Raw genomic sequence first — 122,652 nt, 5'->3', positions numbered from 1 at the left:
TTTTATTGTCATTTTTCTTTTCATATTGCTTTATTGAGTCCGAGAGCATACAGTACCTTATATCTCCATATTTTTTTGCTGCAGCATTTTAAACGAAATTTTTAAGTTATCAAGGTGCTCAGACATAAACCAAGCCACCTCATTTCTCTTACAATCCCTATTCCATAAATTAATTGTATAGTTTAGGTCAGAATAACACTTTAATGGACTTGCAGAGGAGGAAATGCTCGTTGTATTATAAATATATAGTAGTGGACTGTACCACAAAAAAACAAAAAAAACTTCACAAAGAGTTGGATTTGTTCCCCAGCAGCACTTATTCCTAATAATATTTTTTAAATGACCAGAGGATTTACATTACCTCCATGAGAAAAAGGACTTGGTCTGCAAAAATTCTGAAAATTGTTATGGTCGAGCTGTAGTTTGACGTGTATAATTTGTCACTAGATGGCAGCGTTGAGATATTTTTAAACAGCAAGACGGGTACGAACAGGCTTCGAGTTGAGCGACTGTTCCATTTGTTTAGTATTCCTAAAAGTCGTTTACTCTCTTTCCTGACGTACGTAGAAAAGATGTGGGACGCGGAAATATACAGCATACTAAATATTTTATGATAGAATACAGGGTTTCATGATGTCAAATCTAAATTTATCCAGCAAAGGATTAAATACGGTCTGTATTTTTAAGTTAGTTTATTGAATTCAGAAGAGATTTTCAACATTAAAATTGGAATATCTACATTTAGATAAATACATTTATGATAACAACAGACCAAGTATATGTATTGTATTGTATTTATAGTTCATTGTGGTATGTAAAAATTGATTGCCATTATGACTAAATGATCAATTTTGGTTTAAAACTAGTGTTGATATAAAGAGATTTACAGTATAGTATACCGATTAATTATTGTTAAAGAAAAGTTCTGTTTTATTCACATGTAGTCCTGTTTTTAATAGCGCACTCTATCACAATTTTCATTGAAATGTATTTTTTAATGAGATATACAGTACAGTAATAAACCGTGTGAAGGGTTGCGCTGGGTTTTTCCGTGCGGAGGGTCCGTGAAGGCATCATTCTATCACATGGCAGGTGATCGTGGAGGGAGCTCGCGCTCCAGTACAGAACAGCGGCTGGGGACCGCAGTGTGGAGGACCTCCCGTGTGTGAGGGGCCTTAAAGTGTGTGTGAGGGGCGCATGAGTGTGTTTGGGTCTCCGCTGTAATATTTACAAGTTTCTCCAGAAAACTAAATTGAAGGATTTAGTAGGATAAACCCTCAGAGGACTCGCTTTCGTAAGTAACATAACTGCATGAAGCTAATTACAGTTGTGTGACTGGTGAACATTGTGAGTTAGCGTGTTGTGAAACTACCAGTTATTAATCTGGGGATTTCGTAGCAATTTTTTGTGACAGCGAGTAAAAGGATAAAATTTAACTTTGAGTTCAATAGAGGAGTACATGAACCTGGATTTAAGGGACTGTCATTAATGCTGCTCGTCTGTGACTTCTTTAGATAATGGTCTGGTTTTACATTAGACTTTTAAACTGCTTTTAAAGTTCACTGAAGTGATGCGATTGTTCAATGCCATGTATCTACAGTATATACATGGCATATATATGGTTATATATATATATATATATATATATATATATATATATATATATATATATATATATATATATATACATACACACACAAACACTCACCATATATATACACACACCATATATAATATTTATTTATTTATTTATTTATTTATTTATTTATTTATATAAAGTTGTGTTCTAGCTAAGTATTTGCTAATATTGTTTGAGCTACTTACGTAGTATTAGCTGGGTAGCTAGCTAATGAGCTAGCTGTTTACAACGTAAACATTTTTTCTTGTCATATGGCTGTGGTTAATATTTGAACTTACTTGTGTCTTGCTTCTTCGTTGTATTTATCTTTGTGACATTTTACAAATACCATATAACACTGCCACAAGACTCCTTGGAACGGTATGTTTAAGAGCGTGTTTGTGTGAACAGAATTAAAGTAAATTTTACTGAATAATGCTGTAATAATTTTTGTAACCACATGACAGTATCCTGGTGTTGTGTTTCCTCTTCATTTCTCGTCTTCATTTCTTTCTGATGACCAGACAGGTATATTCAGATCATAGTGTGGACTAGAATTATGAATTATGCACTAATACTGAAATATTGCTTTGATAATGCTACAGGGCTGTGGCGGTCAGGTGTGATGTTTAACCCCTATGCTCAACCTATCAAATACATTTTGAATTGCTGTTGTTATTATTGCTGTAACAGTAATGTGATATAGAGTAGAGTATACCAAGGAATATTTAATATTCATTTTTGTTATAAGCTGTGACTTCTTTCTTGTAGCAGCAAATTTGGCCTGTGTGAAAGCAGCATGCTTGATGAAAGACAGCAGGGTACTTTTATGGAGACACTGTTGGTACCTCTCGCCGTGTTCAGTCATGCACTGTCAACTTTGAGCTATTAAATGATGTTTAGTTGCCCTGACACATGCTGTGTAATTGCTGATCATCAATTTCTGACAGCGTGAGTAAAGGAGGAAGGGAGGGAGTAAAAGAGTGGGCGCTGAAATGCTAATAGAATAATATTAAGGCTGATGTGTGGCTCCCCTCTGCTGAAGCATCTGCTGCATCTAACACTGGAAATTGTGTACACATACACACACACGTGCATTCACACACACACATGGGCATAATAGACAGTCAACTTGAGAGGGCTTGAGAGAGCCTTCTGCTAGGACGGTACCTCTTTCTATTGCAAATCTCTTTTAAAAGGGAAAAACAGTTGAAAGGCATCATTGATGCTGCCAACAGTGAATTAATTAAGGTTGCTTTGGTTAGCACTTGGGTGGCATTTGTGCTTTGAGACAACAGAGGAGTTGTGGTAATAAACAAACACCCTAAATCTACAACGTCATGATTATTACAATTTTGGCTGCGTTATTAGCCTACTTTGGAGAGGGTTTCTCTTCTTATGCCTGTGCACACATACAGTATATGCATAATGCTCACACCGGATCAGCAGATGATGGCACTCATCCCTGTGATCAAAGCCGCTTGTGTAAGACTAAGCACGGTGGTTTTCTCTGCAGCCTTATAGGTTCGGATGATTGCTCTGTCATCTTAACCACTGCTCCTAATCACACCACTAGTAAAGCTCACTGGAGGAAATCCACTGTTCCCTGAGGTGCAGAAAAACAGAGAGATGAATAAGAGAAGGAAAGATATAGGCAAAGGAATGGCAAGAAAAGAGGGATGAGAGAGGAAGAGCAAAAAGGGACCAAGGAGACAAAGTCAGACTGTTAATCTATAAGGAATAATCCAGCACTTGCCGAGGGAGAGGAAGAAAAGATAGTGGCAAAGAAAGAAAAAAATGAAATGACTATAGTTTATTAGAGGTTATCTTTGGTTTTCTGTCAAGGGAGGGAACAGGGCAGGAGAGGAAATGAGAAAGGGATAGCAGGGAAGAGAAGAGCACAGATGGCCTTAAGTCATATTCCTGTCCGAGAGAAAGAGAAATTAAAGGGTGGAAAAGAGACATGAATGTAGAGTCAGGGAAGTGGATTAGCATGTATTGTTATTTTTTTCAGACATTTCTCAGCTTACATTACAGCAGCACAGTGTAAATGTGGCAGAGGGATGAATCAAGGGTTTAATACGTGATAAAGGAAATCTTTGAGTGGGTGGAAAGGAAGATAACATGTAAAGAAATGTAAATATTTTGTGCCACTGTGGAATGTCTTGGAACTTCACTACAAAATGTTAATCCCCTTATTGAGTGCTGTAACTGTGCAGTCTGTAATGTCTCTATGTAGGACATCAAGCAAGGTGATTGATTTGGTTTCTAGGAAAACTAGTTTTACTTACAGGGCCATCATCATCTCAGCCCTAAGGAAGCAGTGTTTAACCTATAGAGTGTCTTTGTTTTCTTTCTGTTTTATTTTTAAAAAAACTGCATATTGCGTGTGATATGATAAAACTTTTAAATCTACAGTAGTACTTGAGCAAATTCTTATGTCTTACTCAGGACTGGTTATTCAGTACTTTAATGCTGAGAATTTAATCTTATACCAAATAAGGGTTGCATGATATTAAAAAAACAACACCAACATCACTATTACTATTTCTCTTTTTTCTTTTTTGTTTAACAGAAGTCCAGGTGATGTCATCAGGTAGGGACACTGTGTTTTTCATGGACAGATACAGTTATTCGTAATCTGTCTTTTTTTTGTCTTCTAAACATCCTTCCAACATATTCCACCCGTCCACTATCAGGTTCACATTAGTACTTTCAAAAGTCTTGAACCCACTCTCTGAAGTATTCCAGGAGTGTGTGTCTCTTACTAACTTTAGTTTCAAACTAAAGGGTTCAAATTGATTAAACCCTTTAGTATTGAACTCAAGGGTTTAATATGTAATAAGGGGAAAGCTTTGAATGGGTGGAAAGGAAGATAATATATGTCCATCTATCCATTTTCTAATCACAGCTTTATCCGCTGTAGCGGGTCACAGGGGGCGGGAGCCTATCCCAGCTGGCTTAGGCGTGAGGCTAACTCTGGGCCAGTGCGCCACAGAGCCACACAGAGACAGACAATCATGCATGCTCACACTCGCACACTACAGGCAATTTGGAACGGCCAATTAACGTGAAACGCATGTTTCTGGAGGTGGGAGGAAGCCGGAGAACTCGGAGAGATCCACGCAGAGACAGGGAGAACATGCAAACTCCGCACAGAGTGGGACTCGAATCCAGAACCACTTTGCTGTGCGGCGACAGCGATACCCACTGCGCCAACGTGCCGCCAAGATAACTGGTGGCACGTTGGCGCCACTAAGCCACTGGGGCGGCAGTGGCTCAGTGGTGAGGCAGAGCAGGTCGTCCAATGTTCTGTGATCGGCGGTTCGATTCCCGCTCCCGCCCAAAAAAATTACACCCGGAGGTGAGCTGACAGTGGGAGGTGTCAGCTCACCTCCGGAGCACTGCCAAGGCACCCTTGAGCAAGGCGCCATCCCCCCTCACAAGCTGCTCATTTGGGCGCTCCACAAAGGGGCTGCCCGCCACTCTACCTCCCTTGCATGCCTACAGGCCCCCTTGTGTGTGGTTGTTTGAATTACAGGGGCCTGTATACACTAATATGCATGTGATTGATCAGACTAACAAAAAACTAGAGTGTGCATTCTTAATTTCCCTTCGAGGATTATAACAGTATATAAAATAAAAAGATATGTAATATGTATTTTGTGCCACCATGGAATGTCTTGGAACTTTACAAAACTGTGTTGGATCGGCAATCAAAATTTAATATGAAACAAAGACGTCCTTAAAAAAACTGTCAATACCTAAATTACCAGTATGTGTCATGCCGAATTATAAACTGAATAAACAAGTGACCAGATTGCATTAAAAGTGGTTCCAGCTGGACAAGGCACATTTGATTAACACCAACCCTGTTGAAAAGATCATCACCTAAATAGACCATTTTCAGAGGCATGAATTTGGCTCGTAATTCCCGCCAGTAGCTGGCCATTACAAAATACAAGGAAATTCCAGAAGTGAAGTGTTACAAAGCTTTTGCTGAGGCTCACAGACTCCACAGATCCACACTGAGACTCATTATCTGGAGAAGGGAGAACACTCGGTGCAATAGTTAGCCTTCCCAGTGGGGGCCAGCCTTCCAAACATGATCCAAAGAATAGATCCAAGGAACCTCATTTTAACAACATTCAAGTTTCACAGCTCCACTATTTGAAAAATGTAAAAAATAAAAATTAATCAATGCGGGGAGAGGTGAAAGACCCTGCTGGTCCTGGAGAACAGGGTCAGCAGGGTCTTGGAATTCCTTTACATCGATGTCAGAGGCTCAGTTTTTAAAAGAGTTTGGTTGCAGTCTTTGCAGTTGGGAGATGCTGGAATTGAAAAATCAGAAAATCAGATGGATTTTGAATGAATATTTAAAGTTTCTGTTTATTTATACTTTCACTTCATATAGGAAATATCTATTTTCTGCAACTACTAACCCTAATTTTAACGCCTCACTATTACTTTGTTTCACCACATAAGTTAGTCATTCTTGAAATGCACACATATAGAGATGATCAGACAGTGATGATTTTTGGACAAAATAACTAGTTGCGGTGAATTGAAGAAAACACAACTTTGTTCAGACCAGTTATTAGACTTAATGTCAATCTAAATATTTAACATGGCGTTTGGTTGTCATTCAGCAACTGATAATTTAAAAAAACGTATACAGATTTTTAGACTGATGAATCTGTCTCTGTATACTTTATTCAGCCTCCTGTCATTATAATGTGGTTGAGTGTGTTTTAAGTTTGTTTTGTTTTTTACAATTTGATACGGGGATTTATAATCCCATGAACAAAAGCAGGTGCCTTTAAATCCTCTTGTTAAGGTTTTTAATCTTTATACTGCTAAAAGTCATATGTTTTCTCCAGTCCTGTTTTTACACTTTAACAGAAACCCATAATCTTGTTATTTCTCGATTATTCATTTATTTGTTACATTGAAAGAAGGAAAGTGACAATTTTGTTAATAAATGAGAGGATGATAAAAGCTTGTGTCACTTGATCTTGTATCACCAACGCTCTGCTGTCCTAAAAATTGTCTGTGGGATTGCAACATTTATGGAGAAAAGCAAAACACATACCATGCTAGTGATGTACTGAAACTGCATATAACTGATCATTGTACCAGTTTTTAGTATGAAAATAAAATTTGTCCAGGGCATAAAGACATTCTCTGTTTTGAATAGATTTCAGCACCAAACCCGTGCCTAAAAGTGGGACATGTGAGCGTGACCGTAGTAAGATCAATAGCCTGTATTTCTTCCCACAAACATTATCAAACAACTAGAACAATACTAATTATTTGAATACTTCCTTTGTGAACTTTTTCCCAGTTCCAACCTTCAAGATGTACGTGAGTTGTTTTTGTATTTGCCCCATTTGTGTCGTAGTTTAGGTCAGTTTTGACAATCACCCCTGGAGGCAGATGTCAATATTTGATTTGATTTGGGTGTACTATATTTCTTAATTAATGTGTGGATTGTTCTCTGTTTGGATCTCTCTTTATTTTATACCAGGAATTTTTAGGAAGGAAAGTTCTGGAGAATTAAAAAAAAAAAAGTATCCGTGCATATTGAGTGAGAATTGATATCCAGGAATCCTTTATTAACATATTACCAGTCTTCTTGTAAATCGAGGTACTGTATCTCAACTTCCAATGATCTATTCCCATTGTCCAGAAGAAAGCTTTAATTATTTATTAGTCACTCGTCTTCTTTGCTTAGCTGCAAGCTGTGGATTTCAAAGACAATATTTGACAGTCTCCCACAACAGCATACTCATATACTGTACATAGAAGTCCTGCCTATAGGAATACAGCAGAATCGCTGGTCATCTCTAATGCATGTTATTCCTGTGTCTATCCGTCTGTACTATGGAATAAAAAGAAAATCCTGATGAAATCATATCCTTAAAATGTTAACATTTGGATTTTGTTTACGCTGGACTGAAGACTGTGATGGTGTACCTGTTTCTGACAGGCAGCCAGTGGGGCTGTAACATCATCCTGTAAAGTGATCTGTCTCTGTTCTTGTCTCGTGAACTGGTTGTGACTTTCTGTAACTCTAGTCTTCTCCAGCCATTGAGCTCTCTTTTGACCTCCTCTACATGATGTTGTGGTGCCGAGTGTTTTTTATGCAGATGGGAAGGCTTTGTCTTTACACATGACGTGGGTGGATACTAATGAAGAATATTTGAGCATCAGGTGCACTAACTGTTTGGTTGGGTCTCAGTTGGTTTGCACCAATGGGTTTCCAACACGCTCCGTCATTTATGCTTTTGCATCCAGGTCGCAACATGATTTCCTTAACTGTATGATCTTAATAGTCACCTGCTCATTGATATATTTACCTCAGAATACATGGGTAACAATACGAAACTGGCAACTTACCGTAGCTACAAACTGCCAAACTGGCAACATACCGTACCTACAGACAATACTTTGTCTATATCAAGTACAATAAACTCTTTCCTTCATATTTTAAATCAAGTTTTTACAATCCATGAAAATGTTGGAACATACCAAATTCACAAAAAGAAGGGGGGAGATCAAACTCACAGCTTCAAAAGGAAATCAAATATCACAGCTCATATTATTTCTTCATTCACTTGCAACACAGATCAATAAGTTCCATCTTCAGAGATTCACAGTCTGCCCACTTTATTTAGCCTCCTGTGGAAATGTGGTGACATTTCTGACCAGAAAGGGATTTTGAGGGAAAAGTGGGATCTAATCTCTGAGGCTCAAGATCTGAAAATGATCCCAAAAGTTTCCAATTGATTAGTGTATGAACTCAAGATTATCTCATTATTTCTTAAATTAACGTTTAAAAAGCTTTGTAAGGGTGCTGTTGCCACTGTGTACCATCAGGCAAACGTAGAATTAAAAGTAGATGAGGAGTAGATGAAAGTAGGCAGCTGGTTATATTCAAAGTATTTGTTAAATGATTCAGCTGCCACAAAAATATAACATTGGAGAGGGGAACTTCATTATGATGAAATGTAGGACGATGTGTTGATAGTAGTGCTGTCAGGCGATTACGGAAATTAATGTAATTAATTAAATGATTTGTAATTAATTAATCTAATTAATTGCATTTTAATGCCATACCTGCTAAAGGCCCCCAAATAAAGAATTTGAATTGTAGGACATTACAAAATTGTAGTGCATGACTAATCAATAGAATACACCAAGAAGAAAAGATTTGAAATCCACATTTTTATTGGTTAAGTGTACTTCATAAATGAAATTCAAAAGAATAAAGGCCAAGGACATCAGCAAACCAATTGTGTCAGGTGCATTTCTTAAAAATATAATACGAATATAGTTAAATAAAATAAATAAAATTCAGAATTAAATAAGGCTGAGTCTCAAATAGGCACATAAGTAGACTCTCAATCAAAATTAATACTAAAGCTGACTCAATACAGCAATTCAAAATTAATAGTATAACATGCCTCTAAATAAGGCAACATCAATAGCAAGATGCCAACAGGCATTCCTTTAAAAGGATAAGCTAACATTACAGGAACTGACAACAGACAACTCTGTGTCCTTGACATGTTTTGCATTTAAATGATACGTTAGGCTGGAGCTGCTTCGGTGATATAAAACTTCTCTTTTACAAAAGGTACAAATCACTGCTTTTTTGTTGATAGTCCCATATTTGTTCTTTTTATAAATAAACTTCCGCAGTACACTGGCGTCGTGCCCGGAGTGTCCCCCGCCTCACGCCCTGAGACTGCCAGGATAGGCACTGGCTACCCCGCGACCTGCGTTAGCGGATTAAGCGGGTTGGAAGATGAATGAATGAATGAATGAATAAATAAACTTTCCGCCCAAAGGTGCGAGTGGGCTTGCCTTCGCTGTCCAGTTTTGAGTCCATCTCGGTATTCAGTCACCCTGCTTTTGACTCGTGGCCCAGGTACGAAGTAAGATGCCACTGCAGCCTTGGGTCACTCAATGGGCCAAATTTAAAATGCTTGTGCATTGACTTGTCACTCACGATTAATTGCACTAATTTTTATAGCGCGTTAATTTGCAGCATAATTAATTAATTTGATTAACGCGTTAAACTGACAGCCTTAGTTGATACGAGCTGTTTTGTCTGCTACCACTCATCATTCACTAACACTCGTCGTTTTGTTGCTGTAGCTCATCTTTTCCCATAATGGATGACCAGCACTGTGTTTCTGTCGTGCATACTACAAACTGGTTCATGAGTGCACACACACTTCTGAAAAGCCTAGTCACATGTGTGCTGTTCCTCCAGTGATGCTTTGCTTCGTCGTCTCATCAGCTTCAGCACATGGCAGAATGAGTCCACTATCTAACCGTTCAGTTCATTACACTCAGCAGCTCCCAATTGCTTTTCCCTGTTCCCAGCTAAATGCTGATTGGTTAGTTCCAGTCGTCACATGAGGTTGTGACTGGTTTTAATGTGTATGTATTAAGTGGTGTTGACATGTTGTTTTTACAGCACTGGCTTGTTGACACTGGTGTTTGAGCTCTGCTGGTTTCTGAGCCCCCGGGCCATGTCAAGGCTTCAGAACAATCTGGAAAGAAAAATCTGCTTCGGAAAGACAAAATCTTTCCTGTGCACAGCTGCATTTCCTCTTCCAGGTGTTTCTCAGAACCACTTGTCAGCTTTTTCTATTAATGTTATTATTATATTTTGCAGCAACAGTTTGAAAAGAGAAGAGAAAAAGGACTTAAATGAGACATTTTAAAAGTTAGTATTAGCTTCTCCAGGCAAGGAATTTATGCAGAGTCTGCCCTTTTGTAATCATAGTTCTTGACTTGTAAAAAAAAAAAAAAAAAAAAGCAAACAGCCCCTCACCCCCCAAAAAGTAACCAGAGGAGAGAGAGGACAAGAGTTTGTCTTTGAGAACTCTGACATGACAGCAATGTTCACAATTTTTCCACTTCTACACTTACATTTCGAACCCGGGTATCGCCAATATGTTTTGATCTTATGTTTTGAGAAAGTGGCGCGGATTTCTTGTTACGAGACTCACCTGCGTGATTCTGTCTTATTAAAATCCACCAAACAGCAACACAATGGCTGCTCATTTTACATGCTGCAGTGAGATCAAGGAGTTAGTGAGACCCTCCAGAGCAAGCATAAGCTGTCAGTGGTAAATGTGAAAATTCAGCGATTTTGAGTAAAAATAATGTAAAATTGATGATGCTTTATGGAAAATATCTATATAATACACATCACTGGATAGTATAACCATTTAATGTACTTTTTCCATTTTCCATTTTTGTCTTTTGTTATGGCAGGTGAGGCCATGCTGGGCTTGCGCTAGGACAGGGGTATTTAATTAAAAGTCACGGAGGTCCGGTCATAAAAATTTCCTCTTAGTAAAAAGTCCGAACCCAAGTCCAGTTTGTGTCTTATAGCCGGTCCCTATATCCACATTATCATTTTTTTTTCAATTTGAAATGCAGGATATATTTAAATGAGTGCACAGCTAGCTCTTTTACCTCACCATAAATAAAAGTGGACCCAGGAAAATAAATTTCAAGCCTAATTAAAAAAGTGCAAAAAGAGCTGAATAATCCTTTTTCTCGTAAATTAAAGATGTCCCCGCCCAAAGAATTGAAGGCCTACACTTCAAGTAAAAACACATTATCATCTTCAGAAACCATAAATAAAAACTGGCTATTTCAGGGAAAAAATGCAAACATAACTTTCTTCATGAGAGAAAGGGGTATATAGCCTGCTAGTTATTTACTTTTACACAAGGTTACTTGTGCACAAGGTGTGCACAGAGCTCACCTTGACTGTTTTGGAAAGCTCCCACTGTTTGGCACAGCCCCCCTCTCTTTTCCCACCATGACAAGGTGGTGGAGAAGGAGAGGGTGGTGGTTTTTGTCATCTGTGGTTCAAAGACCACCCGCTTCAGATCTATGTCCCTCTTTGTCAGCATCTTATTGCTACATACATGTCCTCTCCTCTTATGTGTGTTTCACAGTGGTGTTACACCCAGCAAAGCACTCCTTATCTTTGTAAAGGGACCTGACACACACAAAAGGTGGTCATTATCAGTAACATCTGTAGACTCATCAATGGCCACAGATATGCATGATGCTCTCTGAATAGCTGCATCAAGCTGTTGATATTTGTGATTTTCTGGTTGCTGTTGAAGTTGACATCTGGATTTTTAAATTTTTTTTCACACATCTCATCTTTCTGTTTTCCTAAAACTAAAACATTTTTTATGCTGCCCCAAAATCCGCCATGCCTTTCGTGAACTTTCGTTACATACATTTTGCTCTATTATTTTTCCCTCAGCTTGAACTTCAGGGGATAACTTTGTTCAAAAGCTCTGTGCTTTTCATAGTGGCTATTCACGGTACAATTTTTAATTAATGCTACGTGTTCAGACCATATGAGGCACGATGGTTTTGAACCTCCTTACGAAAGAATAAACATAAATTTTGTCCACTCATTGTTAACCAGCGGTTTTCCTCGTTAACCTTCCTTTGTTTGGAGCTATTCTGTCCTCACTGCCTTCCTCTGTGCTCCGCTGTAAACTCACAGTGGTAACGGCAGCTAGCTGTCTCACTTCCAGGTGCGCTGACAGAGCAGGGTAAAGAAACGATCTGATTGGCTGAACTGAGTGGAGCTATTACCGAATGAACTGGAGGAGCAGCACCCGCCGTCTGTAGCTACGACCGTCAGAAAAATTCTCCAAGAAAATCTACTCTCGTGAATTTATCGGAGCGGTCACGGGTCCGAACAGAACCATCACGGTCTGCCATTTGGTGACCCCTGCGCTAGGAGGTAGTATGACTAAGCCACTGTGGCTCACTGTAAAAGAATTGAGTAGCCACATTCTGTGTTCAAGACAGCGGCGCGGCACGCCGATGAGTGTTAGAAATAGCGAGAGGAAAAAGAACGAGAGCGAGAGAAAAAGTTTGTTTTCTTATGTTATTGCTTGGGGATTTTCGCGAGTCCAAAATAGTTATAAGTTTAAGCCTTTTTTTCCTGAAAATAAGAACGCCGCTGTGGCTACACAGGCAAAAAACCTAGAAGCCACTCTGGAACTTACTTTGCCTATGGCGTAGTGGCGATCGGCTAGCACAAGCCCAGCCGTGCCTCACCTGCCTCCCATGACAGATACAGATACAGATTGATTGATTGATTATTACCATGCCTCCGAAAAAGATGCAAAAGTTGGAGAAAAAGCTATCTTGCATAAAAAACAATCAAAAGTTAATGAAGAACAAACACAGATATTACTAACAGATAACACTGAAATTTGTGTGGAGAAGGCTCTGTCAGCTTGGTGCAGTGTCCACAGGAGAATGCTGTATATTAATTAAAGGCAAAGAAAACTATTGAGTGAAAAGCAAAGGTGCAAAATTCTGTATAGTGCACCTTCTTTCTTTGCGGTTAATGCGTTCCCGGAGCCACACGCGATTGAGGAATCCACGGTCTAGATTGCAATCTATTTATCTTATTACTTACGGTAATTTAAATGTTTTCATTTTGATTGAGAGTCTGCTTATGTGCCTATTTAAGACTCAGCCTTATTTAATTTATGAATTTTATTTTATTTAACTGTATTCGTATTGCATCTTTGAGAAATGCATCTGGCCTAGTTGGTTTGCTGATGTGCTTGGCCTTTTTTCTTTTGAATTTCATTTATAAAGCACACTTAACCAATAAAAATGTAGATTTCAAATCTTCTCTACTTGGTGCATTCTATTGATTAGTCATGCACTACAATTTTGTAATGTCCTACAATTCAAATTCTTTATTTGGGGGCCTTTAGCAGGTATGAGATTAAAATGCGATTAATTAGATTAATTAATTGCAAATCCTGTAATTAATTAGATTCATTTTTTTTAACCACCTGACAGCACTAAAAACAACAGGATTCTTTTTTTACAAGCTAAACCCGCGAATTGGTGTACGACAAGGCGAGGACGATTGTTTGAAAGAAAATGAGAATAGAGTGTTTTATAGTAGATTTTGCGTTAAAATTCTAATTGAGCAACAAATGGTGAATGCTGGGAGGGGGTAGGAGTGGTGACAAGACCGATCAGAAGGTAGATGAAAGATATTATCAATACTTTTTTGTAGTCTTAGACTTTTGATCTCTATGACCGGCAGGAATAACCAGCGGTGCATGTAAATGTGTATTCACCTCGCTTGCTATTTTATATGCCTTTTTAAATTGAAATGAAAAATCATATTATCGAATTAAAAAAAACAAAAACTAAACTATGGCATACCAATGGTGTTGTCTAAGTCAAAGTTAAAATGTATTCTCGTCCAAGTAAAACTTACAAGTAAACATTGAGTAATATTTTGTATGACTGTATCTTCACATAGTGAATGCAAGTTTTCAATTGTTGAATCTCACATTTATACCTGCATAAAATAGGATAGAAATATAGATAGTTAAGCTTGAACTATTGACTTTAGTGTATTTTTGTAGGTAAAATGAACAGAAGATTTTGCCCTCAGAATGCACCAGAATGCAGGAAAACAACCCAATTTTCTAAAAAATTTCCTGTGGGGGGGTGTCCCACCCACACACCCCTACTATGAGCAAGGTTTTACACCCCCCAACAATTGAAAACTTGCATTCACTATGTGAAGATACACTCAGACACACTTCAAAATATTACTCAATATTTACTTGTAAGTTTTACTTGGACGAGAAGAGATTTTAACTTTGACTTAGACACTTTGATTTTAATAAATTTGATTCTTGGTACTACTCAATGTTTACTTGTAAGTTTTACTTTGTAGTGGACACTTGGAGAGCTGTCTCACACCAGGCAGGCACAAGGGAGGTGTGACGTCACAGGGTTAAGGGCTGTGATAGAGGAAGTGGGTATTTAAAGGAGCTGTGTTGGTTGTTGTGACACACTTGTGAATAAATATACTGAACTCACCCGTACCCTTGCCTCGTGCCTGTGAACCTCCACATTGGTGACCTCGACATGATGTGAACCCGGCCAAGTGTCAGTTTGGCCGGACTGCTATTGACATCTTGGGACACTGTGTCTCGCCCCTGGGAGCCGTCCCCCTCCCTGCCAAGGTTGAGGCCGTTTCTGCCTTTCCTCAACCCCGGACTGTTAGGGCCCTGCAGGAGTTCCTCGGCATGGTGAACTTTTACAACCGGTTCATTCCCAGGGCGGCTCACCTCATGCGCCCACTGTACGAAGTGCTGAAGGGTCAAAAGGCCAGCGCACCTGTGGACTGGTCGCCGGAGAGGGTGCAGGCTTTTGAGGATGCCAAGGCTGCACTTACCAATGCTGCCCTGCTGGCACACCCATCAGGTGCTGCTCCTGTGGCCCTGACGACAGATGCCTGAGATTCTGCAAGCAGTGGGTGAGAGGCACATGGAAGCCCATAGCCTTCTGCAGCCGGACGCCGAGGGACAGTGAGCGGCGGTACAGTACATTTGACAGGGAGCTGCTGGCTCTTTTCCTGGCTACACGTCACTTCAGGTTCCTGCTGGAGGGCCGCGAGTTCACTGCCTTTGTGGACCACAAGCCTCTCACCTTTGCCATGGCCAAGACTACTGAGCCGTGGTCTGCGAGGCAGCAGCGCCACCTCTCTGCCATTTCGGAATTTACAACTGACATTCGCCATGTGGCAAAGAAGGATAACCTGGTTGCTGACTGCCTCTCCAGAGCACAGGTCACCTCTGTGCATTTGGGGGTGGACTACTCTGCCATGGCCGCTGACCAGCTAACAGATGGGGAGATCCAGGTGTTCCGGTCGGCAGAAACTGGACTTCGCCTAGAGGATGTGGCTTTTCAGGCCTGCAGGGCCATGCTTCTCTGTGACGTTTCCCTAGGGCAGCCCCGCCTTTTGGTCCCTTCCAGCTGGCGCCGCTGGGTTTTTGACTCTGTGCATGCCCTTTCACACCCGGGCGTTAAAGCTTCGGTAAAGCTGGTGTGGGCAAGGTTCGTCTGGCCAGGCCTCCGGAAGGACGTCCGGGGATGGGCTGCTGCCTGCGTGCCCTGTCAGCGTGCCAAGGTGCACAAACACACTAAAGCCCCTCTGGAGCCGTTTCTCATTCCACAGAAACGGTTTGACCATGTCAACGTGGACCTGGTGGGTCCGCTTCCCCCATCTGGGAGTTTTACTCACCTCCTCACCATGGTAGACAGGACCACTGTGTTCCACCGCAACAGTGGAGGTTGCCCGGGTGTTCATTTTTGCCTGGGTGGCCAGGTTTGGTAGACCCTCTGGCCTGACGTCCGACTGGGGGCCGCAGTTTACCTCTGAGCTCTGGACGGCAGTAGCGGGGAGCTTGGGCGTGAAGCTCCATCGCACCACGGCGTACAACCCACAGGCCAATGGGCTGTGCGAGCGTTTTCACCGGTCCCTGAAGGCAGCGCTCCGAGCCGGACTCACAGACGCCAACTGGATTGATTGACTGCCATGGGTCTTGCTCGGCCTGCGTTCCGCTCCAAAGGAGGATCTGCGGTCTTCATCAGCTGAGTTAGTCTACGGCCAGCCGCTGAGGATCCCTGGGGAGTTCCTGCCGGAGGGTTCGGCCCCCGCGCCAGCAGTGGTTCCCTGGCCCGTGCCCACTAGTGCTGACTGCGTTTGTGTCCCTGTGCCTGTTCACCACTGTCTCCCCAGATCATACATCCCGAAGGACCTTCTCGCTACGGAAAACATTTTCTTCCGGCACGATGCTTACCGTTCTCCACTCCAGCCTCCTTACTACGGGCCCTTCAGGGTGATTGAGGCAGGGCCGAAGTCCTTCAAAGTAGAAGTGGGGAGACGTTCAGAACGGGTTTCTGTGGACCGCCTTAAGGCTGCGCATCTACTGTCCGATGAACCGGTCACGGTGGCTCAGCCCCCGCGCCGCGGCTGGCCGCTCCTTGTTTCATCATGTACAACTTCTGCTCTTGTTTCAGGTCTTGCCTCTAAGACAGCCCGCCGGCCAGAGGAGCTGCCCCCGACCCCTGCACGGCCCCTGCCCGCTGTTAGGCGTAACCGTTGGGGCCGAATTATCAGGCCGCCCGTGTGGGGTTGAGACTTTTTCGGGGGTTGGCCTGTTCTGGATGTTCGGGGGGGGGCCTGTGTAGTGGACACTTGGAGAGCTGTCTCACACCAGGCAGGCACAAGGGAGATGTGACGTCACGGGGTTGAGGGGTGTGATAGAGGAAGTGGGTATTTAAAGGAACTGTGTTGGTTGTTGTGACACACTTGTGAATAAATACACTGAACTCACCCGTACCCATGCCTCATTCCTGTGAACCTCTACAACTTGATATTATAGCAAGCCGCCGCCTTGGACACAGAATGTGGCTTTTTGTGGCTTACTCAATTCTTTTACACTGAGCCACTGTGGCTTAGTCATACTACCTCCTAGTGCAAGCCCAGACTGTGCGTGAACTGGGTGTAACTGGAGCCGCTTTTCATTTGTAGATTTATTATACACTTAATCAATTATCTACTAGTTATCTCAAGGTTAAAAATCAACATTTATGATTATCAATGAATGCAGTCAGTTTAAAAAAAGTCAGCTTTTAGCTCTTTGTCAAATATGTGATGCTGAGGTTCAGAACTGCTTTCTAACTTGGCAACGTTTTTGAGAGTTTTTTGTCGATGCTCAAGCGAAACATAAGTAATATTACTCTGGACTTCTTTAGCTTCTCGTATTTTGCCTCCATCAATCTTATCTTATATTGTAACTAAAACAAAGTACACCTATCACCTAGTTCCTTTCAGAATTGCCCGAAAGAACTACTCAGCAGATTGACTGTTGTGAAGTGGCTCATGCTAACGACACCCATTAGGATACAAGGACTCTTGACTGTAAAGTAGTGGTAGGCGAGAGTGTAGCCAAACAGCATAGGATGGTGGTGTGTAGGATGGCTCTGGTGGTGAGGAAGATGAAGAGGGCAAAGGCAGAGCAGAAGACAAAATGGTGGAAGCTGAAAAAGGAAGAGTGTTGCATGACTTTTAGGAAGGAGTTAAGACAGGCTCTGGGTGGTCAGGAGGTGCTTCCAGATGACTGGATAACTACAGCTAATGTGATCAGGGAGACAGGTAGGAGAGTACTTGGTGTGTCATCTGGAAGGAATGTAGATAAGGAGACCTGGTGGTGGAATGAGGAGGTACAGAAGTGTATACAGAGAAAGAGGTTAGCTAACAATAAGTGGGACTGAGGACTGAGGAGAGTAGACAGGAGTACAGGAAGATGCACCGTGAGGTGAAGGTAGAAAACGTCAAACAAGGAGCTTATGAAGACTTGTATGCTAGGTTGGACAGTGAGGAGGGGGAGACTGATCTATACAGGTTGGCAAGACAGGGACAGAGATGGGAAGGACGTGCAGCAGGTTAAGATGATTAAGGATAGGAATGGAAGTGTATTGACAGGTGCCAGTAGTGTGATGGGAAGACGGAAAGAGTACTTTGAAGATTTGATGAATGAGGACAATGAGAGAACAAAGACTAGAAGAGGTGACTTGTGGACCAGGAAGTAGCAAAAATTAGTCAGGATGAAGTGAGGAAGGCATTGAAGAGGATGAAGAGTGGAAAGGCAGTCGGTCCTGATGTTATACCCGTGGAGGTATGGAAGTGTCTAGGAGAGGCTGGGTTTGCGCCGATTGCCACTATGCAATAGGCGAAGTAAATTCCAGAGAGGCTACAAGGTTTTTAACCTGTGTAGCCACAGTGGCGTTCTTATTTTTAGGAAAAAAAGGCTAAAACTTACAACTTTTTTGGACTCGCAAAAATCCCTGAGTGATAACATAAGAAAACAAACTTTTTCTCGCTCTTTTTTCTCTCGCTCTTTCCAATGCTCGTCGGCGCTGCTGTCTTGGACACAAAATGTGGCTTTTTGTGGCTTACTCAATTCTTTTACGTTGAGCCACAGTGGCTTATTCATACTACCTCCTAGCGCAAGCCCAGCTGTTTATAGCACTTTTGTATCTCACGAAAGTCCAAGACTGACGAAACAAAGCGCACTTCCGAATGCTGTCAGCCAATGAAATGCACGTACAGTATCACGTGACTCCCGACCAAAAATCCACCATGAGGTGAAGTCGGGAGCATTGATGCTCGAATGCGCGAGGGCGCACTGTATATCTCCCCACGTATATAGTTGAATAAGCTCACTTGAAAATCTCACGGTGTCACGTTTTAACTCCACCCACTATCGAACAACCAATCACGGCCCATCTGCCAGAAGGAATCACGTGAACAATATGGCTTAAGGCATCGGCCACCGAGGCTTTTTGTTGCAGTTACGCCTCTTGTCCACACGACAACACAGATGCATTGTCATGTGGACGCTGTAACCGAAACTTTTTCTATCTGGTGGGTGTTAGCAGTAGTGTTGGTATATCAAACAAAAATACTGTTCAATCCATCCAAGACAGATGATGCATTGTTGCTGTTTTTATTTTTATTTTTACTTTCTTTGAACATACAGTTGTTTGAACTGAGACTATGGTTTACTTTAAATTCAGAGCTATTTGTTTGTTTGAAACATTGATTGATTCATTCATATATTCATGGCTCACAAACATTTTGACATGAGTGACCAAGATTCAATTGAGGCCGTCAGTACTGTCTGTTTTAATCAATGTACTTAATGAAACAATCATTAACTTTATGATTGTGACAAGTATTGGCTGTTTTCGGTGGTGGCTGTGTTTGTCTTTCAGGCCTGTTCTAGCTGAGGCAGGCTGTGTCTGTATTTATCCCTCATGTTGTCATTGAGTTAAGCTAGTCTGGTACGACTGGGCCATAATTAATACAATTGTGCAACCATGCAGCACATGCATCATATATTCACTGTTTTCTCTTCATTCTTTTACCTGCTTTTTCCTTAATTTTTATAATTTAATTTTATACACTGTTATAATCCCCGAAGGGAAAATAAGATGTACAAATTTGTCAGTATAAAATCTTTGATTTTTAGGAATATTAGAAAACATAAATATTTCTAGAGCAGAAACAGTTGTCTAAGGATATTGAGATTCTGTGGTTTAGGAAAGTAAAATACAGTTCAAAAGCAGAAAGCCAGTGCTGTATGTATTCAGAACTCGAATACAACTCACTGCTACTGCTGCTGCACACTAAACAAGAGGAAACTTTATTTGTCATCATATGAATTGTACAATGACATTAGGAGGCTAGAGTGGAGAGTCAGTCCTGAACTGCTGAGCCCTGAGCACACTGCCATATGGGCCACCATAACCTAATGTTCCTAAGGTGCATGTTTTATTTTATCTTGAGAAAATCCACTCAGACCCAGGGAGAACATGTGAGAAAGGCCATGTTGGGAATGCAGGGATTCCCACCATGGGAGTAATACTATAATATTGTACTACCAGAAAACTTATATAAACTTATATATAACTTATATATAACTTTTATATATATATATACACACACATATACATACACACACACAGTATATATATATATATATATATATATATATATATATATATATATATATATATATATATATATATATATATATATATTTCTAATTGTCTAAAAACAAACTTGTTTTTTTTCCCCATCTGTCCCCAATTTGACTTCTTGTTGGACTTTTTGTGTGTGACAAAGCCGGGAAACTTCTCTGACAAAGAAAGTTTTCTCCAGTTACACACACACACAACACACTTGCATGACACCTAACTTGTAATCATTTGCTATTAAACTGGTGGGGTGAGTGAGGGGGTTGCGTCTCCTCAAACTTGTTCTGTATGTTGTCTGTATTAAAAAAACAAACAAACAAACAATGATTTGGTCTGTCTTAAGTTTTATTGTCAACACTAGCACTAGTGACTTGACTTTGAAGACGACCAAGTGGTGAGACTGAAGACACAATCAGACGAGAGCGAGGGGGTTGGACTTTAAGGCTGAGCTGAAGGACAGAACAAGGAACATCCTCATTCTAAATGTCAGCGGTTCTGTCGCATTGATTCTAATTGATGAAGAATCTGGTGTTTCTTGTTGGCTTGGCTTTGTGCGTGCGCCTACACACACACACACACACACACACACACACACGCACAGAGTTGTATTTACCCTGTGTGACAGGAGGGCCTGGGGGGGTTAGGTCTGGCCCCTAGCTGGTGACAGTAATCCAAACAGGCTAAGCCAAATGAGGAGGAACGGTAAACTCACACACACACACCCTTGTCAGTGTGTGCATATGTGAGTTTCTCTCTTGGGTTTCTGTGTTAATGTTTAACTGTTCATCTCTACTGTGCAGGCTCACACACATTCTTGTATTTCCTGTTCTCACAGGCCGGTGTTGCTGATTGGACCTTTTAAGAGTTTTAATGATGCTGGGATTTCAGATGTTCACGTTTCTCACTCGCAGAACAAAGGCAGCTTTCTGTAGATGTTCCACAAGTCTGTTCGGTTAATAGTCAGTGTGGTGAGACTTCGGGACACTTTGCTCGTGTGTCATTGGTTTGTGAAATGTGTAGAGCGTTCAAGCAGTGAGTTGAAGGCTTTGTGTTTTTTGTGATATTCTTACATAATGGTTGCGGGCCTGCTGCCTCTCTTCCTCCGTGTCACCATACTGTTCCACCCCTCATCTGTCCATCTGCTGTGGACCATCCTCTGTGGACATGCACCTCCAAGCCCACCAATATCACCCCCATCTATCCATGTGCTGTGGACCTTCTCCTCCAAGCCCACCAGTACCACCCCTCATCTATCCATCGGCTGGGGTCCTACTTCCTTTCTTCCTCCGTGCTGCCATACAGTCATCCACACAACTGTGATTGTGCCTTGAATTTACCAATGGGAAACATGTATTGAAGACAACAATCCCAATCGTCTAACTTAAACCATATTGACACTGACTCTATCTGGCCTATCTGCCATTCTCTGACTCTCTTACCCTGTTATTTTTTCCCGCCACTGTCGCTTATGCTTGCTCTGGAGGGTTCAGTTGGGTTTCTCTGTCTGTTAAAGTGCTTTGATATGTCTGTTGCCATGATTAAGCGCTGTAGAAAAAAAACTTGATTGAACTTGATTGATAATTTTGAATACTTTTGAGGAAATTTAATCATATGCATATGTAATGTATGCCCAACCAAATGTCTTGGCCATATTCTCTGTGTATGTGAGCATGCTGCAATATTGTTCCTAACCTTCTCTTCCTGTCGGGCTAGTTAGAAAACAAACTGCAGATGGAACATTTTCTTCTCATAGATCTCATCCCTTAACGCTTCACTGCCTTACTTCCCTAAAATTTCCCTTCGTGTTATAATCTGGAATGCAGTGAAGTATGAAGCCAGCTATATGTTTGAGGAATCTTCCACATTTAAATTCATTCTAACAATTACATCTTAATAAGTAGTGTTATAGTATTGGTCCCATTCAGTTGTAGTTGATGAAGATACAGTAACTGGTGTGTGAGTTTACCTTACAGTTACATTATTTCTAGTAGAATTTGTGTCACGGTCTGTCCTGGACAGCACTCTGAGGACAACCTAGACCTGAGTCACCTCTGGTTCCCCAAACATCCGTCCTTCTGAAAACAAGAACTCCATAAATGACTTTACAGCGTGTAGTATGTTTTCCATCTCGATCCTCACAGAGAACAGTAATAAACAGTGAGCTAGGCCTCTAAAAGGGTTGAGAAAGACTTGTAACTATGTTGAAACATCGAATATTAAATATCAGTTATGAAAGTAAGGTTCATGCTGTCAACATGTTAATTTTGTTGGTGTTCCACTGATGGTTGTGGGTCTAACAATGGATTTATACAAACAGCTCTGAGACCCGGTACTCTTTCTCAAAGCCTGCTGCCATTTTTTGAACGTTTATGAATATTTAAAGGTGGATCAGGCCCTGTTTGTTTGTTTGTTTGTTTTTGTCAGCCTGATGTGTCTGTTGCTAATGTGATTGCAGAGATATTGCTCTTTATCATACTGTGAAGTCTACTACGACCACTCCCACTACTAATTCTACCACTACTACTTTTTTAATAACAGTTAAAACAAAATACAAATATGTATTGGACTGATATTTATCGTGTTGTCCTGTAGTATTAAAAACATGATCAGACTTTTTTTGGCGTAAATTTTGTGTCTTGTGCGTAACAGAGCACCATTCATTTTGGACTGCCTCGTGAGTGCCCCTATACACCAGGAGGTTGTGAAACATTTCTAGTATTGGCGTATCTCTATTTGTCCTTAAAGTCATTCTTCAGACTGGCTTTTGTTTATTCAGACTGCCACTGCAAAGAGTCAGACTTCTTTTCCGGGTTTAATCTAATTATCTTAGCTGTTGGTGCCCTTGGGGCCGTTATCACACTCATGACTACTTTAGACAAGCTCCCCCGCAACAAACCTTAGAAAAATGCAGCAGCACTGGATGCTTTCCAGGTGTTAATGTGTGTATACTGAACCAAATGAAGCCATGCAAACTCTCCTTAAGGCTGCTGTGAAAAGATAAAGGCTATGCTGAGAGTTACATTCATAGGTGGTCATTTGTTTTATACGTCTGCACTTTCTTCAGTGTGGTAAATAATCGTGTGAAATGAAAAGTTTCCCTTTTACTGCAAAATGAAATAATTACAGCTCGCAGCAAGGGTTTCATAAGCTATTATTATCTCCTCACATTCTACAGACATTTCCTCTGCACTAGATCAGCAACAATGCTCTTCCAGTAGTATCATGTATGTGTTTTCTTTTTAATAGCTCCTTCCAATTAATCTTCTTGTGTTGTTATTGTTTGAAATCACATGGAAAAGAGCACAGGACCATGTTGTGATGCAGTGTGTTTGCACTGCCTTGATTCTTCCCCTGTGTTTCATGTGACTGTTGTCAGCCAACGCTATTTCAGATGGGGAGACCACCTCAATGTGTGTTGATGTCTGTTGTTGTGTCAGATTGTGTTTGAGGATAAACCCGCCTTACCTCAGTTTACCTGGACCCATAGTTCCAAGCTGACCTACTCCCTCATTTGCTGCGGACATAACTGATTTAAATCAAGCCAATGACATTTGGGGTTTTTTAAAGGAAAATTTTGACTCAATGTGTGTCTCTGCACATTGCTGTTTGTTAGCCTTGTGATGGTTATTGACTGGAAGTCATGTGTTGTTTTGCTTTTTGGTTCATTAGCCTCACTTGGAGGACAAAGTAGATTACATCAGAAATGCAAGCAGAGTGACCAGGGAATAACACACAGCACAGGCAAGGAGAAATAAGAGAATCAGATAATCTGCAGAGAAAGCAGAAACCAGAGCCTTATTTCCTTGAGAGACCAAGACAGAGTTGAATCAGATGCACTTTAGCAGATCTAAATAGGAAATAAATAGTGGAGCAGTTCAACACGGAGCAGTACAGATGAGTGCAGCGACGGGAGTCTGCATCAACCACGGTTCACAGATCACACTGTTACCCACAGCCATACAGTAGAGGAGATAATCTAACCAGTGTTTGAGCCCCCAGACTAAGCTCACTGACCGTGCTTTATTTTTCCTCTGTTGTGTGTGTCTGTGTTCTGGGCAAGCAGTGATCCAGAGGAGAACGCTTCCCACTTATGGAGAAGTAATCCTAAATAAAAAGCACATTGTAGAGTTTAAAAAAGTTGTGACCACTGTAGAGTCGTAACATTCAGCATTAGACAGATGTGTATTAATGCTATAAGAATAATGTGTTTAACATTCATGTACCTCTGATGTTGATAAGAGAGTTCAGCAGCAGTTAGCATTGTACACCTTCTCAACCACACACATCCTCTGTTCCATTTAAAAAATATATTAATATCACAGCTGAAATTTAAAGTGAATCATATTTGCTTTCATATTGTGAATTTAGAATCACATTTGTTTACTTGTGATATCAGTGTCTGTTTGTATCAAGATGAAGTCTTGAAGGACTCGTTGCTTGGTGCAGCCCCCTCAGCTTGAGTCTCTTTATAGTGTGGCTGGGTCAGAACCCTGGGCTTGCGCTAGCCATTTGCCACTTCGCCATAAGCAAAGTAAATTCCAGAGTGGCTACAAGGTTTTTAGCCTGCCGATCATTAAATATGCACTCGAGTCATGACCTCCTCTCGTCCAATTAAAGAACAAGGATTCTATTTTTACAAGCTAAACCCGCGAATCGGTGTACGACAAGGCAAGGACCCTAACCCTATGGCATAGCCAGCAATGCATGTAAATGTGTATTCACCTCGCTTGCTATAATTGCAAGTAAAACTTACAAGTAAACATTGAGTAATACCAAGAATCATATTTATTGAAATCAAATTGTCTAAGTCAAAGTTAAAATATCTTCTAGTGTAAGTAAAACTTACAAGTGAACATTGAGTAATATTTTGTATGACCGTATCTTCACATAGTGAATGCAAGTTTTCAATTGTTGAATCTCACATTTATACCTGCATAAAGTAAGATAGAAACAAAGATAGTTAAGTTTGAACTGTTGACTTTAGTGTATTTTTGTAGGTAAATTCAACAGGAGATTTTACCCTCAGATTGCACCAGAATGCAGGAAAACAACCCCCCCCTGTGGGGGGGTATCTCCCAAAAAACATACACCACGACAAGTGTGGCTTTACACCCCCCAACAATTGAATACTTGCATTCACTATGTGAAGATACAGTCATACAAAATATTACTCAATGTTTACTTGTAAGTTTTACTTGGTATTATAGCAAGCTGCTGTCTTGGACACAGAATGTGGCTTTTTGTGGCTTACTCAATTTGTTTACACTGAGCAGTGTCTTAGTCATACTAGCTCCTGGTGCAAGCCCAGAGAACCTGTGGATGCAGCAGCATCTTTTAGAGAAGTTGCCGCTCCAGCTGTAGCCAGTCAACAAAATTTTGTTGACACTCATTAAATCACAGCAGAAAAGCCTGAGAAGCTAGCAATGAAGTTGATAGCAGCTTAGCCACTCGGCTGACAAACAGCAAATAGCTTGCTTCCTAATGGGCGCTTGGTTCAAACAGAGACTCGATGTCTAACCCCTCCTCCCTCTCCATTCACCTCCTCCTTTTTTCATTCAAGGATCTCTGTTTGCTGGAGCTGGACTGAAACTGGAGGTGAGGGGAGGCAGGAAGTTGGAGTAAATCAAATAGCACGCTGCTTTATGTTCCTTTCTCACACATAGGATCAGTTCACTGGCAGTATTTCTTGAGTTGGTTATTCATATGCATGTTTACTACGTCATATTTTTAGAAGTTGTGAACCAAAACTCTGGCTGGTGTAATGAACTTTCTCACTTGGAAGTAGTTTTTAGAGTAATAAAGTTTTTTTTTATCGGTCGAAGGGAGTTGTTGTTCTGTAACCGACAGCTTCTTAATGCTGACATGAAACTCTGTGGTTGGACTGCAAGGAGCTAGTTTGAAGGATTTTTGTGGTTTTCTGTGTATATTGTGGGCTCTGCAGAAAGGTGTTGATCCATCATGCATTGTTGTCACTAACCTGCTCCGTCTACATGGAAACATGGGCGACACGCTTGTTTGACAGCTTTGAATGTTGAGCAGCAGGTTGCGTTTCATTAAAATTGATTCACCTCGTGCATATTACATTTTACAACTTTATCATTATTGAAATGCTGTTAATGGCAGCTTAGCTAACTGAGAGCCTGATTTTAAGTTGCATTTTGATGCTTTGGAGAAATGTATGTGAAGCCTGTTCACAAGTCTTCTTGCAACCAAGTTTCCAGCTGTAGCTGTTACAGGCTATGATATGTCCTGTCAGGACCTGATAAAGCTTTATCACTGTTACTTAAGCCAACAGGTTGTGTGAGAGCCAGCTTTGACTGAGGAGTGTGAACTGTCAACACTGTCGAGTGTAGTTTAAGAAACACATATTGTCATGTTCGACAAACTAGTTTGTCGAGAGTGTTTCTCTCTTCCTGGAAAAAGGTGTGTCTGTTTCTGCATATATAGAAAGGAATGGGGAATCTATCTATCTATCTAATCTATCTCTCTAATCTGTCTTCTGTCTGTCTGTCTGTCTGTCTGTCTGTCTGTCTGTCTGTCTGTCTGTCCAGCTATCTATTATATATACAGTATATGTATGTATGTGAAACATACACACACACACACACACACACACACACACACACACACACACACACACACACACACACACACACACACACACACACACACACACACACACACACACACACACACACACACACACACACACACACACACACACACACACACACACACACACACACACACTGTATATATAACTAAATAACTGAAAGCGTGACTCTCTTTTAAAGTTGTCATCATGTAACTATAAAGTGTGAAGTTATTAATTATAATATAATATAATGTATAATATAATGTGAAGCCTTTATATAACAACCATTGTCAGCACATTTGACTCAAGTTATTCAAGCATTTACATCTCCAAGAGCTGCTTCCTGTCTCATTATGCTGCTTATTATAATACAACTGACTGTGATTGGTGGTTAAATGAAAGAAATGATGGAGTACAATGTGAAAGAGTAAATGATTGTCAACTGATAAATACCCTCAAATCACAAATCCTTCCCTGAAGAGGATTTGTTTTAATTTGAAGAAATTAATTTCATTTCATTTTCACTGTCTGTCAGGTTGTTCGGTTCAGGTTCATCAGCAGGATTCCACTAAAATATACTCGATTTCCCAGAAACTCAGTGGGTGTTGGATGAATCGCATTTGGTCTGGATAGATGGATGGATGGATCGAGGATTTTCCTGTCATCTTTTATTTGTGAGAGGCTGTTTTTAACCTGGTTATGAGTCTGATTTTGGATAAGGTTAGTTGCATCAACGGGTACTACTGGACAGTGTTAGTTGAGCATTATTATAGGCCTCTGATTGTTGAAGCTCTGCTTTTTACTGATGGCATCACACACCGTAGTATTTGTCCAGAGGTTTCAGATGTGCAACTGTGGTCATGGTCAAACTATAAAGTAAGGAGGTATGTGTAAAAGCACTCTGAATATTTGACGCTATACAATTATGCTGTTTATAAATAGATATTCTAAAAAACTCAGTTAATAAGACCAGGTATTTTGGGAGCTTTTTGCCTTGATTTGGACATTGCTGCTTAGAGAGGGGCAGGAAATTTTGACTTTTGCACTATAATATTTTTTGTGATACCCATTCCAACCTTTTTTAAGTTATTGTGGTTAAGTGGTCGTCTTGTCTGGATGGAGTGAATGAACAATGATAAAAAGCTGTGCTTTACATTAATTTTAATTCTTCAAACTTTACTGTTAAAGGATGCCTTTAAGGTGACTGAAGGTTGGTCATCTTCTCTGTGGCATATTTCTAACAACAACAAAACAACAACAACAACAACAACAACATGTTTTCCAAGTAGAAGTTGAACACAGCTAAAAAACACTGGTTTCATTTCCTACCTCTGATATATTAAGTAGTATGACATAGAATCAATGCATTTTGTACATTTTTGCACACACAGACACAACACAACACACATATGTGAGCAGGTTTGTTACAGTTTGTCCTGACAGCTCTGTGTTGGAACATATCAGTAATCTCTGTATCAGCACCTTTATATAAACATGATGGAGCACAACGCCATGCCAACCACACACATTCCTTGATTGTACATACTCTTTCATGTGTACAAAATGAAACACACAGCAGTTGTTGTGGTGCTGTTGAACAGTCAGTGTGTCTGAATGGTACAGTCATGCCTTCTCAGCCACCCCTAGACAGTTAACAATCATTTCTCAATCACACACAAACACACACACACACACACACACACACACACACACACACACACACACACACACACACACACACACACACACACACACACACACACACACACACACACACACACACACACACACAAGCATCAGGAGAGCAGACAGTAGCTTTAATTGAAAAATGAGAGAATCGTGATGGCCCTGGAGTCATTATGACAGCATGTTACTGTCCATTGGCTGTTCTCAATACAGATTGTCATTGTCAGCTTCCATGGTGAGCTGTGTCTGTGAACATTAGTGTTAATGTAGATGAACATTAGGTTGCTCTGCAGGGGGTGGGGGCAGGGGGGTATGTGCTCTCAGGGCGTCAATAGATTACATCACTGTCCTTCCCTTTGATTTCTGCGTGTTGAAGTCTGTTTGTCTGTAAGTCAGTATGACAGCGTGACAGAGGGAGAAGAGCCTTGAAGGAGAGATGACAGAGGGGATGAGTAGCAGGCAAAGAAGGGATAACAGGAGGGTGGATGGGTGCGGTTAGAAGCAGGAAACATGGATGGCGGGAGATGGAGGGACAGCCTGAAGCGGAGATGATGGATGAAAAGTCGATCCTGCTTCGGGGAGTTAAGAATGTGTGTGACTATGTGGGTGTAATTGCTGCTGGCTATATGTACCCTTAATCCTGCCTGCAGACATGATGCTGTGTAAAGAGTATATGTTACAAATATGTGCAGTGAAAAATTCATGTGAACACTGACTTTTGCAACAAAAGTGTAGAAATCCAAAAAACATAACAAACACTAATTAAACTTTTTTTATTGAGCATAGACCTGTGGAAATCTTCGATCTTGTCAGACATCTGTTGGCGGCCATTACATCTTATTTTTAAGTAATAATTGAATCATTGATCAATAACTGTATTTACTTATTTTTTTTATTTAGTCAGTTTATTTTTTTGTTGCTAGACATGTTATTACAGCAGACTTCACTTTCATCAGTTTTGGAACATCAACAACATCCCAAAAGAAAAAAAGGGGTGACAGGTAGAAGCCATTGGCTTGTAAAATTCCCTAAAAGGAGGATACAAGAGTGAGGCTTGTATCCTCACTCTGTTGATAGTTTATAGCGATTTTATTACCTGTGAGAAAAACAAGACTAATGGACTTTACTTTAGACCATTATCCACGCCAAAAAATAATATGTTTGCAGTGCAATGCAGAGGTCGTCTTGTCTAAAGTCCTGGTTCTAGAAACTAATGCAAGTATTCTTGTTAGTATCTGTGTTACATTGTCAAAGCTCATACATGTTGCCAAACAGATGAGATATATTATCTGTATTTGATTAGAGATAGTTGGAGCGTTCACGTCTCTGCGCCTGAATTATTGTCTATCCATGCAGGACAGAACTATGCATCTCAAGCTCAGTCTGTGCCTGTTAATATGAATTATGAATTATTCTCATGCCTCACAGATGTTGTCATTTCTCTTTTTGAAGTGATGTTCTTAATGTCCTACAGTGTTCATAAAAAAGATGTACATCCTACAGAAAATTGCTATAAATTCCACTTTCCCCTTTGCTTTTTTCACAGAGCTTCCAAATACTGTCAATCTAATGCTTCCCGCTACCACAATGGAAACAGAGGCCAGTCAAATGCTGGAGGCTGCACTGGAGCAGATGGACGACATCATTGCAGGTAAGAGTTAAGAAGTGAAAATGTCATCTTTGACATGGGAGGACAAGAAGTATTGTTCTCTGTGGTTTTGTCTCAGTTGTCTTTTCTTTTCCAAAAAGTAAAAGTATAAGTTTTCACTGATAAAGTAAAGCATAGTGATAAAACATGATATATCAGCAAAGTGGATTTTAAAATGGTACAGCATGCCCCTTGTGGTCCTGCAGGGCATTCCAGAAAGTCCTTCTCAAGACTGGGAATGAATTATTTTATTTAGAGTTTCATTCATAAGTAAGACAGTGACAATGAGCGTAAGACTAATTTGCTATGGGATCCACGCACTATGCTCTGAAACATGTCAGAGCAGATGGGGGGTCTTTGTCTAATCAGATTAAGGGTCTGAGAAGCTGTGAACGTTTGTACTTCATCTGTGTCACTGCCTCATTCTCTGTTTTAGCTCAGCTAGCTCAGCCTTGTCTATAAAGATTTAAGTCCAGGGGTAAATGTTTAATGTGCATGACCGTGTGTGGGAAACACCATGTCTTATTACTGATGAGAGAGAGGGAGAGAGAGAGAGAGCAAGAAAGAGACAGAGGATGTATGTATGCTCATAAGTTAACAACACAGACATATTTACAACATGCATCTTTTATTTATTGATATGTAGTGAAGGAGGACATGAAGGTAGTTGGTGTGAGAGAAGAGGATGCAGAAGACAGGGTTAGATGGAGGCAATCGATTCGCTGTGGTGACCCCTGAAGGGAAAACCCGAAAGGAAAAGAAGAACTTTTAATTATTGATAATAAAGGCTTAAGGGTCTGTACTTGTGTATCATCTTACTAGTTTGACTAACCACAGCATTCATTACCCATTAACAGAGAGTAACATGCAAAGTAAGGCTTCACCTACTCATCAGGAGGGACAACAGTCGTTCGTATGTGTCCACTGACAGAGATCGAACCACCGACCTCCAATAAGTGGATGATGTTAGTAAAGCTGTCTGTGCTGAGCCACAGACAGCTTTACTAAACTTCGCCACTTCTAATACTACTAGTACTACTACTACTACTACTACTAGTAGTACTACTACTACTGCTATTACTACTACTAGTATTACTGCTACTAGTACTACTATTACTACATCCACTGCAACTACTACTACAGTACTATTACTACTACTAGTGTTACTATTACTAGTACTACTACTACTATTACTACTAGTACTACTACTACTGCTACTACTAGTACTATTACTACTTTTACGACTTCCACTACTACTAGTACTACTGCTACTACCACTACTACTACTACTACTACTGTACATACACATGAAACCTGTTCTCTTTGAAGCTGAATACTTCTGTCCAAAACACACTGACCTCATTTGGTTCTCTGAGTTCGCTATTCCGGCTCTCAGTGACCACAAATAGGAATACATTACAAATCCCATTAGTGATAACATCAGAAATCCACTAACAAGGACATTACAGACTTTTATCAAAATAATTTTTATGTACTGGTCATATTATGTTCCATGATCCACATTTCTTTTCTTTCTTTGCTTTAACCTCCTGTGTGAATGCTAGGGAAAGATCCCTTCAGGTCAATGACTTTGATCATGATTCTGCCTTTGACATTATTCACATAGTATTGAAAGCATGCTTCTCTCTTTTATTGTGAGGACTTCTTCACAATCAACAAAGCTGATGACGGAGGATTTGTTGTCAATATTTCATATTTAAACTGAGGGCTAATTAAACCGGTGACATTTATGATGGAAAAGGAGCCGTTCCCTGTGTGCAGCCTCACTGAGCTGCTCCTTGTTCTGTTTTTCACAAAGAGTAATATAATACTTCAAACTGATCCACTGTCAAGATGTGCCACATCTTAGCTTTTCTTTCACTCTGGTATACACCATTACATATTATGAACAGTTTGTAAACAAATCAAAACACTCCTGAACACATTTGTAAAACATGAAACTATTGCTTATCCAATTGGTATCAGCCGAGGAAAGTTGTGGAATCAGCTACAAAAGAAAACATGCAGTGCATCTGTTGGCAGTTAGGAGCTCAGAGGTTTGAGCACCCTTTCAAAGAGGGTTCAGTTCAGGTGGATGGCGGAAGGACCAGTTGACCACTAGTCCAGTTTAGGATATCATGTCTGTATTATACCTACAGCATTGTATTAGTGTCTCTTCTCAGTCACTCTCATTTTAAATATTCCAATCAGTAATCTGTCTGTCCTAACTATATTAATTGTCTGTATTCCACACACACTCCAGGTTCAAAGGCATCAGCAGTGGAGTATTCTAACAGCATGTACGACCTTGGTTCTCCCATCAGCGCTGGCCCGCTGCATGTAGTTCAGTTAGCTGAAGACCTCAAACTTGCTTTGGAGCTCCAGCCAAACCAGGAGGGGAGAGACGGCCTCAGAGCACAGCTACCTCCAGAAACAGCACAGGTTCTCATAGACTGGCTGCAGACTGGAGCTGTGAGTACAGAATGAGCTATGCTTCACATCAGCTTCTGTCTTAACATGACGGTTTGTCTATTTGTAGTCTTAAGAGGAGGTTTGGTGTAACTGCAGCCACATCAACAGGAAATGTCACTTTTCATTGCCTTCATCATGACAGACTGCATCATCATGTCTCTATGTACTGATTCTGGAAAGCAGTAACATAGAATTTGATTCTAGTTTGTGAAATAAATTATTTCAGCATCATGGTTTGCTTTTGCTTTTCTATCTCTAAGAGGCATCTGAGGGTGAGCATCAATGCAGACTGTAGATTCAGCTTGGTTGATTTTGTTGGCTTTTCAGGGATGAAGAACTATTTCCTTATTCCTGTTAATTTTTGCATTGTGTTGTTGTCTTCTCTAGTTTTTGCAGTTACATTCTTACTCTCAGTAAACCACTAGGCCTTCACACTCTGAATGGCATTTCTTTCACATGCCATGGCTAGATGACAGATTAAAAGGTTTCCCAGTCTAATATGCTGTAGATGTTAAATATTCTTTAATTCAGATGAGTCAATTTGTCCACACCACGGAACTTCTTGGAAGTGTATTTGTATCTGTTGAAAATTACTGTCTAGTCTATGTAGGAACCGTAGCCTTATCAGCACCTGAGCAATGCAGGGAGCAGCAGCTTCCACGTGTGTCAACAGGCTGCACTGTGCTGTAGGACATTTGGCTTCTGGGAGTTCTCAGTGTGTATTCACATAAGTTAGGCATGTAAAACAGATTGAGTTGTTGTCATATATAATGCATAGACAACCAGAAATTAGTATAAGAGCAAGTGTGCATAATAAGGATGGCTAGAAGTGTGCCTGAAGCTGTTCCTGTGTAGATATGATGTAAGAGTTCAACCATGCTACCATGTGTTAGCACGCTAAAATCACAGCTGAGGCTAGTGGCTGTTAGATACAAAGTGATATTTATACAGATAAATGTTCAGCCTGATATCAGCAGTTTTTCTAATACAGCAGTTATTCTGCTCACCTCTGGAGCACTGCCGAGGCACCCTTGAGCAAGGTGCCGTCCTCTTTACAAATTGCTCATTTAAGGCGCACCAAGATGGAGCTGCCTGCCACTCTACCTCCCTTGCATGCCTACAGGCCCCCTTGTGTATGTGTGTGTGTGCTACAGGGGCCTGTACACACTAATATACAGTGTATATATGCATTCGTTTGAATCATTAGCTAGAGTGTGCATTCTTAATTTCCCTTCGGGTATGACAACAGTATATTGAATTAAATTAAAATGTAAAAAAAAATTACATTCTTCATTATTTCACAAGTGTTTTACATCTAAATCCAGATGTAATTTATTTGTTGTTTTTTGACAGCATTGTGTACTGGACCAAATTTTTCTGGACAATTAATCTGAGATCACCACAGTCGCGAGCATTTACCGGTTGTGATGCATGTGTGTGTGTGTGTGTGTGTGTGTGCGTGCGTGCGTGCGTGTGTGTGTGTGTGTAGAAAATATAGTGAATGAATAGAGTGTGTAGTGCAGAAAAATGAAAGAATTGTCAATCTTACAGTTGTTATTGACTACATGATTCAATGAAAAAAGGGACTTCTGTTTACTCTTTCTAAATTCAAACCCTAAACAGATGTCCAGTTGCTTTTCAGACTTGATATTTCTTTGTCATTATTATACAGTAAAGCTCATTTTACATTTGTGGTGAAAGTCTCACTCTCTATTGATATTTTTTAATTCAATTTAATTTTATGCACTGTTATAATCCCTGAAGGAAAATCAAGAATGCACACTAGTTTTTTGGTTAGTAAATCACACGCATGCATATTAGTGTGTACAGGCCCCGGTAATACACACAACCACACACAAGGGGCCTGTAGGCATGGAATGGGAGTTAGAGTGGCGGGCAGCTCCTTCGTGGTGCGCCAGAATGAGCAGCTTGTGAGGGGGGACGGCGCCTTGCTCAAGGGCGCCTCGGCAGTGTTCCAGTGCACCTCCCAGTGTCAGCTCACTTTTGGGTGTTTTTTTTGGGGGCGGGAATACATTGGGAGTGGGAATCGAACCGCCGATCTCTGAACATTGGACTACCTGGTCTACCGCCCGCTCTACCACTGAGCCACTGCCGCCCTCACATTACACAGCCGTGTCAGAAATTGCACCGTTTGCTCAGAGTACATAACTCTGTGAGCAAACAATAAGTTCACTGACACTCAGATCAGGATGCATTGCGTGGTTCTGTTTATGCACAACTTTTGTGAGCACATTTATTGTGAAGAAATGGAATCAAATGTGCCGTATATTTTTTAAGATTTTGGTGCTTTCATATTTTTGCTCCAAATGGTGAGGATGTCTCATGCAGCTCCTCAACTCTCTATTTTAAATTTTAGCCTATAAATAGGTTTATTATTATATTACTGATTTTTAGTTCATACTACATTGATATACGCACACACACACACACACACACACACACGTAAATTTATACATAAATATAGGAAGCAGTCTAAGGAGGCAGTCTTAGGAGGCAGTCTAAGGTGAGAACTGTTTCACTGTTTGTCTTCAATTATTCTCACAAGAGGGCTTCAGTTCAGACTTCTTCCCTATGCAAAATAGTTGGACTGCAGTTCACTCACTGCTGAATCCCATGTTTGTTTGTTTTTTTGTAAAGGTCAAAGGCATTGGGTTTAACTGTGGAGGGAGTGTTAAATTGTTACTGTGGGATCAGAGGCAGATGAGAGGAATTTAGCTACTGAGCATCAGACAGATATTCTCTCCTGCTGGCACCTCTCTGTGAGGATCTTGACAGACAGGAACAGTCTATGTACAATAATATGTGTAAACATTTAATAGAAAGTTTTTAAACACCTCAGTATTTTTTCTGTCTTACATTCCAATCTTAATGAGGTATGTTTTTCACTACAATACACCAGTAGTACAGCTGTAGTACGTCTGTATTACATTGGTGGTACAACTGTAGTACACCTGTAATGCATCTATAGTACACCTGTAGTACATCTGTAGTTCATCTGTGGTACACCTGTGGTTTACCTGTAGTACAACTGTGGTGCAGCTCTGGAACAGTTCGCACAACTATGGTACATCTAGTACACATGTCGTACATAACCTGCGGTATATTCTTAGTATGGTTCCTCTCCAGAACATCTGTAGTACACCTGTGGAACATCTGTAAATAAGAAGTAACATAACTTGCGGGATATAAGCTGTTACATTTTTCACACGCTTTGAACCCTGCGGTTTAGACAACGATGCTGCTAATCTCCAGATGTTTATAGGCTAACGGCCTCCAGGGGGCACTCAAGCAGGAAGCGCAAGTGTGAGACAGACAGGTGGAAGAAATAATATGGCGAGGAAGACGCTACTGTAGTTAAACTGTGTTTTCTAACAGGCATTTTGTACATAAGGCACACACATTTAGATGGAAAACACAAAAAACACACTTGCTGCTTTTAAGTTAAAGACAATCAAGCTGAATGCCCAAGTGAGAAACAGAAGTGCTGCACGTAAGCTGGGCATCAATAAACTGATGACGAGACGTTGGATATGGCATGGGGGTTTTTTCCTGCCCTGGCACTGTTTGGAAAAACGGGATATTTTATTTTTTGTACTTCATCTGTGTCACTTTCTGTGTAAATATGTTATGTTAAAACACTTCAACACCTGTGGCTTAATGTCACAAGTGTTATGGGGTTGTTTTTTTTTCTTTTTAAATTTAATTGGTGAGGCTTATACCCAACTCCTCTGAAATTTTCTGTAATAATAGTCCTGTTAATCCATACTTCCCACACTCACAGTACAGCATATGGTCTCACAAACACATTTAAGACACATGTCAACATTACTCAGAAGAATTTGTAAAGTGCTACAGAAGAAAACCAAAACAGTGAAATAACGTGAGCAGGTTGGTAGAGCAGCGTGGGTGCAGCTATAGAGAGGGCTGAGGCAGAGGTGGGTTCTGTAGTTCTGGCTTTAGGGACTCTCTCCATGCAGTGTCTCATCCAGCAGGGATCAAACACACCATAAGGACTCTGCTATATATCAACAGTCATTTACATTGTCATCTTTGTCATTCCTCTGGCATGGTACCTTTACAGTTTAAGTGTTTTCATAGCTTGTGAATAGGAAAAGGGGAGAGGTTTGGGATGGGTTCCATGTAGTTTTCCTCAGAGACACTAGTTTAACTGGATCATTATCAACTTCCTGCACCGAGCTCCCTCCCTCACACCCTCCGTCTACGCTGAACGGCCGTTGAGCCGTACAAACGGCTCTGTTTACAGAAGCCTAGATGGTTTTACGTGTCTATCCCTCCTCCTTCAATCCTCACTGCATATTGTTTTTCTTCCTTCTTCCCCCTTGTTGCTATTCTACATGTTTGGACACCCTCCCTCTACTTTCTCATGTGAGTCTGTTTGTAAATGAGGCAGTTGGTGTAACAGCCAGGGACTCCAGGCTGAAACAAGAGGACAGGATTGTTCAGGGCTGTTAAGGTAAGTTCAAACTGCTTAAACATGGTGAAAAAAAAGTGTTTCTTAGCTGCTTCAAAACAGCATGGCTGAATCTGCTGAGTCTATTTTACTCTGGATTACATATGCTTTGTTTGTATTCTGCGAGTGACAAATGTTGTGATTAAATAAATGCTAACAAACAGTTGTTGTTCAGTTTTTTTCTTGTAGTTGCTGTTGCAGAGTGTTGTCCTGCAGAGGCTGCTGTTTTCTGCTCAGAAAGCTGAGCAAAGTTTTACAAACTAATGCAGACGCTTTGGGTTGAGGCAGGAAAAGTTGATCTTGGCTTTAGTTCAACATGTGTTTGAGCTTCAACATCAACAATAGATGTCTCACATGTTGCAGTCATTGGTAGCAGCTTTCCTTCTTTCATGACTGTCTTTTCTTTGTTTATGACTTTAATTTTCCTCTCTGCCTTTCACTTATTTTTTTCCCACCATAATGTTCTAATTTCTTTTCTTCAGGTTCTGTATTTTGTACTCCTGCGATTATACTTCTGGTGCAGTATGGTAGAGGGGGGACTTTTCATTGTTTGCTTTGTTTGTTTGTGCTTTGTAGATACCGTCGACTTTCCTTCTTCCAGGTACAGTCAGTTGCATAGACTTAAGAGTCTTTTGTAGCAACATTTTAAGTCATGCTAAGTGTTTGTTACTTGTTTCCCACGTTATGATGAATAATTGTGCTTCTATAAAAACCTGAAGGAGTAAACTGTAGTAAAACTCACAACAGTATGTTTATTTTATGGTACAATTTTATGCCCTGATTTGAGAGTTGACAATTGAAATTGACTTGAAACCATAGAATGGTTAGTTCTGTTATCATTGTGTTTGAGCTCACTCACTGATGGCTCCTTCATGAAGGTTGAAAAGTCTTTGTTTTTTAATATGAACAGTAAACACAGTTTTAAACTTTACACATTTATTCATGGAGGCCATTCTGATCAGAGGGTAATCTTTTGGAGACACAAGACGCCCACAATATTTGTCTCTCTCTGTGGTCCCATTCCCCGGTCCTGACTAAACCATTCATCCTCCCCTTTTCTGTTTGACGTTAACCACACCACAGATTGGTTTAAGTTAACCAAACCACAAGATGGTTTAAGCTGGAGATGCTGCTGTCCTCTGTCACCCTAAAGACCACCAAGTTACCTTATCTGTGTTAAATTCTGAGTTGATTTTAAAATAATCAGATTTTTTTTAAAAACACATACTGATGTCAGTATTGACCAGACTGAGACAATTTTATTATGTCCCATGCCAGTGTTTTCAGAATTTGTAATTCTTATTTCCTTTCATATTATTTATTCTTTTTCTCTAATCTCTGAATATATTTGTGCGGCTCCCAAAGTTTTAAATATAGTGAAAGATGATGGTGACAGATCATAAAAACAGTTAATAAAACTGAAATAATCAGTATTTTTAATGTTATACAGTCCATTTAAAAAAAAAAATCAGTGCCCTTGTTCTTATCGTTTATTCGTAATTCTTCAGTTTTCAAAGGGACCCTTAATTCCAAATCTTCCAAAACTTAGACGTCATGTAACTTTTGAATTCTAACATCAGATGAAGAAAATCCTGGCAGATGATCAAGTCGGCTAACATGTAAGGTTGATTACTCCTCCCATCCTCATCCTGTCCACCATCTTCCACTTCCTCTCCTCCTCTGCTGACCCAGAGGAATGGGATCAGACTCCTGTACCCTGTAATTACTCTGCACCCTGTAGGCTTCTGTACAGGGGGGAAACACACACACGCGCACACACACACACACACACACACACACACACACGCACACACAGACACAGACACACACACACACACACACACACACACACACACACACAAACACACACACACACACACACAAACGCACACGCACACACACACACAAACACACACACACACACACACACACACACACACACACACACCCACACACACAAACACACACACACACACACACACACACACACACACACACACACACACACACACACACACACACACACACACTTGTGCATACACATAGATACATACTTGTAAACAGAGGAAGCCTCACAAGTGTATTATTGGCAAGAAGCGCTGATGCCCTGCGAATCGCTCCTGCTGACCCAGAGACGTTAACTTGTCCTCAGAAGAAGGCCATGTGTGTCTGAGTTGATGATATTTGGGAAAAAATGTCAAAAATCTAGACTTCATTTGGAGTTGCACTTTGGAGCTACCTCAAAATGAGCACTTTTTTGGTCTAATCTGCTTTTCACACTTTTACCTCTTGAGCCAATACACATTTTTACATTTGTTCTTCTTCTTATTTGTCTGCTGTCAAGAGTTTGGCATCTGTCATATTACACAGCTAGAGATGTAATGGATCACATCCTGAACACAGGATTAACAAGCATGTGATCCACAGATTGTTGCATATCAAATCAGCAGCATAATCACATTGTTTTTAAAACTCAGCTAATACTTTTTAAAGTGACTTAAATAATAATAATAATAATAATAATAATAATAATAATAATGTAGAAGTTAGAGAAATGCGGGTTGAGTTAAAATCCATCATTCGTCCTCCATCAAACGTTTTCAGTGGTGTAACTGGGAAATTGAGCATGCTTGTGATTATAGAAATACATCATGTCAATGAGAATTTTATTGCAATGTCAATAACATCTGTAGCCTTTTGGCACTGATACAGATGGCTGATGATCAATAGTAGGCTGTGAGTGTATCTGGCTCTAGTGCATCCCATATTACTGTCTTTAGTCAGCACTTGTCTAGAGTTTCAGCCGAGTGAAAAAGGTACTCTGATTGTTAAACAGCAAAAAGTTCCCAGGTTTGATTCCACCTGAGGCTTTTCCAAAAGTACATCATTTTAAAATATATAAATTTAACTTGAATTGGTCACACTAAATTGTCCATAAGTGTGAGTATGAATGGTTTCGTGTGGCCCTGGGATGAGCTGGTGTCTCCTTCAGCGTGCACACAGGTTACCAGGTTACTGCACAAGATGTAAATAAGTTCCTTGTGGGATTATTAAAGTATTTGTCATCTTTAAATGATCACTGATTCAAAATCTGATGTGATTCAAACCATGAGGATTATCGTCTGTTGCACACATATTGATCAGTAGTTGTTCCATCAATTTTTAAATATAAAAACTTGAAGCTTTAAAAAACTTTTTAAAGTTCCGAAAAACTTCTCTGAAAGAATTTGGATGAAATATAAGAGCTAAGGGCAATACGTGATTTTAAAGAATTTTCCGATCATTCCAAGCCCTAGAAGTCATCTGATACAACTTACAGAGCACACTACATTGTTTATATGCATATGTGCATATGTTCTACACATTTACAATAGATGTATGTTGCGTAGATGTGCTGCACTTAATCTATCCTCGTGGATATGATCATAGGACAACATGTGCATCATAGACTCCGACAGCTCTACAGTTTGTGTTAACACTACACTGTTAGATACAACAAACACAATAGCAAATACTTTTCTTATGCTCAAAGACTTCACAACCTTTATTTCAAAATGCACAGCTCATAATTTAGTGTGTGTTTAAAATCTATTACAGTTTTGAGTTTTAACTTGTCTCTCAGACAAATGACAAAAAAAATACACACAGGAAACTGAGACTTGAGCTAATTGGTTTAAACAAGAAGATAAACCACAGAACAAAAAGATGGGAAGTTAGAGAGACAGAGGAGTAAAGAGACATAGGGAAACAGTGCACCTTCGCTCTGACTTTAAAGTAAGCAAAAGAGAGCATCAGCTTGGAGGAGAGCTCTGACATGGTTTGATGTTGCTTTGTTCAAGTGTCTTGTATTAGATTGTGCTTGTGTGTGTGTGTGTGTGTGTGTGTGTGTGTGTGTGTGTGTGTGTGTGTGTGTGTGTGTGTGTGTGTGTGTGTGTGTGTGTGTGTGTGTGTGTGTGTGTGTGTGTGTGTGTGTGTGTGTGTGTGTGTGTGTGTGTGTGTGTGTGTGTGTGTGTGTGTGTGTGTTTTAGGCCAACACTCAGATACAAACAGATGACAGAGAAAGAAGAAAACCCTCCCACAACCTCCTCCTTTCTCGACTCGGCTAGTTGGCTATCATACAAACCTCAGCAGGGAGAGAGAGCAAAAGAGAATGAGAGGTAAAGAAAGGAACAGAAAAGTGAGAGTGAAATAGGAACAGAGAAAGAAGACCGGAGAAAAAGAAAAAAAATGGAACCAGAATAGGAAAAGGGACGAGATGGTGAGCGACCAGTGAATGGAGACAAAAGGGTGAAAGAAAAAAATTTAGAAACAAGGGAAAAGTAGTGGTACTAAAAAGGAAAGGAAAGAAGGGAAGTACTGAAGGAGGAGGGGGATAAAATAAGGGGGAGTCTTTCCACTTAGAGCACGAAATCGTAAAACGCCCTCCTCCACAGCTGTTCACATTGCAGGCACACACACATTCACACACTTACACTCACGTGCTGCAGCAAACTTGAGAATCCATGTTAACTTTGTAGCTATGTAACATTGAAGGCACACACGCACACACACACACACACACACACACACATACACACACACACATACACACACACACACACACACAGATACACACACACAGTGAGACAGAAAGAGAAGGCAGAGATGGGCAGGAAGCATGGAGGCTCCCATTGACGTCTACAGGCACTTCTCCTGGCTCAAAAAGGTGGGCAACAAAGTTTCATTAGACTTTTCTACGTCTTTTCTCCTCACTTTATATCTTCTCATTTGCCTTAAAGGAATTCCGGTGTTTACTTTCAAAGAGCTGTGTCTGTAGGAAAAGGGGGAGGCTTCTCTGTCTCAGCTAGATAGTCATCGTCATTCCAGCTGAGATGCATTCTTGGTGTTCTGTCCCGACTGTTTTCTGCTGCTATTTCTTCAGCTTTAGAGCTGCACTGTATCTCTTGTTGCTAGAATTAGTATGTTGAGGCTTGCATCACAAGGAATGTGATATCAGTTGAGGAGCATTACCCATCAGGTGACTGTTGACAAAGCAGCATCTGATAATGCTGGATTCAGTCAGAGACAGAAGATTGGCTGTTTAAACACGAACCTTCAGGATTAGTAAGCATGTTGGGCTTGGACTCATATTACATTATTTGCATTGCTAAGTCTGGGTTATTTTTTCTGGTTATAACATTTAACTTAAAGGTCAATAAAATTGTAATGATTTTATATTACGTAATAACCACAAAGTTGACTATCCAAACAATTCAATGCTTTAAAGCAAATTTTGAGAAAGTCAAGCCCCAAATCTGATATTTAATTGAATGTATGTGTTGTTTGCAGTCCCCATATCAATTTGGTACAATCAACTCTTAAATTAATGCAGGGGGTACTTGTCGTCTCTACAGTTGGATTTTTTTTTTTTTTTGGAGGTGGGGGGTTAATGGTAAGACAGAATAACAACATCAATATCTTCCTTGTTTGATCCCAACTTCCTCTTAATTAAAAAATCTGAGTTGGACTCACTTTATAGTTATTAGGTCATTTGGCATGTTATGAACAAGGCTTTCCTAGGCTTTTTTGCGCATTTTAAGAGCAATAATAAATAAAAAATATATAAATACAAAAGTATGAAAAAAATAATAGAAATCAATAAAATACAATATAATTAAACTAAGGTAACTGAAAAGTTAGACAGAAAGACAGACAATGAGTTATATGTGAGTTCATATTAACAGTCTGTTATGTTTCTTTAGTATTTTTGTTTTGTCCAATGAAACCTTTAGATGCACAAAATGATCCTAAATTAAGGCAACTAAATAATAAACTGCCGTTTTTATTACTTTGTTTAGCAGCAGTAATCATGTTTACATCTTTAATACTATCAGGAAGGACATATTTAAATCTGAAATGACAAGCTTCAAGAGAAAATCTCATCAGTGCTCAGGACTAAAATAAAGAACAACAAGTAATTCAGTTTTCTATGAAGGTTGCAGGTTTTTCCCCCAATATAGAAAAATTTGAGTTTGAATGATTTAATCCTAAAAAATAGCCATACTTCAAGTGAAATATAAAGTTAGAGTAAAAGTCATGACAGGATTTGAAGTTACTTCAGTTTCTGTTTTTGTTATGAACTTATTTACTCTCTGCTATTTACTATTTGCTGTGTTTTTCTTTTCTTCATTTATGTATTCATTCATTCATTCATTCATCCAGATACAGGTAGTAGGTTTGTGCTGGAGTCTATCCCAGCTGAGAATGGGTGGAGGCTGGATAAATCACCGTTTTATTGTTTTTTTTTAAAAACTATTTTACATTATACGTTCATCATACTACATATTTACTTACATTTTTTGAAATTTTTTATGTCACTTGTTATTTTATTTTGTGCATTGATAAGGTTTCTATATATGCTTCCTGATAATCATGTACTGCACTACAAACTATATATCTTAACAAAAGCCAGTCGGCTCTGTCTTGCATTCATTTACAGTGGGATCATATATATGTCATCAGGGATCCCGCCCACTCCACTGGCCACAGCTGTTTTCACAAGGTTTAAGAGTCAAACTGAATTTAGACTGTACCACTTTGATTGATGTCATTTCTTTTATCTACAAGCTATGTTGTCTGCTGCAGGAAACTTATTCATTTTGGTGACTTTTATAGCATTTGCACCAGTCACGGAACATTGCTGATTATGGAACCTAACTATTCAATTGGTGAAAACATGCAGATAGAACCAGAAGGGCCTGGTTGTCTTCATCAGCCCTTCGGAGTGGTGTGTCACCACCCTGACATGTCCCTGCCTCTCTGATGGGAACGTCTGTGATTACAGCATAGCTCACATACTTCCTGACATCTCCCACTGGACTGACTGCACCAGTGCTCACAATGCAGCTTTTGTGACATTTATTCTAAACATGGATTCAAGTCTTTTGGTCTCAAACCTTCTTTCTGTCTCTCTCCTCTGACTCCTCGGCTCTGTGTTTAGTTAATGTTGATAGGTTTAAAGTGTCCATATGGTCAGTGTCTGTCTGAACCCACTGACCTCAGCAACAGACGGATCAAGGATTACATGCTGATTTGAGGATTGTCTGTCTATGTATTCTAACACAACCAACAAATCTATTACAAGTTGTATCTGATTTATTCCTTTAAAATTCAACATTGTTTTGGCCTTAAAAAGGACTCCTTTTTTAGGTGAGACTGTTTGTGACCATTGTTCTTTACATGAAATGCAGATGTTTACATTCTCTTGACAACTAGGTCATTGTCATGCTAGCAGGAAGAGCCTTTCATAAATACTGACTTCTAGAAGGGCCACATGTGTTGGCTCCAGAATTTATAGGTCCTATTTTAGACTGTACTTTAACCAACGTGCTTTGGCTGTGGTTTTGACTGTTGTGCCATAACTGCAGAGGTAAATTAATGTATGAAACATTGTATTCTGTAGAAACTCACTAGACAGAACACATACTGTAAGTCTACCATATCCGTACTTGGGCTTGCGATAGCCACTACGCCATAGGCGAAGTAAATTCCAGAGTGGCTACAAGGTTTTTAGCCTGTGTAGCCACAGTGGTGTTCTTATTTTAAGGAAAAAAAAGGCTAGAACTTACAACTTGTTTGGACTCGCGAAAATCCCCAAGCGATAACAGAAGAAAACAAACTTTTTCTCTCGCTAGGCGGCACGCATGCCGACGGAAATAACTGAAGTGACCCGAATGCTTCCGATCATTAAATATGCACTCGGGTCATGACCTCCTCTCGTCCAATAGAAAAAAAAGAATTCTATTTTTACAAGCTAAACCCGCAAGCTGGTGTACTACAAGCCGAGGACGATCGATCGAAAGAAAATGAGAAAAGAGTGTATTTTAGTAGGTTTTGTGTTAGAATTCCAATTGAACAACAAATGGTGAACGCTGAGAGGGGGTAGGAGTGGTGACAGACCATTAAAATGTTAAAATGTCTTCTAGTCTAAGTAAAACTTACAAGTAAACATTGAGTAATATTTTGTATGACTGTATCTTCACATAGTGAATGCAAGTTTTCAATTGTTGAATTTCACATTTATACCTGAATAAAGTAGGATAGAAATAAAGATAGTTGAGCTTGAACTGTTGACTTTAGTGTATTTTTGTAGGTAAACTGAACAGAAGATTTTGCCCTCAGAATGCACCAGAATGCAGGAAAACAACCCCATTTCCTAAAAAATTGCTCGTCGGCACGGCGCCGCTGTCTGGGACACAGAATGTGGCTTTTTGTGGCTTACTCAATTATTTTACACTGAGCCACAGTGGCTTAGTCACACTACGTCCTACTGAAGCCCAGTGTCCGCTTTGCAAATATTAAAGAAAACAATCCAGAATATGCTCCTGTGTCCGGACACACCCCAGAACTTAATGGGTTCTTTCCTGGCGCAGGCTCCATGTTTGTTTGTTTGTTGGAAGTACACCCAGTAGGTTATAGCAATCCTACTAGGAACCAACCACTGGTCACATGACAGAGGTAATCGTTATAAAGTAAGTTTGAAATGATTCATAGTTGTCAGTTTGTTCCAACTTTATTTAAACTTTGTGCTGTATAAATGCTGCCACCGGGGCTTCTGGTTACTTTTACTTCATAGGAGCACCTGATAAACACGATACTGAAGTTATCATTTGATAAAGTTTTGTTTTAGCCTCCACCAACTCCCAGAAGAAATCTACGGGTCTTTAAATGCTCCACTGTGTCCACCAGCTAATATCTCTTTATCTGCTGTTTGGTGCAGAACACGATGTGTGTTGTGGGTTTGTCAGAGCACTCTTACTAAAAACAGCTGTCAGCAGCTGTGAACAGGGTTGAAGTTGGAGGCTATAAAACAAATGAGCTAAAACTGTAGAACTGAGAAACATCAGACTTTGAAGGTTCTCCTCTGGGTGACATTTTCATGATTCCTGAATTGGTGGCAGGTCCTTGAGGCTATAGTAGCGGGTGACCACACAGAGGTGTGCATTGAATTTGTCACATAATGCTGAATTCTAGCTTGAAATTACCCAAAACACAAATAGAACATTTTCGTAATGTCTTTTGGAGTTGAAATGAGAGCTGCACTGCTGATTCTCATCTAGGTCAGACTTGATCAGATCACTTGGTAGTGGCTAGATTTTTTAAAAATAGTTCTGCTGGATTTTCATTCTATCCTATGCAGAATACTTAATTTTACTGTAACATTAATATTTCTGAGCCAGAAAACAGGCAAAAAGCCTCTGCCTAGAGGAAAGATCTTTACAGACTATACCTAACTACATATTAGAAAGCATTTGTAATTCCATGCGGTGTGACACATCTTTTCCTCATACTTGGCCATGTGAGTGTTTTTTTCAGACATGGCTGCTGGCCTATGAGATGCCAATGTTGTGGTTCTGTGAAACTCATTATGCAACCTTGAAAAAAAGTGTTTTTACTGGATTAACGGTAGTTCAGTCCGTCACAAGATCGTGTGTAATGCTCACTAAGCATCAACAGCTTTGTCAGCTCCTCGTGCTTGAGTCAGCAGTTCAGCTCCGATCAGCGCATGAAGGACTGCAGAGTTCAGTATGAAGTGAGCTAAATAAATTACCATGATAAAATACAGGTTTCACCTTTAACACAAGTAAATCATGAGTGCTCTAGCCTATCAGTTACTTTTGATCAGATAAGCTGTGTGTGATCAAGAGGTTTGAATTGATCCCTACAAGCAGTCAGCAGCCCAGATTCAGACAGTGAGGGAGACGATAACCTGACACTGAAGGGATTCGCACCGACTTTATTTAAAGATGTAGAATATTAAATGACTCTCTACCTTAAGTATGCTAAAACGAGTGTTAAAGTAAGGTAAAGTTATTATTTCCAAAAAAAAAAAAAAAAGTTGATAAAAAGCTTCAAGACAGAGAAAGCCAACTTTTGGTTTTATAACATTTCATTTATTCATCTGTCGCTTGAACCTCCTAGAGAAAATCGGGCTATGTGGATAGAAGTTGATGAAGGTGACAAAACGTATAGTAAATAAATGTTTCCCTTGAATTTATAATTGGCGATGGAGGTTGTGAAACAAAATTGTTTCATCTGTTTGATTTCATGCTTCTTACGATGAAGAAATGTTATATCGTACATTAAAGGCACACAAGGTTAAAGTAGTTCTGCTTGACTTTTTATTTCCCGCTGCTTTTGCAATTTTGGAATTTATTATTTGTTGCTCATTTGTAAGTTTAGTTTAACTAGAATTGTTGTTTTCATCCAGGTGAACCTGTGTTCTCCAGCCAACAATGAGACCTACCAGGAACGACTGCTCCGCCTAGAAGGAGACAAGGAGTCTCTGGTGCTACAGGTCAGAACTCTACCAACATCAGAGTATTTGAGATGTTAATAGCTATTGTCGCTTAACTGTAAAGGTTATAGGTTTCTTAAGGTGACCTTTTTTATATAACAGAAGTTTTTGTTTAAAATTCATCCACGTGCATTTTCATTTTGTTTGAACTAGAATTTGTGTATATATTGTACTCTATATTTTTCTTAGGTTGGGTTCATACAGTTTCTGCAAGCACACTGCAGAACGTTTCATGCCGCCACCACCTTTATGGACTACATCTCCCTAGACTAGAAGATTGATTGTACAGAGTTCTGTCTAAGTCATTGTTATAGGAAAAGTGTTCCTTTTCATTTGTTGATGCACCATTTTTATCAGTAGCATCCAACACCTTTTAATACTGCTCCTCAGTTTCCTTATATTTAGGTATTGCTTTCTTTCTCTCATCCACATTAAATAGATTTAAAGTTTCAGAGAATTTATTTTTATTTTTTCCAGCTTACTTGATTTTGTCAGCAGGCCACCATTAATTACGTTCCTGTCATCTTCACCTCCATAGTTTCAAATTCTTCCGTTTGTTTTTGTTCATCTTTTGACAGCTTTTGAAGGTAGTCTGCTTTCTGTACGTCTGCAGTTTAGTTTCAGATCAAAATTAAAAGTTTAGAAGTCTGTACCAAAGCGAAAGCATAATCTAATCACAAAATAATTTAAATGAATGAATTATCTGGTTCTGATCCAGGCAGTTACCAACCCCTCCTGTCAGTTCTTACTGTTATCTTTCAAAATAAAAGCAGAAATATTCTACAAAATAAAAGCACAAACATAAATATCGAGTTTATGTAGACTTTGTCTTTCAAATCTATGAAGTACGCCAGTGATTTGTCTGGAATAATTAATGCCATACTGGATAAAAGCTCACTTTCTACTCTGTAGCCCTAGTTCTTTGATATTTCACGTTTCACAATAAAACATGCGAGGACATTTTCCAAATGTCTGAACATGTATTTACTTTTACAGTGAATATCAACATCAGCACTTGTGGTAAAGCAGAAGATTATATATCTCCTCAACATATGCTCTTAGATCACTTTAATAGCCGGTTCATACATCTGTCATCTTACATTCCTCCCACCTGAATCCACCTCAGGCCTCCTCACCTGCCTGTTTTTGTTTTCTACGCTGCTTAAGGTTGTGAGTTTTTGTTAATTTTCTTGAATTAAAAAAATGTTCTAAAATATTAAACGGCACCATCCACATGCACAACTCTGGATTAGATTAAATAAAATATGTCAGTCCTCACCATACACACTCATACACACACCTACTTGTGTGACATTCCTCGTCAAGCACCCACTGTGATTGGCTGACACAGAGGTGACTGGGGCTTAGTTTCCTTACAGGGGATTTGACTGGGTATTGATAGGTTGTCCCTTTCCAAGTTTCTTACTTTACTTTCTTTTCAACTGCGTGTCATTTTGGTATTATCTTGCTTTCTCACACACAGGCACACACACAAACACACACACACACGCACTCACAGCAGCACATAGTAGTTTACTTCCCTTTGGACTAATAGAGAACTACCGGTAGGTGTGTGTGTGTGTGTGTAGCTCATCGACAGAGCACAGAAGAGGTAAGAGTTTATACCCTCACATGAGAGTTGTTACTTTTCATTGTGTTCTTGTTTTATAACCTAACATCTCTTGTGTTTTGATAGATATAACAGTTATGAGGAGTTAGTCTGATCCATGTTTAAGGTGTAGGTATTTAGATGTAACTCACATTCTCAGTCATTCACTCCCCGGGCTGTTAGTGATTCATTCTACCGTCGTGTCACTTGTTCTAGTTTCCTTTGTAATTTAGAATTTTTGCTCCATGTGAAGCCGAGAGTCTACACGAGACTCTTAATAGCTGTGAGACAGGACGCGGCTGCAACGGTATAAAAATGGAGACCTGAAGTAACAGAAAATCAGCTGCTGTCAGACAGATTTGGCAGAGTTTAGAGTTGAAGGAGAGTTGGAAGGTGTGTGAGCGTGTGATATGTGGCAAGAGGTGAGGGGTTTGTCAGAGATTGTTGTAAATGTGCAACACATTCCTCGGTGCAAAAGTTGTCTGTTGTTTTAGAGTTGAAGCATACCAGAGTGTGTGTGTGTGTGTGTGTGTGTGTGTGTGTGTGTGTGTGTGTGTGTGTGTGTGTTTGTGCACTTTGGAGTGGTGTGGAGTTAGGAAATGTGCTTCCAACAAACTAATCATTGCCACATCATAACTCTGTGTCTGTTTTTTATAGCTGTATGTACAGTATGTGTGTATTTTGTGTGTATAATATGCACTGTGTTGGTTTGCTTTTTTTCTGTTCTACTGGGATTTCTTAATAGTTGTTTAAATGATGTGTCAACTGATATTAACCAGACACTTATAATGCAAAAACAGTCGGAAACAGATTGTGAGTCAGTCGTTGCACACTGAGTGTGTGCAGCATGTGTTACATGGACATACTGTATACCACCACTTCATAACGATAACACAGAAATATAAGAGAACAAACTGTGTTAGGAGACACAGCAGAGATCCCACCAGCCTTCCCATCCATATCCATCCATTAGACTTACTGTAAGGACGTGAATGATCCATGCTGGCATGGCAGTTGTTTAGGGTCAGAAAGTCAGATTTTGTTCAGAAGATTATTTCCTCAGCAACTATCTACAACCAACTTGTTCCAGCATATCTGAAGAAATCCATACTCAGAATATGAAGCTGAAAAGCTTCAGGAATCATCCGTCCCCAACCGTTTTCAATCTGCAAAGGATCAAAACAGGAAAAAAAGAAAAATGTACAAACACTGTCAACAAATAAGACAAGGCAATGGAGAAGACAATTCCAAAAGGACTCCTTTAGATTTTAGATCACACTTGTATTTGCTACAAGAACAATGTTTGTTGTGCATCATTTTCTTCATCTGGTTCATTCAGTAATTAAGAGTCAATGCTCCTCCCCCCTGTCAGGTGAGCGTTTTGACCGACCAGGTGGAGGCACAAGGAGAGAAGATCAGAGACCTAGAAAGTTCTCTGGAGGAGCACCGACAGAAACTTGCCTCCACGGAAGAGATGCTGCAGCAGGTAACACATACTGAAAAACCTCTTTTGAACAATATCTGTGGCCCAAGGCTCTTAACTGTTTGGACTTGGAAAAAAAAAGTTCTCTTTAAAGATTCCTGTTTGGTTGTGTGTGAGAGATGGGATGGGATCCACAAGTCTGCTTTTGACCAATGTTATATTTTGTTACATTTTGGAAGGCATTGTGGCACACTGGCTTCAGTGAGAGGTGTCAGCATTATTTTTTTTCTCTGCCTCCTCTTTAACATGTCATAAGCGTTCCATAAGCTTTGTTTGCTGTGTGTTGCATCATTTTTTGTCCTGTTACTCCCCCTCTTCTGTAGTGTTCCAGCATTGCTAGAGATGATGTTGGCAGCAATAGTTTATGTTTTCTGAGTTGTGATGTCAAGGAAAAGTAGATGTATACACAACATATAAAGATACCATTCAGAGAAAAGTAAATGTCTAAAGCAGCTCAACTTCCAAGTAATTTCTCCTTAAAGAAACAGTCATGTGATAAAATTTGGAATTACATGGGTATCGCAAGACAAAAGGCCACAACATTCAAAGCGATGGAAAAGAAAACCAGATTATTTAAGAATAGACTTAGATTTTCTGTTCTTAAATAAGAGCTGGAGGTTACATTCCATTTCTGTCAGCAGCAGTGTACGATCCAAAGAATGTTTCCTGTTGCCTAGCAGCACCATCAGTTGGTCTGGAATGTCTCTCCGGATTTAAGTTAAACTAGGAAAGTACTGATGTTATTATCCAGATTTTTAATCCTAAATATGAAACACATTTGAAATCATCTGTGTAGTAAAATTCAGGATGTTCAGGACTGGACTTGTAAACACTTTGTGCTACCAGACTGGAGTGACGAAGACCCCAGAAGAGTTTTCACATCCGAATGGAGGCCTGTGGTGGAATGAAGGGCAGTCCTATGTCACAGCACAGTCAAGTACAGTCACTATGAGGTTATAACACTCCTAGTACAAGAAGGATGAGAGGTCAAACATCTTCATCCAAGTTTAAGCAAGTCCCGTTGACTCTTTTTTTACTCGTCTTGACTTTCCTCAAACTGAATGACTGCTGTATATTAATAAATAAAGGTGTGGCAAAGTGTTTCACGTCGGGTGTTTCAGTCTGACTCCCTCTGACTCATTCTGCTCTGTTCCCAAGAGGTTTTCCAATAACAGCATAGATTTTACAGGCCAAAGCTCAACGCTGCTGAATTAGCCATGACAGTCAGATAAAGGAAGTCAGATAAAGGTTACTCTTTAAACTAGCATGAAGTTAACAGAACTCTTTCCTTTAGTTAGACTTTCATTTGAGGATATATCAGTTTGATCACTTGCAAAAAAGAATCTTCCAGAAAGTCAGGATTGGTTCATGCAGCAAATCCAAACCACTGGCGGGACTGGGGACTTTTATTTTTCCACTGTTTCGTATTTTGTATCTGAAGAATAAAGCCATGAATTAAAAGATTGAATGAGACATTTTCAACAGCAGACTCAGTTTCATGTTGTCTGAGACTCAAATGATAAAATTCAGATATTGTATTCCTTTTGATCACCGCCACTGAAGTCTGTACTGAATAACCATAAATTGTAATGCAAAATGCAATAGCTAAAATTCTAATAACGTTAGCATAAATTCAAATTCAAAAAACTTTATTTGTCCCCAAGGGGCAATTGAAGGCACATGAAGCAGGAATGGTGTAAGGCCTTGTAACATCCTCTTAAAGCTGTTAGCATAGCTGCAGACTCTGTGTTGTTCTCAGGATCTGAAGGAACTGTGGTTTGATTGTCTTTTTATTATTAGCAGATCAACACCTCTCCTGTGCTTCCGGTCAATCAGGTCCCTGCTTTGCTTGCTGCCATTATTAAGCAGAGCAAACACTGAATGCTTTCAAGTTGTTCCAGTTTTTTGACTTGACGTCATTAATGTGGTAAACTCGTGCTCTGCCAGGCTCTGTGCACCACAGAATAAACCCTCTGTTCACTCTGCAACAGAGTCTTTGTCCTCTTTGTAAAGACTGATAAAAAGGCCACAACTCCAAATCCCCGACTACGCCTGTGATGTCCAGTTGTCACTATTTATATTCCACTAATTTAATGCTGAATGTCTTGAATAAGAACATGTTTGGAGGAAAGCACCGTATGATTGAGAGTCGAGAAAGTAAGGTCTCTGTTTTCCTGTCCTCTGTGCAGCTCTTTGAAGGATATCACATTGGTCACATTTCTGTCTGTAGACATCCACCTGTCACCGCACCGAATCTTATAGGATTTATTGGATTTAGCTGCTCTACAGCTGTGGCCCCAGTTTGTGATGGTGTGTTAGTGGTAATGGCTTCTGGTCAAACAGCTAATGTGATATGAGGTGTTTGCAGAGTGAAATGAAGGCAGAGTGTGGAGAGAGATAACAGTTGTCAGGTGTCTGACGTCTGCTGTGTGGCATTGTGTTGTCTTTTTTCAGTTCTATGTCATCACTCAGTCTTGCTCCACTTAAAACTCCATCATATATAATTAGAAAGAAGGTTTGAGGGATTTCAAAGGTGACAGCATGTCTGCAGTTGGATGGCTTCTATCTGTGTCACTTTCTTCATAAAAAAGTATTATGATGCTGCAGGATTGGGCTTGGTTTGGAAACCACAACTATTCTAACAACAAGCAGTCCTTAGTCAGCACACACAAACACATACATTCACAAAGAGTGTTACCATGCTAGAGGGGATCCACCTCCACAGTCATAATGCATCCACATGTCCTGCTATGTTTCTATTGAGACACAGAAATAACTTTATTAGGACACTTCTGATTTGTGTGGACTGGGTGTGTAGCCTTGTTGCTACAACATTTAAACACACACACACACACACACACACACACACACACACACACACACACACACACACACACACACACACACACACACACACACACACACACACACACACACACACACACACACACACACACACAGAAAGCTCCAGGCAAGCATCTTTATCTTTTTCATTCACTGAATTTCTTCAGTGTAACGCCGTAGTCATTCCCTCAGATGTAGATTACCTGTATGAAGAATTTAGAAATGTTTCTTGAAGACTATTAAATATGATGAGTACGCTTTATGTGATTTAGAAACAATAATGGAAAATTAATCACCAATACAATTATGGTTAGGTGAATACAATCTATTTAGGATATGTTATCATTTACTGGCAAAAGTAAAGATTTGGAAAGTGGTAAATGTTATTCAGTACAGCAATTGAATGGTCACGATCACACAAATGAAAAAAAACCTTAGGAATAAAAACTGAATGAAGTGGAATACAGTGCACCCTTTTTACTCGTTACTTACTAATACCTACTGAAAATCTGTGATGAGGGGAAGTCACACATTTTGATGCACAAATGCGCGAGGGATTACTGTATAGTCATCAATATGTCCATCTGTCCATTTCTAAAAAAAAATTTCTACAAGTTTGTTTTTTTAACATGATATGTTGTCATGTTAGTTTCCCCTGGAAAGATGATTTTCAAGGTGACTGAACATTATTCATCTTCTCCATAGTATATATCCGACACAATACAACTAGTTGAGACTCATCAAATGTATAGAGGCTATACTGTGAATCATACAATAACAAGTTATTGTACAATTTTTTTCTGAGACTCAGGCAATCTGTAACTTTCAAATGTAAAAATGATGCAGCCTCTTTAAAGAGGCCTCTAAAGGCTGAGAGGAAGGATGATTATTTGTCTCATAACTAAAGCGAATTAATTTCAAACAGCTATGCCACTGACCACTGACACACATTTGTGATTAATTACTTTTAAGACTAAAGCTTATCCTGCTCTAAGTGGCACTGGTGTCAGGTTGCAGTCAGCTGCTATCTAAGCAGCTAGTGTGTATAGATACTAGTTTAGATGTCTTTGAGGGAGGGTAACGTGGTTCCATGTCCTCATGTCTTCAGTACTCGTCCTTACCAGCTGCTTTCCTCGTGTCCACTTTGCACAGGGTGGATCTGACCTGATGTTTGTGCAGGTAAATGGTGTTGTCCATTCCTGGTAGAGCAGGATCAATGTTAGCCTCACTGCTGCAGGAGCCGACATGGGTAAAGAACTGGGTCAGGGTGTCCGGATGAGAGCTGTCTGTGTGGTCCATTGTGGAATTGTGTTTGTAATGAGTATTTTTATCCCCTGCCACACGCCTGCGATGATCACATTCTCAGCACAGAAAGTTACATATGAGAGTACAGCTGATGAGTGATCTTCCAGGTCTGTCCCCTCAGAAAATACAAACAATCATGGTTTCCTCATGAAGAATTGCAATATAATTGTATGATTCTCTGACTTTCCATCAGTTGACAAGAACTATGCTGAATCTAGTTAATGAATATAAAGCTGTTCTGCTCATCTCTTTCCTATGAGTCTCACTGGTTCAGAGGTAATATTTGCTTGCATTAATGATCAAATTACAGCATCACTTGGCTGCCTGCATGGCTAGAGACTTTTATATGACTTTATGTAAACTGTGGTCTAGCATGCAGTCTTAGAAAAAACATGAAAGAGTTATCTCACAGCTATCATGTTTTCCTGTCACAGACGGAAAAACAATGAAATTCATAGCAAAAAAGCTCAGTTCTATTGTGTCCGAGCAATAGTGACACTTCTTTTAGTCTTTTAATGTATCATCATCTGTGACTTTCCTACTGTGACATGTTGAATTACATAACATGCAACTAGCTCATACTCATTAGTTGCATTCAAAATACAATTCAAAATGTATTTCTATTAAATTCAGGAAGCATTAAAATAAAAACACCTCTATTGTAGCTCAGTTTGGAAGTTACCTCCACATCAGAGAGATGTTCAAAGTGAATGAAAGAAAGCGCATCCCTTCGTAACATTATTTTATTAATTAAGATGAGATAACCTTTATCAATTACATGTTATCTTAGAGGGATTCATGTATTTCGATTACCTTTTTGTAGGGCTGTCAGTTTAACGTGTTAATTAGATTAATTAATTACACTGCAAATTAACACGCTATAAAAATTTACGCAATTAATCACGAGTGGCAAATCATTGCCCAAGCATTTTAAATTTGGCCCATTGAGGGACCCGTAGGCTGCAGTGACACGTCACTTCATACCTGAGCCACTAGTCAAAAGCAGGGTTACTGACAACAGAGAAGGAAGCAACACAGGAGAGCGAGGCAAGCCCACTCAGACCAGTGAAAACTGCCAATCTGCGCTGTAGACGCCCCCAGACCAGCTGTGGCTACACACGTAGCTTACCATCACCAAGTATTAATGAGGAGTGAATGAATAATGGATCCGATGTAAAGCGTCTTTGAGAAAGCGCTATGTAAATCTAATCCATATTATTATTATTATTATTATTGTTGTTGTTGTTGTTGTTGTTGTTGTTGTTGTTGTTATTATCATCATCATTATTATTATTATTATTATTTGTACCTTTTGTAAAAGAGAATTTTCATATCACTGAAGCAGATCCAGCCTAACGTATCATTTAAATGCAAAACATGTCAAGGACACAGAGTTGAACGTTAGCTTACCCTTTTAAAGGAAAAGCCTGTTGGCATCTTGCTATTGATGTTGCCTTATTTAGAGGCATGTTATACTATTCATTTTGAATTGCTGTATTCAGTCAGCTTTAGTATTCATTTTGATTGAGAGTCTGCTTATGTGCCTATTTGAGACTCAGCCTTATTTTATTTCTGAATTTTACTATTTTGTTTAGCTGTATTTACATTGTATTTTTGAGAAATACACCTGGCCTAATTGGTTTGCTGATGTGCTTGGCCTTTTCTCTTTTGAATTTCATTTATAAAGCACACTTAACCAATAAAAATGTGGATTTCAAATCTTCTCTTCTTGGTGCATTCTATTGATTAGTCATGCATCACAATTTTGTAATGTCCTAGAATTCAAATTCTTTATTTGGGGGCCTTTAGCAGGTATGAGATTAAAAATTAATTAGATTAATTAATTACAAATCCTGTAATTAATTAGATAAATTTTTTAATCGCCTGACAGCACTACTTTTTTGTAAAACTTGAAATGAAATAAACTTTTTTAATCCCCAGTAGATGCCCCATAACACACATCCCTTCTCACTCTCTCTCTCGCTAGCTCTCTTTCACACACACACACACACACACACACACACACACACACACACACACACACACACACACACACACACACACACACACACACACACACACACACACACACAAACACAAACACACACAAACACACAAAACACACACACACACACACACACACACACACACACACACACACATACACCAGGGGCCTATAGGCGTGCAAGTGATGGGGAGGTAGAGCGGTGGGTAGCTCCCTCCTGGTGCCCCCAATGAGCAACTTGTAGGGGACAGTGCCTTGCTCAAGGGTGCCTCGGCAGTGCTTGGGAGGTGAACTGGCACCTCCAACTGCCAGTTCACACTCCAAAATCTGGGCTCGCACTAGCCGATCGCCACTACGCCATAGGCGTAGTAAATTCCAGAGTGGCTACAAGGTTTTTAGCCTGTGTATCCACAGTGACGTTCTTATTTTTAGGAAAAAAAAGGCTAAAACTTACAAGTTTTTTGGACTCGCGAAAATCCCCGAGCGATAACATAAGAAAACAAACTTATTCTCTCACTCTTTCCAACGCTCGGCGGCGCGGCGCGCTGCGCCACTGTCTTGGAGAGAATGTGGCTTTTTGTGGCTTACTCAATTCTTTTACACTGAGCCACAGTGGCTTAGTCATACTACCTCCCAGTGCAAGCCCAGAAAATATTTTCACCCGACACAGGTCTTGAATCGACCACTCTCTGGTCTCCAGACTTGGTGGACATAACTGCTGCTGCCCCTCTTAGAAATAAGTCAAGGCAGTCGTATATGTAGAGCCAAATCACAGCAAAAGTTGCCTCAAGATTAAATGTTATCTCAAATTTAGACTCTCTGATCTGCAGAAACCTAGCGATTCCCCATGAGCAAGAAAACCCGCCTTTACCTGGCAGAAACCTTGAGCAGATCTCAATACGTATGTCTGTCCTGTAACAGACAAAACTCCACTGACTACCTTTGTGTCATTTGTTTTAGTTGAAGAATTAGAACAGGCTAGACGGAAGAAAGTAAATTTACTGTAACACTGTAAGGAGTTTGGAGGTTAAACAACAATAACAATTTCAGGAGACGTCTAGAGAAGAGGAAGTGGGTCTGAAAGTAGTTTAAATGAGGAAATGAAAGCATCAAAAACTGATTTAGCAGAAAGCTGTTTTATATGAGTCAGTCAAACACACTTCTTTATGTTTCCTTTGGTCTCTCTCTCTTTTAGACACACTTATGCTCCTCTGGCCTATACCAGAGAAGCTTAGCTATATTAATAGAGTCCTTAGCTTGCCTGTGTGTGTCAGTGTGTATATTTAGCTGTGTAGGGTCTGGGCCCCCACTCTCTCCTGCTCTGTCAGTGTGGGAACAACATTGAACTGAGTGGAGCAGCATGCTAACTTCTCATGGACGTGATCCTCAATATCTGTATGTGTGTTTGATATATAGTTTTGGTTTGTATAAACAGCTCGCGTGTGAGAATCTGTCCTACAATACAGTCTGTGTGTGTGTGTACAGGAGCTGATGAGCAGGACCTCACTGGAGACTCAGAAGTTAGATCTGGTGGACGAGGTCTCGTACCTCAAACTGAAGCTTGTCAGCATGGAGGAGACACACACCAACACAAAACCACCAGATCCTGCAGATGCAGAGCAGAACAAAGCTGAGGTAAGGAATGCTATAAAAAAGATTAAAAACTTACATCAACTGTAAAATGTTTAAAATAATTGAGTGAGAAAAGAAGAATTTGTCATTCATCGGTGGTGACTCCAACTTTAACCTGTTTATAATATTGTCACGATAAAATATTGGATATGCTCAGAGAAAAGACTAAATCACACAGAAGCATTGATCGATGGTGATGCTTGTCTGTTAGTGTGTCCAGATAGAAATATCTTAAGTTTGATTGAGGATTTCATGATCCACTCAGGATCATGCCCCCAGAGCTATTGTAGCTCTCTGTTCATTTTTACATGAGAGATTGTCTGTTATATGCTAAATGTAAATAAGTTGTTTTTCCTCTCCTGCTGCATGTATCTCCTAGTTATTTGTCTTGTTAAAACATGCTTTGGTTTGATTCATGTGTTCAGGGAAAAGTGCGGCATTAGTGCTAAAACTATTTAGTCTGCGCCTGTACCTCATTTGGTTTTAACCCTTTATACTGACATACTTTACCCTTAGAGAATTACTGGAGGACAGGAAAAACCTTTTCTATTGTAGCATTTTTCAAAATGTTTCAAAGTTGTGTATAAAATCAAATTACCAATAGCAGTCACCTGTCTGATAAAGGTTACTCCAATAAAATTAATTAACTAAAGAATGAAAAACTGCTGCAATAAGACTCACTCTGTTCATATATAAATGAGGCACATTCAGAGCAAGACACTTCTACTTATGCCTCCTGTTTAGCGGAAGGAAAATATTAATATTCCTTATGTGAATAGCTCATGTTACCCTTAGACATGCTCGATGCATGTCAGTCGTTTGTCTATTTTCAATGTTATCATTGTCTCTGAGCCAAAGTAAGTCATAGCAACCAGAAGTTTCTGTGACCACAGTAATCCACCCAACCACCTACCAAAATAAATGTTTTCCCAGCTAGGAAACCATCCCATCAGGGATTTTGCTACACGAAATGTCTGCAAGTAGTCAGCTTTTAAGTTGCTGTAAGCCTTGTCTTGCTACACAATGAACCTGTTTTAGTTCTATGCTCAGCATTGTTGTTCTAGCTAACATCTTCTGCTCAGTTGTCACTGTTTGGACAAATGCATCACTTGTTTTTGTGGCAGGGAATAACATTTCCCCCAAGAAGCAGTTACAATACCCTGAAGTTCTAACAACTGAGAAGTCATTTGTCGACGTAAGCATGCTTTTACTTGATAGGCAGAGCTTAGTGCCCATTAATGAGTTCAGTCCATAAAATTCACCAACCACCTTAGCAAAATACGTATTTGTAATCTTACTGTGTTGGCTGATAAATCCCACTAGTCAGGCATGTGATTGGTGGAATGTGAGCTTGGTATGAACTGGGTCTGTCTTATAAGCCTCACAGTTGTCAGTAAGTCATTACAGAGGTGACGGCTCATCCACACAGGGAATGGACTGTGTGGAAATGTAATTTGGTGTATTAACTGAATAGATCAATAGAATGAAAATCATCAATACTTTCTGAATACTATCATTATGGAAACTAGAAACAAAAACAGAACTAAGAAACCCAAAGAAATCTAGATTAACCATTTGTTGAGATTTTCAAGTTAATTTATTTTTTTCGTGGGACCATAGTGTAGTCACGTCCTCTTTATTTAAGTATCTTTACATGGATGCAACAGGTTTGAGAACCCACTGACATGTCATTCTCCTGTTGTGTTGTGAGAGAAGTTTTCCAGATTTCCAGTATCTGGTTCATCTGTGTCCTGGGACACAAAATTTAAGTTTGATGAGGTGGTAATGGTTTTATTTATAGTCTGCAGGATTATAAAAAAAATAATGTGACAAGTAAGAAAAATCAAATTGTGGAGCAGACACGCATAGTTGTCTTTACTTTCTATAATGTGATTAAGCGCTGTATAAATAAATGTTGATTGATTGATTGATTGATTGATTGATTGATTGTGAATTTGGGTATGTGACCTGGACAATTCTTTACCTTAACGTGTGTAAAGTCTTAAATTATAACACTGGCTGTCTGTTAGTCATTAACATTTAATGCTGCAGATACACATGTAAGATTTGCAATTAAGGTGTGACTTAAAAACAGTTCCCCAGTCAAATGATCAAAAAGTAGGGTAGCCAATAGATCTTAGAGAAAATCAATACAGTAGGTTTTGTAAATCCTGTGGACTTCTCCTTGTAAGAGGTATTGTCTTACAAGATAAACATTGTTAAGTGGTCAGGTCAGGTCATCCTCAGACACTCGCAATGAAAACACCATAGAACAACGGCATTTTTTTCTTACTACCTGCTCTTTTTGTTTATTTCATCAGAAACCAATGACGCTGCCCTCGTTGGTACATCCCTCAGTAGTTTCTGCTTCAGTTGGAAAAGATTGTTGTCACAGATATCAAGCACAAATAATGAGATGTGTGCACATATCCACTTAAACATCCCAGCCACCTGAGTCCAGATGAGCAGTATTTGCCTGTCCTGAAGGTTTTCTTTGATTGAAGTTGTTCATTGTGGCACCCATCACTGTCCACTGACAGTACAAGGTACTGCGAACGCTGTGTTTATTTGTGTTTGTATACACGTCAATGTATTTGTTAAGCTGTCGGAAGACATCCTGCCGCCAGGGTTGCAGTTTGATTGAACAAACAGGCTACAGCATATCTGGCATGCAGAGGCCCATATTCTGCACACATGAATGGATGGAGTGTGATAAACAACATTAGAAGTATACAGAGTCGGAGAGGCTGGGAGGATCGGGCTTGATGTATAAGAAGGAGCATCCAGGTCCTGCAGGACGTGGTGTTTCTGACTCCTGGTAGCAGTTTTCCCTCAGTTGCTTTCGCACGACCAGAAGCAACATTTTTGGTCTGGTGTTCATTTACAGAACTATTAATTGTTGTACTTCTCATGTCTTATTCTGACAGTAATCGATTAATCTAAGGACTTTGTAGCCTGGGCATGTCTCCCAACAGGAGCTATAGGACAGTCAGGTCTAGTTTGAAATCAGAACTGGTCACGTGATTTGGTTACCTGTAAAGATTCACTGTTAAGAAATGAAGTCATTCCGTTTGATATTTTTCTTAGAGCAATGGTGTGTGTGCACACTTCTGTCATGGTGAGACTTTAACGGGCTTTGAATTGCCACATGCCGACCTCAATGACAGTAGCGGTTAGTTCAACAAAGAAACAGCTGAACTCATTCTTGAGCTGTTTCAGGGATCACAAGGCTGCTTCTCTGAGCAAACGACTCAGTAAGTTGTCACCATCAGTCGTGCTTCTGCGGTGTCTAACACAGCGGTTCAGACTGACAAGTTTATGTGCAGTTAATGTAGTAGCGAGATCTTACACACAAATTCACCTAAATCCAACGTATCCGATTTGCAGGGATGTTTGTTTTGTTTTTATCAACTGGCATCGTCTACATTTTTGTCAGTAAAGTGATTGAGGGCGGCGGTGTTTGTGGTGAGCAACAGCTGCGAGGCTCCGGTCAGCTGGCAGGAAGAATGACAAGCATCCCTTTCTGAGCATTCCTGAGGACAGACCACTTTCACCTCAGGAAACCACACCAACCACACACAACGTTATTGCTGTCTGATGAACACTTTGCTTTACCTTAACAACAGCTGTCGAGGAACAAGATCTGCAATTATAAAGGGTTTTGATGCATTTTTTTTATTTGTCTGGCTAAGAAAAAGATTTACAAGCTCCAAGTTGGAAATTATCTGGCCGTAGACATGCTATCCTTCGTGTATACAATGATCTCTTACTATCTTTCTCATAAAGATAAATGTAGATAAATAAATGTAAACACAGAACGTGAACAACCGATTGTACAATAATGTCTTAAATTACAAAACTTCAATATACTGTACACAGACTTATATTTGTGTGATTGGCCAACAAATCAACTGATTATGCAATTAAATGCCACAGTAACATGTAGCACAGCCAAAGTGTGAGGTAAAGTTTTTATGTATTTTATGAAATGTTAAGACAGTAAATGTCTTTACAATCATTGTATGTATGAATAGAACAATACAGTGGTGTATCTCTGAATTAACGGCCCTATTGCTGATCCATCTTCCCCACAGTGACCATGATCCAAGGCCACGGTCCAGGCACATTTCAGTCAGGCACACCAGCAGTAACTACAGCCAAAGACAGCTCTAACAAAAATGATACTGCCTCAGTTTGTATAACAGTATAATTTTGGAAAGTTGTTTTACTGTTGTTACGTTTGTACTCAGGGCACTTGCTCGTAACGTCAGTGTTTTGAGTTGTGATTCATCCTTGTTTCTGATTTTTAATGTTTTTTCCCTTTAATCCTCCAAGCGCTCTCGTCTTTAAATTCAGGAAGTTTTCCTTACAAATCCTGATTAGGTCTACAGATAAACTCGTGTCTTACTCTTCTTCCATCTCACTTTAATTCCTTCATCTTTCTCCTCTCCTTGATCTCAACAATTCATCTTGTCCATTGTCCTTAATTTTCCTCCCCTGCTCCTTCCCTCCCAGTGTGTGGTAAATCTCATCAGTGAGCTCCAGGAGCAGATGTGCAGGTTTCATGAGGAGATCAGCACTCGTATCCAGGAAAAACGGGCCCTAGAGGAGAAGGAGGCACAGCAGGGGCAGCTCAGTGGCATCCAAGTTGAGGGCCACAGCCCTCAGGTCGGGTCAGCCTGCTCAGACCTGAGCCTGTCTGGCTCTGATGCCCAGATGCGCAAAGGAGGACAGACTGTACACGTAGGGAGACTTGATGGATGAACTCATCCTCTCTTCCTTCCCCATCATTTCTTCTGTTCTCCTCCTCTCCCTTTTTAACCAGTCCACACACCACCCGGTACCCGGAAACTTCCACAGAATCAAACTAACAAGCTCTTGTAGTGTGTCTGTGTGTGCAGTGCAGGATGATGGGGTCATGCTGTACAATGTTTTTTTTTACAAATATAGAAAATTTTTCAAATACTTCCATACATTTTAGGGGTTATTGAGGTTGTTGAATCAGTAACAATAAGGCTAAAGAAAGAACCCTTGAATAAGTCATACGATCGACTTATATGACACACAGTAGGGGCACATTAACTCAGACATATGTTTCATTACCAATTCCTCATGTATGTGAAGTATTGGAAAAATATCTTTTAAGCCAATCAGAATCTTCTGATTCTTCCCACATTCTTTCAGATTGAGTCATGGAAACGGTGTTTTTAGTGGTTTGATGTGGTTTGCTTGCATGCCACTGGTACCTCCCTCTACTAACAAAGTTTTGATCTGTCGGTTTCCTTCTACACTGACCAGGTGAATGGGTCATGCAACCGTTCCGTAACTGTAGGAAGTGTTAACAAGGTTTTCTTAGCACGGCAGCAACGTGTGGCTGGCAGATGTACAGCCTAGATGGCTTTCGGTTTTGTTTTGGGTCCTCAGGTTCATCCTTTTTCTGCTTGTTTGTAACTGCACGCCGTGGTGTCTGTTTCAGGAGGGTCAGGTTTCCTTTATTAACCACTCAACCATCCAGCCCTAAAGACCTTTATAACTGCACTGAATGTAATCCTGATGTTTGAAAGCCCTTCCATTTAATTACTGGCATGTGTATGCTTCAGTAATGTTTCTTACGTTCAGCTGGGATTTGGGTCATTTTCAGAACTTTAGAATAACTCACAAGCATGACTTTACTGCTAGATAGATCTGTATCTGTCAAACCCATGGGAATAAAAAGATGTTTTGATTTGTTTCTCTGCTGTTCTATAGGATTTGTTGCAAGAAGTGAAGCAGCTGAAGAAAAAAGTGGAGGAGCTGGAGGGTGAGAAGGGCCAGTATGAGAGGAAACTCAGAGGCACAAAGGTACGAAGCTTAGACCTGAACCAGTCACTCATACATATATGTCCTGTGTGTGTTTGAGACATATCAGTGTTACTTTATATCAGTGTTACATGGTCCAGTGGTCTGGATGAGGAAATAAGTTGGTAATGTGTACCTCATTGTAAAACTCTAGAAAATATGGATACAGCAACATCAGTGCAGACAAGAATTTGTCCCATGCAGGAATGATGGTGGTGGTGGTGGGGGGGTTCTACTTCTGCACTCCTGCATTCTGCGATGTGAAGCAGTAGACTGACAGTTACCAAACCTTTTCACACTACACTTAATAGTGGTTTTAATCTCTCAGCAAGACTGAAAAAAGTTATTTCTTAAACATGAATGCCGTAGTAATTCATGTTGCAGTCATGTTTCTGTGTGTGATGGAAATCTGATTTGTGCCTTAATGATGAGGAATAGACACATTTCTGCCATAAAGGAGACCTCTACCGTTAAATTTGAATCCACTATAATTAAAAGAGAAAACACTATAATTAAAAGACAAACCACTATAATTAAAAGAGAAACCACTATAATTAAAAGAGAAACCACTACAATTAAAAGAGAGACCTCTACCGTTAAAAGAACCTGTAGTATTAAAAGAAAAATCACTAACATTTAAAGACAGACTTCACCTTCATCACAGTTTCATTCTTTGTAAGTCATTGAAAGTCTTTAGATAGATAGAGAAACAAACAGACAGACAGACAGACAGAGACAGACAGACAGACCGACCGACCGATCAATTGATTACTTTATTAATCCCTTAAGAAATTGCAGATATCCACTGCCCAGACATACATAATAAATAAGTACTTGATAAACAGGAGAAAAAATAAACACTAACATAGGACAGGACATACCACCAGACATACACTACACTAATTGAACATACACGACACTACAGGACATACAGTATACTACACTAACAGACATATACAACACTAACAGGATATAAACTAAACTATCAAGTCATTTGTGGACTGCATTTTTTCCAACACACCAGCGTGGAGGTCGTGTTACAGAGCAACTTGGTGGAAGCCTCATAATTTGGTTTTCTGTCAAATCAAACTAAATGAATGCTTTTGAGCATGTTGTGGTTTCACCACATGACTTTACCACATGACCACATGACTTCCTTAGATTAAAAAACTTTATCCTAACATTTCTAACTATTGTTTGTCTTTGATTCATTTTAAGGTTTTCAAATTGCCGTTGCTTGCTTTGTGCTTACAGTGCTTCCTTCTTCCTCTCCCTCCTTCACTCTTTATACATATCTTCTCTTCTCTTTTAACCCCTTCATGTGGCTCGTCCTTCTTCACTATCCTTCCTCATCTCTGAATCCCCCCATCATTACCCTCCTCCTTTGTCCCTGCTCTCCAGCTCTCCATCTCTTATTCTCTTCATGTGTGTTACCAGTCGCTCATGACCCAGCTGTCCAGCCTCAAGCTGACTGTGGAGCACACACAGCTGGAGAAGCAGCACTGGGAGGAGCGCTGGCGCAGCGCACAGGTGCCTCCTCTTCCTCCTTCTCTTCCTCCTCTTCTGCCTCTTGTACCTTGCTGCTTATCTGTGTTTCTTGCTGCTTTCTGTGTTTTTTTTCCTACATAGTTGTACACTGTGCCGTAGCTAGCACTGTTTGCCTCTGTCCCGTTATTTTTCTTTGTTATTAACTGTTGCTTTTAACTTAAACCTAATTTCTTTATTCTTTCCCATGAGCACCTGTTGTCAGTCACTTGTTTTGGCTGGGTTTTTTTAAAAATAAATCACAAGTGTTCATGTAGGAAGGACTGTGAGCTGATGAAGAAACTGATAAAGGATATTACAGTATGAGAGTGCATTTTTTAATATTAGTCAAGTTTATTATTGCAACCTTAAAACCATCACCTATGTGTAACAGACCTCAGCAACATTTTTGGAGTAAAATAACTAAGAAGGTGCAGGAACTGTATTAAACCTATTGCCCTATACTGTAGGTTTCTTTGACTTAATGTCCTTTATTTTCATACAGCTGCACGAGGTGTGAAGTTTTCATTCCTAACATATCACCACTCTGTCTGCATGATTGTTCCAACATATCTTCTCCGTAGCTCTGGTTCCTCAGCAGCTCTATTAGGTGTTATTTTATTTCAACCTTTGAGAAGGCTTTAACTCACAGTTAAGTAAAAAAGTACCCCTCCAATCAACATTTCAGTCACAAGAGACTTCATTCTGGGTGGGTTGAGGGGTGGACTCCAGGTCACAAAGTGCTAAAAAGGAGGAGAATTAGGGGAGGAGGTTCCCAATGATTTTTCACTGAGATGACAGCCAACAGAAACAGAAAGTGGGCAGGTCTGAAGTTTGTCAGCAACAATGAAAGTGATTGGTTGATTAAACTGTGACAAAATGTGTGGAGATACATTGAAGAAGTAATCACTGACAGTTGGGTCAGAAAGAACAAAGTAAGAGTGAATGAATTGGATTTTAGGAGAAAGGAGATGTAGGAGTGATGTTGATGTTGGTGTGCATCTTGGTGCAAGTGTGAGAAAGCCTATGTATTAGCCATCAGTCATCAGTAGTACAGTAGAGTAGAGTAGAGTAGAGTAGAGTATAACTTTATTTATCCCTTAAGGAGGTTCCGTCAGGGAAATTAATTTCACTGTTGCACTACACACAGCACAGTAAGTACACAAAACACAGAAAAAGTACACAGAAAGCAACAGCACATAGAAAGTAGTACAACATCAAATAGAAAGATTAATAAATAACCCATCAAGAATATACAAATAGAAAGGGTATAGAAAAAAAAAAAACAGGCCTAGTTAAGTATGGGTATAGTGAAATGTCTAGTGTCTGCATTGTTTTTTCTGTATTGTTTGTGTCATCCCTCGGCTCTAAAAGCCACATTATCATGGAAAGGTTCAAAAATTTCATCAGTTATTTCAGAACAGGAAAATTGTAATATAGACCCTTTATATGTGAACAAAATTAACTGGAACATTTTTAGTTTTAGTTCGCTAATTAATGCGTACAGCTAAGGAAAACAAAAATTGAATAATATTTGAATCAAATTTATTTAAGTTTAAGCTAATCACTAGTTATATAAGGTAGATACTCTGAATCTTTCAGTAAACATTTGTAATCATAGAGAGGGGCTGGCTTTTCACAGAGTGTTGAATCAGATGGTGTTTATGGAACATGAAGGGCAGACATGCAGAAGAAAAGGTGCACAAGTAACTGGGATAACCCTAAACCTTGAGAAGATTGCAAAGCCAATTCATGAAGTTGGAGGAGCTTCATAAGGAGTGGAGTGAAGCTGGAGCCACCAAACACAGACGTGTCCAGCAGACAGACTACAAGTGTCTCATTCCTGGTGTCAGATCACTCCTGAACCAGAGGCAACATCAGAAGAGTCTAACTAAGAAGAAACCAAAATGATCAAGATTAAAACTAAATATAAATATTTATTTGTAATAAATATAAAGTATACTGCATTTTCACAGTTTTAAGTATGAAAAAAAGTTCTATGAGTTTTCATTAATTATTGGAGAAGCACCCATGTAAACTCATGATGGACCATGATGCATCTCTGGGGTGACGCTTCCAGTGATTCATTTTTAACATGCCGTCTTTTTTTGGCCAGTGTTTTGTATGTCAGTTGCTGTCATGGCAAAGGTGTCTTCTTTCATTAGCTCGCCTAACGCTGATGTAGCGTCATGAATTCAGTTGTGTGTCGGTGAGGAGAGAACTGGGGTGGAACCAATAGAATGGTAAACACATACTGAACTTCGCTTGCTTTGTGTGGGCGTTGACCAAAGTAGAGGTGCGTGGGGTTGTCTGGCTCTGTAGGATCAGGTATTTTGTCAATCCCTAGCCGTTATATTTGAGGGGTGTTAGACTTAATCAGCTCACAGTACTGTCAGTTCTCATTCTTGGAGAGATCAGACAACAATTCACACATCATCATATGTGACTGTGACAGCTCTCACATTAAAACAAAATATGTTATTCAAGTGTTTCATCAGCCAGTAGATAAAATACTGTATTTAATAAAGTACTGTAAATCTAGTTGTGTAAAAACTCTCTAAAACTCCTGATATCCACTGACCTGGAAGACTGACACAGCTCACAGACATGCTCTCTGCTTTCCTCCACAGGCAGAAATCTCTGACCTACAGCAGCTACTGGCCTCCAAAGATGCTGAGATCGAATGCCTGCAGACCCAGCTGTTGGCCAGGGGGGGCACAGCCAATGACAATGCAGAGAGAGGTACACACAACAGACAGGCTGACCAATCACTGTAAATGCACGTGTCTGAGTGGATGTATCTGTCAACTCAGATTACTGTAACATCTAATCAACATGTCCTTCTCTCTTCTGCTGTGTACTTGACCTGTTTTGACTCTCTGCTGCCCTCTGCTGTAGAGGAGGTGTATGTCAAGCATCTGATTAACAAATGTAAGCATGGTGTGCTTTTATGGTGGGTCTATTTTTCATTCAAACCCCCCTGCCTCACACAGCTGTTGACACCAGGATTTTTCTTTTTTTTCCCATGCTTTATGTGATGTGAACATAGAATCAGTCACTTTTATTGTGTAGTCATCTGCTGTTTGGTGGCAAAATATTTGGCTTGAGACTCTGCCACAACTCTGCTTTGTGTTGATCATCGTAAACATTGAAGCTGCCCTAACAAATGTGCAGAAAGTGTAAGTCCTTTCAAAACATCCAGCTGGTACTGCTACATTTAACACTCATTTGGAGTTTATCACACAGTTTAAACTATGGCCACTTGAAGACAAACTGTCATGTGTAAAATCAAATTGAAGATAAAACCAGTACATTTTCTAAAATGACTAATAATGGTCATAAACGTTTGACTTCTTACCCTTTATTTTGTTCATCTGTGTTCTCCTTTGTCTTGCTGTAGCTCCCCGGAGCATACTGGTACTAGCTTCCCATTAGATCATAAATCCTGTCACTCTACCACTACTTAGTCACATGAATGTTAAAAAACATTAAATGAAAGGTTTGGATTGCTGGAAATAAGAAGCTTTTTTAAAAAAAAAATCTTTATGATTGTTTTTGTGACTATAGCTCTTTTAACTTGTTGCTGCCTTTACTTGAAATGGAATAGGGACATATTAACAACCTTCAAACAAACATCTGCATGATCAGATTCAACTACAGCCCCTGTATCAATACACTCTCCTGACGATCAATATGTTGATTTGTCTCTGGCCTTGGTATCAGCATGTATAAACCTCTATACATTATAGAGAGTTGATTTGCCTGTAATAATCCAAATATTTTAAAGGGTTCATCCAGCAATTCTTGCCTGAACTTCTTTTTGAGGTTAGGTCACTCACACGAGAGCAGAAACATATAACGGTGGATACAGATGAAGCCAAGATATCCAAACTTTTAGTCCTTAGTGTGGCTTAAGCAACAAGGATTCTTGTTATTCCCATGATTGGCAATTTATAGGCTGTATAGTTTTAGCAAACTGATGTGAATGTTGTTGGAGCCGCCCTTTCGAGATCTGTGTCTGTATTTGAAAGGATAGAGTCAGCCCCAAGTAGATATGTGTTTTGAGTGACTGTATTGTGTTTCCTCATGTTATCAATGCAGTTGTAGGAACCTACAATTATTTTGTTGGTATTAATTATACCGTGATGCACATCAGCACTTCTCCCAGGTGATGGTGTCAGTGTGTGTTTGTTTTGCTCATTTATTCATACTAGCATGGCTGTCATGTCTGTTGACAACATCACATAAAATGCTCACTCCACCTTAGATTTTGTAAACATGGGGGTCCAAAATAACATTTTAATGCCTGGTTTGTTTTTGTTAGACCAGGAATACCAGAGACTGAAAGTGGGGATGGAGTCTTTGTTAGCTTCAAACGATGAGAAGGTAAGCCTGTTGGAGCTCACGCTGCTTCGTGGTTAATTATCCTCAATGTCCACTTTGTTTTGATGAATGACAAAAGGCCCTAGAATTTCATTTTCACATCGCTATATGACTTTTTACTTGCTTATGACAGGACCGGCGAATAGAGGAGCTGACCGTCCTCCTGGGCCAGTACAGAAAGATGAAGGATGTCATGGCACTCACACAAGGTAAGAGCAGCAAAGTGTGCCAATTTAGCCTTCAATGTTATATATTACATTACACTAGTACACAACATCGGAGTCTTCCTTCTTTTGTGAAAATATTTAAACAATGAACGCAATCATCATGTCTGGTCAATAGAAAACAGTGCAGTCAGTTCAAAACTGTCAAAGTCATCACAGAAAGACCTCCAGATAACCTTGAACAGCCTTGGTTTTGTTATTGCTAGATTTCATCGAGGTTATGAACAGAATGCGTTGACTAAGAATGAGATTTCACACATGGAATCATGCAAGAGAAAGCCAAGGGTAGAGGGTGTTTATCTGCTGTAACAAACCTGATAAAGATGAAACTGAATCAGGACCATCGAAGGATCAGTTAAGAAATAGTAAAGAAGAAGCAATCATTTTCCTCCTTCGGTGTTATCCACATATCCAATTTTTCCCTATAAATTTTAGGATCTCTACACCATGCCCTTGTACCGGACTTTTCTACAAACCCCAACCTCGTTTTTTTTCTGGCTTGTTTTTTATATCTGTAATAGGTGTCTTTTTACCAACAGGGAGCAGTGAAGAAGAGCTAAGCAGCAGTTTAAGACTCCGAGCCATCACACACAAAGCACACTCTGATTTCCTCAGGTCAGAGGTAAGATGACAGTTTGCGAAATGTAATTTGAAGAAGTTAGGATTCACCCCAGAGGCAAACTTCCCTCAAAAGTCGACACTGATATTGTCCATTATTCTCAAAGTGGTGTTGTGTCTCTGCACAGATTTCTTCCAGGGGGTCTTCTCCACTTATGTTATCCTCATCTCCTTACCAGAGGGAACTGGACATAAGGTAAAAACACTTTATTCGTATTACAAATAGACGTTTCTTAATCTCCTGTTCATCTTAACTGATGTGTGACATTTGTTTTAGTACCCAGAACTCGATGGACACCTCGCTGGTGTTTGCTGGGGAAACAGGTGTCTTTAATGGGTCCTGGTAAGTGGTTCTCTCTGTTTCTATAATTTCTATTGGAACAAAAGAGAAACATCTCTTCTCTAACTTTATTCCAGGCATCAGCGCAGGTTGATGTCCAGCAGTCTTGAAGAGCTGCAGAGTGGATCCTTACAAAAGGTTTGGTGTTGCGTATCAGACCAGCTGTTTCCTGCTGCAGGTTGATCTTAGTAATGCTAACATCTCCTCAAACTAATCTTTGTACTAGATCTGCTAGACCTGATTAACACACCTCTAAATCCCTTCTTTATAAATAAGCTTTAATACTCTTATAATCTGAATGTGTGATGCTAACCTGCTAACACTGGCTTTGTGTGTCTGCGTGTTCTCTCCTGTGTGTCTCGGCTAAAGACTGTTGAGATCCAGCCAGTTGAAACTGAATCAGACGTAGGGGCAGAGGTACTGATCTGATGCACGACCTCACACAGCATAAACACACTATGTGCACGTATGCTGGATGTGTATGGGAGAACAGGGATAGTTGAAAAGATAAGCACATTCTTGCATGTTTAGATCTTGACATACAGGGTTTTTTGTTTTGTTTCTTAATTTGGTCAGCTGACCACGGGTTACTGTAATTTTCCAGTCAGAATCATGTGTTAATAAAGTTGTATAGTGAATGTACCTGTGTTCTCAGTGTGACAAACAACACTCACAGCCGAATGTTCCCTCTGAGTAAAAACATTCCCTACATGACCACACTCACTCACACACACACACACATATCTACATAAGATTATGAGCATGATGATTCACAGATGTTCATGCTCATAATCACACACACGCACACACAGACACACACACACACACAGACACACAAACACACACTCACACACACACACACACACACACACACACACACACACACACACACACACACACACACACACACACACACACACACACACACACACACACACACACACACACACACACCAAAGGGCCAAGACCCACCTGAAGTAGCTGTCAGTATTGCTCCACATCATGGCTGCCTCCCAGCTGTTCCTTTCTGCTGGCCTTTCTCCTCTTATTCCCTGAATGCCTGTTGGATGCTGCATCAGCAGACATTCATCCTCCAAAGGACACGCAAAGGGCCAGTCGGATTATGACTCCTTTATCTTATGAAAGATGTTAAGGCCAGCATGTATAGAGATATACTGTAGTATAAGCACAGCTGCAATATAGATCAAAACACGTAGAAATATAATCACCTGGTTTCAGGGTACTTAAGTGCTGATTTTCAGAGGATAAGAGCCAGATAGATAAATGTTACTGAGTCATCTGTTATGCTTTCATCACAAAACGTGGTCATTTTTTTAAACATATCAGAACGGGCTACAGATCTAACACAGCTATGATTTATGTTCTACAGAATCCACCCATGGAGCTGAGCAAGTACCAGACTCTGCCAGGGAAGCTGAAGAAGAAGAAAGATATTAAAGCCGAGGTGAACGGCGATGCAGAAGGAGACGGAGAGTATTTATCTCCTGTCCACAGCCACAACCATGGCTACAGCCTCAGTGAGCATCTTCAGCACTAATCAACCATAAACGTTCACGTTCCTCTGCAGTTATATCTTTAAAAGTAAAGCGTTGACAGTAGAGAACACTGCGCCTCAGGGAGGAAAGTTAGCAACAACAAATAAAGCTCAGACCACTCAACAAGAGTCAAGGCTTTGTGTCAGACTTTCATTCTGCTGACGTGATGGTACACAAACTACAGGACTGGTCTCAGATCAGCTGCACTTAGCACAAAATGATTCCACTTACAAGAATATAAGATAAGTTTGAATTGTTACAGTTTTTTCAGAATATAGTCTCCAGTGTTCTGCATTCTTCCTCAAACATACAGTACGCAAAAGATGATAAAGGAAAAACTCTGAATGGACATATATGAACCACAAGGGTTATGAGTGTAGAACTAAATGAACTTTAATCTAAAAGGATATCAATAACATTAGAAATAAAGTGCACCAAAAATATGTAAAAAGTAACAAGGAATAAATATAGCTTAGTCAGAGGCGTACTTTGCTGGATTGGAATTTAAATTGTTTATTCCTCGGGTTGATGGCTGTATATAGGTTTAAAGCAGGTCACCTACTGTCGGTCACAGTGTTCTCTATCAGCTGTCACATATGCTTTGTCATCTCATACATTAGTCAGTGACAGTTTTGTCTAGCAGGGCCTGGATGACACAGCTTGTTACATCAGCGTTAAATGTGTCCTGCTTTTGAAAGCGGAGCTCACAACTCCACTCTCAAACGTTCATCTTCGCTCCCAGGTTACTGTTTGAGTTTTATTTACCAATTGCAATAAAGATGCTATTGCTCTATGCAGATGATGACATCTCTCTCAACATCACACACACAAAGTCATAGAAGTTTAAGATGAGACAGTCATGCTACTAGATGAAGCCTGTAGCTCTAAAGCTGCGTAATCTCTACCTGCTGAATAACTCTCTGTTGACTAACTGGCCTCCAACTTCTCCCTCGTCTGCTCTTTCCTGTCCTCCTTTCCGCTTTGCTGTCTGCTCTTGTCTCTGCTTGCGTTTGGGCTGCAGTCCGCTGCAGGAGTGCCAGTGCTCCAGCTTTAGGTACTGTATGCTCACACATTACTCAGATTTCAACACTGGGAATACACTTCTAGTAGAAATAAGTCATCACTGTTGTTGCACTGACTGTGAAGTCAAGCAAAAGAGTCTTCCGACAAACAAGATCCACACATCTATAGAAAAACGAGCCATGGTTCAGTGGAGAGGAGAGTCAGAGCTGCTTCATCTACCGAGGATGAAGCAGCTCTGAAGGATTATTAGGACTCCCTCATGACTCAGAGAGCTGCTGAAGATAATGCCTCCTCTCTCGCATCAGCATTCACTGAAACACACACACTTAAAGCTAATAGGCATGGAAGTGACAGCGGTTCATCTGTGGGCCTCCACGGGGCCAGATTAAAACAGGAGGGTAATCAGAGAGGCTGTGGGAGGACGAGGAGCGCGAGCTCAAGGATTTGTGCGCTCCAGCTATCTTAGACATGTAAAGTCAACAAACAAAGATGCAACCTGACGTCCTCCATTTGCTCTCACCGCCTCACCCAACTCGCTCTCAGTCTGGTTGAAGCAGAATATCACTGCAGAGTGAACGAGTAAATGAATGGAATCGACTGCTAGCACACCAAAACACGTCTACTTGAATGAGGCGGCAGCAAAAGCAACACGTAATTGAACAAAATGGAGAGGAGGAAGAACAGCAGTAAAAGACGAATAGAGGAGGAAAGAGGGCGTGGGGTGACCTCATTACGATTCAGATCATGTTGGACCACTGACAGCCTCCACCCTGGTCCTCATAGCTACGCAAACACAACTTTCCTGTACACAAGAATACTCCATCTTGACTTCTTGTACACTTTCTATGTATGTGAGATTTATGTTGGAGACAGCAGGGGTGTGACTAACGCTGGCTTCTGCTCTCTGTCTGCTTCACTAACCTCTGGCTCAGGATCTCCTGGGAAACATGACCTCTATGATGTCGGTGGGTACTGCATCTATGCCCACGAGCAAGTGGCTTAGGCTAAACACACACTGTAGATATTATTATGTGTTGTTTCTAATGGTTTACTTGCTGACCTTCTGAAACCAGACTTGTAGATGAGAACTCATTGGAAAACAGTAACTCAGTTCTGGAGTGCATAATTTTATTCATTCAAAATGAACGTTTCTCTACAAGTTAACCTGAATGATGTCACCGTTTGAAGGAACATCCTGGTACACTGATCTTTACCCGTGGTCTGGTATGCCATAACACTATGATCACAACAAGACAAGCAGCCTGATGGCCTTCTTTGTTCTTTAGGGGGACCAGAGAAGCTGGAGGGCCTTCTGGCGGATCAGTCCCCCCTGTCCTCTGGAGTGGACTCTGGACAACGGTCTCCAGTCTCTCCAGAAAACAGGAAGACTCAGAGAGGCATCAAGAAACTGTGGGGGAAGTAAGTCCTGTAGCGGTGTACCCACACGTAAAGAGGTTCACGTCCCAGCTACGACTGAATAGTTATTTTTTTGTTCAACTGTTAATCACATTAGAGTTCACTTAACCTTCACATCCTCATGGATGCTATTTGAAACTCAAAGGATCCGCAGTACATTTTGGGAACATGCAGTAATGTTTACTGACCCATCAGAGATGCAGTCATTTCTCACACACGTCTGCTCTACGGCTTTTCTTTCTTCTGGTCACACACTCAACGGTGCTTTGGTTTGTCTCCAGGATTCGTCGTAGCCAGTCAGGAAGTCCCGGCCAGGGTCTGGACCCTGAGCTGGGCGAGTTCAAGAGGGGGGGCTTCAGAGCAACAGCCGGACCACGACTGGCCCGATCAGGGAACACACGGTACAAAAGCACCCTGTAAGCTCTAACCTTAACGTGTGAAACGTGTTTCCCTGGTTGATGAGAATCTTCTGCATCTTCTTCCCCATCCCAGAGACCTGAAGGTGCCTTTTTCTAAGTGGAACACAGAGCAGGTGTATGATTGGCTGGAGGAAATCGGGCTCGGTCAGTACGGCATCCTCGCTCGCCACTGGGTCAGCAGCGGTCAGACTCTCCTGTCAGCCACTTCCCAGGACCTGGAGAGGGTAAACACACACACACACACACACACACACACACACACACACACACACACACACACACACACACACACACACACACACACACACACTACCCCCTCCATGCTGAAGGTTTGGCAGAATGATGCTTCTGAGATATCCGTCAGGCTCAGCTGACAAAATAATCTTCCGTCCAGCCTGTCAGAGATATCTCAGTTCCACCTGTCTGATCGTTGCCGCCGTCCGCCTGTCTTTCCGGCGCTTAGAGACGCCCGTCTCTGCTTTTCAAACCTGCTCATTAGTTTCGCTCTCAGCAATGTCACATGGTCCACAGGTGACCCTGTGATGTCATCTGTGAGATTTAAGTTACTGTCACAACATGAAATGAGCAATTTCTCCTGCAGGAGCTGGCCGTGAAGAATCCACTCCACAGGAAGAAGCTGCAGCTGGCCATCAAGGCGATGAGCAGCAAGCAGCCGGAGATGTCTGCAGAGCTGGATTACATCTGGGTCACTCGTACGTACCGGAATGAATCACTCGCTGAATCATTTCTGAGGTTTCCTCATAAGAACCGTGATGTTTTATGTTCTAAAGGTTGGCTCGATGACATCGGCCTCCCCCAGTACAAAGACCAATTCAATGACGGAAGAGTGGATGGGCAGATGCTGCAGTACCTCACTGTGGTGTGTTTTACATTTAAATCAGAGCTTTGTCTATTTTATTGAATCAGTTGAAGGAATTTAAATCAATTAATTCATTTCTTATTAAAAAGTCCCTAAAACCTGCATTCGTTGCTCACTCCTTCTGTATGCTGTTCGAGTTGCATCCATCTCTCCGTCTGCTCTCAATCCTAGAATGACTTGTTATTCCTTAAAGTGACCAGCCAGCTGCATCACCTCAGCATCAAGTGCGCCATTCATGTCCTCCACGTCAACAAGTTCCACCCCAACTGCCTGAAACGGCGGCCCAGCAACGAGGTAGGAGGGTTTGTTTTACAAGATTTTCAAAAGGAAGAAATTAAGCTTTAGAAATCCTTCTCATTCTTTATGCGTGTTTTAGAGTCAGTTCACTCCCAGCGAGGTGGTCCAGTGGTCCAACCACAGAGTGATGGAGTGGCTGAGGTCGGTGGATCTGGCAGAGTATGCACCAAACCTGAGGGGCAGCGGCGTTCACGGAGGCCTCGTAGTGAGTATCCACAAGTAGTCACGCTGCTCGCTGGCCAGAAACTCTTCAGGGAACGCCTCACCTGTGTCACTCCTCTGGTAGATCCTGGAGCCTCGGTTTAACTCGGACACGCTGGCCATGCTGCTGAACATCCCCCCACAAAAAACGCTGCTCCGACGCCACTTGACCACCAACTTCAACAGCCTGGTGGGAGCACAAGCTCAGCAGGAGAAGAAGGAGTACACAGAAGCAGCAGGCTACTCCCCGCTCAGTATCACATCTAAAGTCAAGGTAAGGTATACACAGAGGCAACAATGCTGCGTTAAGAGGACCCACACACACACACACACACACACAGCCTGTGCACATTAATCTGAGGTGGAGCGTCAGCTCAGTTTAAGCTGTGGTCCTTCGCCGTCCTTAAGCCTGTGAGAGCAGAGCAGACCCGACGCCGCTCTGCTCCTCCTCACGCCTCTAAGACCCGGCCATCAGCTGCAGCTCTGAGTCTCTGGTGAATAGAACCATAATCCACCACAGCGCTCTCACCGGCGACCCATTCATGACCTCACATCCAATGTTACTTCCATGATCGTTGAGTATTTATGTGGTTATTTTTGTGGACAATTATAAGTGCAGACTGTAGTAAAGGCTGACTTCATAAAGGATATCACTGTCCATTCTCATATCAGTGTCATTAGTCAGCAAAAGCAAGCTCAGGACATTTGTATGATCTGCGCTCTTGTTGCCCCCTGAATCCCCCCCTGATGGTTGTTCATCTCCTCTCGTCGCAGCCAAAGAAGTTGGGCTTCTCTAACTTGACTCACCTCAGGAGGAAACGGCCGGACGAGTCCACGGACTACGTTTGCCCCGTCGAGTCGTCCTCGCCCCAGTCGGGACAGTCCACAGCCAACGGGGTGCAGGTTCGACCCTACGCGGGCTTCAGAGGCTTGAGCCCCATCCTGGACCGAGAGTCCGACCGTCCCAGGGACCAGGTGGGGCTCGACGACGGCAGGGCGGACCCGTCGGCGTGACAGCTGTGACAACGACACGGCAGCGTTTAGCCGTCCCACTCCTCATCTGCCAATCAGCTGTCACTGCGCCCGCTCCACTTCCTCTGCTTGTGGCTCATAATACCTCAGCCCCCTCCCAACACCCCCCCCCTCTAAACCTGACCCTGTGCCTTATGAGTGGAGAGATTCAGGCACGCCCAGGTAGACCCGCCGTCATGGAGGGTTTACTGATGCCGTGAATCTACACACCCAGAGTATTGATTTTATTTCCAGTCAGATGCCTAACTAACCTGACCTCAGTTTCACACCCGTGCCATGGTCTAACTCTTCACCAGAGAACGCAGCGTCTCTCTGGATTCCACTTCCTGTCACATCACTTCCTGTTGTCACTCAGTATATATGGACATCTGTTGTTACACAGTATTAAGCCATTAGATGATTTGATGTGTGTGTGAGTGAGTCATTCCGTCATTCCCAGTTCTGATTTTCCAGTTCAATACAGTTTTGTCACATGGTTGAGATGAACTTGTGCAATATTTGCATAACATTATAGAGGGTTTTTATTTAATATTTATGTAATTGCAGAGGAAAGGGTGAAATGGCACATTTAGTTGGAACCTGAGGTGGTGATTTTGTACTGTTATTTTCATATTTTCTGTAATGATATTTTTATAGTAAAGAAAATCCTGCTCTGCAAAAGGAAGCGTACATGTGGTCATGTAAATGTAAAAATATGATCAAATCATTTAATAAATAAAATCCTGTGTGTACAACAATGATTCTTTCTTTCTGAACAGAAGTAGACATAAAGCGCTCCGCCCTGCATTTCCTATTCTTCATGTCTTATTTTAATTGATGAATGATTGATTATATCAATACTAATCCCTAAGATCAGGACAAATATCTTCATCATGATGATGATGACGATGCTTTGGTGGAGAAACACTCAACAGCATGTCCGAGTTATCTGCATCTACCCCTAACCTTTCATCATCATCCTCATCTTCACCACCATAGTGGCTGTCATAACTGTTTATGACACCAACATCCCCCCATCGGTGGACCATTACCATGGTAACCTCGCTCAGGTTCATGTTGTGGTTTGACTCTGCCTTTAGCAGCATTTTACTAAATACTGAACATTGAAGCCAAAGAAACTGAATGCACGTACAGTAATCGTGACTTGTCAGGGCTCATGGGTGCATCTATGTGTGTGTGTGCATGTGTGTGTGTGTGTGTTGCAGATGGCGATCACAGAGGGTACCATGTTACAAATAGAAGCTGTGTCTGAAAGCATCAACAACCTCACAGTAAGCACCAACACACACACAAGCTGCTCTTAATGACTCGTGCAGCTGATTGTCTCACCAGCCAGCAGCTCCTCATCGGCTGCAGCAGAAGTCTGAGTCACTCTGATGTAAAGTCGATCCACGGGACAAACGTCATTAATCACCAGAGGGTTGTGTGATCATTAGGAGGGAGCTCACTGACTTCTGGAGTGAAGTCTGTCTAATGTTGCTTTCTTATTTGCTGTCGTCAGGCGGATTCCAGTTTTGGTTCTTTTGCTCCCGTCCTGTTTGCTGAAGCAAACAGGTATCGGTATCTGAACTCTGATGAATTTGGATAAGATACATGTATGTAAATCCATGTCACATGATCCACCTGAATCCACGCCTCCAGTGAACGAGGAAACACCATTATTTCCATGTGAAAGTGAATGCAGGGGAAAGGTGACTTTTTAATATAAATATAGGTGATGTGTAATCTGACCTATCAGAGTAAATACAGTCTATTTAACCTGCCATTAGGTATCTCAGGTACAATCCCATTTTTTACACTTCCCACTAGACAACCTAAGTTGCACAGCATGTAAATTATCATGTTCTGATATATATCTTTTTATTTTATTTTATATACTATTCTGATCCCCGAAGGGAAATTAAAAGCACACTCTAGTTAGTGAAACACCTCAATCGCATGCATGCATGTTAGTGCATACAGGACCCAGTAGCACACACACACACACACACACACACAAAGAGGGGGCCTGTAGGTATGCAGGGAAGGTAGTGGCGGGCCCCATATGAGCAACTTGTAAAGGGGGACGGCGCCTTGCTTGAGGGTGCCTCTGCAGTGCTCCAGAGGTGAGCTGACACCTCTTACCTCTGGGTGGTTTTTTTGGGGCAGGCGTGGGAATCGAACCGCCGATCTTAGGAACATTGAACGACCCGCTCTACCGCCTGCTTTAACACTGAGCCACTGCCTTCCCAATGATTAGTTACAAATGATCATGCTCATGTTCGTAAGCATGATACTTGTAGATTACTTTTACAATATCCTATTATACCTACAAGTAGGCTTGCTAGTTTCAGAGCGTTATGACCTCTGGTTTCACCATTAACTCCAGTTACAGCTAATTAAAGGTGTTACTAGTCAAATGCAAAACATTATGGGAAATGCCCTCAAGGCTTCTTGTCAAGAATTCCTTGTTACGTGTTTACTGTTGCGTACATTTGCAAGTAAAGGTTTTAGTTGTTTGAACGCAGCCCTGACCGATGACCTAACCGATTAACCTCATGATGATGATGGTTGTTGGTATTTTGGGCTGTAGATTGATGGACTTTAGCTACTAATTACATCTCTTCACATCTTTATTTTTTGGACCTCAGAATGGAGAGAAGTACAGATAAATATGGATGTGCACATCAGTTTTTATAAAGTTATAAAACATGGTTATTGTCTGAAGGTGTGAGTGTGTGCTTGAGTGGTTGTTCGTCTTTCGTGTGGATTTGCGATGCATTGGTGGCACATCCAAATGGTCCCCCCACCTCTCGCCCATAAGTCCACTGGGACAGGCTCCAGCAACCCCAGCAAAGCAAAAGGAGTAGTGGAAAATGAACGGATGAACGAGTGAATGAGATTCTTATCCTAAAGCCAAAATTTTGTTACGTTTGATTTTTAACGAGGTATCTTTAGTGTAATGTTCCCAATCTTCATATATTTTCATGTAGAGAGAGGCTAAATGTGTCATGTTAGCACAGGTTCAAACACTGACTCCCATCCTCTGTAACCCATTAACACTCCCATGATGCTTTGCTTCCAGCATCTGCTCAGCCAAGATGAGCTATGGAAGGAGCTGAGGCGGCCTCACACAGCGCTGGTCTGAAGGACAACAACCAGATACTGATGGTTCAATACTGCTATCCATCAGCCACAGACACCTGCACTGAACCTCAGACCACGGACTAATATATCTACCAGCAAACAATACGTCTGTAGTACTGCAGCACCCACAGTCACTCTGAACAGAGTGGGCAAGGGACACCGGTGTAACCTCCACCAGAGCTGAACTGGTTCTTCTCATCCATTTGAACATTAGTTACTATGCAGTATATCCTCCACTGACCAAACTGACCACTGTGTCCTGTGTGTGTGTGTGTGTGTGTGTGTGTGTGTGTGTGTGTGTGTGTGTGTGTGTGTGTGTGTGTGTGTGTGTGTGTGTGTGTGTGTGTGTGTGTGTGTGTGTGTGTGTTTGTGTGTTGGTCTGTCTATGGGCAGAACAGACCCACATTAGGCATCCCTTGTGTGTAGTAGTGCAGAATCTTGATGCAACACGGTCCACCAAAGGTAAATGATGTGCAATCAGAACGACCAGCATCCATAAGGGGAAGACGTGATGAGTGATGGCACACATGGTGTTGATTCAGAGAGCTGGGCCCAAGGAAGAACCTTAAACTCACCTGTAGGTTAGACGTGACCACTATAGAGACACCAGATGGGTATTCTATGATCAAATGTTGTTGCAGCACTCTGTAAAAGCTGAAGGCTCCCGCTAATGACCAACTAGGATGATCAGAAGAGAGATGTTTCTTTGGGACGTGCAAATTGACTGAGTTCAGCCTCATGCGGTGATAAAACAGGACAGAGTCCAGTTAAGATGCTCAGATGAAAATAGTCTCCACATGAGACCCAGATGTTCAAAGGCTTTGGTGGGTCTGCTTCCAGAAAAGGTTCAGTTGTGTAAACATACTCACATTGTCAAACAATGGCCCAAATTCAGCTGGTATCCATCAAATAACTACAGATGTTCTCAAATCAATAGACAGAATTCTGATCCTGAGTCTGATTTTTTTTTTGCATCAATGTGCTGCAAATCTGATATATTTTACAGTTTTATCAGATTTTAATCACATTAGTGTGTGCCCCTAGATTGGATGCAGCTCCAACTGTTGGTCATGTGATATAATTGAGACCAGTCACATGAGAATGTAATGTGTATGCATGAGCTGAATGATTAGAACGACAACAGAATCATTGTTTGACATCATCCATGCCAAACTATCACACATATGTTCACTATTAGTTTCCATGAGGGGCTTGAATACCATAATTTGTCTCACAAATGTGTTTTCTTGTTGATTGTGTCACAGTCGAGTTTTGCAGTGTGGGCATGCCTGCTGCTTCAGAGACACATTACACATTAGAGCTAATGACAGATCACTGTAATTATGCAAGAAAACCACAAGTGAACATATGACTTGTAATGTGAACACATACTAAAAACAATTACCAACCTGTAACAGCAAAAAGTCTATTACATGAGTATGAGTTAAAACAGAGAAGCATGTTGTGTTGCTAACCTGTTCATGAGCATAAATCCATCTCCCCCATCTGTTCCACCCTTCCAGCTTTGAGTGTGAAAGTCTTATGTGTGCCAGTATTATGTAATCTGCACTTGTCTTGAACAGTGAAACTTGCTCTGAATGAGTCGGCAGTGGATGTGGATGATATTACTGATAATTAAAATTGTGTGTGTGTTTCCTAAGTTTTGGGTTTTTTTCAAAATCATTTTGGACGAATAAAATACAAACTTAAACACCGGTGTATCTTTGCTTTGAGGGTTTACAAAAAGGAATCATTTATAAAACTAAAACAACATAATTTATTAAACTAACCTTGAGATCACTAACCCTAACCCTAAGCCCTGTCCGTAAACCCTAACCATAACTGTAATCCGAGATCATAACCCTAACCCTAAACCTTAACCTTAATTATAATCGTAAATTAACCGTAACCCTAATTCTAACCTAACCCTAATGATAACCCTTAACCCTAACCCTAACCTCTAACTCAAACCCTAAACCCTAACCCTAACCAAAACCCCTAAACCTAACCCTAAGCCTTAACCCTAACCCCTTACGCTAAACCCTAACCCTAAACCCTAAACCTAACTGTAATCCGAAATCATAACCCTAACCCTAATCCTAATCATACACTTAACCATAACCCCTAACTCAAACCCTAACCCTAAACCCTAACCACAACCCCTAAACCTAACCATAAGATCTAACTCTAGCCCCTTACGCTAAACCCTAACCCTAAATTAACCCTAAACGTAAATCCTAACTCTAAAACCTAACCCTAATCCCTAAACCCTAACTCCTAACCCTAACCCCTAATCCCTAAACCCTAACTCCTAACCCTAACCCTAAAACCTAACCTTAACCCCTAATCCCTAAACCCTAACTCCTAACCCTAACCCTAAAACCTAACTCTAACCCCTAATCCCTAAACCCTAACTCCTATCTCTAACCCTAAAACCTAACCCTAACCCCTAACCCTACCATATCCTTAACCCTAATCCTAACCCTACCCTAACCCTAAACCTAATCCTAACTCCTAACTCTACCCCTAACCCTAACCCTAACCCTAAACCTAAACCTAACCCCTGACCCTACCCTAACCCTATCCCCCCTAACCCTAATCCCAACCATAAACCTGTCAGAAATCCATTCATTCCCTACACTAACCCTCCTCTCCAGAAGGAGACGCTGAACATTTTAATCTGCAGCACCAGTCTCAGTGGGACTACGCCCACTTCCTGGGACACCTCCTATAAAGGGGCGGCCCAAATTGACACTCACTTTTTTGTCCTTGGTTCCAAACAAATGCCATATCATGTGTCTGTTGAAACCACATCAATGTAACTAATGAAAGCTGCAATGTGCTGATGTGATGATTTAGTTGCTTCAAGAGTTTATTTGTTTGTTTATTCTGATATGACCTTAGTTGATATGAAATTTAGAATCTTTGATACTTGATGATATTGTTGATGTTGATATTGATGATATTACTTAATGCTATTTTCCTCTCTTGTCTAGAACCATTGCAAACTTAATTTTGGAACTCAACTTTGAATAATAAACATTTGTTGATTTAATTGACGTTTCCTGTTGGTGTGTGGCTCCAGTAGAACTCCATTGTATCCAACACAATGGTCCTTCAAGTCGGATATCAGCCATGAGCCCGGGGCCAGACCTACAAGAAATACACCCTGACCGCTTAGGGTATCCAGCACCCACTAAATCCCATGGCTCACGTAGCTCCCAGAGGAAGGGGACTCATTACTCCAAGTCAGCCCCTAGCCAGCTTACAGGCTATGTGGTTAGTAAGCACAGCAGCAGGTTGAGTGGAAGTTATACCTGTAGGCTGAGCGACACCGGGCACTGCATCCTTGATGAAAAGGTAAAGCAAGATGAGTTGGAGGAGCTTAGGAAATAAAGGCAGGAGGAAGACGAACTAGATGAGAAATGTGCATTCATAGATAGGAAGGCTAGAGATGCTCAGAGAACGCAGGAAGAAGCACACAGGGAGAGGGAGAGACTCATTAGACAGAGAAACCTAGACAGACATATTCGTATCAAGGAAAGGGAGTTAGAGACAGCAAAGCTCATTACTAGTTTCACCATCCAGAATACCCCTGAAGTCTTGGGAGATCACCTGGTTGGAACTGCTCGTATCCCCTCACCATCTAATGGAGATGTAGCCAGCTCTTTCTTTTACAATCTCCCTCCATCCAGGATAGGCACTCCTGCCCCTCAAAGGATGCGCATGTCTCAGCCATCTCCACTCTCCATGCTTCAACCTCAACTCCCCAGGCCCCAGGCACCTCAATCTCCAACCTCTCATTCAGTGCAACTCTCCATGTCTAATTCAGTTAAATTCTCCATCCCTCAAGCATCACCTCCAACCTCTCATTCAGTTCAACTCCCCATGTCTCAGTCAATATGGCCAAGTTCAGAGCCCCTCTTCAGTTCCCTCTTTTGCCTTTGAACCCTGCTACATCGGTCACTTGGTCCATTCCCCAAGTATCTGCCCAAGCCACCTTTCCTAGCCACCATGTATCATCCCAGATATTGCCCTCATCCCTTCCTAGCCATTCTAGTCATTTATCCACACTCCCAGTACCAGCTATGTCAACCCAGCAGCTGCTAGTTTACTCACAGGCTCCACCAGTTCAGACCCCCAACATCACAGATCTGGTTATAGCCTCAGCCTATGGCCAAGGCCTTCACTTCCCATATTCAGGAGTGGATGGGAAAGTGATTTTGCCCTCCTGAAGATGGCCCTAGATAATCTCCTTGACAATCCCCCCCATCTCACTGAGGAATATAAGTATCAGATCCTCTTGGAGCATGTTCTACCCCCAGGAGCTCACAAACTGGCAGCATCCAGCATGCATGATTCAAGACCGTACTCCACTGCCCTCCTAGCACTTCAAGAGAGATTTGCTCAACCCAGACTACTGGTACAGAGTGAGTTGGGGGCAATACTGAACTCCCCAGTCATACGCATAGGTGATGTAGAGGCTTTTGATAATTTCTCCCTATCTGTCCATTCTCTAGTGGGTATGTTGCTGTCCCTAGAGGTCTCCAATGGGTCAGAGATAAAATGTGGCTCTCATGTTGATAGACTCCTCAGCAAGCTCCCTGTGCAGTATAGAGACTCATTTGTGGAGTACTGTATCATCCGTGGCATTCTGACTGGACAGGCGAACCAAACCTACTCCATTCATGACCTTTCCACTTGACTCCAGTCAAAGTCAAGAGCCAAACGTATCTCCAAGCGAGCTGTTGAACTCCACAAAACAGAGAGGCCACGTCCTGTCAAGGAACACCAGCCCACCAAACAGGGCTCCATGGTCTACCTGTCAACTGTGCCTCAGCCCGATTCCACACCGAGACCTCCCTCTAAAGGACAGGTAAATGCTAACCTGCCTAAGCCTTACTGCCCCTACTGTAATGTTAGAGACCATTTACTAGGTGCATGTGTAGAGTTCAAGAAACTCCCTATGAGTGACATTTTGAAATGGACCAAAGAGAAGGATAGGTGTAACCGGTGTGGGAGAATGCACAAGGCAGACAAATGCACATTGAAGAAGCCCTGTAATATGTGCAAGGAGCTCCACTTAACTGTGCTCCATGATGCTAATACTAAAAAGACAACCACATATATGGTAGCCTCCTCTTCATCAGAGCTCCTGTACATAGATCAACCTAACTGCTCCCACAAGATCATGCTCAAAGTTGTTAATGTGCATCTTCAAAATGGGGGAAGGACTCTTGCAACCCATGCAATCCTGGATGATGGTGCAGACAGATCTATTGTGCTCCCTGAGGCTGTCCAGCGCTTGTGCCTCAACATCCAGCCTGAAACCATCTCCCTACTCACAGTGAGACAGGATGTAGTGCAACTGGATGGATCATCCGTGTCATTTGGCATTTCCCCGATCAACCAGCTAGACAAAATGCATGACATCAGTGAAGCATTCACTGCTGAGAACCTCGGACTGTTTGAACACACATACCCTCTCAAACAGCTACAAGATCAGTACCCCAATCTCAGAGGTATCCCACTAGCACGTATTGATCATGTATGCCCTCTTGTCCTTATTGGTTCAGACTATGCCCATCTCATTACACCCCTAGAGCCAGTGATTATGGGGCCCCTTGGTGGTCCAGTAGCCATACAGACCAGATTAGGGTGGACTCTCCAAGGGCCAGCTAGCTTAGTCCAAGCCCGGCAAATGTCTATAACTTACACCCTGACCTGCTTTAAGAGTGAGCTGTTTAAGAATGTAGAGAGACTATGGCAGATTGACACCTTGCCCCACATCAATTTGGTCACACCAAATGTGCTGCTCATGGAGCAGCTGGATGCTTCCCTTCCTCTGGCCATCTACTGTGAAAGTGACCTCTTCAGCAGACATAGATGGCGTCACAGCCAGATCTTGGCTGATCAGTTCTGGGCAGCCTTCCTTCGCCACTATCTCCCCAACCTTCAAACCGGGCAAAAATGGGGAACTGACCAGGAAAACCTGGACACCGGTCAGGTGGTGATGGTCATTGATCCACGATATCCCCGAGCATCCTGGCCTGTTGGAAGAATAACCAAAACTCACCCTGGGAAGGATGGGAATGTTCGCAGTGCCACAGTGACAATCAAAGGCCACGAATACCGACGCCCGGTCTCCAGGTTAATCCATCTCTCTGAAATGGACCCCTAACTGACACGTATTTGCTGCACAAATCCGGGGGCGGCTGTGTCAGAAATCCATTCATTCCCTGCACTAACCCTCCTCTCCAGGAGGAGAAGCTGAACATTTTAATCTGCAGCACCAGTCTCAGTGGGACTACGCCCACTTCCTGGGACACCTCCTATAAAGGGGCGGCCCAGATTGACACTCATTTTTTTGTCCTTGGTTCCAAACAAATGCCATGCTGTGTGTCTGTTGAAACCACATCAATGTAAGTAATGAAATCTGCAATGTGCTGATGTGATGATTTAGTTGCTTCAAGAGTTTATTTGTTTGTTTATTCTGATATGACCTTAATTGACATGAAATTTAGAATCGTTGATACTTGATGATATTGTTGATGTTGATATTGATGATATTACTTAATGCTAATTTCTGTTCTTGTCTAGAACCATGGCACACTTAACTTTGGAACTCAACTTCAAATAATAAACATTTGTTTATTAAATTGACAACATTTCCTGGTGGTGTGTGGCTCCTATAGAACTCCATTGTATACAACAAAACCTAACCCCCAAAACCTAAGCCTAAGCCCTAGACTTGACCTAAACCATAACCTAACACTATCCCCTAACCCTAACTCAAACCCTAACCTAACCCTAACCCTAACTCTAACTCTAACCCTACATCCTATCTCTAAACCCTAACCCTAACTATAATCCTTACCCTAACCCCTAACCCTATCCCCTATAACACTAACCCTAATCCCAACCATAAACCTAACCCTAACCCTCTAACCCTAACCCTAACCCCTAACCCTAACCCTAAGCCAAACCCTAACCCTAACCCTCACCCTCACCATAACCTAACCCTAACCCTAACTTTAAAATCCATTTACCTCACTTTGCCCAGTTTTTCTCATTTTCCCTAACTTTTCTTTTCCCTTCCCTAATTATGATTGATTCTAACTGATTTTAATTCCTGTTTTAATTCACGGTATTTTAAGGTGACCCCACTCCCAGGCCCCATGTGTCAGTGCACTTCGTAGTTCTTTAAAGTAACTATTTATCTTACTGTACCTAACCCTAACCCCAAATCCTAATCTCTAACCCTAACCCTCTTACCTTAACCCTAACCCTAACCATAAACCTCTAACCCAGATCCAAACCCTAACCCTAAACCCTAACCCTAACCCCTAACCCAAACCCTAAGCCAAAGCCAAACCCTAACCCTAATCCTCACTCTAACCTAACCCTAACCGTAACCGTAGCCCTTAACCCTAACCCTAACCCTAACTGTAACCCTAAATCCTAAGACTAACCTCAACCTTAACCCTAACCCAAACCTAACCCTAACCCAATCCCTAACCCTAACCCTAAACCTAACCCTCTAACCTTACCCTTAACCCTAATCCTAAACTTAACCTTAAGCCTAACCCTAACCCTCTAATCATAACACTAACCCTAACCCTTACCCCCAACCCTTAACCCTAACCCCAACTCTAACCCTAACCCTAACCCTCCTAACCTAACCCTAACCCCAAACCCTAACCCTAACCTCAACCTAAAGCATAACCCTAACCCCAACCCTCTAACCATAACACTAACCCAAACCCTAACCTTAACCCCTAACCCTAACTCTAACCCTAAATCCTAACCCTAACCTTAACCCTAACCCAAACCTAACCCTAAACCAAACCCTAACCCTAACCCCTTACCCTAACCCTCCAACCTTAACCCTAACCTTAACCTTAAGCCTAACCCTAACCCTCTAACCATAACCATAACCCTAACAGTAAACCCTAACCCTGACCCTAACCCCTAACCCTAACCCTAACCCCAACCCTAAACCCTAACCCTAACCCTTAAAGTGACTGCACTTTGTAGTTCTCTCAAGGAATTACGTATCTTATTGTACCTAACCCTAACCTAACCTAACCTAACCTAACCCTAACCCTAACCTTAACCTTAAGCCTAACCCTAACCCTAAACCTCTAACCACAACACTATCACTAACCCTTACCCCTAACCCCAACCCTCTAACCATAATACTAACCCTAACCCCTAACCCTAACCCTAACTCTAACCCTCACTCTAACCTAACCATAACACTTACCCTAACCCTTACCCCTAACCCTAACCCCAACCCTCTAACCATAACACTAACCCTAACCCTAACCCCTAACCCTAACCTTAACCCCTAAGCCTAAGCCTAACCCTAACCCAAACCTAACCCAATCCCTAACCCTAACCCCTAACCCTCTAACCTTAACCCTAACCCTAACGCTAAACCTCTAACCCCGACCCTAACCCTAACCCCTAACCCTCTAACCCTAACCCCTAACCCTAACCCTAACCCTAAACCTCTAACCCTGACCCTAACCCTAACCCGTAACCCTAACCCTAACCCCTAACCCTAACCCTAACCCTTAAAGTGACCCCACTCCCGGGCCCCATGTGCCAGTGCACTTCGTAGTTCCTTTAAGTAACTACGTATCTTACTGTACCTAACCCTAAGCCCTAAACCCTAACACTAACGCTAATCTCTAACCCTAACCCTCTGACCTTAACCCTAACCCTAATCCTAACCCTAAACCTCTAACCCTGATCCTAAACCTAACCCTAAACCCTAACCCCTAACCCAAACCCTAAGCCTAAGCCTAACCCCAACCCTCACTCTAACCTAACCCTAACCCTAACCCTAACCTTAACCCCTAACCCTAAATCTAACCCTAAATCCTAACCCTAACCTTAACCCTAAACCAATCCCTAACCGTAACCCCTAACCCTAACCCTCTAACCATAACACTATCCCTAACCCTAACCCCTAACCCTAAGCCAACTCTACCCCTCACTCTAACCTAACCCTTACCCCTAACCCTAACCCCAACCCTCTAACCATAACACTATCCCTAACCCTAACCTTAACCCCTAACCCTAAATCTAACCCTAAATCCTAACCCTAACCTTAACCCTAAACCAATCCCTAACCCTAACCCCTAACCCTAACCCTCTAACCTTAACCCTAACCCTAACCTTAAGCCTAACCCTAACCCTAACCCTAAACCTCTAACAATAACCCTAACCCTTACCCCTAACCCTAACCCCAACCCTCTAACCATAACACTATCCCTAACCCTAACCCCTAACCCTAAGCCAACTCTACCCCTCACTCTAACCTAACCCTAACCCTAACCTTAATCCCTAACCCTAACTCTAACCCTAAATCCTAACCCTAACCCTAACCCTAACCCCCTGCCCCCCCCCCCAAACCTTCTAATCCCTAAACCTTTCTTTTTCTTTCCCCTACCACAACCCTTCTGATTTAGGTGAATTGTCCTTACTTACTAATTTTTTTTGTGTACCCCCAGGATGGTGTAGAGGTAACATCAATGCCTACCAACTGGAGATTGAGGGTTCAAACCCCAACAGGGCCACATCTATTTTAAACAGTGTTTTAATCCCAACAACCTCAAATTTGTGTCATCCTACAGCCACAACCCAGGGGCTGTAGTTTAACGCTGTAAAAAAAACTTTCACAATCAATCAAGCAGGGTTTGGGTCCCGCTCTGGGCATGCCCCATTACCTCCATCATCCCTCCAAAGAATCAGTGGAGTGTTTTTATTGTGGTCCTAGTTTTTTATTATTATTTTATCTCATTACCCTTTTTTTTTTAGCTCTTTCCTGCTCCCTTTTCTCTTTATGAGAGTGCTTTTTAAATTTTAACATCCAGTTTATCCCACTCCCCCAGGTTTTCCTGATTCCCCTAACTTTTATCTCCCCTTCCCCTAATTTTAATTGATTTTAACGGATTTTAATCCTTTTAAACCTTGATATTTTGTATGGCATTTTAAGGTGACCCCACTCCCGGGCCCCATGCGCCAGTGCACTTCGTAGTTCCTCTCAAGGAACTACTACCTTACTGTACCTAACCCTAACCCCTAACCGTAACCCTCTAATCTTAACCCTCTTACCTTAACCCTAACCCTAACCATAAACGTCTAACCCAGATCCAAACCCTAACCCTAAACCCTAACCCTAACCCCAAACCCAAACCCTAAGCCAAAGCCAAACCCTAACCCTAATCCTCACTCTAACCTAACCCTAACTGTAACCGTAGCCCTTAACCCTAACCCTAACCCTAACTGTAACCCTAAATCCTAAGACTAACCTCAACCTTAACCCTAACCCAAACCTAACCCGAACCCAATCCCTAACCCTAACCCTAAACCTAACCCTCTAACCTTAACCCTAACCCTAATCCTAAACTTAACCTTAAGCCTAACCCTAACCCTCTAATCATAACACTAACCCTAACCCTTACCCCCAACCCTTAACCCTAACCCCAACTCTAACCCTAACCCTAACCCTCCTAAACTAACCCTAACCCCAAACCCTAACCCTAACCTCAACCTAAAGCATAACCCTAACCCCAACCCTCTAACCATAACACTAACCCAAACCCTAACCTTAACCCCTAACCCTAACTCTAACCCTAAATCCTAACCCTAACCTTAACCCTAACCCAAACCTAACCCTAAACCAAACCCTAACCCTAACCCCTTACCCTAACCCTCTAACCTTAACCCTAACCTTAACCTTAAGCCTAACCCTAACCCTCTAACCATAACCATAACCCTAACAGTAAACCCTAACCCTGACCCTAACCCCTAACCCTAACCCTAACCCCAACCCTAAACCCTAACCCTAACCCTTAAAGTGACTGCACTTTGTAGTTCTCTCAAGGAATTACGTATCTTATTGTACCTAACCCTAACCTAACCTAACCTAACCTAACCCTAACCCTAACCTTAACCTTAAGCCTAACCTTAACCCTAAACCTCTAACCACAACACTATCACTAACCCTTACCCCTAACCCCAACCCTCTAACCATAATACTAACCCTAACCCCTAACCTTAACCCTAACTCTAACCCTCACTCTAACCTAACCATAACACTTACCCTAACCCTTACCCCTAACCCTAACCCCAACCCTCTAACCATAACACTAACCCTAACCCTAACCCCTAACCCTAACCTTAACCCCTAAGCCTAAGCCTAACCCTAACCCAAACCTAACCCAATCCCTAACCCTAACCCCTATCCCTCTAACCTTAACCCTAACCCTAAACCTCTAACCCCGACCCTAACCCTAACCCCTAACCCTCTAACCCTAACCCCTAACCCTAACCCTAAACCTCTAACCCTGACCCTAACCCTAACCCGTAACCCTAACCCTAACCCCTAACCCTAACCCTAACCCTTAAAGTGACCCCACTCCCGGGCCCCATGTGCCAGTGCACTTCGTAGTTCCTTTAAGTAACTACGTATCTTACTGTACCTAACCCTAAGCCCTAAACCCTAACACTAACGCTAATCTCTAACCCTAACCCTCTGACCTTAACCCTAACCCTAATCCTAACCCTAAACCTCTAACCCTGATCCTAAACCTAACCCTAAACCCTAACCCCTAACCCAAACCCTAAGCCTAAGCCTAACCCCAACCCTCACTCTAACCTAACCCTAACCCTAACCCTAACCTTAACCCCTAACCCTAAATCTAACCCTAAATCCTAACCCTAACCTTAACCCTAAACCAATCCCTAACCGTAACCCCTAACCCTAACCCTCTAACCATAACACTATCCCTAACCCTAACCCCTAACCCTAAGCCAACTCTACCCCTCACTCTAACCTAACCCTTACCCCTAACCCTAACCCCAACCCTCTAACCATAACACTATCCCTAACCCTAACCTTAACCCCTAACCCTAAATCTAACCCTAAATCCTAACCCTAACCTTAACCCTAAACCAATCCCTAACCCTAACCCCTAACCCTAACCCTCTAACCTTAACCCTAACCCTAACCTTAAGCCTAACCCTAACCCTAAACCTCTAACAATAACCCTAACCCTTACCCCTAACCCTAACCCCAACCCTCTAACCATAACACTATCCCTAACCCTAACCCCTAACCCTAAGCCAACTCTACCCCTCACTCTAACCTAACCCTAACCCTAACCTTAATCCCTAACCCTAACTCTAACCCTAAATCCTAACCCTAACCCTAACCCTAACCCCCTGCCCCCCCCCAAACCTTCTAATCCCTAAACCTTTCTTTTTCTTTCCCCTACCACAACCCTTCTGATTTAGGTGAATTGTCCTTACTTACTAATTTTTTTTGTGTACCCCCAGGATGGTGTAGAGGTAACATCAATGCCTACCAACTGGAGATTGAGGGTTCAAACCCCAACAGGGCCACATCTATTTTAAACAGTGTTTTAATCCCAACAACCTCAAATTTGTGTCATCCTACAGCCACAACCCAGGGGCTGTAGTTTAACGCTGTAAAAAAAACTTTCACAATCAATCAAGCAGGGTTTGGGTCCCGCTCTGGGCATGCCCCATTACCTCCATCATCCCTCCAAAGAATCAGTGGAGTGTTTTTATTGTGGTCCTAGTTTTTTATTATTATTTTATCTCATTACCCTTTTTTTTTTTAGCTCTTTCCTGCTCCCTTTTCTCTTTATGAGAGTGCTTTTTAAATTTTAACATCCAGTTTATCCCACTCCCCCAGGTTTTCCTGATTCCCCTAACTTTTATCTCCCCTTCCCCTAATTTTAATTGATTTTAACGGATTTTAATCCTTTTAAACCTTGATTTTTTGTATGGCATTTTAAGGTGACCCCACTCCCGGGCCCCATGCGCCAGTGCACTTCGTAGTTCCTCTCAAGGAACTACTACCTTAATGTACCTAACCCTAACCCCTAACCGTAACCCTCTAGTCTTAACCCTCTTACCTTAACCCTAACCCTAACCATAAACCTCTAACCCAGATCCAAACCCTAACCCTAAACCCTAACCCTAACCCCAAACCCAAACCCTAAGCCAAAGCCAAACCCTAACCCTAATCCTCACTCTAACCTAACCCTAACCGTAACCTTAGCCCTTAACCCTAACCCTAACCCTAACTGTAACCCTAAATCCTAAGACTAACCTCAACCTTAACCCTAACCCAAACCTAACCCTAACCCAATCCCTAACCCTAACCCTAAACCTAACCCTCTAACCTTAACCCTAACCCTAATCCTAAACTTAACCTTAAGCCTAACCCTAACCCTCTAATCATAACACTAACCCTAACCCTTACCCCCAACCCTTAACCCTAACCCCAACTCTAACCCTAACCCTAACCCTCCTAACCTAACCCTAACCCCAAACCCTAACCCTAACCTCAACCTAAAGCATAACCCTAACCCCAACCCTCTAACCATAACACTAACCCAAACCCTAACCTTAACCCCTAACCCTAACTCTAACCCTAAATCCTAACCCTAACCTTAACCCTAACCCAAACCTAACCCTAAACCAAACCCTAACCCTAACCCCTTACCCTAACCCTCTAACCTTAACCCTAACCTTAACCTTAAGCCTAACCCTAACCCTCTAACCATAACCATAACCCTAACAGTAAACCCTAACCCTGACCCTAACCCCTAACCCTAACCCTAACCCCAACCCTAAACCCTAACCCTAACCCTTAAAGTGACTGCACTTTGTAGTTCTCTCAAGGAATTACGTATCTTATTGTACCTAACCCTAACCTAACCTAACCTAACCCTAACCCTAACCTTAACCTTAAGCCTAACCCTAACCCTAAACCTCTAACCACAACACTATCACTAACCCTTACCCCTAACCCCAACCCTCTAACCATAATACTAACCCTAACCCCTAACCCTAACCCTAACTCTAACCCTCACTCTAACCTAACCATAGCACTTACCCTAACCCTTACCCCTAACCCTAACCCCAACCCTCTAACCATAACACTAACCCTAACCCTAACCCCTAACCCTAACCTTAACCCCTAAGCCTAAGCCTAACCCTAACCCAAACCTAACCCAATCCCTAACCCTAACCCCTAACCCTCTAACCTTAACCCTAACCCTAACCCTAAACCTCTAACCCCGACCCTAACCCTAACCCCTAACCCTCTAACCCTAACCCCTAACCCTAACCCTAAACCTCTAACCCTGACCCTAACCCTAACCCGTAACCCTAACCCCTAACCCTAACCCTAACCCTTAAAGTGACCCCACTCCCGGGCCCCATGTGCCAGTGCACTTCGTAGTTCCTTTAAGTAACTACGTATCTTACTGTACCTAACCCTAAGCCCTAAACCCTAACACTAACGCTAATCTCTAACCCTAACCCTCTGACCTTAACCCTAACCCTAATCCTAACCCTAAACCTCTAACCCTGATCCTAAACCTAACCCTAAACCCTAACCCCTAACCCAAACCCTAAGCCTAAGCCTAACCCCAACCCTCACTCTAACCTAACCCTAACCCTAACCCTAACCTTAACCCCTAACCCTAAATCTAACCCTAAATCCTAACCCTAACCTTAACCCTAAACCAATCCCTAACCGTAACCCCTAACCCTAACCCTCTAACCATAACACTATCCCTAACCCTAACCCCTAACCCTAAGCCAACTCTACCCCTCACTCTAACCTAACCCTTACCCCTAACCCTAACCCCAACCCTCTAACCATAACACTATCCCTAACCCTAACCTTAACCCCTAACCCTAAATCTAACCCTAAATCCTAACCCTAACCTTAACCCTAAACCAATCCCTAACCCTAACCCCTAACCCTAACCCTCTAACCTTAACCCTAACCCTAACCTTAAGCCTAACCCTAACCCTAACCCTAAACCTCTAACAATAACCCTAACCCTTACCCCTAACCCTAACCCCAACCCTCTAACCATAACACTATCCCTAACCCTAACCCCTAACCCTAAGCCAACTCTACCCCTCACTCTAACCTAACCCTAACCCTAACCTTAATCCCTAACCCTAACTCTAACCCTAAATCCTAACCCTAACCCTAACCCTAACCCCCTGCCCCCCCCCCAAACCTTCTAATCCCTAAACCTTTCTTTTTCTTTCCCCTACCACAACCCTTCTGATTTAGGTGAATTGTCCTTACTTACTAATTTTTTTTGTGTACCCCCAGGATGGTGTAGAGGTAACATCAATGCCTACCAACTGGAGATTGAGGGTTCAAACCCCAACAGGGCCACATCTATTTTAAACAGTGTTTTAATCCCAACAACCTCAAATTTGTGTCATCCTACAGCCACAACCCAGGGGCTGTAGTTTAACGCTGTAAAAAAAACTTTCACAATCAATCAAGCAGGGTTTGGGTCCCGCTCTGGGCATGCCCCATTACCTCCATCATCCCTCCAAAGAATCAGTGGAGTGTTTTTATTGTGGTCCTAGTTTTTTATTATTATTTTATCTCATTACCCTTTTTTTTTTAGCTCTTTCCTGCTCCCTTTTCTCTTTATGAGAGTGCTTTTTAAATTTTAACATCCAGTTTATCCCACTCCCCCAGGTTTTCCTGATTCCCCTAACTTTTATCTCCCCTTCCCCTAATTTTAATTGATTTTAACGGATTTTAATCCTTTTAAACCTTGATATTTTGTATGGCATTTTAAGGTGACCCCACTCCCGGGCCCCATGCGCCAGTGCACTTCGTAGTTCCTCTCAAGGAACTACTACCTTACTGTACCTAACCCTAACCCCTAACCGTAACCCTCTAATCTTAACCCTCTTACCTTAACCCTAACCCTAACCATAAACGTCTAACCCAGATCCAAACCCTAACCCTAAACCCTAACCCTAACCCCAAACCCAAACCCTAAGCCAAAGCCAAACCCTAACCCTAATCCTCACTCTAACCTAACCCTAACTGTAACCGTAGCCCTTAACCCTAACCCTAACCCTAACTGTAACCCTAAATCCTAAGACTAACCTCAACCTTAACCCTAACCCAAACCTAACCCGAACCCAATCCCTAACCCTAACCCTAAACCTAACCCTCTAACCTTAACCCTAACCCTAATCCTAAACTTAACCTTAAGCCTAACCCTAACCCTCTAATCATAACACTAACCCTAACCCTTACCCCCAACCCTTAACCCTAACCCCAACTCTAACCCTAACCCTAACCCTCCTAAACTAACCCTAACCCCAAACCCTAACCCTAACCTCAACCTAAAGCATAACCCTAACCCCAACCCTCTAACCATAACACTAACCCAAACCCTAACCTTAACCCCTAACCCTAACTCTAACCCTAAATCCTAACCCTAACCTTAACCCTAACCCAAACCTAACCCTAAACCAAACCCTAACCCTAACCCCTTACCCTAACCCTCTAACCTTAACCCTAACCTTAACCTTAAGCCTAACCCTAACCCTCTAACCATAACCATAACCCTAACAGTAAACCCTAACCCTGACCCTAACCCCTAACCCTAACCCTAACCCCAACCCTAAACCCTAACCCTAACCCTTAAAGTGACTGCACTTTGTAGTTCTCTCAAGGAATTACGTATCTTATTGTACCTAACCCTAACCTAACCTAACCTAACCTAACCCTAACCCTAACCTTAACCTTAAGCCTAACCTTAACCCTAAACCTCTAACCACAACACTATCACTAACCCTTACCCCTAACCCCAACCCTCTAACCATAATACTAACCCTAACCCCTAACCTTAACCCTAACTCTAACCCTCACTCTAACCTAACCATAACACTTACCCTAACCCTTACCCCTAACCCTAACCCCAACCCTCTAACCATAACACTAACCCTAACCCTAACCCCTAACCCTAACCTTAACCCCTAAGCCTAAGCCTAACCCTAACCCAAACCTAACCCAATCCCTAACCCTAACCCCTATCCCTCTAACCTTAACCCTAACCCTAAACCTCTAACCCCGACCCTAACCCTAACCCCTAACCCTCTAACCCTAACCCCTAACCCTAACCCTAAACCTCTAACCCTGACCCTAACCCTAACCCGTAACCCTAACCCTAACCCCTAACCCTAACCCTAATCCTTAAAGTGACCCCACTCCCGGGCCCCATGTGCCAGTGCACTTCGTAGTTCCTTTAAGTAACTACGTATCTTACTGTACCTAACCCTAAGCCCTAAACCCTAACACTAACGCTAATCTCTAACCCTAACCCTCTGACCTTAACCCTAACCCTAATCCTAACCCTAAACCTCTAACCCTGATCCTAAACCTAACCCTAAACCCTAACCCCTAACCCAAACCCTAAGCCTAAGCCTAACCCCAACCCTCACTCTAACCTAACCCTAACCCTAACCCTAACCTTAACCCCTAACCCTAAATCTAACCCTAAATCCTAACCCTAACCTTAACCCTAAACCAATCCCTAACCGTAACCCCTAACCCTAACCCTCTAACCATAACACTATCCCTAACCCTAACCCCTAACCCTAAGCCAACTCTACCCCTCACTCTAACCTAACCCTTACCCCTAACCCTAACCCCAACCCTCTAACCATAACACTATCCCTAACCCTAACCTTAACCCCTAACCCTAAATCTAACCCTAAATCCTAACCCTAACCTTAACCCTAAACCAATCCCTAACCCTAACCCCTAACCCTAACCCTCTAACCTTAACCCTAACCCTAACCTTAAGCCTAACCCTAACCCTAAACCTCTAACAATAACCCTAACCCTTACCCCTAACCCTAACCCCAACCCTCTAACCATAACACTATCCCTAACCCTAACCCCTAACCCTAAGCCAACTCTACCCCTCACTCTAACCTAACCCTAACCCTAACCTTAATCCCTAACCCTAACTCTAACCCTAAATCCTAACCCTAACCCTAACCCTAACCCCCTGCCCCCCCCCCAAACCTTCTAATCCCTAAACCTTTCTTTTTCTTTCCCCTACCACAACCCTTCTGATTTAGGTGAATTGTCCTTACTTACTAATTTTTTTTGTGTACCCCCAGGATGGTGTAGAGGTAACATCAATGCCTACCAACTGGAGATTGAGGGTTCAAACCCCAACAGGGCCACATCTATTTTAAACAGTGTTTTAATCCCAACAACCTCAAATTTGTGTCATCCTACAGCCACAACCCAGGGGCTGTAGTTTAACGCTGTAAAAAAAACTTTCACAATCAATCAAGCAGGGTTTGGGTCCCGCTCTGGGCATGCCCCATTACCTCCATCATCCCTCCAAAGAATCAGTGGAGTGTTTTTATTGTGGTCCTAGTTTTTTATTATTATTTTATCTCATTACCCTTTTTTTTTTTAGCTCTTTCCTGCTCCCTTTTCTCTTTATGAGAGTGCTTTTTAAATTTTAACATCCAGTTTATCCCACTCCCCCAGGTTTTCCTGATTCCCCTAACTTTTATCTCCCCTTCCCCTAATTTTAATTGATTTTAACGGATTTTAATCCTTTTAAACCTTGATTTTTTGTATGGCATTTTAAGGTGACCCCACTCCCGGGCCCCATGCGCCAGTGCACTTCGTAGTTCCTCTCAAGGAACTACTACCTTAATGTACCTAACCCTAACCCCTAACCGTAACCCTCTAGTCTTAACCCTCTTACCTTAACCCTAACCCTAACCATAAACCTCTAACCCAGATCCAAACCCTAACCCTAAACCCTAACCCTAACCCCAAACCCAAACCCTAAGCCAAAGCCAAACCCTAACCCTAATCCTCACTCTAACCTAACCCTAACCGTAACCTTAGCCCTTAACCCTAACCCTAACCCTAACTGTAACCCTAAATCCTAAGACTAACCTCAACCTTAACCCTAACCCAAACCTAACCCTAACCCAATCCCTAACCCTAACCCTAAACCTAACCCTCTAACCTTAACCCTAACCCTAATCCTAAACTTAACCTTAAGCCTAACCCTAACCCTCTAATCATAACACTAACCCTAACCCTTACCCCCAACCCTTAACCCTAACCCCAACTCTAACCCTAACCCTAACCCTCCTAACCTAACCCTAACCCCAAACCCTAACCCTAACCTCAACCTAAAGCATAACCCTAACCCCAACCCTCTAACCATAACACTAACCCAAACCCTAACCTTAACCCCTAACCCTAACTCTAACCCTAAATCCTAACCCTAACCTTAACCCTAACCCAAACCTAACCCTAAACCAAACCCTAACCCTAACCCCTTACCCTAACCCTCTAACCTTAACCCTAACCTTAACCTTAAGCCTAACCCTAACCCTCTAACCATAACCATAACCCTAACAGTAAACCCTAACCCTGACCCTAACCCCTAACCCTAACCCTAACCCCAACCCTAAACCCTAACCCTAACCCTTAAAGTGACTGCACTTTGTAGTTCTCTCAAGGAATTACGTATCTTATTGTACCTAACCCTAACCTAACCTAACCTAACCCTAACCCTAACCTTAACCTTAAGCCTAACCCTAACCCTAAACCTCTAACCACAACACTATCACTAACCCTTACCCCTAACCCCAACCCTCTAACCATAATACTAACCCTAACCCCTAACCCTAACCCTAACTCTAACCCTCACTCTAACCTAACCATAGCACTTACCCTAACCCTTACCCCTAACCCTAACCCCAACCCTCTAACCATAACACTAACCCTAACCCTAACCCCTAACCCTAACCTTAACCCCTAAGCCTAAGCCTAACCCTAACCCAAACCTAACCCAATCCCTAACCCTAACCCCTAACCCTCTAACCTTAACCCTAACCCTAACCCTAAACCTCTAACCCCGACCCTAACCCTAACCCCTAACCCTCTAACCCTAACCCCTAACCCTAACCCTAAACCTCTAACCCTGACCCTAACCCTAACCCGTAACCCTAACCCCTAACCCTAACCCTAACCCTTAAAGTGACCCCACTCCCGGGCCCCATGTGCCAGTGCACTTCGTAGTTCCTTTAAGTAACTACGTATCTTACTGTACCTAACCCTAAGCCCTAAACCCTAACACTAACGCTAATCTCTAACCCTAACCCTCTGACCTTAACCCTAACCCTAATCCTAACCCTAAACCTCTAACCCTGATCCTAAACCTAACCCTAAACCCTAACCCCTAACCCAAACCCTAAGCCTAAGCCTAACCCCAACCCTCACTCTAACCTAACCCTAACCCTAACCCTAACCTTAACCCCTAACCCTAAATCTAACCCTAAATCCTAACCCTAACCTTAACCCTAAACCAATCCCTAACCGTAACCCCTAACCCTAACCCTCTAACCATAACACTATCCCTAACCCTAACCCCTAACCCTAAGCCAACTCTACCCCTCACTCTAACCTAACCCTTACCCCTAACCCTAACCCCAACCCTCTAACCATAACACTATCCCTAACCCTAACCTTAACCCCTAACCCTAAATCTAACCCTAAATCCTAACCCTAACCTTAACCCTAAACCAATCCCTAACCCTAACCCCTAACCCTAACCCTCTAACCTTAACCCTAACCCTAACCTTAAGCCTAACCCTAACCCTAAACCTCTAACAATAACCCTAACCCTTACCCCTAACCCTAACCCCAACCCTCTAACCATAACACTATCCCTAACCCTAACCCCTAACCCTAAGCCAACTCTACCCCTCACTCTAACCTAACCCTAACCCTAACCTTAATCCCTAACCCTAACTCTAACCCTAAATCCTAACCCTAACCCTAACCCTAACCCCCTGCCCCCCCCCAAACCTTCTAATCCCTAAACCTTTCTTTTTCTTTCCCCTACCACAACCCTTCTGATTTAGGTGAATTGTCCTTACTTACTAATTTTTTTTGTGTACCCCCAGGATGGTGTAGAGGTAACATCAATGCCTACCAACTGGAGATTGAGGGTTCAAACCCCAACAGGGCCACATCTATTTTAAACAGTGTTTTAATCCCAACAACCTCAAATTTGTGTCATCCTACAGCCACAACCCAGGGGCTGTAGTTTAACGCTGTAAAAAAAACTTTCACAATCAATCAAGCAGGGTTTGGGTCCCGCTCTGGGCATGCCCCATTACCTCCATCATCCCTCCAAAGAATCAGTGGAGTGTTTTTATTGTGGTCCTAGTTTTTTATTATTATTTTATCTCATTACCCTTTTTTTTTTTAGCTCTTTCCTGCTCCCTTTTCTCTTTATGAGAGTGCTTTTTAAATTTTAACATCCAGTTTATCCCACTCCCCCAGGTTTTCCTGATTCCCCTAACTTTTATCTCCCCTTCCCCTAATTTTAATTGATTTTAACGGATTTTAATCCTTTTAAACCTTGATTTTTTGTATGGCATTTTAAGGTGACCCCACTCCCGGGCCCCATGCGCCAGTGCACTTCGTAGTTCCTCTCAAGGAACTACTACCTTAATGTACCTAACCCTAACCCCTAACCGTAACCCTCTAGTCTTAACCCTCTTACCTTAACCCTAACCCTAACCATAAACCTCTAACCCAGATCCAAACCCTAACCCTAAACCCTAACCCTAACCCCAAACCCAAACCCTAAGCCAAAGCCAAACCCTAACCCTAATCCTCACTCTAACCTAACCCTAACCGTAACCTTAGCCCTTAACCCTAACCCTAACCCTAACTGTAACCCTAAATCCTAAGACTAACCTCAACCTTAACCCTAACCCAAACCTAACCCTAACCCAATCCCTAACCCTAACCCTAAACCTAACCCTCTAACCTTAACCCTAACCCTAATCCTAAACTTAACCTTAAGCCTAACCCTAACCCTCTAATCATAACACTAACCCTAACCCTTACCCCCAACCCTTAACCCTAACCCCAACTCTAACCCTAACCCTAACCCTCCTAACCTAACCCTAACCCCAAACCCTAACCCTAACCTCAACCTAAAGCATAACCCTAACCCCAACCCTCTAACCATAACACTAACCCAAACCCTAACCTTAACCCCTAACCCTAACTCTAACCCTAAATCCTAACCCTAACCTTAACCCTAACCCAAACCTAACCCTAAACCAAACCCTAACCCTAACCCCTTACCCTAACCCTCTAACCTTAACCCTAACCTTAACCTTAAGCCTAACCCTAACCCTCTAACCATAACCATAACCCTAACAGTAAACCCTAACCCTGACCCTAACCCCTAACCCTAACCCTAACCCCAACCCTAAACCCTAACCCTAACCCTTAAAGTGACTGCACTTTGTAGTTCTCTCAAGGAATTACGTATCTTATTGTACCTAACCCTAACCTAACCTAACCTAACCCTAACCCTAACCTTAACCTTAAGCCTAACCCTAACCCTAAACCTCTAACCACAACACTATCACTAACCCTTACCCCTAACCCCAACCCTCTAACCATAATACTAACCCTAACCCCTAACCCTAACCCTAACTCTAACCCTCACTCTAACCTAACCATAGCACTTACCCTAACCCTTACCCCTAACCCTAACCCCAACCCTCTAACCATAACACTAACCCTAACCCTAACCCCTAACCCTAACCTTAACCCCTAAGCCTAAGCCTAACCCTAACCCAAACCTAACCCAATCCCTAACCCTAACCCCTAACCCTCTAACCTTAACCCTAACCCTAACCCTAAACCTCTAACCCCGACCCTAACCCTAACCCCTAACCCTCTAACCCTAACCCCTAACCCTAACCCTAAACCTCTAACCCTGACCCTAACCCTAACCCGTAACCCTAACCCTAACCCCTAACCCTAACCCTAACCCTTAAAGTGACCCCACTCCCGGGCCCCATGTGCCAGTGCACTTCGTAGTTCCTTTAAGTAACTACGTATCTTACTGTACCTAACCCTAAGCCCTAAACCCTAACACTAACGCTAATCTCTAACCCTAACCCTCTGACCTTAACCCTAACCCTAATCCTAACCCTAAACCTCTAACCCTGATCCTAAACCTAACCCTAAACCCTAACCCCTAACCCAAACCCTAAGCCTAAGCCTAACCCCAACCCTCACTCTAACCTAACCCTAACCTTAACCCTAACCTTAACCCCTAACCCTAAATCTAACCCTAAATCCTAACCCTAACCTTAACCCTAAACCAATCCCTAACCGTAACCCCTAACCCTAACCCTCTAACCATAACACTATCCCTAACCCTAACCCCTAACCCTAAGCCAACTCTACCCCTCACTCTAACCTAACCCTTACCCCTAACCCTAACCCCAACCCTCTAACCATAACACTATCCCTAACCCTAACCTTAACCCCTAACCCTAAATCTAACCCTAAATCCTAACCCTAACCTTAACCCTAAACCAATCCCTAACCCTAACCCCTAACCCTAACCCTCTAACCTTAACCCTAACCCTAACCTTAAGCCTAACCCTAACACTAAACCTCTAACAATAACCCTAACCCTTACCCATAACCCTAACCCCAACCCTCTAACCATAACACTATCCCTAACCCTAACCCCTAACCCTAAGCCAACTCTACCCCTCACTCTAACCTAACCCTAACCCTAACCTTAATCCCTAACCCTAACTCTAACCCTAAATCCTAACCCTAACCCTAACCCTAACCCCCTGCCCCCCCCCCAAACCTTCTAATCCCTAAACCTTTCTTTTTCTTTCCCCTACCACAACCCTTCTGATTTAGGTGAATTGTCCTTACTTACTAATTTTTTTTGTGTACCCCCAGGATGGTGTAGAGGTAACATCAATGCCTACCAACTGGAGATTGAGGGTTCAAACCCCAACAGGGCCACATCTATTTTAAACAGTGTTTTAATCCCAACAACCTCAAATTTGTGTCATCCTACAGCCACAACCCAGGGGCTGTAGTTTAACGCTGTAAAAAAAACTTTCACAATCAATCAAGCAGGGTTTGGGTCCCGCTCTGGGCATGCCCCATTACCTCCATCATCCCTCCAAAGAATCAGTGGAGTGTTTTTATTGTGGTCCTAGTTTTTTATTATTATTTTATCTCATTACCCTTTTTTTTTTTAGCTCTTTCCTGCTCCCTTTTCTCTTTATGAGAGTGCTTTTTAAATTTTAACATCCAGTTTATCCCACTCCCCCAGGTTTTCCTGATTCCCCTAACTTTTATCTCCCCTTCCCCTAATTTTAATTGATTTTAACGGATTTTAATCCTTTTAAACCTTGATTTTTTGTATGGCATTTTAAGGTGACCCCACTCCCGGGCCCCATGCGCCAGTGCACTTCGTAGTTCCTCTCAAGGAACTACTACCTTATTGTACCTAACCGTAACCCCTAACCGTAACCCTCTAATCTTAACCCTCTTACCTTAACCCTAACCCTAACCCTAACCCTGACCCTAAACCCTAACCCTAACCCTAACCTAACCCTAATCTGTAAACCTAACCCTCTAACCTTAACCGTAACCCTATCCCTAACCCTAACCCTAAACCTCTAACCCTGATCCTAACCCTAACCCTAACCCTAAACCCAAACCCCAAACCCTAAGCCTAAGCCTAAACCTAACCCCAAACCTCACTCTAATCTAACCCTAACCCTAACGGTAACCCCTAACCCTAACCCTAACCCCTAAACCTAACCCTCTAACCTTAATCCTTACCCTAACCTTAAGCCTAACCCTAACCCTAACCCTCTAACCATAACACTAACCCTAACCCTTACCCCCAACACTTAACCCTAACCCTTACTCTAACCTTAACCTAAAGCCTAACCCTAACCCTAAACCTCTAATCATAACACTAACCCTAACCCTTACCCCTAACCCAAACCCCATACCCTCTAACCATAACACTAACCCTAACCCTAACCCTAACCCTCACTCTAACCTAACCCTAACCCTAACCCTAAATCCTAACCCTATCCATAAACCCCAGCCCTAACCGTAATCTCTAACCCTAACCCTCTAACCTTAACCCTAACCCTAACCCTAACGGTACCCCTTAACCCTAACCTTAACCTAAAGCCTAACCCTAACTCTAAACCTCTAACCATAACACTCCCTAACCCTAACCCCTACCCCCAACCCTTAACCCTAACCCCAACTCTAACCCTAACCCTCCTAACCTAACCCTAACCCCAAACCCTAACCCTAACCTTAACTCTAACCCTAAATCCTAACCCTAACCTTAACCCTAACCCAAACCTAACCCTAAACCAAACCCTAACCCTAACCCCTTACCCTAACCCCCTTACGTTAACCCTAACCTTAACCTTAAGCCTAACCCTAACCCTCTAACCATAACACTAACCCTAACCCTTACCCCTAACCCTAACCCCAACCCTATAGCCATAACACTAACCCTAACCCCTAACCCAATCCCTAACCCTAACCCCTAACCCTCTAACCTTAACCCTAACCCTAACCCTAACCTTAAACCCTAACCCTAACCCTTAAAGTGACCCCACTCCCGGGCCCCATACGTAGTTCTCTTAAGGAACTACGTATCTTATTGTACCTAACCCTAACCTAACCTAACCCTAACCCTAAACCTAACCCTAACTTTAACCTAAAGCCTAACCCTAACTCTAACCCTAACCCTCCTAACCTAACCCTAACCCCTAACCCTAACCTTAACCCTAACCGTAACCCTAACCCTAAACTTAACCTAAAGCCTAACCCTAAACTTCTAACCATAACACTAACCATAACCCTAACCCTTACTCCTAACCCTAAACCCTAACTTTAACCCTAACCCCGAACCCTAACCCTCTAACCATAATACTAATCCTAACCCTAACCCCTAACCCCTAACCCCTAACCCTAACCTTAACCCTAACCCTAACCCTAACCCCTTACCCTAACCCTCGAACGTTAACCCTAACCTTAACCTTAGGCCTAACCCTAAACCGTTTAAACATAACACTAACCCTAACCTTAACCTAAAGCCTAACCCTAACCCTAAACCTCTAACCATAACCCTAACCCTAACCCTCTAACCTTAACACTGACCCTAACCCCTAACCCTAACCCTAACCTTAAATCCTAACCCTAACCCTTAAAGTGACCCCACTCCCGGGCCCCATACGTAGTTCTCTTAAGGAACTACGTATCTTATTGTACCTAACCCTCCTAACCTAACCCTAACCCCTAACCCTAACCTTAACCCTAACCGTAACCCTAACCCTAAACCTAAACTTAACCTAAAGCCTAACCCTAAACCCTAACTTTAACCCGAACCCCGAACCCTAACCCTCTAACCATAATACTAATCCTAACCCTAACCCCTAACCCCTAACCCTAACCTTAACCCTAACCCTAACCCTAACCCCTTACCCTAACCTTCGAACGTGAACCCTAACCTTAACCTTAGGCCTAACCCTAAACCGTTTAAACATAACACTAACCCTAACCTTAACCTAAAGCCTAACTCTAACCCTAAACCTCTAACCGTAACACTAACCCTAACCCTTACCCCTAACCCTAACCCTCTAACCTTAACAATGACCCTAACCCCTAACCCTAACCCTAAACCTCTAACCCTAACCCTAACCCTAACAGTAAACCCTAACCCTGACCCTAACCCCTAACCCTAACCCCAACCCTAAACCCCAACCCTAACCCTTAAAGTGACTGCACTTCGTAGTTCTCTCAAGGAATTACGTATCTTATTGTACCTAACCCTAACCTAACCTAACCCTAACCCTAACCCTAACCTTAAGCCTAACCCTAACCCTAAACCTCTAACCACAACACTATCACTAACCCTTACCCCTAACCCCAACCCTCTAACCTTAATACTAACCCTAACCCCTAAGCCTAACCCTAACCCCAACCCTCTAACCATAACACTAACCCTAACCCTAACCCCTAACCCTAACCTTAACCCCTAAGCCTAACCCTAACCCTAACCCAAACCTAACCCAATCCCTAACCCTAACCCCTAACCCTCTAACCCTAACCCTAACCCTAACCCTAACCTTAAAACCTAACCCTTAAAGTGACCCCACTCCCGGGCCCCATACGTAGTTCTCTTAAGGAACTACGTATCTTATTGTACCTAACCCTAACCTAACCTAACCCTAACCCTAAACCTAGCCCTAACCTTAACCTTAAGCCTAACCCTCTAACCCTAACTCTAACCCTAACCCTCCTAACCTAACCCTAACCCCTAACCCTAACCTTAACCCTAACCGTAACCCTAACCCTAAACTTAACCTAAAGCCTAACCCTAAACCTCTAACCATAACACTAACCCTAACCCTAACCCTTACCCCTAACCCTAAACCCTAACTTTAACCCTAACCCCGAACCCTAACCCTCTAACCATAATACTAATCCTAACCCTAACCCCTAACCCCTTACCCTAAGCCTCGAACGTTAATCCTAACCTTAACCTAAGGCCTAACCCTAAACCGTTTAAACATAACACTAACCCTAACCTTAACCTAAAGCCTAACCCTAACCCTAAACCTCTAACCATAACACTAACCCTGACCCTTACCCCTAACCCTAACCCTCTAACCTTAACCCTAACCCTAACCCCTAACACTGACCCTAACCCCTAACCCTAACCCTAAACCTCTAACCCTAACCCTAACAGTAAACCCTAACCCTGACCCTAACCCCTAACCCTAACCCTAACCCCAACCCTAAACCCCAACCCTAACCCTTAAAGTGACTGCACTTCGTAGTTCTCTCAAGGAATTACGTATCTTATGTACCTAACCCTAACCTAACCTAACCCTAACCCTAACCCTAACCTTAAGCCTAACCCTAACCCTAAACCTCTAACCACAAAACTATCACTAACCCTTACCCCTAACCCCAACCCTCTAACCTTAATACTAACCCTAACCCCTAAGCCTAACCCTAACCCCAACCCTCTAACCATAACACTAACCCTAACCCTAACCCCTAACCCTAACCTTAACCCCTAAGCCTAACCCTAACCCTAACCCAAACCTAACCCAATCCCTAACCCTAACCCTAACCCCTAACCCTCTAACCCTAACCCTAACCCTAACCCTAACCCTAACCCTAACCTTAAACCCTAACCCTTTAAGTGACCCCACTCCCGGGCCCCATACGTAGTTCTCTTAAGGAACTACGTATCTTATTGTACCTAACCCTAACCTAACCTAACCCTAACCCTAAACCTAGCCCTAACTTTAACCTTAAGCCTAACCCTAACCCTCTAACCCTAACTCTAACCCTAACCCTCCTAACCTAACCCTAACCCCTAACCCTAACCTTAACCCTAACCGTAACCCCAACCCTAAACTTAACCTAAAGCCTAACCCTAAACCTCTAACCATAACAGTAACCCTAACCCTAACCCTTACCCCTAACCCTAAACCCTAACTTTAACCCTAACCCCGAACCCTAACCCTCTAACCATAATACTAATCCTAACCCTAACCCCTAACCCCTTACCCTAACCCTCGAACGTTAATCCTAACCTTAACCTTAGGCCTAACCCTAAACCGTTTAAACATAACACTAACCCTAACCTTAACCTAAAGCCTAACCCTAACCCTAAACCTCTAACCATAACACTAACCCTGACCCTTACCCCTAACCCTAACCCTCTAACCTTAACCCTAACCCTAACCCCTAACCCTAACCCTAAACCTCTAACCCTAACCCTAACCCTAACAGTAAACCCTAACCCTGACCCTAACCCCTAACCCTAACCCTAACCCCAACCCTAAACCCTAACCCTAACCCTTAAAGTGACTGCACTTTGTAGTTCTCTCAAGGAATTATGTATCTTATTGTACCTAACCCTAATCTAACCTAACCCTAACCCTAACCCTAACCTTAACCTTAAGCCTAACCCTAACCCTAACCCTAAACCACTAACCACAACACTATCACTCACCCTTAAGCCTAACCCCAACCCTCTAACCATAATACTAACCCTAACCCTAACCCTAACCCTAACTCTAACCCTCACTCTAACCTAACCATAACACTTACCCTAACCCTTACCCCTAACCCTAACCCTAACCCCAACCCTCTAACCATAACACTAACCCTAACCCCTAACCCTAACCTTAACCCCTAAGCCTAACCCTAACCCTAACCCAAACCTAACCCAATCCCTAACCCTAACCCCTAACCCTCTAATCTTAACCCTAACCCTAACCCTAACCCTAACCCTAAACCTCTAACCCCGACCCTAACCCTAACCCCTAACCCTCTAACCCTAACCCCTAACCTTAACCCTAAACCTCTAACCCCGACCCTAACCCTAACCCCTAACCCTAACCTTAACCCCTAAGCCTAACCCTAACCCTAACCTAACCCAATCCCTAACCCTAACCCTAACCCCTAACCCTCTAACCTTAACCCTAACCCTAACCTTAAACCCTAACCCTAACCCTTAAAGTGACCCCACTCCCGGGCCCCATACGTAGTTCTCTTAAGGAACTACGTATCTTATTGTACCTAACCCTAACCTAACCTAACCCTAACCCTAAACCTAACCCTAACCTTAAGCCTAACCCTAACCCTAACCCTAACCCTCTAATCATAACACTAACCCTAACTTTAACCTAGAGCCTAACCCTAAGTCTAACCCTAACCCTCCTAACCTAACCCTAACCCCTAACCCTAACCTTAACCCTAACCGTAACCCTAACCCTAAACTTAACCTAAAGCCTAACCCTAAACCTCTAACCCTAACCCTTACCCCTAACCCTAAACCCTAACTTTAACCCTAACCTCGAACCCTAACCCTCTAACCATAATACTAGTCCTAACCCTAACCTCTAACCCCTAACCCTAACCTTAACCCTAACCCTAACCCCCTACCCTAACCCTCGAACGTTAACCCTAACCTTAACCTTAGGCCTAACCCTAAACCGTTTAAACATAACACTAACCCTAACCTTAACCTAAAGCCTAACCCTAACCCTAAACCTCTAACCATAACACTAACCCTAACCCTTACCCCTAACCCTAACCCTCTAACCTAAACCATAACCCTAACCCCTAACCCTAACCCTAAACCTCTAACCCTAACCCTAACCCTAACAGTAAACCCTAACCCTGACCCTAACCCCTAACCCTAACCCTAACCCCAACCCTAAACCCTAACCCTTAAAGTGACTGCACTTTGTAGTTCTCTCAAGGAATTACGTATCTTATTGTACCTAACCCTAACCTAACCTGACCCTAACCCTAAACCTAACCCTAACCTTAACCTTAAGCCTAACCCTAACCCTCTAACCATAACACTAACCCTAATTTTAACTTAAAGCCTAACCCTAACTCTAAACCTCTAATCACAACACTATCACTAACCCTTACCCCTAACCCCAACCCTCTAACCATAATACTAACCCTAACCCCTAACCCTAACCCAACCCTCTAACCATAACACTAACCCTAACCCTAACCCCTAACCCTAACCTTAACCCCTAAGCCTAACCCTAACCCAAACCTAACCCAATCCCTAACCCTAACCCCTAACCCTCTAACATTAACCCTAACCCTAACCCTAACCTTAAACCCTAACCCTAACCCTTAAAGTGACCCCACTCCCGGGCCCCATACGTAGTTCTCTTAAGGAACTACGTATCTTATTGTACCTAACCCTAACCTAACCTAACCCTAACCCTAAACCTAAACCTAACCCTAACCTTAACCTTAAGCCTAACCCTAACCCTCTAACCATAACACTAACCCTAATTTTAACCTAAAGCCTAACCCTAACTCTAACCCTAACCCTCCTAACCTAACCCTAACCCCTAACCCTAACCTTAACCCTAACCGTAACCGTAACCCTAAACTTAATCTAAAGCCTAACCCTACACCTCTAACCATAACACTAACCCTAACCCTAACCCTAACCCTTACCCCTAACCCTAAACCCTAACTTTAACCCTAACCCCGAACCCTAACCCTCTAACCATAATACTAATCCTAACCCTAACCCCTAACCCTAACCTTAACCCTAACCCTAACCCTAACCCTAACCCCTTACCCTAACCTTCGAACGTTAACCCTAACCTTAACCTTAGGCCTAACCCTAAACCGTTTAAACATAACACTAACCCTAACCTTACCCTAATGCCTAACCCTAACCCTAAACCTCTAACCATAACACTAACCCTAACCCTTACACCTAACCCTAACCCTAACCCTCTAACCTTAACCCTGACCCTAACCCCTAACCCTAACCCTAAACCTCTAACCCTAACCCTAACCCTAACAGTAAACCCAAACCCTGACCCTAACCCCTAACCCTAACCCTAACCCCAACCCTAAACCCTAACCCTAACCCTTAAAGTGACTGCACTTCGTAGTTCTCTCAAGGAATTACGTATCTTATTGTACCTAACCCTAACCTAACCTAACCTAACCCTAACCCTAACCTTAACCTTAAGCCTAACCCTAACCCTAAACCTCTAACCACAACACTATCACTATCACTAACCCTTACCCCTAACCCCAACCCTCTAACCATAATACTAACCCTAACCCCTAACCCTAACCCTAACCCCAACCCTCTAACCATAACACTAACCCTAACCCTAACCCCTAACCCTAACCTTAACCCCTAAGCCTAACCCTAACCCTAACCCAAACCTAACCCAATCCCTAACCCTAACCCCTAACCCTCTAACCTTAACCCTAACCCTAACCTTAAACCCTAACCTTAACCCTTAAAGTGACCCCACTCCCGGGCCCCATACGTAGTTCTCTTAAGGAACTACGTATCATATTGTACCTAACCCTAACCTAACCTAACCCTAACCCTAAACCTAACCCTAACCTTAATCTTAAGCCTAACCCTAACCCTCTAACCATAACCCTGACCCTAACCCCTAACCCTAACCCTAAACCTCTAACCCTAACCCTAACCCTAACAGTAAACCCAAACCCTGACCCTAACCCCTAACCCTAACCCTAACCCCAACCCTAAACCCTAACCCTAACCCTTAAAGTGACTGCACTTCGTAGTTCTCTCAAGGAATTACGTATCTTATTGTACCTAACCCTAACCTAACCTAACCCTAACCCTAACCCTAACCTTAAGCCTAACCCTAACCCTAAACCTCTAACCACAACACTATCACTAACCCTTACCCCTAACCCCAACCCACTAACCTTAATACTAACCCTAACCCCTAAGCCTAACCCTAACCCCAACCCTCTAACCATAACACTAACCCTAACCCTAACCCCTAACCCTAACCTTAACCCCTAAGCCTAACCCTAACCCTAACCCAAACCTAACCCAATCCCTAACCCTAACCCCTAACCCTCTAACCCTAACCCTAACCCTAACCCTAACCTTAAAACCTAACCCTTAAAGTGACCCCACTCCCGGGCCCCATACGTAGTTCTCTTAAGGAACTACGTATCTTATTGTACCTAACCCTAACCTAACCTAACCCTAACCCTAAACCTAGCCCTAACCTTAACCTTAAGCCTAACCCTCTAACCCTAACTCTAACCCTAACCCTCCTAACCTAACCCTAACCCCTAACCCTAACCTTAACCCTAACCGTAACCCTAACCCTAAACTTAACCTAAAGCCTAACCCTACACCTCTAACCATAACACTAACCCTAACCCTAACCCTTACCCCTAACCCTAAACCCTAACTTTAACCCTAACCCCGAACCCTAACCCTCTAACCATAATACTAATCCTAACCCTAACCCCTAACCCTAACCTTAACCCTAACCCTAACCCCTTACCCTAACCTTCGAACGTTAACCCTAACCTTAACCTTAGGCCTAACCCTAAACCGTTTAAACATAACACTAACCCTAACCTTAACCTAAAGCCTAACCCTAACCCTAAACCTCTAACCATAACACTAACCCTAACCCTTACCCCTAACCCTAACCCTAACCCTCTAACCTTAACCCTGACCCTAACCCCTAACCCTAACCCTAAACCTCTAACCCTAACCCTAAACCTAACAGTAAACCCAAACCCTGACCCTAACCCCTAACCCTAACCTTCGAACGTTAACCCTAACCTTAACCTTAGGCCTAACCCTAAACCGTTTAAACATAACACTAACCCTAACCTTAACCTAAAGCCTAACCCTAACCCTAAACCTCTAACCATAACACTAACCCTAACCCTTACCCCTAACCCTAACCCTAACCCTCTAACCTTAACCCTGACCCTAACCCCTAACCCTAACCCTAAACCTCTAACCCTAACCCTAACCCTAACAGTAAACCCAAACACTGACCCTAACCCCTAACCCTAACCCTAACCCCAACCCTAAACCCTAACCCTAACCCTTAAAGTGACTGCACTTCGTAGTTCTCTCAAGGAATTACGTATCTTATTGTACCTAACCCTAACCTAACCTAACCCTAACCCTAACCTTAACCTTAAGCCTAACCTTAACCCTAAACCTCTAACCACAACACTATCACTAACCCTTACCCCTAACCCCAACCCTCTAACCATAATACTAACCCTAACCCCTAACCCTAACCCTAACCCCAACCCTCTAACCATAACACTAACCCTGACCCTAACCCCTAACCCTAACCTTAACCCCTAAGCCTAACCCTAACCCTAACCCAAACCTAACCCAATCCCTAACCCTAACCCCTAACCCTCTAACCTTAACCCTAACCCTAACCCTAACCTTAAACCCTAACCCTAACCCTTAAAGTGACCCCACTCCCGGGCCCCATACGTTGTTCTCTTAAGGAACTACGTATCTTATTGTACCTAACCCTAACCTAACCTAACCCTAACCCTAAACCTAACCCTAACCTTAACCTTAAGCCTAACCCTAACCCTAACCCTCTAACCATAACACTAACCCTAACTTTAACCTAGAGCCTAACCCTAAGTCTAACCCTAACCCTCCTAACCTAACCCTAACCCCTAACCCTAACCTTAACCCTAACCGTAACCCTAACCCTAAACTTAACCTAAAGCCTAACCCTAAACCTCTAACCCTAACCCTTACCCCTAACCCTAAACCCTAACTTTAACCCTAACCTCGAACCCTAACCCTCTAACCATAATACTAATCCTAACCCTAACCTCTAACCCCTAACCCTAACCTTAACCCTAACCCTAACCCCTTACCCTAACCCTCGAACGTTAACCCTAACCTTAACCTTAGGCCTAACCCTAAACCGTTTAAACATAACACTAACCCTAACCTTAACCTAAAGCCTAACCCTAACCCTAAACCTCTAACCACAACACTATCACTAACCCTTACCCCTAACCCCAACCCTCTAACCATAATACTAACCCTAACCCCTAACCCTAACCCTAACCCCAACCCTCTAACCATAACACTAACCCTAACCCTAACCCCTAACCCTAACCTTAACCCCTAAGCCTAACCCTAACCCTAACCCAAACCTAACCCAATCCCTAACCCTAACCCCTAACCCTCTAACCTTAACCCTAACCCTAACCCTAACCTTAAACCCTAACCCTGACCCTTAAAGTGACCCCACTCCCGGGCCCCATACGTTGTTCTCTTAAGGAACTACGTATCTTATTGTACCTAACCCTAACCTAACCTAACCCTAACCCTAAACCTAACCCTAACCTTAACCTTAAGCCTAACCCTAACCCTAACCCTCTAACCATAACACTAACCCTAACTTTAACCTAGAGCCTAACCCTAAGTCTAACCCTAACCCTCCTAACCTAACCCTAACCCCTAACCCTAACCTTAACCCTAACCGTAACCCTAACCCTAAACTTAACCTAAAGCCTAACCCTAAACCTCTAACCCTAACCCTTACCCCTAACCCTAAACCCTAACTTTAACCCTAACCTCGAACCCTAACCCTCTAACCATAATACTAATCCTAACCCTAACCTCTAACCCCTAACCCTAACCTTAACCCTAACCCTAACCCCTTACCCTAACCCTCGAACGTTAACCCTAACCTTAACCTTAGGCCTAACCCTAAACCGTTTAAACATAACACTAACCCTAACCTTAACCTAAAGCCTAACCCTAACCCTAAACCTCTAACCACAACACTATCACTAACCCTTACCCCTAACCCCAACCCTCTAACCATAATACTAACCCTAACCCCTAACCCTAACCCTAACCCCAACCCTCTAACCATAACACTAACCCTAACCCTAACCCCTAACCCTAACCTTAACCCCTAAGCCTAACCCTAACCCTAACCCAAACCTAACCCAATCCCTAACCCTAACCCCTAACCCTCTAACCTTAACCCTAACCCTAACCCTAACCTTAAACCCTAACCCTGACCCTTAAAGTGACCCCACTCCCGGGCCCCATACGTTGTTCTCTTAAGGAACTACGTATCTTATTGTACCTAACCCTAACCTAACCTAACCCTAACCCTAAACCTAACCCTAACCTTAACCTTAAGCCTAACCCTAACCCTAACCCTCTAACCATAACACTAACCCTAACTTTAACCTAGAGCCTAACCCTAAGTCTAACCCTAACCCTCCTAACCTAACCCTAACCCCTAACCCTAACCTTAACCCTAACCGTAACCCTAACCCTAAACTTAACCTAAAGCCTAACCCTAAACCTCTAACCCTAACCCTTACCCCTAACCCTAAACCCTAACTTTAACCCTAACCTCGAACCCTAACCCTCTAACCATAATACTAATCCTAACCCTAACCTCTAACCCCTAACCCTAACCTTAACCCTAACCCTAACCCCTTACCCTAACCCTCGAACGTTAACCCTAACCTTAACCTTAGGCCTAACCCTAAACCGTTTAAACATAACACTAACCCTAACCTTAACCTAAAGCCTAACCCTAACCCTAAACCTCTAACCACAACACTATCACTAACCCTTACCCCTAACCCCAACCCTCTAACCATAATACTAACCCTAACCCCTAACCCTAACCCTAACCCCAACCCTCTAACCATAACACTAACCCTAACCCTAACCCCTAACCCTAACCTTAACCCCTAAGCCTAACCCTAACCCTAACCCAAACCTAACCCAATCCCTAACCCTAACCCCTAACCCTCTAACCTTAACCCTAACCCTAACCTTAAACCCTAACCCTAACCCTTAAAGTGACCCCACTCCCGGGCCCCATACGTAGTTCTCTTAAGGAACTACGTATCATATTGTACCTAACCCTAACCTAACCTAACCCTAACCCTAAACCTAACCCTAACCTTAACCTTAAGCCTAACCCTAACCCTCTAACCATAACCCTGACCTTAACCCCTAACCCTAACCCTAAACCTCTAACCCTAACCCTAACCCTAACAGTAAACCCAAACCCTGACCCTAACCCCTAACCCTAACCCTAACCCCAACCCTAAACCCTAACCCTAACCCTTAAAGTGACTGCACTTCGTAGTTCTCTCAAGGAATTACGTATCTTATTGTACCTAACCCTAACCTAACCTAACCCTAACCCTAACCCTAACCTTAAGCCTAACCCTAACCCTAAACCTCTAACCACAACACTATCACTAACCCTTACCCCTAACCCCAACCCTCTAACCTTAATACTAACCCTAACCCCTAAGCCTAACCCTAACCCCAACCCTCTAACCATAACACTAACCCTAACCCTAACCCCTAACCCTAACCTTAACCCCTAAGCCTAACCCTAACCCTAACCCAAACCTAACCCAATCCCTAACCCTAACCCCTAACCCTCTAACCCTAACCCTAACCCTAACCCTAACCTTAAAACCTAACCCTTAAAGTGACCCCACTCCCGGGCCCCATACGTAGTTCTCTTAAGGAACTACGTATCTTATTGTACCTAACCCTAACCTAACCTAACCCTAACCCTAAACCTAGCCCTAACCTTAACCTTAAGCCTAACCCTCTAACCCTAACTCTAACCCTAACCCTCCTAACCTAACCCTAACCCCTAACCCTAACCTTAACCCTAACCGTAACCCTAACCCTAAACTTAACCTAAAGCCTAACCCTACACCTCTAACCATAACACTAACCCTAACCCTAACCCTTACCCCTAACCCTAAACCCTAACTTTAACCCTAACCCCGAACCCTAACCCTCTAACCATAATACTAATCCTAACCCTAACCCCTAACCCTAACCTTAACCCTAACCCTAACCCCTTACCCTAACCTTCGAACGTTAACCCTAACCTTAACCTTAGGCCTAACCCTAAACCGTTTAAACATAACACTAACCCTAACCTTAACCTAAAGCCTAACCCTAACCCTAAACCTCTAACCATAACACTAACCCTAACCCTTACCCCTAACCCTAACCCTAACCCTCTAACCTTAACCCTGACCCTAACCCCTAACCCTAACCCTAAACCTCTAACCCTAACCCTAAACCTAACAGTAAACCCAAACCCTGACCCTAACCCCTAACCCTAACCTTCGAACGTTAACCCTAACCTTAACCTTAGGCCTAACCCTAAACCGTTTAAACATAACACTAACCCTAACCTTAACCTAAAGCCTAACCCTAACCCTAAACCTCTAACCATAACACTAACCCTAACCCTTACCCCTAACCCTAACCCTAACCCTCTAACCTTAACCCTAACCCTAACCTTAAACCCTAACCCTAACCCTTAAAGTGACCCCACTCCCGGGCCCCATACGTAGTTCTCTTAAGGAACTACGTATCTTATTGTACCTAACCCTAACCTAACCTAACCCTAACCCTAAACCTAACCCTAACCTTAAGCCTAACCCTAACCCTCTAACCATAACACTAACCCTAACTTTAACCTAGAGCCTAACCCTAAGTCTAACCCTAACCCTCCTAACCTAACCCTAACCCCTAACCCTAACCTTAACCCTAACCATAACCCTAACCCTAAACTTAACCTAAAGCCTAACCCTAAACCTCTAACCCTAACCCTTACCCCTAACCCTAAACCCTAACTTTAACCCTAACCTCGAACCCTAACCCTCTAACCATAATACTAGTCCTAACCCTAACCTCTAACCCCTAACCCTAACCTTAACCCTAACCCTAACCCTAACCCCCTACCCTAACCCTCGAACGTTAACCCTAACCTTAACCTTAGGCCTAACCCTAAACCGTTTAAACATAACACTAACCCTAACCTTAACCTAAAGCCTAACCCTAACCCTAAACCTCTAACCATAACACTAACCCTAACCCTTACCCCTAACCCTAACCCTCTAACCTAAACCATAACCCTAACCCCTAACCCTAACCCTAAACCTCTAACCCTAACCCTAACCCTAACAGTAAACCCTAACCCTGACCCTAACCCCTAACCCTAACCCTAACCTCAACCCTAAACCCTAACCCTTAAAGTGACTGCACTTTGTAGTTCTCTCAAGGAATTACGTATCTTATTGTACCTAACCCTAACCTAACCTGACCCTAACCCTAAACCTAACCCTAACCTTAACCTTAAGCCTAACCCTAACCCTCTAACCATAACACTAACCCTAATTTTAACTTAAAGCCTAACCCTAACTCTAAACCTCTAACCACAACACTATCACTAACCCTTACCCCTAACCCCAACCCTCTAACCATAATACTAACCCTAACCCCTAACCCTAACCCAACCCTCTAACCATAACACTAACCCTAACCCTAACCCCTAACCCTAACCTTAACCCCTAAGCCTAACCCTAACCCAAACCTAACCCAATCCCTAACCCTAACCCCTAACCCTCTAACATTAACCCTAACCCTAACCCTAACCTTAAACCCTAACCCTAACCCTTAAAGTGACCCCACTCCCGGGCCCCATACGTAGTTCTCTTAAGGAACTACGTATCTTATTGTACCTAACCCTAACCTAACCTAACCTAACCCTAACCCTAAACCTAAACCTAACCCTAACCTTAACCTTAAGCCTAACCCTAACCCTCTAACCATAACACTAACCCTAATTTTAACCTAAAGCCTAACCCTAACTCTAACCCTAACCCTCCTAACCTAACCCTAACCCCTAACCCTAACCTTAACCCTAACCGTAACCGTAACCCTAAACTTAATCTAAAGCCTAACCCTACACCTCTAACCATAACACTAACCCTAACCCTAACCCTAACCCTTACCCCTAACCCTAAACCCTAACTTTAACCCTAACCCCGAACCCTAACCCTCTAACCATAATACTAATCCTAACCCTAACCCCTAACCCTAACCTTAACCCTAACCCTAACCCTAACCCTAACCCCTTACCCTAACCTTCGAACGTTAACCCTAACCTTAACCTTAGGCCTAACCCTAAACCGTTTAAACATAACACTAACCCTAACCTTACCCTAATGCCTAACCCTAACCCTAAACCTCTAACCATAACACTAACCCTAACCCTTACACCTAACCCTAACCCTAACCCTCTAACCTTAACCCTGACCCTAACCCCTAACCCTAACCCTAAACCTCTAACCCTAACCCTAACCCTAACAGTAAACCCAAACCCTGACCCTAACCCCTAACCCTAACCCTAACCCCAACCCTAAACCCTAACCCTAACCCTTAAAGTGACTGCACTTCGTAGTTCTCTCAAGGAATTACGTATCTTATTGTACCTAACCCTAACCTAACCTAACCCTAACCCTAACCCTAACCTTAACCTTAAGCCTAACCCTAACCCTAAACCTCTAACCACAACACTATCACTATCACTAACCCTTACCCCTAACCCCAACCCTCTAACCATAATACTAACCCTAACCCCTAACCCTAACCCTAACCCCAACCCTCTAACCATAACACTAACCCTAACCCTAACCCCTAACCCTAACCTTAACCCCTAAGCCTAACCCTAACCCTAACCCAAACCTAACCCAATCCCTAACCCTAACCCCTAACCCTCTAACCTTAACCCTAACCCTAACCTTAAACCCTAACCCTAACCCTTAAAGTGACCCCACTCCCGGGCCCCATACGTAGTTCTCTTAAGGAACTACGTATCATATTGTACCTAACCCTAACCTAACCTAACCCTAACCCTAAACCTAACCCTAACCTTAACCTTAAGCCTAACCCTAACCCTCTAACCATAACCCTGACCCTAACCCCTAACCCTAACCCTAAACCTCTAACCCTAACCCTAACCCTAACAGTAAACCCAAACCCTGACCCTAACCCCTAACCCTAACCCTAACCCCAACCCTAAACCCTAACCCTAACCCTTAAAGTGACTGCACTTCGTAGTTCTCTCAAGGAATTACGTATCTTATTGTACCTAACCCTAACCTAACCTAACCCTAACCCTAACCCTAACCTTAAGCCTAACCCTAACCCTAAACCTCTAACCACAACACTATCACTAACCCTTACCCCTAACCCCAACCCTCTAACCCTAACCCCTAACCCTAACCTTAACCCCTAAGCCTAACCCTAACCCTAACCCAAACCTAACCCAATCCCTAACCCTAACCCCTAACCCTCTAACCCTAACCCAAACCCTAACCCTAACCTTAAAACCTAACCCTTAAAGTGACCCCACTCCCGGGCCCCATACGTAGTTCTCTTAAGGAACTACGTATCTTATTGTACCTAACCCTAACCTAACCTAACCCTAACCCTAAACCTAGCCCTAACCTTAACCTTAAGCCTAACCCTCTAACCCTAACTCTAACCCTAACCCTCCTAACCTAACCCTAACCCCTAACCCTAACCTTAACCCTAACCGTAACCCTAACCCTAAACTTAACCTAAAGCCTAACCCTACACCTCTAACCATAACACTAACCCTAACCCTAACCCTTACCCCTAACCCTAAACCCTAACTTTAACCCTAACCCCGAACCCTAACCCTCTAACCATAATACTAATCCTAACCCTAACCCCTAACCCTAACCTTAACCCTAACCCTAACCCCTTACCCTAACCTTCGAACGTTAACCCTAACCTTAACCTTAGGCCTAACCCTAAACCGTTTAAACATAACACTAACCCTAACCTTAACCTAAAGCCTAACCCTAACCCTAAACCTCTAACCATAACACTAACCCTAACCCTTACCCCTAACCCTAACCCTAACCCTCTAACCTTAACCCTGACCCTAACCCCTAACCCTAACCCTAAACCTCTAACCCTAACCCTAAACCTAACAGTAAACCCAAACCCTGACCCTAACCCCTAACCCTAACCTTCGAACGTTAACCCTAACCTTAACCTTAGGCCTAACCCTAAACCGTTTAAACATAACACTAACCCTAACCTTAACCTAAAGCCTAACCCTAACCCTAAACCTCTAACCATAACACTAACCCTAACCCTTACCCCTAACCCTAACCCTAACCCTCTAACCTTAACCCTGACCCTAACCCCTAACCCTAACCCTAAACCTCTAACCCTAACCCTAACCCTAACAGTAAACCCAAACCCTGACCCTAACCCCTAACCCTAACCCTAACCCCAACCCTAAACCCTAACCCTAACCCTTAAAGTGACTGCACTTCGTAGTTCTCTCAAGGAATTACGTATCTTATTGTACCTAACCCTAACCTAACCTAACCCTAACCCTAACCTTAACCTTAAGCCTAACCTTAACCCTAAACCTCTAACCACAACACTATCACTAACCCTTACCCCTAACCCCAACCCTCTAACCATAATACTAACCCTAACCCCTAACCCTAACCCTAACCCCAACCCTCTAACCATAACACTAACCCTAACCCTAACCCCTAACCCTAACCTTAACCCCTAAGCCTAACCCTAACCCTAACCCAAACCTAACCCAATCCCTAACCCTAACCCCTAACCCTCTAA

General features: G+C 42.2%; 1 protein-coding gene across 14 annotated transcripts; it reads left to right on the top strand.

Moving 5' to 3' along the window:
- The first annotated feature begins 1,120 nt into the window (after positions 1-1,120).
- ppfibp2b (PPFIA binding protein 2b) lies at positions 1,121-78,643 on the top strand. 14 transcript variants are annotated; one of them, XM_068311989.1, is made up of 26 exons: positions 1,121-1,294; positions 29,884-29,988; positions 32,249-32,457; positions 47,199-47,285; positions 50,267-50,380; positions 58,017-58,166; positions 62,679-62,906; positions 63,912-64,004; positions 68,156-68,267; positions 68,424-68,456; positions 69,850-69,911; positions 70,042-70,117; positions 70,672-70,754; positions 70,879-70,946; positions 71,028-71,093; positions 71,168-71,228; positions 72,481-72,628; positions 74,956-75,088; positions 75,367-75,486; positions 75,578-75,728; positions 76,106-76,217; positions 76,296-76,384; positions 76,556-76,678; positions 76,761-76,886; positions 76,968-77,156; positions 77,657-78,643. In XM_068311989.1, the coding sequence occupies exons 2-26, from the start codon at positions 29,907-29,909 to the stop codon at positions 77,894-77,896; spliced, it is 2,955 nt and encodes a 984-aa protein (XP_068168090.1). In that variant the 5' UTR covers positions 1,121-1,294; positions 29,884-29,906; the 3' UTR covers positions 77,897-78,643. The 14 variants fall into 14 exon arrangements, with proteins under 14 accessions (XP_068168090.1, XP_068168087.1, XP_068168092.1 ...); XM_068311986.1 differs by lacking the exon at positions 1,121-1,294 and adding an exon at positions 4,194-4,214; XM_068311990.1 differs by lacking the exon at positions 1,121-1,294 and adding an exon at positions 25,633-25,651.
- Positions 78,644-122,652: the final 44,009 nt, after the last annotated feature.

This window comes from Antennarius striatus, chromosome 4 (genome assembly GCF_040054535.1).
Source record: "Antennarius striatus isolate MH-2024 chromosome 4, ASM4005453v1, whole genome shotgun sequence".
In the NCBI taxonomy this organism is placed as follows: Eukaryota; Metazoa; Chordata; class Actinopteri; order Lophiiformes; family Antennariidae; genus Antennarius; species Antennarius striatus.
This window is presented reverse-complemented; position numbering and strand designations above follow the sequence as displayed.

Excerpts from the sequence above, each read along its gene's own strand:
- ppfibp2b (XM_068311986.1), top strand. Across the intron at positions 62,907-63,911 it reads AAGGAGGACAGACTGTACAC|GATTTGTTGCAAGAAGTGAA; the intron begins GTAGGGAGACTT and ends GCTGTTCTATAG. Across the intron at positions 75,729-76,105 it reads CTTCCCAGGACCTGGAGAGG|GAGCTGGCCGTGAAGAATCC; the intron begins GTAAACACACAC and ends TTTCTCCTGCAG.